Genomic DNA, 143,465 nt, shown 5'->3' on the forward strand with positions numbered 1-143,465 from the left:
ACATAATATATTTCAACCCACCATTCAGTCTAAATATAAGTTCAAAAATAGGCAAACAATTCTTAAACCTGATTACTACATCATTTGACGAAAACCACCCATTCCATAAAATATTCAACCGAAACACAATCAAAATATCTTACAGTTGCACAAATAATTTCAGAAGTAAAATAATAGCTCACAACAACAAAATATTAAACAAAAGCAATATAGACGATAAAAGCACAATAAAAGATAAACTTTGTAATTGCCGTAAAGAACCTTGCCCTTTAAATAACGAATGCCTAGTGTCAAATGTAATTTATAAAGCAACAGTAACATCAAATAAAACAACAAAGCAGTATATAGGGTCGACAGGAAATACCTTTAAACAAAGATACAGAAACCACAAATCATCATTCAACAATATTAACAAAAGACACACAACAGAACTAGCGAATTACATATGGAACTTAAAAGATAACAATACAGACTACAAAATTAAATGGGAAATATTAAACAGGACAAAATTAAAACTCAACACTAAATTCGGCTGCAAACTTTGTAACTTAGAAAAAATAGAAATCGAAAAATCAGATAAGAACGTAACACTAAACAAGAAAAGCGAAAGACAAAACATATGCATCCATTATCAAAAATACTTTTTTAACAAAATTAAAACCAACTAAATATTAAAACAAAATAAAATCGAAGCGGCAAACACGAGTATTTTATAGCATTTTATAACATTTTTCCCAACAGACTAAAAAATTTTTCTAATAGCTTAAAACATTTTTCCAAAATAACCTTTTTAAACTTTCCTAAAAAGCATAGAATAACATTCACAGCGTATTTCAAATTCAACTAATCGTACAATAAACTGTACCATTACTACGTCATAATTATTATAAAAAATTCTAAAATCGAAATTTCTGTTCACTATTATAATAAACTGTAACTTACTGACGGTCACATGAAATTTTACATTTCAATGTGTGAAACAGCTGTTTGAATTATACTTTTTATATAATTAAATAAATATAAAAACTAATTATTTACTTTCATATCTATACATAAATTTCCAAGCATCAATTTTTTTACAAGAACAACATTTTATCCTAACTATATTTCTAATTTTCAAAAACTTTGCATAAATCTTTTAAGTTTAAAAGAAATAAAAATACCAAAATTAATTATTTTCAACACTTTACAAATAAAATGTTTTTATTTCATATCAATTAAAAAATATTACATTTTACAAATTTGTTATATCTAAGCTATCACATTTATAGACATTACTATTTAAAAATAAAAGTTAATGCTGAGTTAAAATTTAAAAACTTGAATTTCCATGCAATAAAGATTCTCTAAAGTTGTAAGATATAGCTGTTTCAATATTTGACTTATTTTTACTCAAAAAGTGTAATTTAGAACTTAAATTAAGGTAATAGGTCATTACTTTACGTTATTTAGATTAGGTAAAAACTATACTAATATTTTTAGCACAACATATTTTTAAAATAAGGAGCAATATATCTTTATTATTTCAATTTAATTTTTTGGTTTAAAAATATTTTAACAAACAGAAGTACAACCAAATTTAAAACTCTAGTATTTTTTTAAACGTTATTAGTAGGTTAGTTAAAATTTTGATTTTAATTTTTTATACTAGTATTTATTTTATAAATAAATTATCTATCAGTTTTTATGCTTGAAATACTTAAAAAGCTAAAACAATTTGTAGTTACAATTTAAAACAATTTTTAGTTTTTTTTGATATACCAGTTTATATAACTATGTACACTTAAAATAAATCAGTGCAGTTTAAAGTAAAATGGTTAATTTATAATCATTCAAAAATTGTTTAGACTACTAAACTGTTTTCTTTTGTTTTTTAATACTTAAACTTTAACAAGAAATAAAGTAAAAATTTGTTGTATATTAGAAATTTATTTTCGTGTAGTTTTAAACACTTGAGTTAATTTTAAACTGTCAAAGTACTTGAATTTTTTTTTGAATTTAAATCTGTTTATTAATGTAAACAATAAAATAAACCTAGTGTTCAATAGACATGAAACAAAGAAAAATTATTTACGTAACTTAATTTCTTAAATTTATTAATGTTTCACTTGTTTTGTTATGTAAAATTAAATTTTATCAAAACAGCAGGCACTTTAATAAATTAAAAAAACTAAGTTACGTAAATAATTTTTCTTTGTTTTGTGTCTATTTAACATTAGGTTTATTTTATTGTTTACATTATTAAACAAAATTAAATTCAAAAAAAAATCAAACACTTTGACAGTTTTAAATTAACTCAAGTGTTTAAAACTACTATGTTTTACTTGTTTTGTTATGTAAAATTGTATTTTATCAAAACAGCAGGCACTTAGTTTAGTGACAGATGATTTTTTTTGTATTAAAATCAGCTTAAACTAGACTCACTAGAGCAAATGAATTCTTTGTAACAAAACAAAATTTTATTAAGAAAAGTATTTCTTTCAACTAAAATAGCAGATTAACAAAGTACAGAGTTAGGTAAGTAAAAATTGTGTAATATGTTAACGATCAATAGTAATTTGTATTTAAATAGTTACTTTATCAGTCTTTTATGTAATAGAGCTGGTTAGCTGAGAAAATATATAAGTTGAAAACTTTTAGTTAAAATTATTGATAAGTAGCTCAACTAAAATACTGTATTTAAAAAAGTACAAAATCATTTATTATAAGTTTAAATTAGGTTGATTTTCATATTTTAACTTTATAATGTGTATTTTTCGGTTGTAGGTGTTTAAAAATTACCTAAACATGTAAACTCACCGCTGTTTTTCTTTCATCGTTATAAAATATATAAACTGTTCTAGTTTATTGTTTTGCTAATTTACTTTGTATACTAAAACATTAATTTTCGTAAGGGATTTTTAAACCTTATTAGGAAAGTTTTACAACTAAAAGTTTAAATACGACTTTTATTTTTGTGTTTTTTTAAGTAAATTTAATTTTGTATTGTACTCAAAGAAATTAAAAAAATTAGATGTTTTTTTTATTTGTGGTCCCATTTAGATAGTAGCATAACTATTTTGTTCTTATTACATTAAGACAATTATTAAACTCTAATTTAGTAAATTAATACTTCTTTTGTGTAGGTATACTTACTGAGTCTTTGATATATATGCTTCAGAAAAGTTTTATAGATAAATTACTAATTAAGATTACTGTTAAAATATAAGTTTTGAAACAATCTTAGCTATTTTTTAAGCAATTTATTATAGTAAACAGTTACGTACAATTTTATTTTGTGTTTGTTTATGTTTTTTATCTCGTTAAAGTTGAGTATATACGTATTTATACATATTTGCAGTTGTAAAATTTTGGTAGTTTAAGATTCATAAGTAATCATTTTTTCCCAGAAGAACATAAATTCTCGTTTTTTAAGTAAATTATTTTAACGGTAGGTGTCAAATATGCACGAAGGGACACTTTTACAAGAAGATAGTTTTGCACGGATTGATTTTTTTTTAATATTTGATTTATTTTATTTTTACAATCACTGTTACCCCTAACACTTACCCTCGGTCGGTAACTTTTTTTTTAACTTTTTGTTTTTACTATGATTTTTTTTTTACTATCACTGTTACCCCTAACCCTTACCATCGGTCGGTAACTTTTTTATTTATTTATTTTTTGTTTTTTAACAATGTTCTTTAAATTTTTTAAATCTCATGCAAAAATGATCTTTCGTGCAATGGTGACACTTCGTGCAAAAATGTCCCTTCGTGCAAAATTGTCTCAGTGCAAAAATGTCTTCGTGCATATTTGACCCGTTCCTTTATTGTAAATACAATATCGATTTTTGATAATGCTGATACAAATACTACATTTTAAACACTAATGATAATCACTTACACTCGTTTTAAAATGATTTATCTAGAAAATTTGAGAGTTCAGATAAACTGTGATACATTTTAATTTTAGAAAATAGCTGATGTACTTTACACTAATTTAATTTGCTAGTCAAGTTAATGTATAAAAGAAAATAAATAAAGTTAAAATTTAACAAAACACATAATAGATATGCCCTGTCAGTATAACCATCAGAATTGTATTAACATAATACAGCCTGTATTATACAGGTTATATTTATGGGCTTAAGTATATTTAGGTTTTAAATACGTGGTCTGAAAAGCACTTAAGCTAAAATAGGTGTCTTACTTACTAGCTTACAATGCAAAAGTTACAAATATTGGTCTTACTTAAAATAACTTAGTCCTAAGTACTTTGTTATTAATAAATTCTCTAAAAGAAATGCTTTAAGTCACTGCACAAGTAAAAACTATAAAAAGTAATAACAATTGTAAAGTTCTAGAAAATACTTAGACCAGGGTTTCGCAAACTAGTCAAAAGGCCCCCTTTAGAGAGATTGAAAAAATTATGGCCTCTCAAACAACATAAAAAAAAAAACTACTATTAAAACTGCCTCTGATCTTTTTATTTGCTTTTCATCATCAACTCCAAATTATCTATTGTAAGTTTTAATTTATGACCTCTTGGCCCAGTTTGGAAAACCCTGGTTTTGACGAATTAATACCCGCTTTTTGATATCATTGATACTCGATTCAAGATGCTTGAAACTAGATGCTTGATATTAGATGATCAATATTTTTGAGTCGTTTGTTATTAACTTGGTTAGCTACTTCTTTTAAAAGTCATATAATGATTGTAAACGCGAAACACAGCAGAACAAGATGTAACTAATGCATATTTAAAAGACAAACGCCGATATATACGCATTGGAAAAAAATTAAATTCTTCGAATAAACAATGTTGTTTTGGAAATTGGGAAAATTGTTTTGAGAAAGCTCAGAGAATATTTTTTTTATAGCTGTTTTTAGTTCTAAAATAAGTTTACGATTAACAATATAAAATAATATATTCCTTCGGCACTTCAGTAACGATTTAATTTTTCAGATGGAATTTTACGTAGACTATTTTTAGGATTTAAATAGGTGAACATTGCAGAGAACTAAATTAAAATTAATGTCTTAGATGAAAAGTAATTTTTAAGGGAATTTTTTCTCATGCTAATGACAATGTTTATCATGTATTTAAATAAAATAAAGCTATTTATCAAAAGTAAGACTGTGAGTTTAATTAAACTTAATGTAAGGGTTATTCTTTATTGAAAACACGTTTTTTAAATAAAAAGATAAAGTTTGATCCATTCTCAAAGTAAAATTAGTATAAAAAACAATTTTTCTTTTTAAAAGAAGCTAGAATTTATGTGTTAGAAATACTTATAACATAAATAAACTAAAAATTATCTATACGATTATAAGTAAGCTAAGTTTAAAGTAGTGTCAAATTGACATTATATACGTTATACCGTGAAATAAGTTGAATACTTTTATAATTCAAACCAAATGCCACATCAAACTTTTCAATCGATAAAATTTTAAATTACCATGGTTATCAATGTTTTAAAATTTTTTGCTAGAAGAGTGTAAATTTAATGAGAAATTGATAGTGGCATCTCATTTTACAAAAAATATGTTTTTTTCTGTGAAAACTTTTTGGTAGCAATAAATACAGCTTTTACAAATATATACGTTCTTTTAGTTTTAAGTTAGAAAAGTAATTCTTACTTTATTTAGAATTTTTTTTTGTAAATTTAGAATATTGTTTAAAGTGTGAAGTTCTAAAAGTTTCATATAAATGTTTTTTTATAAAGTTTTATCTAAAAGTGCCAAACTGATTACATTAAGACTCTTTTTAAAGCTTAAACTCATTGTTCAAAAAATACAAAAAAGAGAGACTCAACAGAAAACCTTTTTTCTTTGCTTCCTGATCTATATAAGTAAACATTTTCTACAAATGACCTCAGTCTCGCACTAGTATATGGTATAAAAGAAACTTAATTGACAATTTAACATGGTCAGAGTGGCATTAAGTTTAAGCTTTCTACTTTCAATTATCGTCATCTTCATGCTATCTTTAGCTATAAACTCATCATTTTGGGTTAAAGTAAGTTAAGTAGTCATGTGCTTTATAAACAATTCTGTGTTACAGTTAATAACAATAATGGTATAAAATTTATAAATAATTTTTAAAAGACAATTTTAGATTGAGAGTTTTTATTCTACACAGTATTTCATGCGTAATGCAATGATCACGAACTAAAAACTCTATACAATTATTATAATTGATTTTGCAAACTTTTAAAACAAAAACAGTTGAAGCTTCCTTCAATAGTCACTATTGGATTAATTCGGCATTTTACTGAAGCAAATGATTTAGCATTAAATAACATTGCAAATAAAGAAATGATAGTAACAACTGGTGTTGTAAAACAGGAAATATCTGTAGACACACAATATGCTCATCAGCTTAATTCAAAAAGTTACTATTTTAATATTTTTGTAGTTTTTGTTTCTTTTACTTTTTTTAAATTTTATATATTCAGAAAGTTTCTATAAAGACTTAGTATTTACCAGTTTTATCATTTTTCTTTTATACATTTTATTTATTTATTTATTGTTTGTGTATTATTCTACGTTTTGTATTACAAAAACTAAATAGTAAAAAATTATACTTTTACATCGTAAAAGAAATCTGTAGAAATCAATATAAAACTTTTCAGTTTCTATTGAAGGAGTCTTTCTAATTACTGGGGTAATAGTATACTTTTTTTCATCTGTTGTTATGTTGATGTCTAACATTTATTGTATCCAAAAACTACCAAAAGAGAAAGATCACAACTGTAAAACCTGCCTTAGCATTTCTCAAGCTATAAACATTGTTTTTGTTCTATGTTGTAAGTTTTTGTTTGCATATACATCTTACTTTATAAATTTTCGTGCTTAAATATATGAACAACTCTAATTATTACAAATTTATTTTCAAGCTTAGTCGTATAATTAGTATTCATAAAACTTCGTTGTAAATTCTTAAAACAAATACAAGCAGCAGTATAAGACAAAATTAACTTAAAATAAACAGAAGCTTTAAAAAAAAAAAGTATTTTTGTGTTGATAAAAAATAAATGAAATAAATTGTAAAGTTTGCAGCTGAAAAAAGCAGTTTGCGTAGAAATTGCTTAACTGTGTACTAAAAAGACTGAAAAGCAAAAGCTAATTATTTTTGATCAATTTTCAACTAGTTCACGCTTTAATTATTTGGCTTGTAAATAAATTATAGCTTGTCTTATACTGAAAGGGATAGTAAAAAAAACAAAAATGTTTTTGCTATTGCAATTCAGTTTTAATTAAACTGTTAAAGTTCTCAACTTGTGCACAAAGGAAACGAATTCGATTTTATTTTGCAGATTATTAATAACAATGCAATATTTCATTAATTTAGTAAACCAAAAGAGATCTTTAGTATTTAGTTTATACTCAAAATACTAACTTAAAACAAAGTTTAACATTTATTTTAATCAATAAGATTTTCAGCCTTTTTAATTTTTTTTTATTTACTCTTTGTTTATACTTTATAATAGTTTTTAACATTTATCTTATTTAACAACATTTAATTTATTTATTTAAATTTACTATATTTTTTGTTTATATATCTAAACACATTCTTCAGATTTAATTAACAACTGAAGATCTCTTATAAATTTCTATAGGAGTGAAACATTATACTGTTTTTAAAATTTTAGTAATTAAAATGTAATATTTTTTTGTTATAATAAAAATGTGTGCACAAAATCTTAGTTTTTTAAAGCTTATGAACCACTGTTATAGAATTTAATAAAAAGCTTTACATTTTATAAATCTACTTAAAAAGATTTAAACAAACATATTTCCTTTTTTGTTCATTTTATGACTGTTATCAAATTAAACCATGTAATCTCTTAGCTTATAAAAAGTACATATGAGTAAAGAAAAATTTACATACATTTTTCTTAAAACCAAGTTTTAAAATACTAATTATCATGAAAGTATCAAAAATATTTATTTACTAATAATCTGGCCTTTTATAAACTGAAAGGTTTAATACAAAAAATGTTACCTTTAAGTTATTAAACCGAAAACTTAAGTGTTTTTATATAAAAAATGTTCAATTTTACTAAAATCGATTGAAGTGACCTTTTATTGAAGGTTTGAGTTCGCAAACAATATTAGTATGCATAACCAGGATATAATCTGTATTGCTTATTTATTTTTAGTATAAAGGTACTGAAAATACATATAACTAAGGATATTAGTTAGATTTTATACGTTCTTCTAAAGAATCGTCTAATTCATTTAATTAACAACTTATACTTTATTTTTTATTGACTTAATTTTGCAGCTTCGCTATTTGTAGTCAGTATGTCACTATTCACTGCTCGTTTTTGGAACGACCATTGCGCGCAAAAGCAATTTATGGACTACGTTGAACTCATTAGAGCAGTCAGAGTCAGCCAATCACACTTAAGCACGAGCTCACGTGACAATAACACAGAAGACTTAGTCACAAGTTTTGGGTGGTGTTTTTACATTGGATGGATTTCAACGTTGCTAAGCATAATTAATGCTTTTATGTCAATTAAACTTTACGGTAAACTGAAGTTTCGTTCCGAGACCAATGTCTATTTGCATCCAACTTCTTCTGTGTAAAACTGTGTGTTTTTAATTTTTGTGCAACTTTATCAGTATGCGTTAAAATTTTAGAAAGTATCTTTGAAGACAAAAAAACTGACAAACTTTGTCCGGGTTTTGATAAAAAACAGTTACACGACTGAGTGCTTATTGACAGTTGATTAACAAGTTTATAAAAAAATATTAGTACAAGTAAAACGTTGTAATTTGTTTGATCAACTAATTTTACGTTAAAAGAACTTATCTTATTTTTTTACTTAAAGGAAACTAAATCTATAAATTTCTTTGATTTACTTTTTATCTCTTTAATTTTATAACAATTAGTTAAATGTTTTGCGCATAAAATTATATTTACAATGTTTGAATCGAACAGTTTGAGCTTTCTTACAGAATAAAACTATTTTACTTTCCGTTCAAGTAAACTTGTAAAATTGTGAAATAACATTTATAAAGCCGTAGTTTCATTTAGTTTAGAATGCATAGTTTACCAAAATTTGTATATAATTGAAAAGAGTTATAACAATCTAAACTCTACTTCATATAGTTTTTTAATATATGTAATAATCTAAACAAGTGTTTTTAGCTGTTCAATTATTTCATATTAAAAATATGGCTGAAAAGTTATATGAATACATGAAAATAACAAAAATATTATTTATAAATATATGCTTAGAAAAGCTTTAGATACATTTCACTACATGTAATCCCAATAAATCATTAATGTTAAGTATCAAATAAGAAATTTTATTTAAAATTTGTTCTTAAAATATTTTCCGAACTGTGTTGAATTTATAATATAAGTATACTAGATATAAGAAAGTACTAATGATTGATTGTATACTAAATGTTTTTAAATTAAACTGTTAAGCTAATTTATCTTTTTTAATTTTTTTTTTTATTTTTCTTACATACGCAGCAAAATTTTCTGTAAGAACACCTGTCTGAAGGAATTTTTAATGAAATAAATGAATTTTTAAAAGTTTATCTTGATCAAAGGATTAAAAATACTTTAAAAGCACTTTTTTTTTAATTTTCAACATAAGTTTAAACTATTGTTTTCTGTTTAACATGGTAGTAAAAGCAACTGAGTAACAAATTATTACTTTAGTTTTAATTATTTATAAAGTACAGTTAACATCTAAAAACTGATCTAAAAGATAAAGTAGCTTAAATATATGTTTATTGTATAAAAATATGTACAAAACATTTAGTACATTTAAAACTAAAAAAAAATAATTTTTTACGTTGAGAATCTAATATGAAAATGTACAACAATTTCTTATCGGTAAATCAATAAAACGATGAATATTTTATAATTTAGCAGTAGATCTCAAAATGTCATGTCTCCTTTCTCATATGCACTTTTTTAAAATGGATGAAACCGTTATCCACATTTGCTTTAAGTTTAAAATAAGTGGCATAATTTTTTTTTATAAATGTGTTAAAAACTAAAGACGAAATATAAACTTTTAAAAGTTTAAAATTACATAAGATAATATGTGTAAATGCATATTTACGGTGAATAATTTAAACTTTCAAAACAATAAATTTGAGCTAGATATAGCTAAAAAATTTTTAAGTAAAAATAATCATTGAGTTTTTAAATTCTTACGAGCATTAAAAAAAGGTTTTTATATATTTTAACCCTTTTAGTTTATATCAATTTTTTTTTTAAACGCAAACCCAATTCTCTTTGATATTTTGTATAGTTTTAGCAGCTTTTAAGTTTTAATTTTTATCTGTACATGAATATTTCTTTTAAGTAAAATGTTGTGAAAAATTTAAAACCTGGGTTTTTATTTATGACAGTTTTAAATAAAAATCGAGAATGAAATAGTAACACTATATTTTAAAGTGTAAGCATAAACTATATACGGCTAAGCTAACCGTACAAAAAAATAAGGTTATTTGCTATAAATTTATCTTAACAACCTTTAATGAGCTAGTTACTTAGTAGTAATGTTTTTGACCATCTTCGGCAAAACTTATATCTTCTCTTGCTTTCACAATTACGACAAACTGAAGTGCACAGAACGATAATCCACGTAAATTCTTCGACCTAATTTTGTCCTCATTAGGTCGCAGAATGTCACATGGATTGTTGTTGTTATTAATGTGGATCAGTTTATTGCAATTTTTTTATTGAAAAAAAAAACTGAATCTAAAATTTATTATTATTATTATTATTATTATTATTATTGTATGTTATATCTAATAAAGCTTTTTGAATCTGCAAGCATCGTTTGCTAGGCAAAGTTTTATAAAAACAAACAAAGTTAGAATTATAACATTATGATTACTACAGCTTAAGCAAAAAAAATATATACGATAACAAACTTACACTCATTAACTTTTAAACTAAAGCTACTCCAATAATAGTTTTACGTAGAATAAAAGTGACGTTTATAGTTTTGATACATACATAATACTTAATCTGCTGTTAAAATAACATTTATTTTGTTTCTGAGTATAATTTTACCAATTTTTTTTTAAATTAGCTTAAAAAATACTAAAAATGGTAAGTATGAACGAATAACAAGTACAGTAGACTACCGCTTAAGTACGCAAATTGAACCCGACCAAAAAGTGCGTACTTAGCACGGGTAGTGCGTACTTTTTGACGACATAGTACAATATGAAACTTAGTTGTTTGTTTTCTTTATTAGAACTAGCCACTAAATAACTAAGCCAAATAAACAAGTATTTTTATTTTAAATAACATTTAATACATAATTCTAATCTGCAAAATTTTTGAATAGATTTTCAAAAGATTTATTTTTTCTATAAAAAGTTTCTACATAATTAATACATACATTTAATATAGAAAGTCAATGTCAGTCAATGATATAAAAAAGAATATTAAACCATATATTCCATATTTTGTTTTTTTAGAGGGAAAGTATCAAACTACATTGTGTTTACCAAACATTTTCAAAACATCAATGTGTGTACATTTAAATTAAATTATGACATAACTATGTTGTATTTGTAGGTTTTTGTAACTTTGTCATCTAGATTTATTCATTTAGAGCATTACAGCTCAAGTATCATTATTCTTTTCACTTTTCTGCAACCACTACATAAGTATTTAGTTTATTAACATTTAATAACAGGACTATAACAATCTAAGGCCACTTAGAATACTTAGGATTACTCACCCTAGTTTAAAAGTTGTGAAAGTCTCAGGCTAACTCAGCAGGTTGGTCATTCTACATGGAAACATAAAATATTCTGGATAACATAGTATATAAAAAAATTAGAATTTTTTTGTCTTTCTGGATAAATGCGTACTTAAGGCGGGGTGCGTACCAAAAAAAGTGCGTACTTAAGCGGTAGTCTACTGCTTAATAATTTGTTGAGTTTGTTTAAAATGTATGCTTTAACAAAGAGTTTTATGTAACCTTAAGTTATAGAAAACAATGTGAGTAAAGAGATAAACACAAAACATTATTAAAAAAATCAAGACTACATAATACTAATGTTTTTTGTGATACTAAGTGTAACTTTTTTTTTTAAATGAGGTTAAACTATTTAGTTATTAATTAAAATATATGGTATAGCACATTATAATAGTAATTATTAAAAGTTTTCGAATCTTATCAAAAAATGAAACGAAGTAGCTTGCAACTTTTTATTAAGAATTTTATTTAAGAAGACTTTATCAAACTAGTACACACTTTTTGGTATTTATTGAAGAGTTTGTTTTAAAAATGTCTAATTTTATTAAGATCATATAATAATCTTTAGACATATTTATTCTAAAGTCTTTGTTTATTAATTATTACTTTTTAGTTTTTTAAGTACCCAAATATTTGGTACACTCTTTGATGCATTTGTTTACAGTTCTAAATATAGTAAGCTGATTTAAATAAATTATTATATTTATAAATAGTTAATAACTTCATTCCAAAAAAACGATGAAGAGTTTTGTCGAGAAAGTTCATAATAATGTTTTATTTGTAAGTAAATATTAAACTCTAAAACTCATAACAATAAAAATATTTTACTAACTATTGTAGTTGTTTTTATTGTAAGTTTATAACACAACTTTTCAGTTAGTTCATTGTTAAAGACATGTTACCTGCAAAAAAAAAGTTCTACAGTTTTGTTATACCTGTTATTACTTAAGAGTTTTGTAAAAACAATCTGGAGTAATTTAAATCTATGTTTATAAGTTTTTTTTCAAAGAAAAACTGTTAAATAAAATAAAATAAGTTATGCAAACAAACTAAAATTTTAAATAAAAGAAAAACTTTGAATCAATTTAAAAATAGCAACTAACATTTAATGAAATATATTTAGTCTTTTAGAAATGAAAAAAAAATAGTTTATATATAAATATACGAATTCATTTCTCTACGAGAAAATAAAATGCTAATAAAATAAATAGTATTTTTTTTTGTATTTCAAATGTACAAACTACGTACAAAATGTTATGACTAATGTTTTTGAGATAGACTTATTTTTGTTTCAAAAATAAAACAGTTGAGTATAAAACATTATAAACTAATTTAAAATGGTTAATGTAACAATTTTAGACCGTGATTTAGTTATTGAAATAATATAAGTTTATTTATCGCTAAATATTTTTATTTTGAACTTTTTTTACAACTAAAAATAGTAAATATTTTTTTCTCAATAAAATATATTATTTTAACTAGTGATTAACTAAAGCGTTTTTTTACTGCTTTTATTTAAACAATGAAAAATAAAGATTTTTTTCAACTTTTTAATGTATTCAAGTTTAGTAGAAAAGTTTAAACTGAAATGATAACTATAACAACTAGTTAAAAACAATTTAAAAGAAAAAAATTAGTATACATAGAAGAAGTAAAAAATAGTATACTAATATATTCATTGCTGTAATATAACATTTTTCTTTTTTAGTTTAATATGTTTTATACTCTACTTTAAAATAAATTATATTAGCTAAAAATTATTAAATGCTTTTTTTTTATAGTAAGTTGTTTACAAAATATAAACTTTCATTTAAATAAAGCCTCTATATAAAAAAAACATAAACTAGTTAAAAAACGAAAAAAAAATTGTTAGTTAACATGTGTGTTTAATTCTTTGTTTTTATAAAAACTTGAACTTAAAAAATTGTTACAGCTTAAAAGTTAAATAAGAATAGACATATTTTTTTGTGTTAGGTTAGTATATTTAAATAACATTTTGCAAAAGTTAGAAAAAGTAATAAAAAACTTTTTTTTTGTATTTAAAAAGTAAATAAACTAAAAAAAAAGCTTAGAAGTAAAACTGTTGTATAAATTTGTTTTTAAATTTCAACTAAATTATATTTTTAGTATTAACTTAAATGGTTTTATAAAAAAATAGCTGTTGAAAGTGTGTTAATTGATGAAAATTGCTCAAAGATTTTAAACAAATTTAAAATTTATTTTGAACATAAATTAATGGTAAAACAAGAAAATTTATCTTAAAACAACAACATTTATGTTAAAAGAAAATATTAATCGATTTTTGTGCTCGTTTATACCACGTTAATTTAATTTAAATTCTTTTGTTGAGTTAAATTTATATTTACTGTACTTTTTTACAATTGTTTTAACTGTATATTACTAAAACATTAAGGTTTTGTATTCTAGTGTTGACTGGTGTAGTTAGCTCTGCAACTCGATTTAAATGAAAAAAAAATCAACTCTTCACTTTCTTTTGTAAGGTTTTTAGCTAAACATTTAAAACGTTCATTTTAGCAAAAACAATTAATTACCATCACATTTATATTAAACTACTCAACAGTTTTAGTTTCAGATTAAAATGTAATCAGCTTGAAAAATGTATATGTTTTTTTTATATCAATAATTATTTTGATTTAGTAGGTTTACGTAATTCGTTTTGCGTAAAAAAACAAAAATACTATGAAAAACCGTTAAACAAAATTTAAAACTTTTATCTTAATTAAATTAAATCTTTTTGCAAATCTAAATAAAGTTCTAAACGGTATATCCGTAAATTTTTTTACTAAAATTCTAAAGCTTTTGTTAAATACGAGGTAAAACTAAATATTGATTTTGTTTAAAAACAAATTTTTTGATTGAAACTAAAAACTCTGAAAAAAATCAATATCAAAAAGAGAAATAAACATATTTAAATAGTTCTTGTTTACTCTAAATATTGCAATCAAATTTAGTACAAAACAAATTATTTTAATTTCTAGTTAATTTTGCTTTTTTTTTCAGTTATTTAGAATTTTTCTAAAATTTGTATGTTGATATCATCTGTTGTAAAATATTTTTAAAATTAATGCAATTAATTTTCTTTAATAATTTGCATTCAAAGTACAATAATACTACTTTAATGTAATTCCTTGAATAAGAAAGATGACTTTTTTTTACTTATAAACGATGATAATTTATACTTAAAAATTCATGATATAAGCACATTTAAGTTATGCTTTTCATGGACGCTACTTTTTGACTACAGTGTTTCTAAAACACTTAGTCCTGAAAAAAAACTAAGTTTACTTTGGCTAAAACTGATCAGTTTGTACAAGTTACTTTAAAATCTAGATATTATTATTTCTTGATATATATATATATATATAACTTGCGTAATAGTTATAAATAGCTGAAAAACTAAAAAAGATAATATTAAAACCTGATTAATTAAAAAGTATTAAAGTTTTAAATATATCTTGATCCGAAATTTATACATTTTATTTTAAGTGATATCTCTAAACTTTTTACTGTCCTTTTAAATGTTTTAAAACTTTTTTAAGCTTTGTTTCTAGCTTAAGTTTTCCTAATTAAGTAGCTATCAATAATAACAGTAAATAACACTTTATTTGGATAATTGAGGTCTTTATGTTTCAATTAGTTTTATGTATTCATTTTTTAAAACCATTTAATGTTATGAGATAAACAAAATTGAAACAAAGTATAACTAAGTAAATTTGTATCTAATATTTAAAATAATAGGTATAGCTGTAATATTAAAAGCTACTATCAAATTAGAACATATGAAAAAATTAAGTTTGAATACAATTTTATTAGGTTCTTAAACAAAAATTCTTACTATATAAAATTCAAATACACTAATTCTTAATCAGTAACAAGCAGTACTAAGTAGCGAAAAACAAGACTGTTCATATATACAAGCTTTAAAGTGCAAACATGTTGACTAGATGTTGTTTTTGTTAGATTATTTTATACTTGAAAGAACTTTGATTAACTACAGTTAAAAAAAATTGTAAGTTAATTTTAACTGCTTATAGTTATTTAATGGAACATGATTTTGCTAAATACCAGTTAAAATCGTTACATTGTATGGTTTTTTAATAAAGTTGAAAATTTTAACAACAAAATACTTAAAAAAGCTAAAGTTAGTTACTGACTCCTTTTCTAAATTCAAGTACTGTTTGTAAATTATTTAAAATATGTTTACGACTACCAATAGTTTAAATTATATAAAGAGTCGGTTGTAAGTAATAAATTTATTGCATTTTTAGGGTTTTTCACAATTATTATATTGATTATTGTTGCAACATCAAAGCTTTAGTTTGACTATTAGTTCTCAAAACTACATTGATTACTTAAGACTGCTTTTTTTTATAAAGACATATTTTTTTGGCTAAAAAATACTTTGTAGATGTTTTAGCTTTAATCAAGAAAACATGCTAGTTTTAAATAAAGTGCGTTCTTTACAAACGTAAGTATTTTTTAGCTACAAATAACTATCAATCTGTTATTGAAATAAGCTACCTCTTTAGTCAATAAAATTATTATAAACACGTTTAACTTTTAACTTGATACACTTAATCGATTTTTATGTTGCTAATAAACATTTTAGTACTCACATAACCTACGAATTTTAGTTTAAACCTAATGATTTATTTACTAATGATTACTTATAAACAAAACAACTTAATAAAAATACTTTTATAAATATAATATTACAACGTATAATATTTTATAAATAGGCATAGGCTGTGTAAAAACAAACTAAGATACGAATTACAATAATTATATTGATAACCAAAAGTCTTTGTCAAGTATAAATTTTAATTTAATTCTTAAAGTTATTAAAGAAACAAAACAAAAGACTTTAATAATATTTAAAATTTCGTTAGTCTGTTACAAAACGTCTGTCAGACTGTATTAAAGTCTGACACAAAAGGTTTTTCAAAAACTTTAACAGTTGAATACTTTTCGAGTATAATTTTCTATTTGTCTATTACTTATAACAAGAGTGAACAGCTTTTCTAGTCAACATAATTTAATTATCACAAAAGCCTTTCGCAGGCCGGTCATTTGTAAAAGTAAATCCTCACTGGCCGAATAGTTTTTGAAAACTGTACTATAATTACTTTTTTTATTATTTAAAAGCAAAGTTGTTTTAAAATAATGTTTAAATAAGCACTGCAAAAAGTCAAAAATAGTAGTTTGTTAAACACTCGAATATAGTTATTTTGTACAAGTTGCTCTAAAAAGAAATGTCGCGCGCAAAAGGCTTTTGCTTGGCGGACTAAAACCGGTCCGGGGTAATACGATACCCTTCACTTCCTTTTAACTAATAATTCAGTAAGTTAAATGAAACTACATACTTATTTATTTTTAATTCCAATCAATTTCACAATTTTACAGGGATGTTGCGTGTAGGACCCGGTTGGCAACAAAATTTTCAATGAGATAAATTTTAATGAGATAAATTTGAACTAAACAAAGATATTAGAAAAAAAATAGTAAAAAGTTATTAAGAAAGTTTACAAGAATTTAAAAGAAAAAAATGATAGTAATTTGTTGATCAAATTTCATTGTTTTCTTAATATAAATCGGTGTTTAGAAAATTAAAATCTTTTTTAATTTAGTTTTACAAATGTAAAGTTTCCCAAAGCCTTTTCAAACAAATCTGGCCTGTTATGCTGGACGACCATCGACTAAAAAGTTGACCAACCATATTGTAGAACATTGAAAAAGTACAAAAAAATTAAATAGTTTAGAACTTTAAAAAACCATCAAAACTTATACATGAAAAATAAACATAAACATGTCATTAAAATTAGGAGGCAAAAATGCTTTAAATTAATCAGCATGCTTTTATTGACCTAATTAAAGAAAATATATGCCAACAATATACTAGTTTTAAAATAACCTTTGAGTTTGTTTACAAAGTGTTTGAGTGTTTATACAAACGGAAATACATTTATAAATAAAACATTACAACTTACAAAAGTAACTATTTCTAAAACTATGTAAAACTGTAAATTTGTTTGTGTCTAATGGTTTACGTGCGTCTTTTGATAGACTTTTTGTCATTAATCTAATTTATAACGTTGAATTCTTAGCTATGTAAAAAAATTGATTTTTGAAGTAAACATCCGGATCTAATTAAAAAAGGCCTGTGGTATGTGGTAAGAAATAACTTTTACCTCTAATTATTTTATTTTTTTTGTAAAACTAATAGTTTTTTTTTTGTCAAAATAATCTAGTTTATCAAAATGAATTATACTATTTTAAACTTAGAACTTCAATAAAAAAATTCTAAAACAATAACTTTGAAAAATCTATTAAAATTTTAAAATTATATATATATTAAATACGTTATGTAAATAATACATATTTTTAAAGAAAAATTATGAGTTTAGTTATTGTGTAAATTAAGTTACTTATACTAAAAGTGTATTACAAGGGCGTTTTTATACTTTTTTTTTAGTGGGAAGCACATATTTTACATGTTCAACATTAGAGCATTTTATATGTTAGCTTTTAACAAGACATTTTAGAAGCTGAAGTAGTTTCTACCGATGTTTGTAGCATTCGTATACTATAGTAGAAATAAAATTATGTGTTTATTAAACTAATATTAAGTAACTTTAAATGTTTATTAATCTACACTTTTTTAACTTAGCTTTTAGCAAACTTTTTCAAGTTAAATGTAATTAAATCTTCTTAGTTTAGCTTTATCAAAGAAGATTATAAGATTTTTCTAATTTACTTTTTATAAGGTTTGTTCGTAATTTAGCTGAACAGTCCCATTGTAATCTTTAGTACCTGTGCAAGAAACAGAAACTAATTAACTGAGCAAACTAGAAATAAAATAATTCACTATCAGAGAAAATTTGTTATTTGATAAACAATAATATTTTCAATTTCTATTTTAAAAACATTTATTTAACTTAGTGTTTTAGTTACGTTTTAGAAATTTTAGCGTAAATTATGACAGTTTACACACATAAGTTATAATAACATTAGTTTATTACGTAAAAAAGTCGTTATATCTCTGGTTAAATTAAAAATTTTATTTAAAGACAAGCTGAAAAGTTTTTTATAAATTTTATATCTCATTTAGTTGTACAACTGATTTAAATAATCAATTAAGAAAAAAGTATTAGTAACATTTAATGATACTTTCGTCTTCAGCCAATATAACATAAAGTTCTACATTATTTTAATAAACTTTATTGTTTATAAAGATTTAAATTTTAACGTTCTTTAAAACTAAAATATCTTTCGGTAACAAAAATGTTTTGTTTTAATCAAGTTTATCTTTAAAAGTTGTACTGTCATCATTAAACTTTATTCATGATTTCGTAATAAGCTTTAGTAAAAATTAAAGTATCTTTAAAACATAAAGCAACATAATAAATTTATAGTTTTTTATTATTTTAAAGAAAATGTTTAAATGTCATTTTGAAAATATAGTGGTTGAATAGTAAAAAAGACATGGTCGGTATTCATTAAACTAAAGAATTAAATCTCTAAAAAAATAAAAATAAAATTCTAAAATAACAGTATGAAAATATCATATTAAAAGACTTGTGGAATCTAATTTATTATAATTAAATTTCTAGTTCTTATTTGATAGAAACAAATAAAAATATTCATCACATAAATTATTATTTACAAGTAACCAATGTACCAAACATTGATAATTAACATTGTAGTAAAATAATACTTTCTAGCTCAAAAACAGTGCATATACTTGATTTATTTACTTATGCAATGCATTTTTAACTGAAAACTTAACGCATACTAGTAAAAGTTTCAATTAAGCTCTAAAAGTTTATAAATTTATTAAAAGATCACAACAAATTCTTAATTTTAAGATAAGAATGCAAAGTGCAGCAACAAAATGAAACTTAATTTTGAATCTAATGAATTTAACATTAGTTGTTAAAAAGTTTACAGAAAAAAAAAACAAGGAAATTTATTAACATATGCAAAGCAACAAAGATATTTAGTTTAAAGTTTTGATCAAGCAATTTTTTAGTGTGTTTTCTAAGACTTTTTTTTCAGAAGTCACATAAAGTCCAGAAAACCAGTCCAAACACTCTCCTGATGTATTAACGTCTTGTTTAAAAATAGCAATATTTTATTGTTATTGATAATTTTTTCAAAACTATAACAGAAATAAATTAAATTCACTTAAAATTAATCTAATGTTAGCAATAACACTTTACTTTTAAACAATCACATACAAGTTTGTATTTTTTGTTTTAAGAAACAATCTGTTTGTATTTTTATCCAAATAGATATCTTTCTTATGTTTCTTTCCCACTTTAAGTCTAGAACAATTTTTAGTAAACTCCAATACTTTTCGTAACAAAACTACAATAACAGATTGTTAAAAATTATTATTATATTAAAAGTTATCAAAATTTCGTTGTCTTAATTAAAAAAAAAATTGAAGTATAATCTACTATCAAAATTTTTAACTGCTTAAAATTATAAAACAAAAGGCTTTCATACTAAAATAGCGAGAATTTATTAAATTAATTAACAGAAACTTTAAAAAAATGTTTTTAATCTATTAAGTATAAACGATAAATGCATACTGATTAAGTTTATACTTAAACAATTTCAAAAACTTTAATCTTTTACTGAAGTACAGTATTTTTTATGTTATACATAAGTCTTTGAAAAATAGTCGAGTTTTAGTGAGAAGTGTTTTTCAACTGTTACCAATATAAAATTAAGTTGTTAGATTTAGTTTGAGTGTAACATTTAAACGAACCTTCACAATAACATCTACACGACATAGGATACTTTTTACAAAATGTAACTTATCCATGCTATTTTTACTAAGAATGTTTACTTTACCGAAGTTTGGCGAGTTTTACTTTCAGAATATTTCGTTGAGTTTCGCTCCGAAAAGTTCGGCAGCCGTTCAACTACCTTTGAACAAAACGGAAAAAGTCTTTCCTTCCAATTGTCAAAAGTTCCAACAACACAAACAGCTGTTATGATAAGGTCCAGTCCTGCAAAGCTGGGCCAATACAAGAATATTTTGTTTCTTTCTACCAACAATATGAACACGTTTATTTGCAAAGAACTAACACAGCAACCTAATGTGCAGATTAGAAGCCTCTTCAACATTTTCTTCAAACCTGCTTCAATGTTTTTCTTCTTCCTTAACATACAGTAAACTATTGGATACGCTATAAACATGAAGAGTGTCACCTGGAAGACAACTGTTAGCACACAGTAGCAAACTGTCATCGCAAGAATGTTTATTTTCCCCGCAAATGTCTGAACACACGTGTTATTAACTTGCACCCAATCAGTTTCGTACAAAAATGCCACGGTGATTGCAACAACCAATAAGAGGTAGCAAACCAGAAGCAAGTAATTTATGAAATCAAATCCTTTAAAAGTGTACATCTTCATCACAGGGCTAGAGTAAAGTTTTCGTTGACGATACCAAAGCATCCAAAAAGCCGAGGACAAACCAAGAAAATATGGTCCCCCACCAGCAAAGTTGACCATGAGGGAACAAAAATTGCTTGGTTTGTTTTTCATATAAAGAATCGGTAGATCTTTCACAACGATGATAAAAGGACTAATGGTATTAAAGAAACATACAACATTTAGCACAATGCTTTCTTTTGTTTTTCTTTTTTTGCTTTCGAACTTGAATTGGTATACTAACAGGGCAATCAAAATATACGAAGAAAAAGCCAGGTTAATTGCTTGAAAAACCAAGTCTTTAGTTGAAAAAGTAATAGAGTGAAGTTTATCACTGGCTGTTGTTATTTCAACCGAGCTATTAAACATTGTGATACTTTAAATTTAAAATCTAATCTGTAAAAAAAAATTAAATAGTTAAAGAAGTTTGAAGTTTAAGTAGTAAATAACGTTTATTTAAAAAAAGTCAAAACAAAATATGCTAATCCGGTACTTATTGATGAAAATATAACAATTATTTAAAGGATTTGATTAATTTATTTATAAGTAATAATATACAAACAGTGTTAGTATAAAGATCCAAATAAACCATATTACACTACTATAAAGACATGTATTAAATTAAACAAAAGTTTTTGAGCTTTACTTTTAAAAACAAAACATAATTGGTGTTTGAAATGTTTAGAAATAATATAAAGCTGTATTTTTTTGTAAAAATAGTTTTAAGTATAATTTTATAGACTATCTTAAATATAAAGCGTAAAATAAGTTTAGAAAACAATTTTTTTTAACTTTCTTAACTCACGCAACTTTTATATGGAGGCTTTAACAGATTATATTTTACATAATATATGTTTTCTTTTATATCTTATTCTTCTACCTTAAATTCAAATTAAATAACTGTTTTTTGAAATAAATATTTTTTAATAGTTAACAAAACTTTGAAATGATTAGTTTATCTTTTGTAAACTTAATTAATAAAGAAACTAAAATTAGAAAAAAATTGTTGACTTTGCTTTTTTAGAATTTAATTTAGTTCAAGAAATATTTAAATTATTGGATATTTAGAGTAATTTTTCATTATAAACATTCTTATTAAAAAAAAACAAATAAAAGCGATATGATTTTTATTTTCAGTATCTATTTTAGATATTTATGTGCTCTAAAATTCACCTACGCAATTTATCTATATAAGCTATTTTTATAAGTTTAATATTTTGATTAAAAAAATTAAAACTGAAGAGGGACTATACTTACTTAAAAAATAACTAGGATGATAATCTTAAATAAATAAAATGGTCAAATTTATTCCAAATCTCATAGCTTATATGTGACTTTTTTTTAAATCTTCTAAGTATAGTAGTTAATTTTTTAATGAGGTCAAACTTAAACAAATATTTTCATTTTACTTATAAGTTAGTTTACAAATATTGGCTGTTTTTATTGGTTCATACTAGGTGTTTAATTTTTTCTAATAACCACCTACCACTTCAGTAATGAAAATTTCGAAAGAGTCTGAAACTGTTGTACTATAACATTATATCGAACAAAAGCTTTTTATAACAAAAATTATTTTTAAAGATTTTCAGTGTTAAGTAAACTTTTATAACTTACCTCTGCAAGGAACAAGCATTTAAAGAAATATCTCACAGTATGTTTAGAGTTTTCAATGGCAGCTTTATTTAAATTGAATTGTTTATTTTTTAAATTTCTATAAAATAGTTCTATAAAAGACATTAAGTTTTTTTTGATTTTGAATTTTTATTATAATAAAGTAAAATTTCAGTTTAATTAGAAGGTTATTAAAAGTGTCTAAAGTTAAAATACTTTATAACTGCTTTAAAACTAGCAAAGTAAAATAGATAAACTTAAAGTCAAGTAATTGAAACCTAAAACTTCAGCGATCTTCAACTGTTAAAACTTATAATTAAAAATAAACTTTAACAAAATCATAATTCTGTTTTATTTCAAATTTTTTTATACAGAAAGTCAAACAAGCACAAACAAACTATCACCATTGAATTAGAAAACTAACTATTAGTCATAACAAAAATTATCTTTTTAATGATGATTAATACTTAGTTACTACCTTTTATAACCTTGAAGTATGTCATCATAAATTAAAAATAATTAAATTATGACATAACGATAAACTACAACTTTAAAAACCGTAAAAAATAGTTGTACTTTTTGCTTACACTTTGATTTAATAATTTAGAAATAAATTCTATAAATAATCAATACATGTTACACTTTTCATTACTTAATATACTTGAACATTACCACTAGATCTTTGTGTACAACAACTTCTAAGCTAAATATGTTTTAGTTATTCAAGTAGTAAAGCAAAGTTGAAATTATTTAAGTATAAACTATTTTATAATACTACAGTTTTAATAAAGTTTTAGATTTATTTTAAGAATTAGTTTTTGCATCCCTTAGTGCCAACTATAACGCCAACGAGAATTTCTCTTTTTTCGGCCGCACAAGTGGGAAGTTCCCGACTTAGTTGGGGTCAGGTTTGTTGCTAAGTCCCCGCTTGTTGTTACGCATCTTGTCCATGGCGATGAACGTCGCGCTGCACATGTTGTCCCTCGACAGAGCCCTGATACAATTTTCGGCGGTCTTGGTTACGCGGACGACGTAGTGGTCGATGCCCCCAGATTGCATTTTTTTTAGAGTAAATACTGCTTATACCTTAAGCAGTGGTTTTCACGGTGTGCACAAAAATTGTTTGCTGTGCACAGAAAACTTATGAAGATAAGTTTTTTTTTAATAACATTTGTTTTATAATTTACTATTATAAAAAGCAAAAGTGACGATAGGTGCAAAATTGATGATGCGTGTAAATGCGATCCTCTGTATATTTCTATCACCTAACTACTTATTTGTAATCAAAGTATTTTGTATTTTCAATATAATAGTTTTTACTAATACAAACATACAACTTTTTTTTCACGTTTAACAGTTGAAAATTTCTTCAAAACACCGTTTTTTTTTGAAGTACCGCTTAGTTGCCTTAAGTTTTAATATATGCTGAGGTTTTTATGTGTTTTTTTTAAAACATTCGGTTTAATTTATAGATGCATTTATTTTCAAATTAAAATTGTAGATGCTATGTGTACTAAGCAAAGAGAACTGTAATTGGTTCTAGTGTTTTGTTTAGCGTGTTGAAAGTAAACTTAAATCACCGTTTATGTAAATGTGAGGAATAAAATGTTTTAGAGACTTTGACAAATCTTTTTCGACTATCTCTAAATAATATTTAATTCAATATTTTCTACTTTAATAAAAGAAATTAAAACATCGTTTATAACCACCTATTTTTACGGTAAAGTCCAAACTATTTATGCAAAGTAACCTTAGGTTTATTATCTCTTACCTTTTTCTGATGATAACATAAAGATAGCTATGTGTATACTTATATAAACTTAATAAAGATTATTAAAATCTAAATATACTTAATAGTAAAAAAACACTCTTATATTCATTGCATTAATATGCAATGGTAAAGGTTTAAGTCGTAGAACTTTAATATCCACCTTACTATAATAGATAACTTTATGCATTGTAATAAAATTTAATTCATAATTAACATTAGAAATAATTTTTATAATTTCTTGAATAAAATTTTTTTTTGTTTATTCATTATTTTGAGCTAGTTTGAAATGTTTTAATAGCATAAATATCTATAACTTGCACAATGAAAGTAGATTATCCCTCAATAGCTAATATATTTTGTGATAAAAGTAAAAAGCAACTATTTTGTATTTTAGATTTTTAGACAATTTTAAGTTGGACTAAACAAATTCATTTTTATTTGTAATTATAGAGTTTAAAAGTATTTACACACATGACTCATACTTATTTTTGTGGTTTAAAACTTTAACGGTTCTTTAAAATAAAGTTTTATAGTAGATATTCCTCAAAATAAAGTCAAACAACAATTTTTTTTAAGTGTTAACTAAAAAATGAGTCATTTAAATACTTTGCCTATGTTTTAATTAACTTCGAAAACTTTTAATTGTCTGACGTGTTTTTACAACAAGACGTGACTTGACATTCTGAATTGAGTGATCAATATAACTTGCATTACTAAAAATATAAGTTTAAAAATTAAATATTAAAAACAGGAAAATAAATCTCTATATGTTAGGTGTAATTTTTCTAGAGGAAATGTCTTATAGTTTAAATATTCCTAAACAAACTCAAAATTTTTGTTGAGAAACTTCTCCTACAGTAGATTTTGTTTTCGTTTATAACTAATTTAACAATTTTTTTAACTTGAAATTAGTTAATAATTTGTTTAAATGAAGGTACGTTATTTTAAAAGGATGCACTAAAATAGACTACAACATTTATTAGATTTGTGTAACGAGACTTAGTAAAAAATATTGAAATAAGTTTTTTTAACATTTTACTTTGATCTGAAAGTTTATTTAGTTTTTTATGTATATTATCAAACCTTGTCATACTGTTTTAAAATTTTTAGAGATGTTTTTCCCAAAATGGGCAATATACCACCCGACGAGATTTTGAATATTTTGGGGCAATAACTAGTAATTGTTGCCAAAATAGTTTGTATGAGAATGTTTACAAAAAAAAAACTTTAGGTATATATTTTACGTTTTCTTTTTTTAAAAGTATCATGGTGAATGATTGGTACCTTTAAAAAGTAAATCTAATTATTTATGTTTTTTATAACCTATTTTTACTTTCTTACTTCTTGTGGAGCTTCGTTTTTCTACTAAAAGTTAAAAGTTGTAACTATTTTTTTTTTTTCTTAGTTTAAAAAATAAGTTATGACTTTTCTAAAATGTACTGTTTTTATGACTCTTAAACGCGCTATTAGTAAGTTGGTTTCTAAGATCTAATATTTAACACTTATTTGTCATCGAAATCTGAAAGTTAACAATTAGAGAACTGTCAACAAATCTAAAAGTTAACAATTAGAGAATTGTCAACAAATCTGAAATTTAACAATTAGAGAATTGTCAACAAATCTGAAAGTTAACAATTAGAGAATTTTTTTGTTTCAAAAACATATAAAACTTTCTATAGTTTTGTAAGTTTTATGATTAAGCAGAGCTAACATTTTAAAGCATTTTTTATTTTTTCTTGTTATAGGATTTCGTACATTTAAAGTTAAAACAAAACATAAAAGAATAAATTTATCTTTAGAAGTTTATACATAAAAAACCTTAAAAAACAAGTTCCAAAGTTTTTAAAATAGTTTTGAGTTTAAAAACTTACAAACTAGTTTTAATTAAAACTAAACGAAAATAACTGATGACAAATAAATCAGTACAGTTTATTTAAATTTTAAATAAAATCCAATCGTTTTCCAACTTATTGAAAACTAATGTCTCTATGTCGCTCAATAAAGATATATATTTTCTGTAAATAAGTCTACAAACTTATTATTGTTTATAATTGTGTTGCGAAATTTATTTGAGCCTTTAATTTAAAACAAACCTCATAAAAGTACGTAATAAACATTTGAACGCTATTTGCAACATTTATTTTTTTAAGTTTAGACTAACAAAACAAAATAAAATTAATTGTATGTAGTTCTCAAATGTTTGTGAGAGCAATCTTTTGAAAAGCTCAAACTTTTTTTTGCATAATAATGAATTACAAACTGATATTAAGGTTAGGTAATTTTAGTTTCATTTAATTTCTAACTGAAAAGCAACGAACCAAATTAATTTATTAGAAACAAATACAAACTAAAAAATGTAAAACTACTTAATACCTGCTTTTAGATGTGCATTACTTTAATAAAAGTTTATTTTATTTATACTGTCTGTTATAGAACTTTTATTAAAAATAGGCTTTTGCAAATCAGTATTCAATCTTTAAATGCTAAAGATGTGTGAAACTTAGTGTGTTATGTTTGAAAAAGTTAAACTTTATTTTCAACGTTACCTACATTCTACAATAGTTTACAACACTGGTATGAATATTTAAACAGGCATGATTTAAAATAGTTTATCCTTTGCATTGTAGCAACGTCAGCTAGAGTAGACTATTATGTGTTTTTGAAATCTTTTATGCCAGGTATGACTATTTTTTGAAAAGCAAATTAATAAAAATCACTCAACATTTTTATTTAGTATATGATCATATGTAAATTTTAGTGTTTTAGCGCCTAAACTTTAATAAAACTGTGCTTTTAGAAAGATAGAAATTGCAGTAAGAACTTAGAACATAATAATATTGTCAGTATAAAAGATAACAAATCATATATAGATAAACTAATTACTTTGTTTGATCTACTTACTTAATTGATTTGTTCAAACTATTGTCAACAATATAATTTTAGATAAATTATTAAAGAGTGAATATATTAAAAAATTAACAGCTAAACAAAGCTACATTTTATGCACTGTTTAATAAAATGATTACAAACTGTTTTTGCAATTCAAAAGCAACGAACTTAAACATTTTATTAGGTTTATTGGTTTCGTTTTTTATTTGAATGATTTAAACTATACCCTACATTTTAAGCATCCGTGACATTTTATTATTTTTAGCTTATGTTAAACTTTTAAGCTTGAGGTCAAATAAATCATACAATTATATTATAGATACCATTTTTTAAAAGTTATTAAATCACGTACTTTAAATTTTTAAAAACTAAAATTTGTTCTTTTGTTTAAATTAAATGTCTTAATTGTAAACTTCAAACCAACTGTTTTATCTACAGATTTTGAATTATTATTAAAATATCTTTTTTAAATAATTCAAAAACATTTAGAAAGATTTTAGATTTTATTTCTATAATACAACGAGATTAAGCTTTTTTTTTTTATCGTATTATAGTTATCGGTAACAAACTTAAGTACACTTATTAAGATAATAAGTTTATGTAAAGTTTTAAGATATTTTATGACAAAAGTTTATTTGTAGACTTTTTTAGTTGTTTCAATAATATTCTACAGTCATTATCGGGAGTTAATTATTTCTAATTCTTGATCATTTTATTTTTATTTTTTTCTTACTTTTATGTTTCTTTCTCAATCCGTTTATATTATGATTTACTATTTTATTTAAAACTAAGATCAAACTTGTATTATAAAGCTTGTTAAAAAAACTTAAATTTAAAATTAAAAACTTAAAACTCAAAACTAAACATTTCAGCTAATTTAAAAATAAACTAAGTATAAATTAAAATTAAAGGTTATTAAACTAGAAACGAGTTAACTTATAAAAGTAAAAATAGAAACGAATCAAGTTTAAAAGTATATAAAAAAACAATTGTATAAAGTAGAAAAGAAAAAGTTAGAATTTAGACAATATCAAGTTGAAAACATTAAAGTTTAAAGATGGAAAACTTAGAAACAAATACACTGGTTGCGAACTAGAAATAAACAGTTAGAAAAGACATAAAGCAATCAAAACATATAAACTTAGTTTTTATTTATTATGATTTTTTGACTGTAGTCTTATTCACAAATTGTTAGTTAAAATTTATAAGTATGAAATTGATATATATCTTACTTAAAAATTATAAGAATTTAAGTTAAAATAATATCAGCAAATAAACTTAGTTCTTTTTTGGGATTTTTTTTCTTTAAACATACAAGCAAATGAAATGATGAAAAAGTACTTTTATTATCATACTGTCATACAAAACTTAGATTTTTAAAACATAGGTTTTAAGCACATAACAGCAAAGTTGAAACAGGTTTTCATCGAATATTAAATCATCATTCATCAGTCAAATAAACGTTCAACTTACACTACTTAGAAATGCGCAGTAAAATGTTTTATTTAACAAAAGGATTTTACGTGTAAATTAAAAAAAAAAATTACTCAAAATTTTTTGTAAAAAGTATTAAAGGTAAAAATGACTGCAAAATTTTCGGTTCTAAAATTTATCTGTATTTATTACTAGTTTGTATTTTGAGTACAAACAAGCTAGTTGTGATTAAATAATCATGAGATTCACTATAAGTGGAAATTTTATCAATTTTTTTTTTGAGAATGTTTATAGTAATATGAGTTTACTAAACTGTTAAAAAATATACTCTTTAAGTAAATAGATTATATTTAAATTTATAAGCCTTAGAAAAAATAAAAGAGCTTTTTAAAGCGCAAAGTTATCGAAAACATTTTATGAAAGATGTTTATTTTGATGGAGATTAAATTATACAGTGAGGTCAAGTAAACTATGTATCAAATGTAAAAATGTAAATTAACTATTAACTGTTTATGAATTTTTTGTAGAGATTAAATTTTTAAACAATTGAATTAATATCATGAACAACAGCTCAATTGAAATAACATCAGCCAGTGATAATTTTCACTCTACTACTTTTTCAACAAAAGATTTTGTTTTTCAAGCAATTAACCTGGCTTTATCTTCGTATATTTTCGTTGCATTGCTAGTATACCAGTTGAAACATACAGAGAAAAAACGGAAACCAAGAGAAGTTATAATGTTAAACTCTGTATGTTTCTTTAATACTCTTTGTCCTTTTGTCATGGTTGTCAAAGATATACCGATTCTTTATTTGAAATATAGATCAAATGGTTTTTGTTCGCTCATGGTCAACTTTGCTGGTGGTGGAACATATTTTCTTGGTTTGTCCTCGGCCTTTTGGATGCTTTGGTACCGTCAACGAAAACTTTACTCTAGCCCTATGATGAAGATGTACACTTTTAAAGGATTTGACTTCATAAACTACTTGCTTCTGGTTTGCTACCTCTTATTGGTTGTTGCAATCACCGTGGCATTTTTGTACGAAACTGATTGGGTGCAAGTTAATAACACGTGTGTTCAGACATTTGCGGGGAAAATAAACATTCTTGTGATGACAGTTTGCTACTGTGTGCTCACAGTTGTCTTCTAGGTGACACTTTTCATGTTTATAGCGTATCCAATAGTTTACTGTATGTTAAGGAAGAAGAAAAACATTGAAGCAGGTTTAAAGAAAATGTTGAAGAGGCTTCTAATCTGCACATTAGGTTGCTGTGTAAGTTCTTTGCAAATAAACGTGTTCATATTGTTGGTAGTAAGGAACAAAATGTTCTTGTATTGGCCCAGCTTTGCAGGACTGGACCTTATCATAACAGCTGTTTGTGTTGTTGGAACTTTTGACAATTGGAGGGAAAGACTTTTTCCGTTTTGTTCCAAGGTAGTTGTACAACAATCGAGCTCAACTTAGAGAGTAATGTTAAGCCGATGTATTTAATATTTTTGTTTATTGCAAAAAATTCTACGGGTATAAAACAATTTAAGCATATTAGTAGTGAAAAAATAACATGAAATCGTACTTAAAACGTTAATTTAAAGACTTATTAGTCTAAGTATGAGCATTGAGCAATAAAAAGTGATAAAAGTATTTCAAACTATAATGGACAGACTTATTTTTCCACAAGTAAAAAATTTTGAGTATGTGGTCAGATTTTTAGTAAATTTTCCCTAGTTTGCCTTTATCGTCACAAGTCGAAGAAAATATTTAGTAGAAATAAGAGCGTTATTAATAAGTGTTTAGTTTTAAAGTGTAAAAGAAACAGTCAAAATAAAATAATTACGTGATAATCAAAAAAAAAAAAATTCAAATTAACTAATGTTGCAAATAAATAAAACTACAGTAGTTTAAAATAAGTCACTTAAAATTGCTATAATTAAAATGGCAAAATTAGTAATGACAAACTTTTAAAATCAAAGCTAAATTGTTAACCTACGATCTTAGTTTATACAAAAGTAAATTTTAGATTTATTTTACACAGAGGCTTTCGTTATATACTACTATTATAAATAACTATTAATCTTATTCTGTGTATATATTAACAATTACTACAATTGATTGTTGTACTTAAAACTAGTTGTAAAAGTTTTGATATTTTTCTCAGAGACATATAAACACATGTTGATGAAGAAGTGTAAAATATATACTTCAAAAATAAGCTATAAAAGTTTTGTGAATATCAGAAACGTAATTTATTAGTTGTATGAAGCTTAAGGGAATTCGCGATGTAAATTATCATATAAAAGCCAGTTAAATTAAGTTTTATTGCCTTTTATAAAAATATAAATAACTTGTGCCTAAATTAGGTTTAATACTAAACTAAAATACATTAAATTTGTTTAAGCTTAAAACACTAAAATTATATAAGTGCTGTATAAATCAATAAGTAAAATGGTTTCTATATATAAAATCCTATGACCATTTTATGGAGCGTCTTTTTTTATAGCTTGTTAGATGCACAATCAAAACTATATTCATTTTATCTGATAAAATCAAATAAACATGTTACAGCTTAAATCATTAGTTTTCCGATATTTTACTTAAAAATAGTCTAAATTAGCAAACGTACTTTTAAATATAACTAAATAACGAAAGTTTTCTTAAGTTGATCCATGTACTTACTAGTTTTGCAAAACAATAAACAAAAATGTTCATTAGTCAAACTTGAAAATATAACAACATGTAAAGTTCCAGGACAAAACTTCAAAAGAGTTTAATCTAGAACTGATAAAAACATAACAAGTAAATTCTAAGCAAACTAAAAATACTTATTAAAGTGTTAATTTGAAGGACTCACAAACTTTGTCTAATTTAACTTATATAAAATAATAATACTTTAAATTAGTTAAATAAAAACTAAAAAGTTTTTCAATTTCAAGAAGTTATAAGCTTAAACTTGAAACATTAATATTTAATTCGGTACTAAACAATAGATTTTTACCCTAAAGATTATTATGAAATTTTTTTAGCAACTTTTCAAGCAAGACGACTATAATCAAAATATTATATTATATAGTCCTTGTTAAGACGTTAAAAGCTATCCGTGGTGTGAGACTTATTTTAAATGTGATTCGACCCATAAATGGTATAACCCGCGGCCCGCGAGTATACAAGTCTGGCCAGCGAAAGTGGTCTTAGGTTAAATTTACGGAAAAACTTTAAACTTAATTTAGATATTTCGGGCAAGTTATGAAGAGTAAAAACTAAAACTACGACCGCTGCCCACGAATACTTTTATTTTCGCTATTTGGCCTGAGAACACCAAATACCTTCCGACTCTGAAATTTGATTTACTGGTTTTATTATCTTTAGAAAATAAGCAGTTTAAAAAAAAATTGTTTTAAACTCAAAAAAAAGTATAACATTTTATACTTTGACCGAGATTGTAGTTTAAATAAGTAAAGAAAAATATTTTCGGATGATCTATTTTTTAAGAGCTTTGTTAAAATGATTTTTTTATTTCCTTCCTGAATCAAATCATACAATATAAAAAAAAATGAATTTTAAAGTTTAGAATCATTTAAGTATTGGATCTCAGTTTTTAAAATTTGTTAAGATCCGGCCCGATATTAGTTAGAAAAAAATATTTTGATTCTGTTTTGAAAAAATATCAGAGTCCGACCGAATTTTATTTTAAAGAAAAAGATCCGGACAATCACTAGCTAAACTACAACTTGTTCTAAAAATTGCTGTACAAATCCTAAGTATTGTTATATTTGAAAACAATTTTTCGTGTTTTACTTAAAGATTTAAAAACATTTTACAATTTGTACCAGTCAAAATTAAACTATCGTAGTAAACTTAAGTTTTAAAACTTTCCAGAAACCTTTTTAGGCGTGAACTTACTGTATAGAATAATTTTCATGATAAATTTTTGATGTACAAAAACAAGTAACTTCAATATCTTTAATGAGTTTATTGACATGATGCATAAATTATTATGCTTTAAACTCCATAAATTGTAAATAGGCGGAGTATCTTGAAAAAAAAACATAAAATTAGAGATGTTTTTATTTTTTAAATAAATTTATCTATTTAACTAATAGTACAAAGTTTTATATTAGCTAAACCGCTATGCACCCTAAATTCAGTAGACATGTGTTACTTATTCTAACGGTGTTTCAATGTTTATAGGTTTTATGGAGTTGATCAATTTTTGGTAAGTTTAATCAACTAGTATTATAAATTTATTGTAATTTTAGTTTTTAGTTCAATTAGGAAATACAGAATTGTTATCATTTTTTAAATTATATTTGTTCAGTACCAATTGTTTTATTTGAAAATAGTGCAAGCCGGATTTTACCTGAAAGCCGGATTTTGTCCACCTTATTCTATAAAAAGTTGTTTAAACTGTTAATTTTTAAGACAGATTATTTTTATTTACCTTAACACAAACAAAGGTTGACAACTGGCAACGTACGGCCCTGACAAGTAAAAACCGTAATACGTAGTCTTCATCTTGAGAACAAACTTGTGAGAAGCAATTTAGCTTTCTATAAATAAATATGCTATTATATTTATCTTTTGTACGTAAAAATAACTATTTCAATACAACTTTTCGCTTAATATTATATTGATATGTCCGGCAAAAGGCTTTCCTCATAAATATGACCCATCGACTAAAAAAGTTTCCTATAATCTTTTGAAAACTTAAAATGATTAAAATAAAGTTAGGAAGTCCAGTTCGCCTTTAAAGTTTAAAAAATTATAGTTTTTTTTGATCCGATCAAGTCTTCAATTTGAAAGACAGATCTTAGTTTGATAAAAAACTCGGATCTGGTGGCACTATTTAGAATCTTTAAACCATAGTCAATTTATAGAAGTAAAACCTCAATAAAAAATTAGCCAGACCGACTTCTAGCCTTTAAGTAGCAATTAGACAAAATACTTTCAAACATTTAGTATCTATTCAAACCTCATTATAAAATTTGTACTACATCTAAGTAAACTATCGAATAACATTTTCAATAAATATTTTTAAGAACTGAACAAAGTATTAGGTTTGCTTTTGAATTTTTTAATAGTTGATAAAGATAAACATTATTTAATAATAAAAAATATTACAAACATTTTGATGTAAGTATACGATCATTCTTGCATGATGAAAAGCTGTCCGAAAATTTTAGTTGTTTTTTAAGGGAGCAGATTCTTTTACCACATTTTTAAGAAAATAATATTTATATCTTTTATTAGCACTAAATAACTGACCAAAACTTAAAGAAAAATTTACTTGGTATGCGAATAAATATTTATTGTAAAAAATATTAACTTATATTTTTTAGAAATATTAAAAATTAAATTATGCACTTTTTTAGACAAAAATCATGTCTTAAACTTCAAAGTTTTCAAGCATTGTTTTTCAATAAAACCTAATATATTTTTTTTTCTTAAAGATTTTTTAACATTTAATGTTGTTAACCCTCTAAAACTATATGTACTTCTGAGCTGCTAGGTCTCCCGGACAATACAAGGAAGTTTTGAATACATACACATATTGTTCGATCATATTTGCTAACTACATTCTTTTTATACTATAACTTTACAAATAAAACTACGAATTTCAAAAACTAATTTATAATAAAAAATGGAACAAATTTAATAAATATTAACCTGCAAAGAAAAAAGTTTCTGTTTAAGATTAGAAAACATTTGAACTATTAAAAAAAAATGCAGAAAGTTAGTTTTAAAATTAGTTATTCTGCATTACATATTCAAATTTTATAACAGGTTATTTTGTAGTACATCATCTGCGTATAAAGTATCAACAAATATTTTCAGCCTTATTTACTAGTTTATATTTTAAATTAACTTAAATCATAAATTTTATATTCTTTGTTTCAAGTATATAAGGGTGTAAATATAACTTTTTTTAAAAAGATTCTAAATAAATAATACAATAGGTATTTTTTTGTTTTTACAACTTAAGTAATAATTTAGATATGGTTATGCACGTTTTTTTTCTTGAAAATAGTAGAAACAAATTTGGATTTTTTAAATAATTTAAAAAGTAAATGAATTAATAATAATTTAAAAAATCTAAACTTTCATCTGCTTCGAAATTTTTATTTAACTTAATAATGAAAAACAGTTTCTAAAATTTTTTTTTTAATTATTCTTCTTGCGAAAATAAATAAGTTCCATAACGCATAAGTACTATCTAAGTGTTTGTAAAACTTATAACAAAGTTTCATATAAAAAATATTTTACCTATGAGTATTAGATATTGTATAAAATGAGAATAGTTTACTTGAATGATACTGAAAAAGTATGTAAATTTGAGAATAAAAAAAAGTATTTGTGTAACAATCATAATTAAAGAATAGGTAATTGATTAAGTTTTTGTAAATTACTTTATATCAAGTAAATATACTTCCTAGGGCAACTTTTAACTTAACTTAGTTGAATTAGTTTTAATTATAAAAAAATACAATGGTACAAAAATACAAAAACTACGTAGGTATAAAATTGCAATAAACAAAGAAAAATTCCACAACCTAAAAAGTGCACCAGAGGTGAGAAAAACGGCTTCAAAATAAATACTTATCTATTTTTAATGACATCAATTTATGACGTCACGTTTACCCCTTAATGACGGCAATGGGTCGAAGTTTGAGCGCTTTTTTGCTGATACCCGCGGCGTGACATGTGTTAACGACTTCTGTCACATCTTTGTATGATTCAGGTGCCTGGATAATTGTTATTTTATATCATATGTAAACAAAAAGCGATCAACTACCCGATTAGGCATTTTATACTAAACTGTTTTACTATATAAATGATAGTTTTTGTTTTTAACGATATGAAATGTATTAAACTAGTTAGTATACTTTTAAATTTTAAAGATTTAGAGTTTATTATATTCAAATATTGTATAGTAGGCTTTCCACTCATTCAAAGTATTCAAAGTCTATGTCAATACTGTTTTCTAATATTTATTTTTTGTTAATATTTTGCATTTTGCTTACTTGAGTTTCTATTTAGTTTGCTTAAACTTTTACTAGTGGTTCTTGGCGAAAGTAACTAAACGAAATATTTTTTAAGTGTGTTACACGAAATATTAAAAAAAAATTCAAAATTACGGGAAAAAGATATTTAATATATTCAAAAATTAACTTTGCTATAAAGTATAGATCTGTGCCTACACCTGATTTTTAAATGCAACATAATATTGTTAATAAATAACTATTTAAAATTAATTATATTCAAAATACAATTCTACAAAAATTCTATACTACATTTAATTTAACTATTAGCTTTCTTGCTTAAGACAATCACCTTAAAATACATAAGAGCAATTCAAAATAATATAAAAAGGTTTTTATGTTAGAATACATTTTAAAGATGTTACTAATCATTTTAAAATCTAACTTCTTCAGTAACGAGTTTTGGGGATGCCATTCTAAGGGAAATTCCCAATTCTGAAAGTTTGTCCAGTACTCCTTTGTAGTCCAATTTTCGGCGAGCTTTTGAACGAGACAAGGCCCTTCCCTGTAAAAAAATGTATATAACTTTATAATTTATGTTAAAACTATACGTTTGAAAAAAAAAATCAATTTAGACGATTTTCGTATAAAAAATTTTTATGATTCTTTCGTGTTTTAAATAATTTATATTGTTATAAAACAGTATAAAAAACAATTAAAGCTTATATATAGGGACTTAATGTTTTAGTATGAAAAATATTTATAAGATACACGAAATTAAAATCATTTAAGGTATCTAGTAGAGAGTAACAGAAAACAAAATGTTTAAGTAATTTAATTAAAAGAATAAATACTAGTTTGTATAGCTTTTTTTACTTAAAAATTTTCTACTTAAAAAACAAAGTTGTACAAAAAAAATAGTCATATATGCTAGAAAACTAGTTTTTTTTAATTTAAATTTATACATGACAACAAAAAGTTTAAAAACAAATATTGACTGGCAATTTTTTTTTTTTTGAAAAAGGTAAAAAATAAAAAATTATGCTTTCCACGGGCTTAAGTCTTAAAAAAGTAAACTAAAAAATTTAAAAACAATGCTAACAGCTCCATGACAAGTAGTACCAAAAGTAGTTTGCATTCCCTTTTCAGTTCCAGTTAGTACATATGAGCAAGTACCCATAGATCCACCAATTAATACTGGCTGTCCTGTTAACTAAAATGTATCAAATGTTTAATAAACAATTAAATAACTTTCATTGTTTGAAGAAACAAGACTCAATATTAATACAACTTTCTTTGAAAAACTTTTTTAGGTTGAATGGAAATGTTAACAAAACTTTTCATAGTAAATATATTTCCAACAAACTTTTATCTTAATTTACTTTTTTTCAAATTATAAATTAATAAATGTAAATTTCAACGTAAAAGCATCTAGTTTATTTTAACTATATTAATTGAAAACTGCCGAAATGTATCTTTTTTAAATTATCTCCAAAATTATTAAGACTAATTTAAATGTTTTAATATTTAAAAAGTGTCCAAAAATGTTTCCTATTTATTATCATAATTCCGTTTTAAAGCCTTATATCGACTGTAAAAATTAAAAAGCACAAATTTATACAGATTTAAGCAGTTAGTCTACGTTATTTTAAATCTTTAAACTGTCAAGTTACACTAAAAAATACTTATAACAAGAAAATGTTTTCCCAATTTCATGCTGTGGATCTATATTTGACAAATGTACCAACACGCAAGAGTAAAAATTAAATAAATATAAGCAGGCAATCACTAACTAATAATAATATTAGATTCGTAATATTATACAACCAATTAAAGCTGGGAACTTTCAATTATTTTTTTATTTTAAATCTTAAAAAACTCAAATACCCAATGTGATAAACCAAAAAAAAACTGATAGAAAATGAATAAAAATATTAATAGACAATCAACCTGATAATCGACGGGTATGAGGGGGTGATGTGGTGGGAAAGCTCTCGTGGCCCCCTTGCGGTGAACCAGCAAATTTCTCTCCTTACCGTCGATCATGTGCGTCTCCATCTTGGCAATGTTGTGAGAAACGTCGTATATCAGTTGCATGTCCAAATCATCCGCTGATTCGTTGAAAGTTTTTGCAAACGCCTGCTCATTGGTTTAAACTTTTGAAAACGGTACTAGCAAAATATTGCTTGTACATTGTAAACAAAATTTTCTAAATGTTGTATTAGTGGGTAATTTGATTTAAGAAAAGAAAACCAATGCTATAAATTCCTTATATATCTTTCTTCTTATGGTAAAAAGAAAGGTTAAATATAGAGAATTGCCTTCAAAAACCTATATAGTATATAAAGAAACGAGCGTGAAATTGGCTTGAATGGCTTTTTTTGAAATTTTTTTTAAAACCTAACTTTAAAACCAATTATTTTCAATTTATTTAATGCTAACTTAGAACTTTTTTTTTATTCTAAAGAACGTTCTTTTGCTTTGCTTTTCACAATAATTTCCATCGAATTGGGGTTTGACTTTTGTAGTGGGGCCCCTTTAAAAATTTTGAGTTTTTTTCTATTTTTTTAATTTTACAAGTTTTTCTCCGAAAATAATATTTTTATTCAAACTTTTTTTAAACATACTTATTAACTAAGTTAAAATTTGTGATTAACTTTTTTTACATTTTTTTTTTACCATTAGCCTAAATAAATTTTTCAGAAAAATTCCAATTTTGCACGATTTTTGATTTTTAGGTTTACAGACTTTTATACAAAAATATGTTTTTTATAATTTTATTTTAACAGACTTGTAAAATGAATTTTTATGATGTAAGTATTTTTTTTTCGCAATTAATTATTGTTTTTAAATATATGACCCATACAAGTTTTACCTAAATTATTAGCAAAGCTATTTTAGGGATTTCTTGCTTAGGTGTTTAGGTAAAACTTGTATGGGTTATATATTCTATAAAAATAATTAATTGGGAAAAAATATAATTACATCATGAAAATTAACAATACAAGTCTGTGAAAAATGAAAATTATTAAATTTTTTTTTTTTGCATATAAGTCTGTAAGCCTAAAAATCAAAAATCGTGCAGAACTGGAATTTTTCTGAGAAATTTATTTAGGCTTATTGTATATAAAAAAATTGAAAAAAAGTGATAAGTTTAAACTTAGTTTTATAAGTGTTTTTAAAAAAATTTGAAAAAAAAAAAATTTTTGGAGAAAAACTTGTAAAATTAAAAAAATACAAAAAAACTCAAAATTTTTAAAGGGGCCCAAAACAAAAGTCAAACCCCAATTCGATGGAAATTATTGTGAAAAGCAAAGCAAAAGAACGTTCTTTAGAATAAAAAAAAAGTTCTTAGTTAGCATTAAAGAACTTGAAAATAATTGATTTTAAAGTTAGGTTAGAAAATTACAAAAAAAGCCATTCAAGCCAAGTTCGTGCTTGTTTTAAAGAAACATGTTACTTAAAACTTTAATAAAGTATATAGCAAAAAATATGTAAAAAGTGTTTATTTTACATTTATAAAATATCAATTTTCCAAAATATTGAATAATTTACTGCTTAAAACTAAAAAATCTTAGCCTATTATTAATTGCTTTAGGTTTTACAATTTGATTTATTTTAAGCTCTACTTTGAGTGTAAACACTGTGAGAAAATTAAAAAAGTTTGTTACTAAAATTAAAAAAGATAATCTAACTTAAATTAATTACCTATACTTTCATTATTTCGTCTAATACCTAAAAAATATCTCTATTGATTTAAAAGTTGAGTTTTTCAAAAACCTATTAAAAATGCGTTGTTTAAAAAGTTTAAGTTAAAAATGTTTATATTGAGTTTTTTTTAATGCAAGTACACTTAAAACTGCATTATAAATTTATTTAGGTAACTTTAAATGATTTTACTAATCTTATTAACTAATTTATATCAAAAACGAGTGCAAACATAACATTATCAATAAGTTAACATTTACTTTTGTAAATAATGTAAGTCAATTTTTTGTTTTCCAAAATTGTTCAGTAAATTATATAACAATTCGAACAAACTTGTCTGGTGAGGAAAGTCATGGAGCTTCTGTTGACCCACGCGTAGTTACCTGCAGCGCACATGGCCTTCAAGTAGTTCTGACCTTCTTCTGAATTGATCCTTGCGCTTACAAGTTGCCTGTCGTTCACCTGGATACCGTCGCGCTGCATCGACTTCTCCATCGTGTTTATTGCGTCTGAATGACGTCATAAAAGTGTTTATTATGTTTTTTTGCAATTAAGCTATACTTTCCAATGTTTATTTTTTAAACTCATTGTTTGTATGATTAATTTAAACATCATATTTCAAGTTAACAAAGTTTAATAATTTAAAATATAATTTATTTCTTTTCAACAAAGTTACCACTTTCACTATCAAAAAGTTTAGACTATGGTTTAAGTATAATCTAGTATTTAAGTCTAACAAAACAAATCAAGTAATATTCAAAAACAAACCAGTAGCAACTTGGTGACCGAGGCCACGGCTTCCACTGTGAATCATGACCACAACCTGACCTCTTCTGTCAATTCCCATCTTTCTACCCGCGTTTTTGTCGAATATTTCATCGACTACTTGAACTTCCGCGTAGTGATTACCTGCTCCTAATGTTCCTAACTGTTAAGAGTGAATATTGTAGGTAGATTATTGTATCTTAACTTCAAATTAACAAAGCTTAATTAATTTTAAAAGTACATATATATTTTGTCAACGGTTTTAAAAAACTCAAAGATGTACTTCAGAATTAAAGGACCTACATTATTTTTATTAGTTTGAAAATATTATTAATTTTATTTCAAAAGTTTATTAACTTAAAAAACGTTAAGCTCTTTATTTAAGTTTAAAAATATTTATTTCTTAGCCATTTTTAGTCTATTAGCATTATAGAAGTTTTACAATAAAATATTTTAAAAATTACAAGTTAAAAAAAGTATTACTTTAAAAGTGACAAACTTGTGGGAGGCCTCTTTTTTTAGCTCTGGCAGAAACTTTACTTTGATCTGCTTGCAGCATTCTTCCGTACTCTTCACAATGTTCCTTATCTTCAGCCCATGCGTATCCCTCACGAAGCGACCAATCGACTCCCATTTCCAATGCTTCTTCAAGATCCCTTTTTACATGTTACTTAAATAAAAAATCCAACTTTGCTTTGTATTTATTAAGTTGCAGTTTTTCTTTTTTTTTAACTTTGAACATTTAATTTAATAAATAAAACATTGCAAGTATTCACTATTAAATCACAATTATAAATGATCTATTTATCACAATATATATCTAACAATAAAAAAAAGTTAAATATACTTAGATATTTGTGCTTACTTTAAATTGCGTTGACTAAAAGAATAGACAACAAAAATATTTTTCTGTGCCTTAAAATTTATACTCATTGAATACTGTTAGTTTTTCAAAGTACTAATAATTCAGCAAAAACGGATAATTTTTTATAAATTATGTGTAAGGTATGTGTCATAAATATTTTAGTATAATTTTTAAAATTTATTGAACATCGCGTTTTAAAAATTTATGCAGAAGCTTATAGAAAAATGATTTAGTTTAGTTTTTATAATTTTCAACTACTTTGAATTTTTTTAAGGTGTTAAAATGCTTTGTAACTAAATTTTTTTTAATTACTATACTTCTGCTCAAAATTTGTTTGTAGCTTACTACTAGACTCGTCATATATGATAAAACACAAAAGTTATTTTAACTAAATCATTTTAAAGTTAAACAATTATCATAAAGCTTGAAATTCAAACTCAAATCCTTACTTAACACTTTATTTAAATAGTGAATCAACTAAGCTAACAAACAAAAAATTTGCGAAATACTTGCTTTATTGCACATAACGTACGTTTACGTCTCAAACTAGTATAACAGAGAAACATTTTTTTACAAAAAGCATTCTAGTACAGAAATGGAATACTAAAAAGCTTCTTGAAAACTCCGTAAAAGTCACTCACTAGAAAAATTCTATACAAACTACTTAACAAAAACACTTTATAATTTTTCTTTAAGATGTAAAATCTAAAATAAGGATTAAGTTTTGGCAAGTAATAAAAAAGATATCAACTTTGCGTTCATTGGAATAACTCCACGTGAGCCAACACCGACGGGAATATGATCGAAGATGGTCTGGCACAACTGCTCCTTCACTGGGTTCACGTCTGATTCGTCCAGGTTTGTCCGCAAGAGGCGCACTCCGCAGTTTATATCAAAACCTGAAAGTTACACAAAATAACTGCTTTTCAAATTAGTTTAATTAAAAAGCTCAAATTATTTAACTTAACAGAATGTTTTGTACTTGATAAAATTAACAAAGAACTTCTTGTAAAGTTTTAAATGAACTAAAATTATACTATGTATAATAAAAAAAAATGTGTTTATCAGCTTTTAAACTTAACGATAAAATTAGACTTTTTAAGAAACTATACGGTATTTTGTATATTGTTGAAGACAAAAGTATCACAAAAAAATAGATAAAAGAATACTTAAAACCCATACAAACATTGTTTTTTTAATTTGTAATTTCTATTTACATATTTACAGTTAAAAAGTTTATATGTTATTACAGAGTATGTCTCATATAATGATGAAAATAGAAACAAATAACTTATCTTAGGGCGATCAATGTAAGAAAACCTATTTTAAAATTCTTAATCTACAAAGTAATTTTTGCTTCATTTTCATTTGATTAGGGTACAAAGTTAATGTTGAAAAGCTTTGTGAAAAATAAAAGCGTTTAAGTAAGGTTAGTTTTTGTATAACATTTTAAGTTACAAATGGTATGTAAGCGTAACAAAAAAGTATCCTAAAATGAAATACAAACTTAATTAAAAGGCATACAAAATTAAATTTTGTATATGATATTTTCTTCAATTGAATTTTTAACTATTGCTAGTATATCGCAACTAATTAGTACAAAACTAAAAAAAATTACAAAATAATCAGAAGCAAGCATGTCGTACAACCAGATAGTATAACAACGAAACAAACATACCAACACCTCCAGGTGAAACAACAGCTTTCGGGTCGTCAGCATCGAAGGCAGCCATGTTTCCGATTGCAAACCCGTAACCAGCATGACAATCCGGCATTCCTATGGAGGCCTGTTGTCAAGTTTTCACAATTAATAGGACATATAACAATTTTTATTTTCAGTGTCTAAATTTTGAAGTAGAGTTCTTAATCTTACTGGGTAACAAAAAATTATAAACTATTTTGCAATTGTTATGATTTAAAAGTAGTTTTTAAATTATATATTTCTTAACTTAGGTTAGTTGTTTTTTAAATCTATGAAAATTTTATATTGGTATTTAATTACATTTAAATCATAGTACAATATTTGATTTAAAATTAATTTTAGTTGTTCTAAAATACTACATTAATAATATAATTTTTTTAAACATAAATTGCAGATAAAACAAATTATCATAAATCATTAAGTTATAAGTTTTATTATGAAAATCTGCTTTAAATATAGAACTGACAAAACTAGTTATATAAGCAAAATAAAATTATCAGTTAAAGTAAAAAACGTAATGAGTAAAAAATTGATTACTTTAATTTATCTACTATATAGCTTAAAAGCGCGGTCAGTAAGTAATTAAATTGCTATTTTCTTTTTCATTAACAGGTTTGCCAAATGTTAAAGGCAAATTTCCTCCAGGTTTTTAAAAGTACACATTTTCTATTTTTAATTTAAAGTTAAGTTTAAGATAAGAAACTGTGTTTATTAGTATAAAAACATTGAAAAGATACTCTAAAGCTATTTCAAATTTGTTTTTTAATAAAAAAATTTTTTTGATCATGACTAAAACTTTTTATCTATATGATAGATTTTTTGAGTCAACCGAAATTACTACTTAACATGTTAAAATTGATAAAAAGTTCCAGGTTTTTATTCAAAATTTCTCTAATTCCAATATTTTTTGCCTAATTTGTCAAGTCCAGGTTTCAAGGTTTTTTGCTAACCCTGCATTAAGCTTTCTTATAAACGGTTCTCTGATAATAAAAAAAAAACGAGGACAATCTTAATAGACCTTGACAATGCCAGGGAGCGCAGCCACATTGGCGATCTGCTTGACGCCGGGTAGGAAAGTGGTGGTCCCCCCTCTACAGTTGTTCCTTAACTCCTCAAACATCAACTTCTCCAGGTGGCTGTTCACGTAAAACATTCCTTCCACCTAATAATAGCAAGGTCGAGTTACTAAAATTTATAAAGAAAATATTAACCCTAAACGTAATACATCATTATTTTTTAAACAGTAATAAAAGTTATATGCAAATTAGCTTGTTGTGTAGTCATTGAGAAATTTACAAGGAAACAAAAAAAATACTTTGCTTAGTAAACAAATTAAGCGCTATTAAAAATAACAATATAAATTACATTATAACAATATAATTTATAATTAATTTTAAACACAAAAATCTCGAAAACTTTCTAAAAATTTAGATTAAACTTAAATACTCTATAATAAATGCATTAATATAAGTTTGTTTGATGTTTAAGTGTGCTTTTGAAATTTAGTGATTTTTAAAAAATATAAAACAATAGTTTGTTTCTAATTAAAACTACTGGTTAAAAACAAGAAAAAGACATTAATAATACTGAAAAAGGTTTTTATATTCTTAATAATTTCAATTTTTTAGAAATTGATTAGATATTTATTGAAAACAAATTTTGGGGCATAAAATTTTATAAGTTTAATTTAAAAGTAAATTTAGTTTATTTTTTTACTAGTGTTCAATAAATTTTACAAACTTGCATGTTTGGTACAAATCCTTTTTTAATTTTCCAGCATTCTGGGCTAATTTTCTCTAAGAATTTGACTTCTTCATCAAAAGTACGGGACATTTCTTATCAAATACTTGTACTACTGTAAAACACACATAGAAAACATTTTGATTTGATTTACTAGTTAATAAAACTTTTATGCAATCTCTGAACACTAAAACTGGAATGTGCATTATTTATGTAATCTTTAGATGGCTAACACTAAATGTATAATTTTTACTTTTACTAATTTTAAAAACCAGTTATTTATCAAATCATAAAACTAACTATTTTTGAAAACAACATCTAACAAAAAAAGTCAAGTAAAATCATGATAATCTAAAAACCTTTAAACACATGAAATGTTGTAAAAAAATAATACAAAGTTTAGAGCAATTCTTTTATTTTTATTTTTTTAACTAAGAGCTATTTAACTAATTTATTTTTTATTTTTTGCTTGAGAACGTGAAATTTATGGTAAAACCCATTATTAACATTGCTTTACATTACTGAATCATTTGAAAGTGTTTAGTGTATTGTATAACAAATTTCTCATATACCGAAAAAACACCTTTAAAACAAGCTCATTATCATTTTGAACTAATTTTGGCAAAATATTTTACTTTAAAACTACAAATAAAAGTTAGAACAAGATAATAAACGAAACAAGGTTCAAAAAAATCGAACAGCAACAAAAGTGTTTTCATTAAATTATTTGAGAAGAAGAGTGTTTGTTTATTTATTAAATAATGTGGCAAAAAAAAAACATTCTCTTGTATAGTGTTTTATACCAGGTTAAAATAGAAATTTAAAAACGGTGCATTATACTTATTAATTAAAAAAAAAATATTAACATCAATTTAATTATTTTATTAAATATTCTTGTAATAAACTTTATTAAAAAGCTTTTGTTACTATGTACATATATACTTTTAAAATCATTAATATAATCTTAGTTACAAATAATTAAAAAACTATAGTTTTATAACAAACTACAAATATTATAATTATAAAAAGTTGTTATAAAAAAATTAAATCTTTTAACAAATAACTATTACAAACTACATGCAAGAATTCAGAGAACACAAGAAATTGTTTAAAAAAATTAAACTAATCATGGTTTTCACTGTCTATTTTCATATTATGCACTCTTTCACGCATTGTTACAAGTTTGCCTTCCTCGTCAACAACCATTGGTTGGATAGCTGAGTTGCTGTCAAGCTTGCAAATCTGATTGGCCAGTTGAACAGCCAAATACTCTTTTTGTTCATCTGACATATTTTCCATTGGGTTTGCTCTTGGCATGGGTATGTGACCAGTGACTGGATCTATTTTGTGCTCTACAGTTTTATACTCCTCTGTGTCAGAATCTTCACTGTCACTGGAATAGCAAGTATCGGTATTCTGAACGTTCATACCAAGAAGGCCGCGGGACTGCAACAAACCAGCAGCATTTCCATAGCCTGTGTGCTTTACAAACTTCTCAGAATTTTCTTTGCAAAGAACAAACAACAGTTCAGCAACAGATACTTTAATTTTAGTGTTGACACTAGTCAGCATTTTGATCAGTTTATGCTGAGTTTTGTCTCCTTCTTCCGGCCTCAGCTTGAAGTTTTTTCTTGGAGGCAAAATCAAAGTTTTCAAATGTTTTCTGACTGTACTGTTAAGCCTGCTTAGAAGGGAGAAAAAGGCTACAATTGGTATTATCATGGTTTGATCACTTAACTCTTCCATCTTAAGATACATTTCTAATATTTCAAACAATTTTTTGACAGGAGTAGTATCTCTTAATTTTTCAGGATTTTTGTCACTTTCATTGTTTTTATCTAATGGTAAAAATAGGTCAACATCAAAATGCAATCGTGGGATGCAGTACGCAGCAGAGCTTGCATTTAAGTAAATGTCTTGTTGAACTTTGTCATTTTCAAAGCTGACATTGTAAACTTTGTGACATATCTTCAGTAGCTCTTTCATTTCATTTTCAGTTTGTTGATTGATTATTTTTGCATGTTGAACATCCATAAAGGCATTAAAAAGTAGTTTCAATACTTCATTGAGCAATTCTGATGATTTCAAACTTATGGTGTTTTGAGTATTACTACTACTTTCAATATCTAGACAAGTCTTTGAAAAAGTTAGCAGTAATTGTCTTAAATTTAGTTCTTCAACTAAATGCTTCCTGCCTTCACTACTAAATGCAGTGCATAAATATAAAGTTCGAATAAGCATTACTTTTTCATCATGTGTACATTTTTCTTGCTTAAATAATTGAGTAACAACAGTATTTAAAAACTTTTTGTTGCTACATAAGTTATATGAATCTCTAGTCTGATAAATAATGTTTGAAAGACATTTTAATGACAATGAATTAATTTTTTGCTCCTTAAAATCTTTTTGAGCAATGAGTAGTAAGAGGTCAAGTAATTTTGTATCAAACGCAGCAGTATTTGTTAAAACTTTATCTCTACTTAAGGCAAGTAAAAGTTCAAGTGATTTAGTTACAACTATTTCCTTCCTCATTACTAAATAACGCGTTCTTAAAATTTCACACACTGATTCTCGAATTGATGTCTTTATACCTTTGGCAAAATTTAAGTTTTGAAGACTGCTGGTATAAGATTCTAGAGCATTTTCTATTTCTGACAGACTAATACCTGTTTTCAATATTTTAGCAAAATCTTCTTCTGCCATTTTAAATAAAGGTTTATAATATACAATAATCTACAGAATGTAAATTAATTAAAAACAAAATGTTTATATCATTATAAATAAAGAAGCATATCATATAATTGAGTTGAAGGCAACTAAATGTTTTATCTATGGTGAACTAAGAATAATATTATTAATTCACATACTTGTGCAAACATCTTTATTGGGGCCAAGCTAAAAATTTTTAATTTAATAATATCTGAATTTTAAGTATTTAAATGACTTTAAAGTTATATTCACATTTGAAACAAATATTTTCAAAATATAGAAATAGTCAAGTACTTATAGTATTTTTTGTTTTTCTAGATATAATGGTAATAGTATAACAAATAAAATTTCTTATTCATTCTAAGCAAGTGCAAGATAAAAAGTGAACTATGATTTTTTTTCTTTAAAATATGTAAAATATAATCTAGTAAAAAAATACCAAGTTGCATAGCATATAAAATAAAATATTTATGATCTTTTTGCTAGCTGCAATTTAATGTTTAGTATTATCAGTTACTTTACTTTCATATTTTTATCAAAATTACATTACTATAAATATTAAACACTTTACTGGATCCAAGGATCTTGTTTAAAAAGTATACTTTTGTACAGGGTTGCCACAATTATTTAAGAGATAAATGAGTTTTGAGACATTTCTTTAAATACTTTTTTTTTCTAAGTTGTTTTTAAAAACATATTTAATTTATTGCACTCTCAAATAAGAACAAGCCATTTTTTATTTTTATAAGATATGTATTTATTTAACAATTTAAATAACAATATTTAGCTTTCTACTGTACATAGATTTTTTAATTTTACATCTCTTCGTCTTTTTTGTTATTATTAAAAGTGGTTTGTTTGTTGATATTAATGTATATTTATTATCAGACTTTAACTTTATTTCTCTAGAAAAATTCTTAAGAACTTCTTATATTTTTTATGTTATTCAAATAACAATGTAAAAGATATTTACTATGTACAATGTTACACTTTCAGGGTTCAAAAAAACTATCCTGAGTGACCAAAAACTATCCTGAATCATCCTCAGTTTCTTAAAAGTTTTTTACATCTGGATCAACTAAATTATTCAAGATCTAGAAAAAAAATTGTCCTGAGATTTTAAAAAACTTAAAAAAAGAGAAAAAAACTATCCTTAATCAACCTTTTTTTTTTTATCTCAAATTATCCTCAAGTATATTACTGAGTGTGTGGCAACCCTGCACTAAGTGCAGGAACAGCACGTTTGTAGTTCAATATAATGTATTTTAAAATTATAAATCTTCTGAAAGCTTTTAAAAGACTTATGTTGTTTTGATCAATCAAAAATTTTAACCAGCTGTTAAAAGTACTGCAATATTTTGTACTGAGCATAGAAAATGAAGGTAAATTAAAAAAAAAAAAAACGTTTTGAATGAAATTTATTCAGCACTTACGCTGCTAAACTTAGAGCGCTTTTAACCAATTTTAGATAAAACAGTGTATTATCTGAAAAATACTTCCAGTGACAAATAGATATACTTAAGTAAAATAAACAAGTTAATATTATCAACAATTGTGTTAATGTATAAATAAAAATATTCCAGTACTAAATAAAAAAACTTATTTAAGTGTTTTTATGACTTTTTTAAAGGTCTGCTGCAGAAATAACACTTTAATTTTTTTCCATTCATAATATTATGCAAATAAAGAGTAATAACACAGCAGTATATATAATAACATCTAAACCCCTACCCCTAAGACTTTTTAACTAATATTTTTAATCTATATCCTTATTCCTAAACCACTTACCCCAAAATATAAAAATAATCAAAATAAAAGGTTTTATTATTTAAAACTTAAGTTAAAAGTAGGTAAATTTTAGCCAATCAAAAGTTCCTAGAATTTGCAGCTGTCAGGTTTTCAAATTTTATTCAGTGTTTTTTGTAAAACATTGATTTTTCTGTAGTTTTCAAGTGTTAAGGAAAAACTGTATAAAAGTTAGACTATAAAATTTTGAAAGCAACAAAAAAAAATCATTAATGACTGTGACAATATATAAGCTATTAATGAATAAATCTTTTTTTTAGCTTGATTAGTTTGCATCATAGATAAGGAGCCCCTAGAATTATCTATTTTCGATGCTTTACATCTCTAAAACCTTTGAGTTATAAAAATAGGTAATTTAATTGAAAATTCTCAAAGTAAAACTAACTTATAATAATTTTCAATATTGTTCAATGGCCTAGAAGTATGATATTGTTGCTAAAGAACAAAATATAAAAATAATTTTAACAAAAGAAGTAAACAACAGTAGCTCTTTGTTATCTATGCATCAATATATCTTTTAAAATCGTAATAATAACTGTTAAAACATAAAAAAACATTAAGGTCATAGGAGGAGGGGGGGTAAAACACTTTTTTTCACAATTAGATTATATTTTAATTAGTTTTTACTGAGCTACAAATTGCTTTATATAGATTTTAGAAGTTCAAAATAATTTTTGAGATATAGGTGGTCAAAGTTGGAGGCAACTATAGGTTCCTTATAGGTGGCGCACACTAAAAGGACGAATAACTCGAAATCACTAAAAATCAATCTCCTACGTTTTTTGAGATAACTACCTCAAATTTTAAGGAAATGTTCCTTGCAATTTTTATAAATTTCTGTTTGAACAAAATTTTAATAACTAAAATTTAATAACAGTTTATTTTTGTTTTTTTTTTTATATATAATTTTTTCAGTATTTTAGAAATTATTTGCGACATAACTTTCTAAATACTGCACGGAACATTTTCTGAAAATTTTGGGTAATTATCTCAAAAAAAGTAGGAGAAGATAGATTTTTAGTGAAATAGTCTAATTTTCCTGTTTTAGTTTGCGCATCCCATAAGGAACCTACTGTTGCCTCCCACTTTGACCGGCTTTATCTCAAAAATTTATTTGAATTTTTTAAATCTGTAAAAAGCATCTTGTAACTAAGTAAAACTATAAAAAATATAATAAAATTGTGAAAAAAGTGTAAAAGATCACATGTTATTTAACTTGAATGTCCACTCCTTTAAAAAAAATTTGTCATTACAAAGGTAAAAAATACACCTGATATATTATGCTTTTGAAAATCTCAAGCACTACAATGCAAAGGCTTCTAATAAATCAGTGTTTCTAAAAACTTCATCTATATGTAAAATTTTATTTATTAAGTACATAGTTTATACAATAATTTAAAATATTTTTTAGAAAACTATATGATTTATATTATCTAACTTAAATAAAACATTTATGATGGCTTTTAATACCTTCTTATAAGTTGTTTACATCATTATCCCTTTTATAATACAATGATTGAGGGCATAGGATAGTCAATCACTTTTTTCACAATTTGATCTTATTTTGTTAAGTTTTTACCAAGTTATAAGAGGATTTTTACAAATTTTTTATGTTCAAAATAGTTTCTGAGATATATCAGGTCAAAATCAGGGGCAACAATAGGTACCTTATGGTTGCGCAAACTAAAAACAACAAAAAAAGACAATTTCACTAAAATTCTATCTTCTCCTACATTTTTTGAGATAACTGCCTCAAACTTGCAGGAAATGTTTCTCAATATTTTGAAAGTTGTGTTGGTACAAAATTAAAAAAAAATTATAAAAAAAATAAACAAAAAAACAGTTATTTATAACAAACCAGTTTCAGGGTACATGCATATGGAGTAGTACAAATACAGTAAGAAAGAAAGAAAAATATAAACACTCAAAACTAAGGTCAATGGATTGATGTGTAAACATCCTTTTTGTCATCGACCATCACACCATATATTTTATAAACAACTTTTTGTCAGTTTCAATAAAGCAGCAATAATAATGTAACTTAAAGATAAATAAAATAATTATTCCGTGTTATTTTTACTTAAATTAAATAACAAAATAAAATCTAAAAGTAAAAAAAGTAAGCACTATTTCAAATATATTTCTGCCAAAATTAAGCATGAAACTAAAAGAGAGAAGTGGTAAAGTTATTGTAAATAAATATAATTTTTCTTATCTTTTAAATGTACAAAAACAAACTTTTTTTAGTAGAAAAACATCTGACTTACTATTCCTTCTACAACAATAAACTTAAAGAAACAAAATAAAATAATTACATAAAAAGAAATCACACTTTTAATTGTAAAACTAAATATTTAGAAAAAAAGAAAAAATTTAGCAACTACAACTGTAAATGATAAACAATTTCATTAATATAATTCACATACAAGTTTTAAAAATAAAAGTATAAAGTTTTTATTTTTTTAAAAGTAAACTTTAAAATTATATAAGGAATAAAAAGAATCATTAAAAACTATAAAACTGACATTAAAAAAAAACTAACAAATCAATAAAACTGTACATGTTCAAAAACTATAACCAAAACTTGACCTTTTCTGATAACAAAACTACAATTGATTATCCTTATACTGTGAAAAAGAATAGACAGTACACCTATATTTTCAAAGAACACCTATACTATGAATATAACAAAAAACATATCAACAGTATTTTTTTATTTGAATTAGAAACTGCAATTAATAAAAAAACATGTGGCTTGATGGTTTAGGATTCCTGTCATTGAAAGTAATAATAGTTGGATATTGTAAGATCAAAACAAATTAATAATCAGTGATGCACAAAACATTATTTTTAATGATCAATTTAGCAAAACATTTTGCTAAGTTATTAATTAGCCATTACATACATTGGCTTTATAAAGTTTGGTACTGAAGTAATTTTTTATTAATGGTTTGAAACCAATTATTGCATGGAAATTACCTAAGCTGAAAACAAAAATATATGCTAAATGAAAAAGCAAGTAAACTAATGCATTTAAGCTAATTCAACAAAAACGAAACTATAAAAAACGAAAATGCTCAATTGAAAAAAATTGGCTAAGGACCTGGGTGTAAAAAAAAAGATCTCTTGAGTCTTGGTCATCGACTCGTACATCACATGCTTGATTTTAATTTAATTCGGCAAAAAAGAAAACTAACAGTCTAAACTAAAACTCTAAAAAAAGAAAATTGAAAATGTATATTTGTAAAAAATGTTTACAAAAAAATCTAAACTAAATTCGACTACTTATTTACTAATTAGTTTACATGAGTAAAATTGTAATAACTAAAAGCTAGTTCAAAAAAAGTAACTAAGTTTTGTTTACTTTTAGTAAACTCAAAAAAATATATAGATTGCAACAACTAAAAAACTATGTGCTCAGAAGTCAGAAGAACATAATTGAAAAAAAGATTAATATATTTTTCAGCAGTTTTTTTCCAAACTATCAACTAATTTCTACAAACTGAAATTTACTTATTGCGGAAAAAACGAGTTAAGACAGACATGAGGAATGTTTTAAAAATTTAACAAGTACAGAATAAGATGTTTTCAATTTTTCTATTTATTAGCAACTACAGCTATTCAACTAATTAATAACTTTACATGACTAAAAAAAATATATGTAGGTAGTGAACAAAACATGTCTAAAAATAGAATCTTAACCATGTTAACATGTTTTATTTTTTAAGAAATAGATAAAACTTTATTAATTTTGCTTATGATTTAAAAAAAGAAATTTTGTATAGGCTGTCACACGTTAGTTTTCTAATTTACTTTCTAAACAAAAAAGTATATAGACACAATACTAAAAATTTCATCAATATCTAATAGTTTAACTATGAAAAAAAATAAAAAAAAAATAAAGTTATCTTACATTTAAAATATATATAATATTCATTGAAGTCTACAGAAAAGTTATAATCATAATCTTAAATATTTTTTAATCAAATTTTATCAGTAATTTTAGAAAATATTTTAAATACTTACTTACTCTATACTAAAATGTAAATAATTATTTTTAGTTGTAAACAAAATATATTTTTGAATTTAAACTATACGAATTAGATTAACCAGTATTTATGTTAACCATCATCAACAAAGTTGAGATGTTTTACACCATCAATAACAAACAATTAACTTTACCGTTCCGCACAACCAACAACAACAGTACCTGAGGGCTGAGACTACCTACGGCCGATTTTGTTCTCTTTAGGACTCATCAGGCAGGCATAGTCGCGAGAAACCGCTGCTGAGGTCTAACCAAGCAGGCTAAAGTATATACTAAATATTTTCGAATTTTTTTCATTAAATCTTGGTAAAAAAAAAAGACAACTATTATAGAACAGCGACTCTTAACCAGGGGTAAACTCCCTTGTTTTAGGGGGTAATTTTTCTTCATTACAAGTTATGAAAATAAATGGTTATTTATTGTAATTTCGGTTTATAAGTTAATTTTTAACTGTAATTTATTTCAAGCTAAATAACCTCTTTTGATTTTACGATTTTTTATATTAATAAGGTTAAAGTTCAAAAAAAAGTTCTATTCCTAAAAATTAAACACTTTTTTGTATATGGGGGGTTAATTGGTAATACTAACCTTCCAAAAAGGAGTAAAATATTAAAAAAAGATTAAGAATCTCTGTTATAGGACAAGGAGAAGTTTGAGTCTTTTTTTTTGAATTAAAAACTTCAAAACACAGTAATTTATTTGTTTTTTGGTTTTAAAGTATATTTTTACAAAATTTTAATGTTAAATGAAATACCAAAAATTTCTTTATCTTTAAATTTAGTTTTATTGGGTCGGTGCTAGAGCACATAGGAAAAGTAAAACATTTCGGTTTTTTTAGTCCTCGGAACGTATCTCAAAACATACTTTATTTTAACAATTTTTTTAAAATATTATTCAGTTGAATTATACGTGAATTAAAAAACCACAAAAGGGTCTATAAATGTATTTTAGTTCTCGCAACCTATTTTTATAAAAAAATAAAGAAAGCACTTTATTTTATTTCAAAATGTTTAACAAAAATATCTTTGTTTGTCAGTGAATTAAGATTTTTTTGAAAAGTATTTTTTTTTCGACTAAGAAGGAAGACCATAATTAATGACCAATACTAAGAAAACTGAATATTGCCCTTTATCGCAAAAAATATTAGTTTATAAAAATACAAAGACACTGACCAATAAAATTAATTCACTGAAGAATATTTAAAACAAATTCTATTCTATTTAGTTATATAAGATACTTTTTGTACTTTTTTTACTTTTAATTTTTTTAAATTATTTTCAATTGAATAGACCAATACTAGTGACATACGGATTCTGGAAAATAAAAGTTAAGGTCCGGGACATTTTTGAATATTAGGATCTGTTTTTTCTTAAAAAGCTGCTTAGTAAAAATACTAGTTTTTTTTATAAAAAAACTTAAAACAATATTTGATTGTTGTTTGTTTTATTTGCAAAACTATATTAACTTACACATTTTTAGTAGAATAGTTTGTAAAATTTAGTGATTCAATGGAAATCTTAATTAAATCAAGATTTGGCCAAACCCCTGGATATGTCGGAATATATTTCACCGGCACCAGATATATCACTAATATTGGTAATTTTATTTTAAACAATAGCTATCAGTGTTCAAAGAATTGCTGTTAAAAGTCATTATGCATAGAATGCTTATATAAATTATTATCACATTCTTTTTTAAATTATGAGTATGGTTATAATAGTAAAATTTTATTTCTACAACATAAAACAATTGTAATTATTTACTTGATATATAAAAGGTGTATTTGTAGATAAACCTGTATGAAGATGATTTAGTAATGGTGAACCTGTCTAATTAAAAACACAAAACATTTATTAGAAAATATTTATTTCGAATAAATACTTTTTTTTCTATTACGCTTAGAGTAAATTTCGATTTTTTTACAATAACTGAAAAAAAAGATTAGATAAACTTTTATTAATCTAGTCTAGTGAATCAAGTTTTGAAACGAATAATCAAAGAAAGCACTAAAAATTTCTAAACACTTTATTTAATAATAATAATAATAATAATAATAATAATAATAATAATAATAATAATAACAATAATAATAATAACAATAACAATAATAACAATAACAATAATAATAATAATAATAATAATAATAATAATAATAATAATAATAATAATAATAATAATATTTAGTTGTTGAAAGAAACATTTTTTAAAAACATTAAATAATGCGACACATATGTAAAATTATGGTGGTTACATGGCAATTCATATTTGAAAAACTCAAACTCCGATAAATCAAATTCTTTAAAAGATAGTTAAAAGACTATATCTCAATAAGTATTATAAATTTGATAAAAATAAAAAATACATATGTACTTCTTATTAATATCTACATGCCAATTTTTTTCTGTTTTTCAATTTCTTAAATATTTTAAAAGACATTTTTAAATTACTAAAATTAACTATGTTTTTTACTTTATTTAAGCCACACCTGAAAAATATTTAATGTTTTGCAAAAAGAAAAAAAGGGCTTTTATATATTAATTTGACCTACATTTGTATTTTTTATATTTGACAAATATATATATTTTTTAGTTATGGCCCTTTCAATTTTTTTTAAATAATTTGAATTGTTGGAATTTGAATTGTCCGAATTTGACTTGTCGTGCACCCAGCTATGGTAACCTATAAGAACAAACATGGAAAAAAAACGACGACAATCCATTCTTTTTTGAGCTTAAATTTACAAATATATTGTCCTATCGGGTTTTAACTATCCTAAAACTTTATATAAAAGTCAAAAAGTTAAATTTTATAATATACAGAGAGTCACTATAAACAGAAAAAAGAATAATCAAAGACAAAATTTGTAATAATTTTTTTTAGATTTAAAATAACGACTGAAGTAGTTGAAACTATGTATAGTTTTTGAAACGTAACCTTATGCACTTCAAACAGCGATTTTAACACATACCACAAACAATTAGAATACATAACAATAATTCGAGCCTCACAGCTATAATTAAGAAAACTTACATTGATAATTAAACAAATTAGTTGATTATCAATCAATGAAAAGTACTATAAAGATTCGAAATCAAGACATAATGAAACAAATAGTTTTTTTTTCATTTAACAATTTTATTACACAGATGATAAACTTACGCAATATAAAAATATATTAGAAAGAACAAGAAAAGTAGTTTATTAGCCGACTTACTTCCCTATCATCAGTAAAAATAAAGTGTAGAAAAAGTCTTCTTGCATTTATCGACACTCTTTTAAAACAAAATAGTAAACATTTTAAACTATTATACAGCATACTATTATCGACTAAATATGAAACTTTGCAATTTAGAAGCAAAGAAAATTGACCCTAATTACTTAATTCTTCTTAAAAAAAAATATTTATAAAGTATCGGTCATCTTAGCAAACTAACCTAAAGTTTATTCAGGCTTAACAGGCGGAAATTTTGTAAACAATTGGTGAAATCACAACAGTAATTTAAAAAACAACACAATTAAAGTGTCTATGAAAAACAAAACTAAAAAAAACTTGAAACTATAAAAAGTAGCAAAAATATTTTTTAATTAACTAGAGTATAATACATATAGTGGAAAAATTTAAATTTATTTAGTATTACATCTAAAAGGTTAAAAAAAATTGATACCCTAAGACTAATGGAAATAAAACAAGTTTGGAATTGTTTCATATATGTCTAACTAAAGCATGTAAAAAGACTATAATTTAAAACTTAAAAGTTTACCAATAGTTATCTTACTTAGTTTGTTTCATATTTAAACTATTTATTTGAATCTTTTTTTTTCACAACAGCTTCTAGTCCTGGAAAAGACGTTAAAAGGTATCTGTTGTGTGCGACTCGATAAACGAAAGGTTTTTGGTGTACCAGGTCCTAGAACCAAATATTTTCAGCGTCTTTTTTTGTTGTTCAACAAACTATGATACTAGTTTAAAATACCATGATTCAACTTGTTTGTACACTAAACTTTTATCATGTTTATGCTGCTTAATAGCTACTAATGCTAAGAGAATTAAGTTAAACTGATTTTAAATCAAGTTCGTTAACTTTAATAAATAATAGCTAATATTAACTAGCAAATTTGAAGAATTTAAAAAATAAAATTTTAATGTCAATTAGAAAATTTTAACTTTTAAGATTAATTAATTTCATTGGTATTGTAAGCTTATGTAGCTTACATAGACAAAGTAGAACATCAACTTGAGTTTTATTTGTGCTTTATTGTTATTCATTTACAAGCTTTGACGTAATTTTGAACTTAGTTGAGCTAATTGAGCAAAATATTGTTTATGATAGAAAGTTAAAAAAAAATCTAGTTATACCTTGAAATTTTTCAAGAACTAGCTTTATATGTTAATTTTACTGAAAATTACGAAAACTGAATGAACATGAAAAAGAAAGTTTATATAAGATTAACACATTAGAACTTTTTTATTATATTAACACATGTTTCTGTGTGTTAACGGATAAACACACTTTAACGGAGCTCTGTAAAAAATTAAATACTGTAAGGAAAGAATAGAAGCTAAAGTAGGTGTATACATTTGTCCATTAAAATAAAAATTGTTGCTATATCCACCATGCCAACAATAACATCAGTAGCGCGAGCAAGATCTGCCAAATATGCAACCTTGAACTTGGAAATTGTAGCAGAAGATAGTTAACAATTACTAAATAAAAGACGTGATATTTCAAACAACTGTGTACAAAACCGACAGTTCTTTTTAAAATAGCATCTTGGCGCTTCCTCATCTTTCATTTTTCATTTATCTTTTACATAAACGCACTCACTTAATATATATTAATATAATAATGTATCCTGAGTTAATATATAGTTTTTATTCATTTGTATATGTTTCACACATGTCACTTTCTGTTCTCCGACTTTTTATATACTCAATTTATTCTCCTAATAAGTATTTTTCATATTTTTTATGTGTTTAGTTCCAAGTTTAATTGGGAACCTGTATTCAAATCACAGATAAACCATGCTTTTTTACCTACTACGACCAATAGAACGGCTAGAGATTTTTTTTACTGCAGGTTTGTACTTAGCATACAATTACCTTGTTAATTTATGATTTATATTTTAGCTTTCATATATAACACAAACCCGTAATTTATTACATAGTTTAATTATTAAGTATTTAAAACATCTATATAAGATGTTTAATTAAGATATTTAAAAGATCTTTTCTAAAACAATAATTAATTTATTTTTTATATAAAATATGTGTAGTTTAAGTTATAGTGGTTTTATGTATGGCGCTGTAACTTAATTATTGGTCAGGGCTTTAAAAGCTTAATAACAAGTTAGATTTTTGTGCTTTGTTTTTAAAATTTAAATTCAATTTGGTTTCTAATTGTATTTAACTCTAGTTTTGTTATATTTTAGATTTAACCACTATAAATATAAACTATATATTATACCATGTTTCTGTAGCTTTTATTACCTTTACTATTGTTTAATTTATTAATTCAATAATTAGTGTCTATTGTAATTAGTATTACTTTTTGTTCATAATAGATTATATATTCCCTTTTTAAATTAAAGCACTCTACTACTTTTTCTAAACATAAAGAATAAATTATCTATCTTTGTAGTATTATAAGTTAACTAGCTTGTCCTAATGTTTATATATAACAGCTTAATATCGTGACGTAATTATTAGAATTTTTTTCGAATGATTAGTAACCAGTAAATATTTAGAATAAGTACTTCCTTGATTTCATGTAAGTAGTTTTTATTATTGTTAGTTATTTTATTTCGTATTTTTACTTTAATTTTGACTTAATAATTACGAGTATTATATATTAAGCTTTATAGTCGGATTTAACATAATGTATTTTGTCTATTATTAACCAGTAACTTATAAAAGTATATAGCAGTTACTTCTATTTTTAATGAACACATGTACTTTAGCATCTATTCTTTCATTACAGTATTTATTTTTTTACATATCTCCGTTAAAGTGTGTTAATCCGTTGACACACAGAAACATGTGTTAGTGTAATAAAGAAAATACTGTATAATTTGTTTTTATTATATATTCCAGTGAACTTGTTTTGTTAGGATCTTTTGATAACAAACGCTTAAATTTATATTTTGGAGTAGTTACATTAGAAGTTCCAGATTTAATGTTTGCAAATCTTCAAACCGATGCTTTAATAAATTTTTAAGTGTTTTGATAAACATTTACATTGTTCTATTTATGCAAAAGTCAGTTGTAATTAATAAATTATTTAACAAACACACTAAAGTTAAATATTAATTAAACTATAAATTACTTTTGCATTGTCTTTACACAAATAAAGCTCTTAAGTTTTTTAATTACTGAAAAAATTTGCTTTCGATCTAATATAGAAATAAATATATGATTTCAAACAAAACTTTATATATAAACTTTGCAGGGTTCATGCGCGACTTTAAGAAAAATTTAGCCTGATACTTAAGTAAGAAAAATTCCCTTTCGAAGTCGTTTTGGGTATCGAGGGTCTTAATTAGTAAACTAACAAAATAAAAATATTCACAAACACTACTTTTCAAGAAAATAAAATCTTTAAAAAGTTATTTTTCAACATCTATCAATCGCTTACCCAGCAACTAGAATAGTTTTAAGTGGTCATTGTAATCTGCTTCAATGAATTGTTATTTTTATCAAACTATGGGGCTTGGTTCCATCTACTACACATCACGCATATACAGGGTTCGTGTCAAATAATATTTAATTTTGTCAATTATATATTACATTAATGATCAAAAAGTTTTTATTAAAACAGAACTCTGAATAAGTCTGTAAATTAGAAACAAAATCTAATTTGTTTTTCATTTGTGTTTACAAATACTGACTGATTTTGCTTTTAATAACTAAATTTATACTTAGAAATAAATTCACACCTTAATAAGATTTACTCTAAAAAAAATATTATCAATTTTTTTTTTTCAGAAGTTTCGAAGCATTTGAAATGATCTTAACTGAAATACTAAAATTTTCCAGCAAAAAAACTGAAACAACTAATATTTGCATTTTTTTTTCAAAATACTGATTTAGCCTGATACGCACTAACCCTGAGTTTAACTTAACACTTAATTATTTTAGGCTACGATAAATTCAAAAAAAAAAACACCCTGTGCAGTGTAATAAAGTTAAATTGATATTTTCATCAAACTTGTACAAAAAACTAAAAATATATCTTTTACGTTGAACTCAAAGATGTTTAATAACTAATTATTGTAACGGCTTGAATAACTTAAACAAAATTGTATACAACGAAACTTGCTCAATACTTATCCTTTTAAACCTAAAAAATAGCAGTTAAATCAAAATCATCGATACAATAAGTTCATAAGAACTTGTACTGTATTATAAATTAACCGTAAACTGAACAAAAAACGGCAGTATTTAAAAAAATTGAAATAAATATTTAGAAGAATTAAAATAAAAAGAAAAATTCCTAATACTTATTTTCTTCAATTAATTTAAATAGAAATGAATGTTAAAAACTAAAAAGAGTTATAGTAACTATTAATAAACTTTTTTTTTTTTTTCATTAACAATTTTACTTTGCAAAAATTTAATAATAATTATAAGGTTTAAATAAGTAAAAAGTTCAATTTGTGTTAACAAAAAAATCAGAAATAAATGTATAGTTATTTAAAATAAATTTCTTGAATTCAGCTCTTGTACAATATCATCTACGTTGAATATTGACATCAAAAGATCAATTTCCTCCTTACAAGTCCTCAATCTCACTCCACACCTCTTCATCCTCTGCAAAACTTCCTCCACTTCGCCTCCGCTTCCCTCCAAAATTCTCATGACGTCAATAAGTAGCTGCTTGCTCCAAGGACACCCGACTTGCACCTCATTGGTCACCAGATGCGGTCTCGGATGAGTGAGCAACGCAACTCGCCACAAGACGGCGCTAAATCGTTAAAGAGATTTTAAATGCTTACTTTAGTTTTGTTAATCGTTAATACTACATATTTTTTTTAACTTTTATTTAAAAAAACTTATTGGTATCTAAAGAGATCTTTTTGAAAACTTGATAAAGAATTCAAAACTTAAAATGATTGGTATGTGCAGATAGTCTGCCCTGTTTATATAAAAATTTAACAGCTTGTTTGGTAAAATTTGGTTTTAAGAAAAAAAAACCTTTCTCAATTCTAAAAAAGCAAATAAAAAAAAGCAAGACATCTTTCATTTGTTAAAAAAATGTTTTAATAAACAAAAAATCCCTTGTTTGTGTTTTATAAGAATCGCGACAGATTTTTTAGCTTTTTCTTTTAGCCAATTTTTATTTTTTAGAATTTAAAACTATGTCAAGTTGGCTTTAATTATAAAATAAAAATAATAAGATTATAAAAAGCTTTTAAAGTATTTTATTTTTGATTCTATGAAAACCAGTGAGCTTGCACTCAAAAAACAACATCTTGAAAATATATAGTTAAAAACATTTTTTGATTTTAGCATTTTTAATTTATAAAGTTTTTAGTTTGGCTAAACAAAACTCACTAAAATTTAATAAGAAGTCACTTACTTATTTCGCAACTCGGGATTTTCATCCATCACCGATTTAATGAGGTTGTATTGTGAGTATGACGTAAAATTGGAAGATGTAACGCTGGACAGGCGAATCAATGTATGACGTAGCAATTGTTGTGATGTCATTTTTGCATAACTTATCTTTGGTGCGCTTCGAACAAAGTCGAAAGTACTGTATGGAATGTGCTGTTTCTGAAAAAAAACATACACCTTGAAATTCGAAAACAATACTTGCATCAACACGCAAACTAAACAGTTTATTTTAATAAGAAATGAGCTTAATCTATCTATTGAAGTTTAGTACAACATTTAAATACATTTTATTACAGTTTTGATCTCAGTGTTTTAAGTAGTTTATTAAATAAAGAAATAATCTTATATTAGTAATTTCAAGCTTGTCCAGTTTTGAAACATAAGCGAACTATTGACAACTTCGTATTTAAATAATAAATGAAAGTTATCAAGTGAGGAACTTTGAGCTTACAGACGTTTTAAAATATTTACAGTGTAAATTGAAAATTAACATTTCAGCATTAAAACTGAAGTTCTAAAAATATGACTGGAAAAGAATTAAATTTTACTGCATTATTTTTTTTTATCGGTTTATTATAAAAAATTAACAGTTTGAAATTGATATATTTAAACTTGTTTACAATTTTATTAAGTTTTATCATACATAAATTTATCTTTACATACTTTTTTGTAACATATTTCAATTGCGGTTTTGATAGCTTTTAATTAAAAACAAGTTACTTAAAGCTAATAATTTACCTAATTTAAAAAAGCAAAACAAAAGTACAATAAGTTCTTAACGCATGATTTCAATTGACTAGACAAAAAAGTACATTTCTTGTTGTTTAAGTTGTAGTGAAAAATTAAAAATAAGTTTTTGTTGAAGGAGTCTTTAGGCCAGTGTTTCCCAAACTTTTTTTCAAAAGGCTCCCTTTAAAGAAATTAAAAAAGCTATGGCCCCCTCCAACATGAATACTCAAAAAACTGCCATTTAAAACAATTAAGACTTTTTTTTTTGCTCTTCATCATCAACTTATGACCTCATGGCACTCTAAATTTCTGTCATGGCCTCTAACCACTTTGCCAACTTTGGGAAACCCCACTATAGGCATTGTTTTTTACAAGTAATGTACGCTGTATTTTATCTTAAAGCATAAATAAATGTTTAGCATTTATTAATTACAATTAATAAACTAAATTTCTGTAGTATTCTAGAAAAAGAAGGATCATACTTTTTATGAGTACAGCAAAGTTTTCTAAACTAAAACATTTTTAAATGTTTTGCCAAACTATGTTTTCCTTACTTTTGTTTTTGCTTATTAAGTTTATTTGAAATTCGTTTCAAATTTTACCATAAAATCAAATTGAATTTGATATTTGAAACTATAAACTTTAATTAAATAGCAGTAGTACTGTATTGAAATAGCAGTGTTATAAAAAAGTGTTTACTTTGAAGCTATTTAGGTTTTAACTAACTTCTTTAAAATTATTGTTTACTTTAACATTAAAAATAAATTTAAAAGTTGTAATGATATAAACTTAACAAATTTAAAAAATAATAAATAAACTAGTATTACATAAGTAATCAAGACACACTAAGTAACTATCATTTATTTTACCACAAAATAAAAAACTATGGTATTTAAATTTTTTTAATAAATGGACTGATAAATGATTAAAACTAAACTTAACTATAAAATTATTTTTTTACGCAAAAAAATTAATAAGCAGTGTAAATGTATAAATAAAACGAGCTAGTTTGTGGAAAGTCTGTTAAAGTTTGTAAAAAACTGAAAGCAGTTTTTTTAATAACTTGTCATTACATAAATATCAATAATTGTAATAACAGTTTAAAACTAGTTATCTATGATTTAAGATTATGTTGCAACTATTTTATCTTATATACAGTTTCAATGACAAACCTTTTTTGTAGCAAAGAAAATTGAGTAAGGTAGGTATTCACTTGCATTTATTATTAGCTCGTTCATTCTTACTTTATAAATTTTATTTAAATGTAATTTCCTTTCTAATAATTGTATTTGAATTTTCATAACTTTTAACATGTCGATAGAAGTTTGCTTTTTGCTAATGTCCGGATCTAAAAAAAGTAAAAGAGTACATAATATTTTTTTTTACAAGATAAGCTTTAACAGAACTAAACTTCTATCAAAGTAATCATAACATTATAAAATTTGACGAAAATAATTTTACCAAACCTACCCTCATTTAAATGAGTCTGTTTTATTTTCTCAAAGTGAATTTTTGCTTGTTTTTCAGTTTCTGTATTACTGTATTCAGTAAGATGCATGAAAATATGGAGAATACAAATCCAATTTGCAAATGGTGAAATTTCCTCGCCTGAATGCGGCTGAATTTTTATTAATGAACAGTTTTATCTTAAAGGTTAAGGAATGTAAAATATATAAAAACTAACAGCTTTATATTTAATATGTACTTAACTTTAAATGTTTTCTGGCTTACAACAAAAAAAATCTGTTGAAAATATCCATACCAAAAGTCAAATATCGTTAATTAAATAATTTTCAGTTGTAAAAACTGTTTTAAGCATAGTAACTTTTTTTAATTATAAAGTTTAAAAACAAATTTTCTACAGTTTAAAAGAAACTTTTTAAGCATTTAGCATATCAGTATAAAAGTATTTCATTTTTAATTTTATCATTATATAAATCTTTAATTTTTAACTAAAAAAGCTTAACTGATTATAAAAGTTTAAAAACTTTATCACAACTACAAGAGTTATCCTGAAGAACTGTTTAAACTTTACATGAAATTTAAAATAAAGTTTAGAAAAAATTGTATAACATTTTTAAAGATGCATGTCTGTTTTTTTATTATCTAAACCTTAATAAGACTTAAAAACATACTTGCAAATACAAACAGCTCAGCTCCTCACATTTGTTGAGCAAAAACTTTACAGTTTTTAATGTGTGAGACGCTGTTATTTCTTTATCGAATTTCAAGCAATCTGACTGATTATTACAGGCAGTATACACTATTACACGTTTTACTAATTCTCCGTCTAATTGCCATGATAATAATGTAAAAACACAAGCCACTTCTTCTGACTTGGAAGGTTGCGTCTGCATTTATATTTTTTTTAAGAATTTTAGTCTCAACATAAACAACTTAAACTTTTTTATTTCGAAAAATAAAACACTTTAATTAGTTAAAGAAACTTAACATAAATCAATATTAAAACATTTTAAGAGAAGAAAAAAAAAGTATTTAAGTTAAATAAAGCTTAACTTCTACTAACAAATTCTAAAACTTTAAACATAGTAGTTAGACAGTGAAGTTCTAGTGTTCTATAAAGGTTTATTAAGATCAAATGTAAGCAAACTAAAACACTAACTCATTTAAAATAAAAAAATCATTTTACAAGAAAACAGTTTATAAGTTTGTGTCAAACCTTAATGGCATTCAACACAATCTTTCTGCAGTCATCAGTCTTACCGCTCTCAAGTTCAATTTGAGCGAATTTCAGCCACAAACAAATGTTGTTCGGCTGCTTTTGAAGCAAAACTTTTGCTGCTATCTTTGCCTTCTTGCTGCACTTGCGTTTTGACTCATTGCCAGTGCAACAATTCAGACGTTGACGGTGATAATCCAGCTCAAATCCGGCAAATGCAGAAAACAGCTTTGAGGAACACTTCACTTTAGTTTTAAGAAGGTCGAAAATTCTCAACACTAGCTGGTGTCTGAGAAGATCTAGCTTGGGCTGCAGATAGTTTTGTTGCAAAAACGGAAATGGAAGTTGTTTGTAGTTTTCAGCATAGTTGCAGCATTTGTGTAAAAATAAGAGAGGGTTCCAAAATTTAAAGCCGAAACTGTCTCTTTCCTATTAGACGTTTTAAAATTAAACAAATTAAGTAATTAGAATTATTAAAAAATAACAAAATTCAAAGAAAACAACAATTCAAAATTTTATTATCAAATTTATTAAGAAATAGAATAACCTTAATTTCGCATAACATTAAAAAAACTAAGTATTTAATTTAAAATTAAGAAAAAAAACTACACTATTGCTTAAAATTTAAAGGGATTATTTACCTTAAACTGAACTCCAGAAATATATAAAAGCATTTCGATAAGTGAAATCTTGTTTTTATCCTCTTTGATAAAAAACACTAAATTTTTTACTTCTTGTAGCTTTACCTGCGTAATATATACAATATAAAATGTTTTTAACATACTTTTAAACTTTATTTTATTAGTGACGAGGAACTCAGACTTTATATGTAGGATACACAAATTACTTTTAAACAATTTAACATGTTTAGGATTAGTAACATTTTTTTGAAAACTAGGTAACTTTATAAATTTAAAAAAGTATAGATGACAGTTTTTTTTTTCAAATTAAGAAATGTATTTATTTTTTTATCACGTTAATGATAATATGTTTTTTACATAATAACAAGAGTAAATTATCTTAATATTCCAAACGAACTTTTCTTTTTTGATCTTCACTATAATCTTGCTTATTTCGTTTTGGTAGGAAATCTCTGTGTGAAAAATGACTATCAAAATTTGATAATACTATTATAAAAAATATGAAGTGAATACTTTAGTTCACTTATGAGAATTAAAAAGAATTTAAACATACTAATAAATATATTTTTACATTATAATGCTTTACTAATATTAAATGAATAACATTTTTATTACGGAAATTTATTAATAAGTTAATAAAATTTGAGCTAAAAAACTAAGTTTTTATTTATCATAAGATAGTTATTAAAATTATACGTTCAAAGCTCAATTGGAAGCTAAAAATTATTTATTAGTGTTCATTTTTCTTATATCTTATTTAGTTAGTTTAGTTAAAAATTTAGTAACACATCTCTTTTTAGCATTATTTAAAATAAATTTAAACTTATTACCAATGTTTATCAGACTTTGCCACAATCACAAATATTTTTTTGTAAATTTGAACACGCTTTCTTTGAATACAAAATTAATATTGACAATTTGTTCAGTAGATAAAATTACACTTTGTTATCAAACTTCGTTTAAAGTTTTACTCAGAGTATCCTTAAGCTTTTTTACTACATTGTTTACCAGTTTTCATTATTTTTTTATTAAGATATTTTTATAATGTATTTTAAGGGCATAGGGGATTTGACTATTTTTTTTACTAAAAATAATATTGTTTCATATATGAAAGCTTGAAGTACAAACTACTAGCCACTTTTTATAGAATTAAAAAATGTTATCTAACTTTTGAGATATTGTAATCTTTATAAAAGGTTTCCGATACAAACGTGTGGAACGCAAATTTTTCGAAGTCAATTTTCTCGGAAATTTAAAAAATTACTAAAAACCTATCTTCTCCTTCATTTTGTGAGCTAAAGACCTCAAACTTTCAGGAAATGTTACTTTTATAATTTAAAAGACTTTGAACGATTGAATTTTGAAAACATAAAAAAAAAAATTTAGACAAAAAAAAAAAAAAAATAGGTGGTTTTTTTTAATAAAAATTTTATTTTTCAAAATAAAAAACTTCCTGCATTCAATCTTTTTAAAATTTAATATTACACTTTCTGTGATAATTTGAAGAAGATTGCTTAAAAAATGAAGGAGGAGATAGATTTTTAGTGAAATGGTCTTTTTTCGCGTTTTTAGTTTGCGCCTCCCATTAGGAACCTATTGAGGTCACCGACTTTGACCGCTCATATCTCAAAAAATCTTATAATTTTTTCAAGCGGTTAAAAATGTTTGATAGCTCAGTTAAAACTCTATAAAATAAGATCAACTTGTAAAAATCAAGGTGGACCCGCCCCTATGCCCTTAATATAGTTTGTTAACTTAAGCTAAGCCTTGATGTCTCATAAATATTTATTTTAATATTCAGATATTTATTTTAAGTGAAGATCTCATTTTTAATAATTGAGAGAAACGTTATTTTATAAATGTGTAAACTATAAGTTCGAAAAAAAAGTATTATTTTTTATGTTCAAATATAATATTTATATTCTAAAAAAACAAACCACTTTTAATTAAAAATGTTTTGTAAAACTACTAAAAATATCAGTAAATTAAATAAAACAAACAGAAATATCAGGAAAACGATTAGCAAATGCACAAAATAAACTAGATTTATTTTTAGAATATTTAAGTAGATAACTTAGGCAAAAGTAATTTTGAAAATATTATTTTAATTTTTAACAAAGACATAAACAACATGTAAAATCAAAAACTTAATGATTCTTTATTTTATAAACTCAAACATTAAAATATCTAGTTTGCCAACTACTTAATTTTTGTTATATCTTTCAATTTTAATCACCAGGTTAAATATGAGTTCTTAAAACAATTATACAACTACAAGTAAAATTTCATCTACCTAAAACAATTTTATTTCTTATTAGAAAAAACTTTACGTTTATTTAAAAGATAAAAATTGCTTTTGTAATACTCTAAAAAGTTAGTTTGTAAATAAAACGACATTTTTGAGCTTTTACTTTCCTTAGTTCTTAAAGTTATCAAAATAAAACACTTGATATTTTTCACTTGAAAAATAAATATATAAAACCTTTGTGTTCTGGCTTCTTCGACGGCAAGCCAGTTTTGGAAAAATGTTGACTCTTCATCTACAAGATCGTCGTCGTCTATTTCTGAATCTGCTGACTCATCAATTTCAACGTTGGAAGTCCACCCACCTTTTTCGTCATAAGCGTGCCATGTTTCGAATCCTTAACAAAGTATTTAGTATTTATAGTTATTCTACATCATTAATTATTTTATATTAAAAATTAGTGAATGACCTGTATGTCTATCAACTGTTTTAGTTTCACAAACAATAAGCAAACGAGAAAAATTAAATAACTGCATTTATATTTGCTAATCACTCAAAATTTAAGACGTGATAGAAGAATACATTACTCATAGACTAAGCAATATTAAACTTGCAAGTAGCTAGTTTTAATACTATTAAGTTACAGTCAACAGCTCTTTACAAATAAACCTTGCTACTAAATAAATTGTTTCTATTGTAATTTTGACGGGTAGGTATAAAAAATGCATGAAGGGACAGTTTTGCACGAAGGGTCACTTTTTGACACGTTGAAGCTTATTTTATTTTCATATAATTAATTACTTATTTTTTACAATCACTGTTACCCCTAACCCTTTGCCTTGGTCAGTTTTTTTTTAATTCAAAAATTAAAGGTAATTGTTAGTTAGAAAAAAATCCTGGCGAAGCGAGTTCGTTTGAATATATAATAAAAACAAATTTTCACAGTACTTATTCTTTATTACACTAACACATGTTTATTTGTGCTTAAAAGTTAACACACTTCGACGGAGCTCTGTGAAAAATAAAGAGTGCAAAAAAAGAATAGAAGCTTAAGTAGTTGAATATTTGTGTTTACAAAAGATAAGCATAATTACTATAGAAAAATAGTTAATAATGCTAGAGAAATGTTGTATAATCCGACTGTTATAACTTTAGATAAAAGGTGTAAATCAAAAAATATTAGTATTTACATTTTTTGAGTTAATAAATAAATTTAAATACTACAAAATGCTATATATTTATCATTTTATCACGTTTTAAGGTGTTTAAAATTATGTAAATTAGGATTAATACAAAACCATATAATGTTAATAATGCTTAAATCTAAAATATATAAAAAACAAGTAAAATACAAGATAAAACAACACAAAAACAACAAAAAATATACTAAACACAAAACTAAACCTGTAGTCAAGTATTGAAATTTTTGATAACAATTAAGTCCTTTTACCATATTTGGTTACATCAGGGTTGCCACTCGTTTTTTCAAAAAATTTTCCAGGTTTTTCAAATTTCTTCCAGGTTTTTAAAAGGACACATTTTTGGATCTATTTTTAGTTTAAAGTTAAATTTAAGGTAAGAAACTGTGTTATATAGTATAAAAAGATTAAAAAGGTACTGTAAAGCTACCTAAAACGTGATTTTTAATAAAAGAATTTTTGGTGATGACAAAAATTTTTTATCTATATGATAAATTTTTTGAATCAAACTGAAATTTTACTACTGAACTTGTTAAATTTCTTAAAAATTCCAGGTTTTTCCAGGTCTTTTGTTCAAAATTCCAGGTTTTTCAAGGTTATTTTCAAAAATTCTTAAATTCCAGGTTTTTCCAGGATTCCAGGTAAAGTGGCAACCCTGATACATATGCAAATTATAAATAAGGTTTAGCAAATCAGTCGGACATTAGTAAGTAAATAGAGCTAGTAGAATTATTCTAAATAAATAATAGTACATTAACGTTTAGGTTTAATATAGATGTAATGTAACATGATAAGCATGTGCTAAGTATAAACCTGCAGTAAAAAAAACTTCCCGAATTATTTGATGTGTAGAAGGTAAAAAAAGCACGGCGTATCTGTGATTTGAATACAGATATACTTTATATAGGCTTCCAATTGAATTTGGAAGTTATACATGAAAAATATAAAAAAATAATAAAGTGGAATAAGATTTCAGAATGTAAAACAAAAGTAAATATAAATATTATATATTAACTTATAGTGTTTATATTACATTAATATTTTAGATCCTTATATTCTGTACAACTTAAACCTTTATTATTTTTAAACTTTAGCCCAAAATCATTATCTATGTAATTTAAACTTATATAAACTAAACAAGACGTTTAATACTACGCTTCACCGCAACTAGACCAACCTTTGGCATTGACTTCGCCAATAAAAGGTCGGTTTGTTTCGCAGAAGCGCTGGATGTGTTCGAAGTCGACACGAGCTTTACTGTTCATTCTCACGTTGACGTCAGCCATGAGTGAGACGAGGTAGAAGCACTTCTCGCTCATCCCGCACTCCATCATGAAATCAACGACTCCTTCGAGCAGCTTCATCAAGCTTCCCTCGTGCTTGTTGTGTTGCGAGCTGTCTGCAGACCGCAGCTTGCTTATCGCTTTGCCGTAAGCTGCCACCACCTTGATCACATTGAAGCTGCTTTCAGTCTGGACAAAATAGTTTGATAGTGAATTCTTGTTTTGATTATCTCATCAAGTCTTACATTTTTTATTTCTGATCATAATGATAAACTTAAAGCTATTACGATATATAACTTTACTTTCTTTAAAAAAATTAACAGGGCCATCATTAAGTTCTAACTTCACTAATTAATTATTTATTATTATATCAAAAGCTGACTTTTTTAGGAAATTTCTTTTTTTGTATTATATACTTTGACAACTTTATTGAACTATATCTAAACATAAGTCAAAACAATCTTTCATTTCCGGGTCATTAGATAACTTACCAAAAATAAAAAACTTTTAGCAAACTTAAACTTTTAATTCAAGTTACCCTAAAACAATCATATGAAATCTTATAAAACAATATGGTTAACAAAAAAACTCATAGTAAATTTTTATACGAAATATAAAATAAGTTTACAAAACTTATAAATACTTTTGTACAACGAGTATTAAAAACATCAATAGTATAAGTAAATACGCTACGAAAAAGATGTAATAAATTAAGATCAATTGTTCTCAATTAAACTTTATTAATTAAACTAGTAAAGTCATTAACTGTAGTTTAAAGCAGCAAAACGAAAGTTAAAATAAACAAATGAGTACTACTAGACTAACTTTAAATTTATTGATGTAATTCATCCAAGCGTTTAAATTTTCGTAATGCTGAAACAAAAAATCATCCCAGTCTCTAGTTGTGTCTTGTACAACAGACTCTACACAAAATTATTCAGTTAATATAAAGCTACTTAAGCTGTTAAGCTTGCAACCTCTAAAAACTTTTTTGAACTTTTAATTGTTAATAATTTGAGCTTTGATTAGTTCATCAATAGTAATTTAAAACTTTAAAAATTACAAAAACCTTAAAAAAATTTAGTAATATTTTATAATAGAATCCTTTGAAATCTACAACCAAAAGCATATAAAAAAAATCACATGATGTGGAATAGCTTTGCAATAAAAAATAAAGAATTTTATTGGGTGTCCCTTACTATGTCTTTAAACTTTTTGCTTTTCTCTAGTACAAATTTAAATAGAAAATTTTTATTGAAATTTCAGAAAGGAAGAAGTAAAAATGCTTACTTTCAGATTTTTTTTTTTCTGCTTAGCTATTGTATCGATTATATAAATGTTTTACAAAGTATAAATTATTGCAGTTACTATATTTTTATTTTAAGTTTAAAAAAGATGATGAAAGGTAATAATCAGTCAATTAACAATTAAATCTTCTTGCATATTTATGTAGAAAATTTTTTACAGGTTTTATTCAACTGACGTTCTTGTTTGATTTGGTTCAAACGAGTGAAGCATTGTTTTGTTAATAAAATTTTGAATTGAATTAACAATTAAAGCAAGTTAAATAAATATAATAAGTATTAATTTTATAGAAACTGAAGAAAATAATTTATTATCAAAATATACTCGGTTTTCAAATTAAAAAACTCGTTATGTATTTAAGGTAAGACTTACGTTTTACTTGTAGCCGCATGAGCTTCAACTGAAAACTTGAAAAATTTTCTTTTATTGCAGCGTCTAATATTGATATCTTCTTTTCAGCTACTAACACCTTGTTTTTGCATATAGTTTCTGATAATTGAAAAATTTCAAAAATTGATAAGTTTCTATAGATGTTTTTATACAGGGTTGCCAAAATTTTTGGTAAATTTTCTCCAGATTTCTTCAAACTTTTTAAAGGTACACACTTTTGGGTCTATTTTTAGTTTGATATTAAGTTTAAGGTAAAAAACTGTGTTGAGTTAAAAAGATACTCTAAAACTACTTTAAATGTGTATTTTAATAAAAAAAATTTGATGATGACAAAAACATGTTATCTATATAACAGATTTTATGAAACAAATCGAAATTTTACTACTTAACATGTTAAAACTGATAAAAATTCCAGCTTTTTCTAGTTTTTTGGTGATTTTTGTTCAAAATTTCAGGTTCAAGGTTTTGTCAACCCTGTTTTATAGTAAAAATTAGTTTCATAATATTTGAAAAATACTATCTAGTAAAGAATTAAAAGCTAAAACTTGTTTTATGTTTACTAACAAAACCATTTTTGTTTATTTTTTTGAAGGTTGTTTTAATACTAATATAAAATCTTTTTTAAAACAATCATCTTCAAAATTGAATAAAAATATAACCACAATTAAAGTAACTAAAAAAACTTAGCCAACTTTCTAAAAGCTTTTTTTACTATCATGTTATTATACTTTTATAACTTTTATAAAACGTATATATTCAATAAATCTTTGTTTTTTGATTAAATACTAATTGAACTAAACCAGTGTTGAAACAACTGTAACTTCAGTAACTACTTTCTAAGTAAACTTAAAATAGACATGCTATAAAAATATAAATCTAGATATTTTTATCTCAGTAATTTTATTTTTGACTAATACGACACTTACCATCTTGTAAGTTTACCAGGTTGATCCAGTTCTTTATATTTTGTGGTTCTTTTCTAGTTGTTTCGTTTAGTTTTTCAATTTTATTTCTTAGTGTTTCATCCTAAAAATTTCTGATACTGACAAACAGTTGTTTTCAAATTAATTTACACGAATACAACACTTTCTACACAACTACTCTTGTTTTATACAAAAACGATGTATTGAAAACATTTACATCTAATTTATATAACTTATCTAGAGTCAATAAAAAATTATGACTTTTTTTTTTCTACTTATCAACTTGATTAGTTTTTACATTTTTAAGCAATAAGTAGACATAAGATCAAGAATGCCACAGATCAAGCTGAAAAAATTTTCCTCACTTTTAACTAAAACTTTCCTGACTTTTCTAAACGTAAACTCTGAAGTTAAACTTATTCTAAAATACATAATCAAATACTAGAAACTATATAAATCTTCCAATCTTATTTTTATACAGGTTAAAACAACAGTTTTTTTGATGAATTCAATCATCTAACTTCCATTACATTACTTGAACCATCTAGTACGATTGATGTATTTGCAAAAAACAGCTCTATCAGCAAAATACTTGTATTTTCTAACTTAATACAGTTCTAGTTTGTATGCATACATATAATCTTTAACTCTTCTTCTGGATGTAATATTTTCTCATTTCATACTGTTTTCAAGCAGAGCCTTGTTAATACTTAATCTAGTTCGACCTCAGCCTGGTCATTGTGCAACACAAATTGCAACAACTTTCCGATAGAAGCTTCGGTAAGAAATTTTAATGTTTCAAAATAGAACTGGTCCAAACAATCTTCCTTTTGCTTGAAGCTCTTGAACTTTAATGCATTCATTGGACAATTAACCAAAGTTCTAAATTGTTCAACGCTAGTATCACCTTCAGAGTTAGAGCACATTTTTTACTATTTTAAGGAGTGCACAATGTTAGCAAAACGCTTAACAACAATTGTTACTCCCAGTTTTTTAAGGCTATGCGGATTTAGGCATTACATATTTTTTACAAATGTACTTCCAATAGCCATTCTGCTCTGAAGATTTTAAACCGCTTTTATAACAAATAATCTATATTTTTTGTTGAAATTTAATACCTTTTGTTCTTCAAGTTGGTCTTTTTTTCTCAAATTTGCAAGCAAATTGGTTGCAGCACAACCGAGATCAAGAGCAGGTTTTAAGGAAGCTTGATCATTTAATTCAACCTCGAATAACTGCTTAAGCTGAGGTTCGTAACTATCACATCTTTCATAATGATGCACAGCAATTTAATTACCAAGAACGAAATGTTCTCATACATAAAGGCAACAACAGGCTGGGTACTCTGGTACAATGTCAAAAAAGGCTGCATAAGAGATATCACATAACTAAAGAAATGCAAAAAAATTTGTGTATATATCACAGTTTCACTATAGAAGTGTTCTTGTCATAGATCATCAATACTAATGAGCATAAAAAAACTGCTTGTTCAAGTAGGGTAGTTGTTCAATATGTTAATAAAGAACTTTTGTAGTTTTAAAAAGGATATGTTGTTAACTTATACCAGATGAAGGCATTGAAAACTAAATAATTTTGTAGATTTCTAGAAAAATTTTGCAATTTTTGTCTGACTTTAATGGATTTTTAATTAATTTTTTATTATTCGAAGGCTTTGGAAAATAAGGAATTTTGTAAATTAATCTGACAAAATCTGACCATTTTTTGACTATTCCTGACTTTTTTTCAAAAAACCTCATTTTTTCCTGATATTTCCTGACTTTTCATGATTTCCCGACTTTTCCTGACCGTGTGGCAACCCTGTATGTACTAAAATTTATTTTCCCCGCTACTTTATTAGCACTTCAACCTCTTCATCTAATGAAAATATGGTTTCCTTCATCTGGTCTGCACCCTGCTTCATTTTCTTGGCAATTAAAAAAATAAATCTCATTTTGTTTAAATTGTTCTCATCTGCTGCCCTTAAACTTGTCAAAAAGAATCTTTTCTCTAAATCTAGCCAAAATTTGTATGCATCATTTCTTTTCTTTCTGCACTTATTTATTTTTACCTCAAATTTTGCTTTCTCAATTATTTACTTAAACAAAAAACACTTTGATTCTAAAATTATGCCAGATAAACTTTTGTATATATACAGAGCTTATTCACTTATCCGGACACGCTGGGCAAGACTTTTCTGTAAACATGTCCGGATAACTAAAAATTTGGGTAACTACAAAATAATTTTTTTCATATAATAATATAAATGCTGCATATAATGCAGTGCATGATAAAAGTATTTAGGTAAAAACATATACATAGTAATGGTGAGTAATATATAATAAAATGATAAATAATAAAAGTTAAACTTAAGGTTAATTAATTTATTTCTTCTATGTTAGAAAAACATCAGACTTACTAATCCTCAGCAACTATATACATTTTTTATGGGTCAAGCAAGTAAAACTCATTATTTGTAATTCCACCTGCCCTAACTATTAATTTAAAAAAATATTAATTTTTGATTAAGTGAAAATATAAATTAAATTTATCTTTAAAAACAAAAAATAATGTAAACCTATCTCTTTAAATTAAATAAAAAAATGTTTTAATTAAAAAAACAGACAGAAAGAAAACGGGAAACTTTGACTAAGTTTAAAGTCAATTTAATGGAAACTAATCCTTCCTAGAAAACTAGTTTTTATTGAAAGTTTTACTAAAATTAGAAATAATAGACGTTTGTTTTAAAGTTTTTCCACGGTTTTCAGCAAAAACTCATGGAATTTAAAAAGTTGCGAAACTTTTTGAATGAATTTTTGTGTTTACTTTAGAAAATTTTTTGAATTTGCTTCTGACCAAAACTGTCCGGATAAGTGAGCGTCCGGATAATTGAAGTCCGGATAAGTGAATAAGCACTGTATCACAGTTTGAGTTTCACTATGTAAGTGTCCTTGCTACAGATCATCAATTCTAAAAAGCTTACAAAAACTGCTTGTTCAAGTAGGGTAGTTGTTCAAAATGTTAGTAGAAAAACTTTGCAGTTAACCAGATAAAGGCATTGGAAATTAAATAATTTTGTAAATTTCTAGAAAACTTTACAATTTTAATCTGACTTTAAAGGATTTTTAAGTAATTTTTTACCATTTAAAGGCTTTGGAAAATAAAGAATTTTGTTAATTTAAACCAGGGTTTCCCAAAGTGGGCGATATCGCCCCCCTGGGGGCGATTTTAGTAAGTCGGGGGGCGATAATTAGTAAGGGGGCGAAAGGGTGGGCGATAACTAGTAAGGGGGCAAAAAGGGGGCGATTTTATAGTTTTGGGCTGTCATAAAATTTTTACTTTTTATCTTGCTATGTTACTAATTTTAGCTTGCTATTAAATATTTGACCCTGAGGTAAAACTTAAACAAAAAAAGTTTGTTTTGTTTATGTAAAATATAGAGAAAAAAATCAAGTACTTATGACTCCTACTTTCAAGTAAATTACATATTTTCATTCATATATTTTCTTATTTTACAATTACATAGATCATAGACGATCGGAATCCCTCTTACCATTTTATAACCTGACATAAACGTTATTTGGGATCAAAAATGGTTTGTAAAATTCTATGTTATTTATTATCAACTATCACCTCATGATATTTTCAATTGTTTTTTGATAAGTCACTAAGTTAGACTAATAAATAAAACTACACAGGGTTGCCAACTTACTTAGAAACCTGGAAAAACCTGGAATTTGACAATTTAGGCAAATAAAAAACCTAAAAAATCTAGAATTTTTAACAATTTCAACATACTAAGAAGGAAAATTTTGATTTGACACAAAAAAGCTATCATATAGATAAAAATATGGATCCCTTCGAGGCAGATCTTTTTGAAGTAAACGACTTACAGGAAGCCTTCTCAGACTTAAAAACTGACCTTGAACTTAAAGTAAAGTTTTCTAAAGAACGATATGAAAGCTTTTTGACTCAACAAAAAATAAGGCAAAAGTATCCAATCATTGGGGGATTTAGGTTATTGTTTATAGTTTTTCCTTGTAGCTATATTGTTGAGAAAGCTTTTAGTTCATTATCAACATCTTGAGCAAAAGATCTAACCTAAATATTTGTAAAGGAGGCTTTATTTTACTGATTAAGAATCAGATTAGAAAAACTTGCAAGCAGTTACGAACCTCATCCTTCACATTATATTAGACTTCAGTAGCAGAAATTACTTTATGAAAGTTTTTTTATTTTATTTGATTTTTTTAAATACTTCTTATTTAACCTGGTTTGTATTGTGTTTAAGTAGTATTTTTATAATAAAAAAATATTAAGTTATTTATTCTACAACAGGTTTGCATAATGCCTAATAAATATTAATTACGGTAGACTTCCTCTTGAGTTCGCATTTTTTACCCAACAAAAAGTGCACATTTATACTTTCTTAAATTTAACTAAAATAAAGTCTACTAAGTATTAATAAAACAAAAAATACATAATATTTAATATCTTATATAGACACTTTTTTTAATGAATGTTTGTTTTATGTTTTAGTTTATTTCATGTTTATTCATAAGTTATTGCATAAAACATATTTAAATATATTATTTTGTAAAAAAAAATGGTAATAATTTTTGAGTTTGCACATTTTGATTTTGTTCAAAGTGCGATTTCAAGCGGAAGTCTACTGTATTAACTAAATGGTTTATGTTTTAAATCTGTTAATAGTTATATTTTGACCTGGTTAATTTTGTTTTTTATATTTGTCGTTTTACATTACACTAAAAGTTTTTATAGCGTAGTGATTAAAGTATTTGTTTGAATAAAATTTATTTGACATCTTTTTGTTATTACTTGTTTATTCTGTATAAATAAAAAATAATTTGATAACCATTAAAGTTTTTATTTCAATTTTTTTTTTTTTTGGTTTTAAAAGAGTATAGATTCGAAGTCTCTATTTGAAATGACTTCAAATTTTTTATTTAAAAGATTGTTAAATTCAATTTTATTTTCTAACTTGATTTATTATTGTTAAAAAATCTATATATTAAGGAATTTTAAACTATTAATACAACTGTTTTTTGTTTTATCTTAATTTTTATTATATTAACAATTAGAATGAGTTGTTTATTTAATAGTTCAACACTAGCTTTTAGTTTTACACTATTTTCTTCTGGTAAATTGTTATAGTCTAATAACTAACGGCTTAAATAAGTTACTTAGTATTAACTTCTAAATGTCCGAAATTCGTTATATGAGAGATTATTATAATGTCAGATTTCAGTTAAGATTTCAGATGGGTAACGTACGGTTAAGATCCAGTCAAATTTCTACGCGCTAAATAACTTAAAAACTACTTGTCCAAAATAAACAAAATTTAGTTTTTTTTGATACTTAATATTTTGAAATACACTTTCAATTTGGTTTTCAGTTCACAATAGTATTTACTAGATCACAATAATACTAAATCATTTTATTACAATTTTGCTCGACTTTTTTTTAATTTTATTATATGTTGTTTTATTAAATTATGCAGCCCGCAATTATATTTTTTTAACGAGTTGAAACTAGAAAAATATTTTTTAGTAAATATGAATTGCTGACTACAAACGTTGTCCACCACTACCCTAAATGTTTCATTAGTTTCAAAACAATTCATATTTAAACAGGATCGATTACAGATTACACAAGGCTTTTTAATAATTAACTATTTTTATACACTTTAATGGGCTTATAAGAAAACAATTGTAACTTATTTCCTCGAGCCCTGTAAACTACTTTGAACACAGCCCAAAAGTGCGTGCATAAGAAATACCAGACTAAATTACATTTGAAACACAACTTTTTTAGCTCAAAAGTTTGTACTCAAGAGAAAAACTACCTTTTAAAATCGTGGGGGGCAAAATTTTTCAAATTTCTGAAAAGGGGGCGATTTAGTAAATGAGTTTGGGAAACCCTGATTTAAACTGACAAAATCTGACTTTTTTTAAAATTTTGTCGAATTTCCTGACTTTTCCTGACTTTTTTTCAAAAACCCCCCTTTTTTCCTAACTTTTGTCATCTTTTTTAGTTTTTCTGACTTTTCCTGATCTCTTGACCTTGTGGCAACTCTGTAAGATGGTCGCATGAAAATTAAGTACACTTCTAATATACAAATTGTTTACAGTATACTGGACTCCTTGTTGTTTGATACACTGAAGCCTATGTTGTGCAAACAACAATTTTTTACTTTTTTGTTTGGTTTGAATGTTCAGTTTTAATATATATACTTCAAAATATAATTTTTTGCCTAATTGCTTGTATTTTTTTTGTTTAAAAGTGAATAAAAATAATTTTTACTGTAATTTACTCTAATTAGAAATCTTTAAAATTTATCCGCAAAAGAAAGTATTAATAACTTACAACCATTGATTTAAAATATTTGTAACTAAAACTTAAACTGAGTTTTTTGATATATACTTCAGATTTATAGACAATGCAAATACATAATAACATTAAAAACAAGTAATAAATAAGTTAAAATTCAGACCTGGGTGTTTTCACCATCTGATATATCCCAATTTTCCCAAAACCTCTCAAGTGTTTGATTTTTTCTTTTCATTTTTTTCCGCCTTTTCTTGTCTTCTCTAAACTCTACAAATAAATGCTTAGGAAGCCCAAGACATTTTGAGGCTCTTCTGAATCTAAAAGTAATACATAATTAAACCTTTAAAAAAATCCTACAAATAGTTGGAAAATAATAGTTTCAGTTTTAAGTTTTTGAATCATTATCTGAATACTTTTATTTTAAGGTCCACATTTTATTTTTTTACAAAAATTAACTTTGGCTATCATTGTAAGCTTATAAAGTAAGCTATATGGTGCATTTTATAGAACAAAAAAAAATTAACCAACTTTTGAGATACAGCCAATTTTGTAAAAAAAAACCCTATTTAACTATATGGAATAATCAATTGATAAAAAAGTGAAGGGAAAATATTTTTTGTGAAACAGTCTAGTGTTGCCTTTTTAGTTTGCGCCTCACATAAAGAATCTGTTGAACCCTCTATATTTGATCTATTATATCTCATAAGTTACTTTGAACTATTTAAACAGCAAAAAACAGTTGGTACCAATTATTGAGGATAGGTGTAGGGCGTATGGCATTACAAATGTTAGAAAATTTTTTAAACTTATTCAGAGAATCTGGCCGAAAACATATATATACTGGATTTTGTTGAAGAACACGACGAGGAGAGAGCTTACTACAATCTTTATAAGTTTTTAGAAAGTAAAGGCAGTAAATTGGCAATAATCTTAGGAGCCCATCAATCATGGGAGGGGCCAGTAAAAATTCAGGATTTAAACTTATCAGCAAAAAAGTGGGGAAAGCAAAAGTGAGGAAGGTAGAATTAAGTATTTTATGTATGTGTATGCCCCTGATAAATTAAAAAGAAAAATTAAGGAAAAGTTTAGGCTAAGTTATGAGGAATTTAAGGAACGCAGAGTCAATATGTGAGGTAGATGAACAGAGAGTTATTAGGAAAGCCAAAAAAAAATCATATGAACCTCACAAACCACACTGTAGTAGGTACAGAAGTAAAAGACACAATAATTTAGGTTGTCAGGAAAATAAAATTAAGTTTCATAATAACCATAGTAGTAACCAGCCCAATCAAGTGTACTATAAGCTGGAAGACAACTAATGTATAAATAATGGCAAAGACCATTATAACTATAACACCGAAGACAAAATGCATCATGTAGTTGATTGCTATCAAAACCAAAACATTTTCCCACATGAAGACAATAAAAAAGCAGTAAAACACTGTTTGGTTGTAATTGCAAAAACTGCTTCAGTAAGTTTAGAAAGAACATTACAAACATTTAAACCTAAAGCTCACTGATAAGTTATAGCATGTGGAGTAACTGGCCGAGTGGTGTGATTTAATGTTCACCTGTGATATGGTTTTATTCATCGTGATGATAAGGATAGTGACATATTTGTTCATCACACTGACATTACTAAAAACAAACCTAATAAGTTCTTAAGGTTTATTGCACAATGTGATTTGTTCAGTTTGATTTTGTAATGAGTATAAATATATGCCACAGGCTGCAAATGTAACAAGTCCTAACAACAAACCAGTTAAAGGTTCAAAATATGCCCAATACAGGCGGCCAAGCTATAACCAGAGGTTTAACAGGCAGCAGAGACCTCAACAAAAATGTTATTTAGTCAACAATTATTGAAAGTTAAGAGACAAACAGCAGAGAGAAAAGCAAAACAATTATAAGACAAGACACAACCACCAATTAACCTATCAGGTTAAAACAACTAATGTTAGAAAATTTGCAAAAGAAAACAGTCATACTGATTCTTCAAACAAGACAACAAAAATTAATCGACAAGTTATAAACTTTTTAACAATAAAATTGAACTGGTGAAATCTCAAAGCAAAATTTTTAAACTACATTTAAAACAAGATGAGTTGATAAATGAGGGTCTAAAAATTGAAAAAAATGCTGAAAGTATAAGACTAAAGATTAAGGAATTAACAAATAAGTTTTGATATGGTCATTATAGAATATTAGTATTATAGGGCTATGTCAGGCATGACAGTTGAGTAATGTTTCTTTGTGACTAACCATATTTCTTTTTATTTTTTATGCAAATATTATTATGTCAACTCCAATTTTTTTATCATTTTGTCTAATCTTTTTTCTGAGTCAAATACTGTGATAGAAATTTATGTTTTTCTATAAAAAGTAAAAGTAAAAAATTACTTGAAAATGTAAAAATCAGATACTTTATTGATGTTTCATTTTATTTTTTTATGCAAATACTATAATGTTAACACCAATTTTTTACCATTTTTTCAATTTTTTTTTATGTTGACTATGCTGATATAAATTTTAATAAAATGTAACAGTAAAAATAAATTATTGAAAGACGCTTTTTATTTCATTGGTAACCTATATATGCTTTATAACGTTTTTTTTTGCTGTCTACCAATTAGATTTAGGTTAAAAAATACATTAAAACTCTGCCAGCTAGAGGGAAGCAGAGGGTAGAATGAAGATCCTCTTCCAAAAAGGAGAAGAAGAGGAAGTGTAAGGAAGTGCTGCAATTACTTGCATTATTCATTGTTTGAACCCTGAATATAAGAGCCAGACAAAAAAGGCCATATTCGAACACATTGACAAAATGTTTCATAAGAAACAAAACAATTTTCACGTGTGCAGTTAGTGCATTTTTATGTAGCTGAGAGAAGGAACTCCTGAAATTTGAACAACTGAATTAGCCTATTTGAACATTTTAGTTTATAATTGTAAGTTTTGTTTAGATAGAAGATTAATTTAAACTGGTGTTTAATTGCTTAAATATTTGAGCTAGATTTACATATCTAATAGTTTATTAAGCCTTTTATAGTTTATTGCTCACTAAAATTTTTATTTAATTTTTGGTTAATTGTTTTAAGTTTATTGACATATATTTAAATAGTTACCAGTTATTTAAATGTTTTATAATTTACTGCACTAAAACTTGGTTTATTATTATGTTGCACTTTTGCCAAGTGATTTACAAAAGTTTTACTAGTAATTTGTATTTTTGAAATATAGTGTTTGTATTGTTTTGTGGTTCTTTATATAATAGATACATTGCTGAAACTGTCTTGTCTAATTTATATAAAGTAGTCTAGTCTAGAATAGCTGTAAAAATTGATAGATAATACTCACTGATAAATTATAAGTTAGCACAAAAGCATTTTATATTTATCATGTCCAACTTATGTAATATTAATACTAAGCTGCCTGCAGAGGGTCCATGCATAAACGTGTTAGAAAGTCACCCCGTCTGCAGGAAAATGGGCAAAAAGGTCAGGTTGACAATCTACCCACACACAATCAACCAAACCCAAGTGAGACTTTGGATGTTGGCCCACCAACATCCATAGCTCACACTACGTACATATCAGAAACTAATTAAAATAATTGTCTAAAATTGGTAATAAAAAGCTACTGATTAATATAAAAATGTTATACATATATACTTTTGTATAAAAATTGTAGATGTATGTAGATCATTTCATTTTATTATGTTATTTCAATATACCTAATACATTTTTCAATATTAATAGAACAAATAAATAATATTAAACATTAGTCTGCATGTGTACTTTATAAAAACAAACAAGGTATTTTACTAAACACAAATATACTTCGGCAATTTTCATTAGTGTGTTACTTTTGTTACAAAAAAAAAATTAACTTATACAGCCTTATAATTGCATCAGAAATTAATTAATCAAGCAAACACAAAACAAAAAAGTAATTTAAATTCTAAATAAACAATTAAACATAACATAAGAGCTCAAATTAACTAAACAAGGATAACGAATAATCAAATTCTCTCTGTTTACATAATTTTGGTTTATATAAATGGATGTATATGGCTTCAATTTTTATGAAGTCATAAATATTATTACAACTTCTTAATACTATAAAAACTCATTTCATTGAAATTTTTTCTACAATTAAAATTTATAATTAAATGTTCTGATATTGAGGATATTTTCATTGCATTTGAAGTTGATGTACTAATTGCTGAAAAGATCCTCAAGTATTTCAAAAAAAAAACTTACCTAAGTTGACCTGCAACTTTAAATAATGAAACAAACCCTGCTTAAATTCTTTTTTTATATGAAACTTTATTTTGTGAATAAAATATTTTATCATTTAATGGTTTATAAAAAGTCTAAAATGTAATTTGCAACAATTATTTCTACTACCTGCTAAACGTTTTTGCTCTTTTGAAAATTTCAATTCTATTTGAATGCATATGTATGACAAATTTTAGCCTTAACCAATCTTTCATGATAAGAAAAAAAAAACACTCAATGTTTTTGTGAAAGAGATCTTTTTAAAAGATTAATAATAACAAATTAGAGGATCTCTCAACCAGCTTTATAGTAAGCTGTTTTTCTTAAGCATGCAAATTATTTATCAGTTTTTAGAAGCAGTTTAATAATTTTCTACAATTACAAACATTTTTTTTGCTATTTAACCTATAACTTCAAACTAATGGAGATTATAAGACTCTAAACAACTTTATTGTACTTCTTAAATATTTAATTATTACCAACGAAAATATAGATATATTTTATATTTACAAAAAAAAAGAAAACTCTATTTATGAAAACTTAAGCATACCTCAATATAAAACTATAATCTAAAATATGAAACCTAAAGTATAGTTGCAACTAAAATTAAACAAGTATGACTTGAAAAACTTAGATAACTTTACTAGTATAAATAAGCCAACATCATAAAAACATTAGAGAAAAAAATAAGTTCAAACTTAGGTATAATAGCACCAATAGGTCTGTTGAAACATTTGTAGTCATGATTATACTTTCGGTCAAGTATGTAAAAATTGTCTTTGAACTCATCATAAGTATATGGTTTATTCTTTTGTTCAATTTCAATCTTCTTCTTCAGAAGAGAGGTACTTTCAAATGAGTATGAACTAGATCCACTGTCTTTTTTTTTGCACAAAGTCAAAACACAAGCATAATCAAATATTTAATACACTCAATATAGAACCTTAAGTCCATGTTTAAGCATTTTTATTTTTATATAAATGTAAACTATCGTAGCTATCTAGCCTTATTTTTACTTATAAGATTTTAACTCATGTAATAAAGTTAAACTTTACATAACTGATTATTTGTTCTTTTACTTAAACTATATCCTTTGAAAACATCCTTATTTTAAATAAAAAAAATATCTTACTTTTGGTTTAATTTAAATGATTTTTTTTATCTTCTTAATTAATCTATTGCATTTAACAAAGTTTATCAAAAAGTTTTTTTTTTTAATTCTAAGACTTAAGTTTAAATTACTAGTCTTTTTCAATTCAACACAAAAATTCAAAATTCAACACACACTTTTAAAGAAAATATAAAGAAAATTTTAATAAACACAGCTTTGTAAAGATAAACACAAAAAAATAATTAAGTATAATCAATCTAAGTTACCTGTGTCTGAACTTGATGAGTCTTCTTGTTTTCGTTTTCTATCTATTTTACAAAAACTAATTTATTTTTTGAAAACACCTTAATAGCAAAAACAGTTAAAAACTAATAGTATTTTGTAATTTTTTTGGTTAGTATTACATATTACAAAATATACATTTATTGCTCTTTAAATAACAATAAAAAATTATCTACAATTTTTGATTTATTATACAGTTATTCAAAATCTATCAAAATATAAATCAATTTAAATCTTGATTTAAAAAAAACTCTATTAGAAAAGTAAAATATATACATACTGATGGTTTTAAATATAATTTCTATTTATTATAAGGTTAACATTAAAACTTATTACTTTAAAGAAAAAATAACAAAACTGTATTATTTTAGTACTTATATATTTAAAACAGTATCAAATACTACAAAGTACAAAACAAAACTTTAAAATCAAAATTGATTTATTGCACTAAAAAAAATACCTCTACTTTTCTTAGTTTCTGAAAATTGTTGTTTGCTAGGTGGTTGAACATTTTCTATTTTCTTAAAACTTTTATTCTTTAGCCAATCAGTAGAAGAAGAAACACTGCTGTCTTTAAAAAATAGTAAGTTTTTATTTCATTTAAAAAGTAATATTAAATAATATTTACACAACACCTTTATGAGATATAATACAAAACATTTTTAGCTTTTTTCTTTACTCTTGAACTTTTTTTTGTACTTTTGAAAAAGAGTTTAACTTTTAAATAACAGCTTTATTTATTTATTATTACAACTTGTGAATTTATTTCCAAAGGATAAAAAAAATTATCAACATTCACAACTTTATTACAAAAAAACTTTTAATCTTTGTAGTTTAACTTACAGAACTGTAAAAAACCATATGAATTATTTTTTGAACTTGTGTAAGTGTAAAAAAGTACTTTTTAAAATAAATATCACTAACCTTTTTTAGAAGAAGTAATTTGGTCAGCTGCTGGAAACAAACTCATCGATCTTTTTTTATTTGTGTACTTATTACACAAAAATCTATAATGTTGTACCAATATATTGTTTCTAATGAAAATATATAAAATATTTATTTTATTTAATGACTGAGATTCTTTTACATTTTCTTTTTGTTCTTTAATGAAATTAATTTAAATAAAAATAACTTATTATATGCACCTTAAATTTTAAAAATTAATTCCAATTATATTCAGAATAAAAATATTTCTTGGTTATATTTAGCTCTTTTTTAATTAAAATGCACATTTAAAAAATATTATCTTTAAAATCTAACTAATAGCAAGGTTTTTGAAATTCTTAAACAAATGGCAGAGCTACAAAAGTTTGAAATAAAATTAATCAAGTAAGAAAGTCTTTGCTGCTAAGATCAGTAATTTTAATTTTCTTTAAAAATAATTGTAGTTAAATAAACAACAACTAAAAATAATAGATGGTATATATATTTAAATTTAAGTAAAAAAAGTTTATAGTCCACAGTTACATGTTTTTTTTAACTGGTGTAACTAAAGCCAGTATATAACTCAACTTTCTATTACTCATAAAAAGGTTTTTGAAATATTTATAATATGCAATAAGGTCCTAATATAACTGTTTTGTTGAAGCTTGATTAAAAATATTGACACGTTTTTGTCTATCAAAAAAAGTGGCTTCAATAAAACAGATATTTGCACTTTAGTTTTACATAAAACTTAAAAACTATAATATAGAATAACATTTTATTGTACTCTGGTATTTAATTTATCAAATTATGTTTTACTGCCTATGACTTATAGTTATGAACAAGCATTTAGCATATATTTATCAATAAACTTAAAACACTTATTTTTGCAAACTTACTTAAATAATAGAACTTTAAGTGGATAAACATAATAAATCTTAAAATAACTTTATATAATTTAGTTAAAGGAACAAGATAAATATTTATTGATGAAATTTGGAAGTTGAGAATAAGAGACAGTTTTTTTTAATCAGATATTCCATTATCACTAGTTAAAGCATTTCTTTGTAACTTACTATTTCTAATTTAGGAAAATTCCCACAGTAGCGACTATATTTTTAATGCAGTTTAAGATGTCACTAATTAGAGTGAAGAACATATATCGTTGTTGTATACAATTTTTTTACTTGATTCAATATTTTCAGATTTTTTTTAAGTTTGTTGTAGTTTAATATTAAAATTCAATAGTTTGAGGTTTTTAATTTTCTTTAATATCAGTATATATATTCATATAGCTATACTTTAAATTCCTAGAACATATTTTTTATAGTTAAAACTAGCTTCTAATTTATTATAGACAACTACAGGAATCAACAGTCGACGACCCGACATAATGTAAAACCGACATAAAGTAAAAACAAGTTTTCGACATGACTCGCAACTAAATTTTTATCTAAAAACGTTTTGTTAAATAAGCAAAATACATAATCTGTTTATTTTCTTAATTTACTTATTAGGATCTTTTGTGTGTTTTTCACATTGTTCTAATACATGTTAATTTGCAAAAACCTAAGTTTATTAAAAGAAAAGTACTAAAATCATCAGCCTTAAAAAATTATAAAGTTTTTACAACTAGTTACACATAAAATTTTTAATATTTGCTTTGAGGTTTAAACTTTTTTTTTAAGATATGAACTATTTAGCAACTGTGTTGTAAGTAATATTAATTTTACTTTTTTAAAACTACGAAGAAATTATAACTTCGTTATATGAAAACATATTTACACTTTACTTAGTAATTAGTAATACTAAACTAACAGGTTTTACAAATTGTTTTATAGAAGCAAGAAATCGCTTAAGTAGTAATTATATATAAAAAATTGTTTATCTTACGTATATATTGATTAATTATTGATTTTTTACTTTTTACATGACTTAATTGTCATAAACTTTAAAAGATTGTCAAGTAAAACCAATAAAAAACATTAAACATATATGAAGTTTAAAAAAAAATAATTTATAACGTGTCTACTTAATTGTTTATCACAACTATATTAAATAAAGTAGACTTAATTAAGGTTCTATTATCGATTATTAAACACAGTTCGCGTTAAAATACATATTCAAATATCTTTTGAGTTTAAGATGTGTTTAGCTAAAAGCTTTAACAATAAGATTTATTGATATAATTTTTTTATGCAGTATCTATTTCGGCCATCATCTACAAAGTTGAGATGTTTAATGCCATCGATATTAAACAATGAACTTCACCGCTCGACCAAACAACAACAGCATCCGAGACAACCTACGACCGGTTTTGTCCTTTTAGGACTCATCAGGCAGGCTTCAACAAAGTTGAAGTGTTTTATGCCATCAATAATATTTAATGACCTTGTTTATTATCAATTGCATATAAAATCTTAACTTTGTTGATGTTGGCCGAAATAAATACTGGCTAAAACTGATAAAACGAGCGTAGAGATTAAATCTCACATTAAGCTGACAATGTCTTAGACGTTGGGCGGTGAACGATTTGCCTGCGTAAATTTTTTGGACTATACCAGTGGCGTAGCCTGGTATTTTAGTCAGGGGGTGCGCAAATTTTTTTCTCAAAAAAATCCTCTAAATTAAAACTTTTGTAATTAGCTATAAAAAAACTTTTTATAAGTAATATAATTGAAGTAAATTTATTAAGTAAAATAAGTTGGTTAACTGTTTTAAAGAAATATTTATATATTACAAAATTAAACAATTAAATAAAAGTATAAATTTCATAAGAATAACTTATACTTGCAAAAATGTAAACTTACTAAATAAAAATTGTTTTTATTGCTTACAGTAAACTTTATATCTTTAAAAATTAATATATTCAATAAAACGAAAGTATCTGTTTTATTTACGAAAAAAGTATCAATCTCTTTAATATACAATACAACAGTGATAACAACACCTCATTGCACATAAATTTAATAAAGTTACACAGAAGTTAAAATAGACCAACTTTATAACTGTTGTTACAGTTTATTACAACTTTGTAAAATAGTTAAAAGTATACTATTTAAAATTAATTCATTTAATTGTATTTGTTTAAAATAAAAATTACAAACATAGTTTATTTCTCATAGACCGACACGCTTTTTCTTGTATGTTTACAAAAATAAAGTTAAGAAAACTAGCAGTAGTCTTAACAATGTAGCATAAAAAAAATTGTAAAATTGTTTAATTTTACTTTAAGCGTGACGTATTTTTGTAAACTTTTGTAGAAAAAAAGTCTGCCATAAGGTTAGACTACAGCGGTGCGCTGTATTAATTGCGTGCTTTTTGAGTCTAAATTCTTATGAAGTTAATGAACTTATAAAATTTTTCATTATAGAGTTTTTCAATTGCAATTACGCACCGAATCAGTATATTGAGTAATAACATATACTTTCCTAACTTGTCACTAATTGGTATTCAAAATTTCGTTTAACTTTTTGAATACTATATAAAAATAGTTGTAAAAAAGCAAATTAAGCATAAAAAAATAAACTATAAAGGATAATAATTTTACATTCTTTTTTTTACATTTTTCTTATTTTGGGTGGCACGCATGCGCCAGTGTCCCTCCCCACGCTACGCCCCTGGACTATACCCACAAACGGTCGCTTCAATGCATTTGCACTTAAGCCCGCTTGGTCACAACAGCGGTTTCTCGCGAATAATTTAAATTTGAAATAACTAATATTTATTTGTATATATTTTTTTAAAGGTCTGTATAGTCTCAAAAAAAGTAAATTTATAAAGTCACAGATCTAAAACACTTCTAAATATTCTAAAATTAATTTTTACTAACTATTTTAACTGTTTTGTTTGAAATTTTTTTGGAAGATTATGGTTTTTAAAATGTAATTAGGTTTTTTTTAGAAACGATCCAATTTTTTGGTTTTTTATTTTTAGACAGTTAAGAATATTTGTAAATAAAGTTTTTTATAAGTAAAAAAGATACATGATACAGAATACTAAAATCATCGTAAAGCGCCATATATCACAATACACGTTATTTTTTTATTCCGTTTTTTATAAATTTTCTAATATGCTTTTTTCAGCATTAATTCTTTATAAAGTTTTACAAAATAGGGAATTTACAAAATCAAAACGTAATCACAACAAAGATTACAATTTAAGCACTATTTTCATGTGCAATGTTTACTATACAACAGATAGATACATTGGTTTGTTTACTGAACTAAACACTTATGATTTAACCACTAGAAAGGATATGAAAAATAACATAGTTTTGTTTTTTAGTTAAATTTAAAAAAATAAATCCTTAGATGTTGATGTTAGCTATATGATGATCTTGTTTTAAAAGTTAAACCATGGTAATTTCTATTTACTGTTCTTTTTTATATTATACCATCATCAGACTGTGTAGACAGACTTAGGTTTTCATTAAAAAGTAAAAATACTTTTCATTGCTATTTTTTAGCTGTAGACTTATAACTAAGAGTTTCTAAAAGTTTGTATATTCCTAAAATGCAATTAAATGATGGTTTTTAAAACTTTACTTATATGATGTTTTATAAAAAAAGTGTTTATTTACAAATAATTCTTGATTTTACACCAATAAAATCATGAAAAGTTGTTAAAAACAGCAAATTAAAATGTATTAGAAAATATATTCAAGGTAACTCAATGTAGTACAGGTTGAGGTTGAAGTGGTGTTGCTATTTATACTCATAAATAATAATTGTATTTTAAAACATAAACTAATTAACATACTTCTAAACAATTTGTGTGTTAATTTGTTTGTAAACTATTATATTTTTATATATGATAACATAAATCTTGGTATTTCTTTTACATATTTACTTACTTCATTTTGAATAACTACTATGTACCTTATTTTAATTTGATTAGTTCTTATAATCATGATATTCCAACTAAAAACTGTTTTTAGCTTAGAACCTTACTTAGGCAAAGTTACTGCACAGGGAGTTGTGAAAACTTGTATATGTAGTGTACTATTGAAAATCTCTTTGAATTAAATTCTTAATTTTAACTAGACCCTGAAAGTAATAAGTTTTTAAGTCATAAAAAAATATTTTTTTGTTTTAGTTTTGGTTTAATAGATTTTTTGAATCATAATTTTTGAAAAACTTAACTTTAAATTACAAAGTAATTGAAAAAGGTTTTCAATAGTATGTATACAAACTTTCACAATTATAAAACTTTCTAATGTTTAAAAATAAAGTGTTTGTTCATTGATGTAATGTATTTGTCCTCCAAAAATAAGTTTACATTTTGAATATATTTTTCAGTACTTAATATGATTTTTCATGATGATAAACTTTATGCAAAAGTCAAATAATAAAATTAGATCAGATGCACAAAGTGAGCATAAATCGCATTTAACTGGAAATAATAATGAAATTTCTTATAAAACAAATATTTGAAAATCCTTGAAATTATTTAATCTTAATGAAGTCTAAAGTTGTATCTTTACAAAATTCCAAAGTAAACAAAAAAAGATAATGCAACAAAAGTCATCAGACTTTAAATATTAGCTCTTATAAAATATTTTTGCTCTATGTTTTTCTATTATAAAAGTGTTTGTTTTAAAATTAAAAATGAGGAAAATAATACTTATATTTAAAAAAAAAACTGTTTTATAACAAATTGTAGATAAACTGAATTAAATCGGTATATGAACTGAAAAAATAAAACTTTGCACTATACAAAAATGGCATAGCTTGCCAATGTTTTATTAGGTTTTTATAATCTACTAAATCTAAAGATTTTCAAAATATATAAACTTATAAAAGGAAAGTGTTGTACAGTACCTTAACCTTATTAAGTTTTCTAGAGAGTAGTGCAAAAAGTACACATAATTTTATTCTTAAAAAAAAAACAAAAGCTAATTTTGATATAATTACTAATTAAATTTTATTAAACAAAGCTTTAATAATACATTTCTAAAGTATGAAAAAATCAATAAAGTACTTTTTTGTTAAAGTAGATTTTAAAAAGTTTTTTATTTGACCATAGGTTTCTGATTTTTAATAGTATATATTCAACTAAGCAAAAACCAATCAAATTGCATCACACTAATTTGCATAACTTTTGCTATAGAAGAAATTTGTTAGTTTGGTTTTAAGCTCAAAATTAGATTGCATCCTTGCTTTTAGCAACAAATTTTCAATGAGAAATTCCATTTTTTACTATTTCCAGTTACAGGCCGGCCCCCTGTGATGCATTTACTGCCTTTTGGTTAAACGTATTTATCCAAAGTTAAGTATAGCATAAAACATTATCTTTTGATTAAAAAACCCTCAGTAACTTCACAGTGGGCCAGCAATTGAAAACAGCAAAAAAAAAAAAAGAATTTTCTTTGAAAGCTTTTGAGTAGAAAGCCAAGTTTCTAGCGCACTTAGTGCTTTAAGCTAAGCAAAAAGTTCCACCACTTACAAAAGTTTTGCCAGTTGGCACGAGGCAATTCAAAGGTTTTTTGATTAGTTCAAATTTTGATGTCTTTAAAAACAAAAATAGCCGTTTAATAAAAATTATTAAAAAAAATAATTTAGCATCAAGCATTTTTTTTATAGTTTAAAAGAGGTTTTTAATTATTTAATTTTTTTATTCATTCAGTGTTTTAACAAAACTTTGTTCGTTTTATTTTTGTAAAAAAATGAAGTATGTATTTTTTGCATGTTTTTTTATTGACATTGTAGTAAACTTTCTAAAGTTAAGGTACTTTGTGCATGCCTGGACTATATTTGTATATGTTTTTTATATCCTCAGAATTAGTTGATAAAAAAGAACTAATAAATAATTATTAACATATGTTCTTTATATTTAATAATAGTTTTTGTTCAGTTTTATTAAATTATTCTTCAAAAACGCCTTACAAAACCTTTTTTTGTTTAAAACTTGGTATTTAATGTCTACTTAAATCAATTTAAAATTTGGTGTCAAATTTTTGTCTCAAGTAGTAGTAATCATGTAAGAAAAAAAGGTAAATCTGTTTTTAGAAAATCCACAAACTGATAGTTATAAAACATACAAACTTTTATCAACAAACCTTATAATAAAAAGTAAATCATCTCAACACATTTAATTAAACTTGTAGTATAAACTGTAGTACATTGAAGACGTCTTCACTTAAAACTTTAATTAATTCTCATCCAAAAAAAAACCTTAAGAAAATAATCTTGCAAAAATTATTACTCTTAACAGTATATAATTAAACACTCCTACACAATATATACAATAAAAAAAAGTCTCTATTTTAAACATATGAATAAAATGAATGCATAAAATTTAAGCAAATCATCTCATACATTTATCACGATTGATTTTGGTGGTTTAAAATTACTTTGACATTATACAAACATAATCAAAAAATTTTAAACAAAATTATTTGATTACACTAAATTTTATAAGCGTTTTGACTAAGTTATAAAAATATTTAGTTTAAAGTTAATTGAAAGGTCATAATCCAAAGACTTTCTATATTTTCAATATATTCATGTGAATTTTATGTTGTACAAGTTTTTTGAGTATATACTTTATTTTGAAGTATAGTTATATTCAGCAAAAAAAATAGCCTACCATAAAAACAGAAAAAGTAGCAAATGATCATAATGTTTTTTCAAAATTGTATGGTGACAAAAATATGAAGTATTATTTTTCTTACTCTTTAATTTTTGTTTGTTTTAGAATATATATATATATATTCATAAATAAATATGATTATTTACAGTTTAGCATAAAAAAGTATGGGTTTATGCAAGTGTCCTAAGCGTAAAGTAACAAATTTGTTTTGCTTTGAGCATCGTGTAAATGTATGTGAGCATTGCCTCATTGAAAATCACCCAAGAGTTAGTTGAAAAAATCTATATTTTCTACATTAGAATATATTTTACACATTTTAAGTAGTGAAAATTATATAGCTGAAATAATTTTTTTTTTACACTTTTATTTTTTAGATAACAATTTAGACTTATCCTCTGTTACCTTGTTTTTTGGTTGCGTACTATAATTTATTCAGTAAATTATGACAGCTTCATTATTTTTTTAGTGTGTTGTCCAGTCCTATCTAAATTGGCTGAAGGACAGTGACTATAATCCAAATTGTGGCCTTTGTGGAGTATCCTTAACAGAAGGTGAAGTTGTTAGGCTAATGAGCTATGGTAAGTTGTAAAGTTTCAATTAGTTACACTTTAATTGGTTGTTTGTTAAACTTCCTAGATCACTTAATTTGTTTAAATTTACTCAAAAATTGTTTTTTTAAAGAATTATATAAACAATTGAAACTAGTAATATAAAATTTTTAGTTTATCAAAAAAATGACTCCTATTAAAAGATAAGTTTGTGCTGTACACTAATTTTTTTCTAAGAGATAAGCTTTAATTGTGTTAAAAGTATTTGACAGATTTTGTTTAGCTTTATAAAATTTATTAGTAAAACCTACAAAAAACTTTATTATCTAGTCTAGTGGCTCTCAAAGTGTGCATATGACATATTTTGATGTGCCTAGAAATGTTGATAGTTATAGTGATAGCAGCTGTATACTGTACTTTTTCTAAAAATAAAAGCTAGTCTTGATAGTTTTTACTAAGTTTCATTACAAAATACACTGATAAGATTATTAAGTATTTTATTCTTAACAGTCTAGTCTGCCAAAAATTTTTTACTGATCAACTGTGTACAGCTTTTAGAGATTTTCAGAACTGTTTATTTGTTACTTGCTTTGTAATTTAATCATGATCTTATGTTTCATTTCCTCAGGTATCAGGTAGAGTATAAATAGATATTCATCAAAAGTTTTAAAACTTTTATGATGTTTTTGGAATAGTGTAGTCTAAAAAATAACACAATATGTTTTATTTGGAAGATGCAAACTTGAATAATTTTTTATTTTTATTTAGTCATCTTATAAAACAACTATTCTTCATGAAAGTGTCAGTACTTAGTTAAAATTATGATTAAACTCATTAAAGATTTCTTTAGGCCAATTTAAAAAACAGTATCATTATAGTCATAACCTTTTTTGAGTTTTAAATTCTTAAAACTCACAAAAGTGTACAAAATATGAAAGAAAACCATATTAAAAAAATATATATATTTAGTGAGATTAGAAATTTAAAAGAAAATGATATAAGATTTTTCATTATAAAAAAGTTATGTAAACACTTCAGATATATAAAAATAATTTAAAAAACAAGAAAAATTATATATTTTTCTTGAAATAAGCTGTTATATACATTTTTGTAACTAGTTATGAAATGTAATAAATTTATAGCAAACAAATAAATTTTTAGTATCGAATATGAAATTATAGCTTGAATTTATCTAACATACAAAGTTTCAAACAGACGTATACCATGTTGCATGCTTGAAAGAATACTACAGCAATCTGCCACCTAACACTGCACCTGCAGGTTACATCGCACCCAACAATGCTGGTCCTCTGTTTCCCAAAGAAAATCAGGCAGGACCTGTTGTTGACAAATTGAGGCAGGTGCTTTCTAAGTGCAAGTGGGCTTGTGTTGGCCTTGGTTTGCCTTTGGTATGAGTTTCATTACTATATTAATAACTTATTTTATTTCAAAGTTAGATAAAACTTTTATATTATTTTGTTAAGAAAAAAAAATAATGTGCTGGTTTTTTAAAACTTATAAAAAACACTTAAAAATCTAAATGTTTAAAACTTTTAAGAGTTTCTTTTAAATTTTTATATTTTTTAAGTTTAATTGCTTCACATTTTTAATTGAAACTCAAAATTAGATAAACTTTTATCTTGAGTTAATTTAGCAGTTCTATAAATTCTATTATAATGCTGTTAGTAGTGTGTCTTTGCAAGACTTTTAAATATTACTTTTTACAGATTGACGATTTACCTCTTTCTGTAAAAGAAGAAAATGAAGTAAAGCCATTAGAAATTGTAAACAAAAATAATAGCAGCCCAAAGGCTTATGTTAAGCCACAGATCATCAAAAAACCCAAGACTTCAGTGGTAAAGCCCATGATGAAAAAGGAAGAAAAGGTACCTATTGTTGCAAATTCGTATAACAACAATGTAAAAGATTGGAGCAGTGTAAGTTCAGTTTATGATTTTATATTAATCTCATATAAGTTACCACATGTTTAGAATTTAAACTTCATCTAACTGATACGAATAGTTTAAAGTAGTAAAACCCAAGTTTTATTTTGTTGATATTAAAGAGGTTAAAAGCTCAATTGAAACTAAAACTTAATATCTTTTGAATACTGATTTATATACATAAAGTGTATCTTTTTTTTGTAAAATTTAAATTCTTTAACAATACCTAAAATTATTTTTTAACCAAACATAACATCAATTTACTTATGCACAAAGGCTTACTTACAAAGTATGTTTTAAAGGTTTTTGAAATCACTACAAGTCTATATACATTTATAGATATTAAGTATGCTCTTTTTCTTTATTAGTGCTATTATTTTGTTTTATTCAATCTTTTTTTTTATTAGCATACTCTCTAAAATTCAATTACTTATAATTATTTTTAGCAAACATATGTTTATAATATTACTTTAAATAAAAAAAATAAAAAGATAAAGCAAGAATTTAACGTTTCAAGCAACAAAAATCGGGATTAAATTATAAAACTTGTCTACTAAGTAAAGTTAGTATGTTAACTTAATTATTTTAATTTTTGAAGGAAATAATTATTAATTCAAAAAGTTTATCAGAAATAATTTAAGATTAAAAGTAAGCTTATAGTTTTTTATAAAACTAGTTTTTTTGTAAAACATGTATAACTATCCTTTTTCGATTTTTATGGTTTATAGACGTATTATTTTAAAACCAGTTCTTGTGAGTAATTTATGTTATGTTTTAATTAGATAAATATCAGAAACACTAAATTTCAAAAATATATGAAAATATACTTATCAAGCTAAAACACACAACAGCCACCAATACTTCAGTACGATAGAAGTCCACTGCACACCACATCAAGAAAGTTTCCGCAATCATCAAATTCTCATTTTTCTGCGTATCACATTGGTAATGTTGACCATGATGCTGACAAATACAAGAAAAAGTCTCCCTTTTCCTTCGTTACCAGATGGCTTAAGTATGACTGTTTGCTAATGATTTTTATGGTTATAAAATTTTTTTGTTGAATTTTGTGCAACGTCGGACTCAGGCATCAAGACTTGAGTGACTTGAACAAAAATCACACAAAGAGTAAAATATAACAAATGTTTGGTATCAAATAGACACCCAATTATATAACTTTAAATATACTTAAAACAATAGCTAAGAAAATAAAAAACTCAAAAAACTTACGAAAAATAGAATGGTCATATCTAGAATTGATTATCTGTAACAACATTATATATTATGTGCAATTTTTTTAAACCCAAGTATTTTTATAGATAAATTTAGATATACTTAAAAAAAAAACAATTGCTTAGTATTAGACCTTAAATAAAAACAATGTTTTTATTGTTTGAAATTTTTCTTTAAAAAACTATTTTTTTCATTAATATATTACTTTTTTTCACTTTTAATGTATAATAGTCGAATTGTAATATTAAATCAATAGTCACACGTTTAAATACACTCATAGTTTGTTATTGTTATAATTTGATTAATAAAAGCTGTAGCGTAATTGTTTTACCTAAAACTTACTTTATTTTAAGTTAGTTAGTAAAATACGTAAAAAAAGCCGTCTAAATTTATGAGAATAAAATTTAATTAGCAAATATTAAGATCTTTTGTTACATATTTAGAGAGTTTTAATATTTTTATATCCTAATATGTCACCCAATAATGTACAGATCGAGACAATTGAGATGTCGCACATTTTCGCGTCAGAGCATGATTGCAGTTGTAGTGGCATGCTTGCTGTTCGTAATGCTTGTCACTATTACTTTGGGAGCGGGGAGAAATCCCAACTATGATGACGAAACAATAAACAACCCCAACATTCACGTGAAAAATGTTGAAAATTTACATGCTGTTTGAAATCTGATATTGATATTTAGTCAAAACTGTTTTAGAAATTTCCAGATTTTAACTTGCTATTTTTATTTTTAACTTAACTTATAAAAGTTTTTAGGTTAACTTAGAACAGTTGTTTGAATGACACTTCCATTTTTTTTTAATAAATGGTTTAAAGTTGCTTACTTAAAGGATAAATAAATAAAATATACGATGATCGATTTTTAACAACTCTTCAAAAGATTAAATTAGTATTGAAATTATAAAGTTTTTATTTTATTTATTCTACTTAAAATCTTCTTTATTAGGCCGGATCAGAACAATATATCTTGATTAAACGGTTCTTGTTTTTGTATTTTTAAATTTTAAAGACAAACTTCCTAATTAGCTCTCATAAATTTAGTTTACAATTATTTTTAAACTAGTTAAAGCATTCATAGGTTTTTTATTTATTTTTAGAATGCATCAATTTGTTGGTTGTTGATATATAGTACAAGTAAAACTTTGAAGTTGTATGTATAATAGAATTGTTTTTTGTTTTATTTCTGTCTTTTGATAAAAAAGGTTATTGTAATATAACTTGAACCATTTTAAGTTAACAAACAGTCTGTCAAACTTGCTTTATGCAAAAACTATTTTTGTTTATTTTTGCTTGCCTCAATGATAAAGTTCTTTAAATAGTTATTTAATAGTTTTTGCTTTTTTGTAAATATTAGTTTAAAATTGAGTCGAATTTTGCAATATTTGATTCTAAAACTGAGTGTTTTTTGATTTGAAGCAATAAACGTTAGATTCTTCAATTAGACAACTTTGTTTATTAGTATTTGAAGAATTAAACTATGTTGCTTTTGAAATGAAACAACAATGTTTTTTCAACTAGTTTTATACATTGAAACTTTACCTTTATAAAATTCTAAGTATTATTTTTTTATATTATTACTTTTCTTAATTTTAGCCGGTTTTTATATTTCTATTATTTTTCAGTAGATACAATTTTTTCAACCTCTATTTTGAGTTAAATGTATTAATAAACAAGTTTAAAACACACTATGTATTGTGAGCTTTTTAATAAAGTGATAAGTTAAGAAAAATTTAAAAGATAAAAGTGATTATGTATGAAGTTTTAAAGTACATTTCAAGTAGGTATTTTTTGATAGCAAAAATATGTTTTAAAAAGCTGAACACATACAAATACAACATGAGCCAAAGTAGAGACAAACTGAAAATAGGGAATGTAATTTGTCGAAATCGACTTTTCTTATAACTTGACAAAAATAAAAAACAATGAACTTCACCGCACGATCAACAACAACAGCATCCGAAACCTACGACCGGTTTCGTCCTTCATAAGCACTAGAACAAACGTTTGTTAGTAAATTCTGATAAATTAACGCAACCAAATTGTTCACGACCCAACGTCAAGACATTGTCAACTTAATGTGAGATATCAGTCTCTACTCTCGTTTCAATCAGTCTTAGCCAGTATTTATTTCGGCCACCATCAGCAAAGTTGAGATGTTTTTTGCCATCAATAATATAAAATGAACTTCACCGCACGATCAACAACAAAAACTTTCAAGACAACCTGCGACTGGTTTCATCCTTATTAGAACTCATCAGGCAGGCATAGTCGCGAAAAACATCTCAATTTGTTGATGATGGCCGAAATAAATACTGGCTAAAACTGATTAAAACAAGCGTAGAGACTGAAAGCTAACAATGTCTTGACGTTGGGCTGTGAACAATTTGGCTGCGTCAATTTATCAGACTTTTTCCACAAATGGTCACCTCAGTGCTTATGCACTTTAACCGGCTTGGATTGGTCTAAAGAGCGGTTTCTCGCGACTATGCCTGCCTGATGAGTCCTAATAAGGACGAAACCGGTCGTAGGTTGATTTGGATGCGGTTGTTGTTTGTCGTGTAGCGAGAAATGTTGAAGTTCATTGTTTATTATCGATGGCGAGAAACATCTCAACTTTGTTGATGATGGCCGAACTTTACAAAAACAGAGTTTTGTATAGCCTAAGATTTAATTGATTGTTTTAGAAAAATAATTATCCGACTTGAAATAGTAATAGCTTTCTTATCAATTTTTAACAATATATTTTTCTGTTAGAAAAGTATACTTTTAACTTATTAGATGTTTAGAAATGTAAAGTTTTCTTGTCTTAAAATAACACTTTATAATTAGGTATTTGAATTAAAATTTACTTAAGGTGTTTTTAACGATAATTGTAGTAAAAAAAGGCATCCATGGACGACACGTACACTTGTCTATAGAATTCATATAACTATATATATATGGTTTTATTGATCTATGGATACCGCTTGTGCTGTTTCTTTACAGTCAAGGACAAAAATATATAAATTTAGCTTTCTTCTGTTTTGCAAAAAAAAAAAAGAAACTGAAACAATTTAGACTTTTTTAGTAATCTGATTTAAAATAAAAAAAAATCTTGAAAAAAGAAAGAAAACATTTTGATTGAGAAAATATCTTATGGCTTTTTCTTTTACAGTTTATTTTTTTAAATTAAACATATCTAAACTTTATTTTTATTTAACAACATGTTGTCAACTGGCATAGTTTCAGTTATAGATGGATTTTTAAAAATTGTTTAAAGCTCTGAGCTTATTAAAGTCTTTGCTTTTTAACAGATAATTTTGAAGAAAATTCATATATGAATTATTTTTATCTATTTCCAGTTGCGGGTCTATGTGAGTTACGCATATGTTTTATAAAAAAATAATCTAAAAGCTCTAATAGTGTTTTTTGTATCTTAAAAACAGAAAAAAAATTAAAGGTTTGACAGTAAGTTTAACTTTTAAAATAGAAGGAAAATCAAAACGAAACAAGCCATAGCTGTTAAAATTTAAAATTGTATTCTAAACGAATAAATAATAATAATATTTTAGGGTAAAAACAACTTGAAAAATTATGTATTTAAAAAAAAAATTTCACTTTAGAAAACGCATTACAGTAATAACAAACATGACTAAAAGTAAATCATGTAAGTTGTATAATAAAAAACTTTCAATAGATTTGTATTATGTTAAACTCGAACTTTCTTACTAATTTAGAAAAATTTTAAAACTATCAAAAATTCTTACTTGTTGATTTTTTCAGTTTATTAAACTTTACTAATTTTTTTTTGTCTTTTTTACAGTAAACTTATAAATTTTAAACCAAGCTAATACACTTAAATTTGTTATCATAATATAGTCAAGTGTTAGATACAGTTGAAAAAAACTGATTTTTTAGAAAGTAAACTTAAAGCTGATTTGCATGTTTGCTGAGTCAGCAAAAATTTAAAGCATTTTTTTAAAGCCTTATCCCTATCCACCTTACCCAAACATATCAAAAATTAATCAAAAAATAAAGTTGTAATAGTTAAAATAAAAAATAGCAACAAAATAATATTTTATTTTGCTGACTTAATAAATATGACAGACTATTATGGTCACGACTGAGCTTTAAGTTTAATAGCAGTTTTTTTTATGCGTCAAGAACTTAAGATTTTATGTATGTTCAAAAGCAACAGGTTTGGCTTTTTTTAACTTGAAAAATAACTTAAAGTTCTGCATAATTTTCGCAAATTATTGACTTGCAAAAACAACAACAAAATTAAAATACTTATTTATCTTGTTTTTTCTAAATTATGAAATATAATATACTGTTTATAGAAAATAAGAGAAGTTGTTATAAAATTTAAAGTTGATTTTTTAATGCTATTTTAAAGAAAAACAAACGTAAATAGGCTTCAAAATGCTGTCTAGAAAAACCTGAATTAAGAAATGCCCTGAGTACTAGTAATAGAAAATATATGTTAGTTTCTATATTTTTGTGCCCTAGACTTTAATAAATCAAGGTAAGGTTTTTTAGTAGAATTTTTAGGTGTGACACTAAGTGTGTTCTTAAATTTTCCTGAAACACAATAAACTCTAAACAGCAGAATAAAAAATACTTTAAACTATAAATCGATTTTTTCAATTTAAAATATATCATTAGAGATAAAAACATTCAAAAGAATAGTCATATAAGTATTTCAGATACTTTTTGCAAGCCTTAATTTTAAAATAAACAAATGAGCATTATAAATAATTTTCTAATTAAAAGATAACAAAAATTGGCTGCATTTTATATTAAATAAATACTTGAAGCAAAAAAAAAACAAAGTTTAAAAAGAAGAAACTACACAAACAAAACAATCAGTAAAACTTTTTAGTTGCTAAAAAGTTCCAATTATGCCTGCCAGCCTGTTGTGTTTAGACTGTTTAAACCAGGGTTTTCCAAAGTGGGTAATATCGCCTCTTCAGGGGCATTTGGAATATTAGAAAGCGTTACTTAATAAGAGGCATTGAACTAAATGGGTTATTAATTATTACAAGAGCGGTATTTGATAAACGTTGGCGAACATTTTTTTCCAAGGGGGCTTTCATGAAAATGAGTTTGGGTAATCCTGGTAAAAACTAACTGGTTTATATCAAAAAAGATTTTGATAAGTTTAGACATACATAATTACATGACAGTTTATTGAACAAGACAAAATAATCAAAGCTTAAAAAATAAGGTCAAAGGACTTAATATACAGAAAGAGACCTCAGTCATCGAGCTGCACACTACTTAATATTTACTAAAACAAATTATTATAAAAAAAATGAATTTACTATTAATTGTTAACTAATTAAAACGTACATAAGCTATAAGTGTATAACTGATAAAGTATAGTTCTAAACAAAGTAGTTATTATAATTAAACTTTTATTGGAAGCGTTAGAATTTTTTTTATCAATTTTTCAAAATAGCTAATACTTTTGATGAGATTATAAGAAAAGGTTAGTCAGAACTAGTAGCGCTGAAGCTGCAAAAGCAAAAACACTTCCGCTAGGTAGCAATGCAGCGTTTTCGCAGTCGGCAAGGTAATCCTTAAACAGTTCTTTTACTTCACCGGTTACATTGAAAATTGCGTGTTGTGAATTTACTTCATCAAGTCCTAGCACATAGTTATTTAACTGCAATGGGGGAATTGTTTGACCTGAACAAATTATTTTTCAGAAACTTTTAGAATATCAATAACAAACATAATACTTAACAAAGTTAGCTTTGTTTTGTTTAAAAACTTAGTCAAATATGTTTGTAGTGTTGAATGAACATTGAACTTTAAAAAAATATTTAGCCAACTACAAAGCAATAGCTTGATTATGTTTAAAATGATTATTGTTGTTTTCAAAAACTTTATTGTGTAGTCTTTATTGCTTACTTAAGTACTAATAAAAAATTGAACATTTACAGTGTAGACATATTGGGTCGGCAATGTAAAAATACATAAAATTTAAACTTTGGCCCAAATACTTTTACATCGAAATTTGGGCTCAACCAACAAATGCTATCCGTCCCCTTAGTTAAACTTTATACATATTGTTTATTGAACGACAAATAAAAGCGCTCAAAATGTTTGGTCCTAAGACCTGGTGCACAAAAAAACTTTTCGGTTATCGAGTCGCTCACCATTGGATACATTTTAACGTCTTGTCTAGGACAGTTATAGTAAAATAAGAATTTTATTACAGTGTTTATGATTAGTAAAACTGTTTTGTATAAATGTTTCACGTTTTAGATTTTTCTATGAGGTCTTGTCACGCTTATCAAATGTTCAAAAAGCTAAAGTTTAAAAGTTTTAACCGCAAATTATTTCAGGATTTTTTATTTGATTAACAGTCAATGTATACAAGTTGCTTTTAAAATTAGTTATTCCAAAGATTTAAAGAAATAACAGTAGAAACAAAGGTACAACGTTGAAATATCAAAAGTGTTTAAAAGGTCATTAAAAAAAGGGTAGGTGTCAGAAAAGCACAACGTCACTTTAGCACGGGTCGACACTTTAGCACGGAGTAACACTTTAGCAGGGAGTGACATTTTAGCACAGAATGACACTTTAGCACGGGGTGACACTTTAGCACGGAATGATATTTTAGCACAGAATGACACTTTAGCACAGACTGAGACTTTAGCACGGAGTCACTTTAGCTCGGCGTGACATTTTAGCATGGCGTCATTTTAGCACGGAGTGACATACTTTAGCACGGAGTGACACGGCGTCACTTTAGCACAGGGTGAAACTTTAGCACGAAGTGACACTTTTGCACGGGGTGAAACCTTAGCACAGCGTCACTTTAACACGTTCGATACTTTTAAGTAATTAAATTAAATACGAATTTAAAATATAATTAATAAAGTGTTTAAAATTTAACTTTATTTAGTCACTATCCTGTTTATTATGCATTTTAGGCTCTTTAAATTGTGAATTCAAAGGGAAGTGTACCTACCAAAGTTATTTCTTATTTAAAATAATAGTTATATAAGGAGTAAATTGTAAAACAAAGGTTGACAGCCTTTTAAAGTAAATTACGATTTATACTTAGAGAAATAACTCGTAGGTAGAAATAAGTTAGAAAACATCTTTAGTAGGCTATATTTTTTGAGAAGAAGTATACTTAATACCAAAAATAAGTACTAGAAAACAAGAACTTGGTAAATTAACTGGTAGTTGAACTGTTAAATACTTAATTAAATGTTATAAAATTTTGTACTATTTTAATTCCCATAATAAAATACTAATATTTTACTTAAAATTTATTTAAACATTTTTCTTGGCTGAAAAGGTTGGATTTAATACTTTATTTATGTAAAACACTAGTTTAAACTTTATTAAAAGAACAAACAAAAACAAAATTTACTAAACTATATCAATCTATACTAAAATTGAACTGTATTCCGCGTAGGAATTAAGTAAACTTTTAATAATCTTTTAATCGGTGCTTTGAAAAAACGATTTATTTGTCAGTGTTTATTAATATTTATATTTTATTGACTGAAATTAATTTATGCTTATTAAAAACATTTAAAAAAAAATGGAGCTAGTTTATGTTGCTAAGTTTATACAAACAGTTTTATGTTGAAATTTTAAAACTAAAAGTTTTAAAATACCTTCCTTAAAATGTTTTGGTAGAATGAGTCAATATAATTTTTAAAATTATTTTTATATTACTATTAAAAAGTTAAGGTTTGCTTCAAAATAACTAGTATTGTTTCATATTAAATATGAATTTTTACTTAGAGCATTAGCTTGTAACATATCTAAAGCTTGTTAACTAAAGTCTACATATTGCATACTTTTTTTTATATTTTTAAACATAATAGTAAAAACTTTATGTAAGCATAAAAAAAGAGTGTCACTCCATGCTAAAGTGACGGCGTGCTAAAGTGTCACTCCGTGCTAAAGTTACGCCGTGATTAAGTGTCACTTCGTGCTAAAGTGTCACTCCGTGCTAAAGTGTCACTCTGTTCTTAAGTGTCGTTCCGTGCTAAAGTGACGCCCGTGCTTTTCTGACGCGTTCCCTTAAAAAAGAGTATATTTGATATTTTTATCATATGAAAGTGTATATAACTAACTAGTATTTAAAGATATAAGTTAAAATAATCATTGCAAATCAATCAAGCAGATCAACCAACCCGGGAGAGGAAAATATGCAAATTCTCTGGCAAGGAACATGATGAATTCGTGCCCTTCACTGACGTGCCGGTCCTCGCATAAACCTTCCAAAGCGCCCACGTTGGTCACATTGATCTGTGACGGTAAGGACTCCAATGTGGTCGGCAGCTTCATTGAACACTTGTTTTCTGCTTGCACCAAGTAGTAACCCTGTTTTTTTTCTACCGTAGCTTAAATTTTTAAATTTTATTTTAGTATTTTGCAATCGAAAAAACTTTTTTTTATGCTTTATTTATAAAACTTTATTTGCTAAAATAAAATATTCAGAAAAAAATACTAAAAATTTTACAGACGTTGTTCTAAATCAAATGATAAAATAAACTTCTTAAAGCAGATATGTGTACTAAAAGTTGAAACAAACTTGTGATCCGTAGTCGCTCTTCTTAGTAACCTTGACCCACACAATTATCTCTGCCAGCTCAGCTCTGTCACTTTCACTCATGGGTACCCAACTGGGAATGTCTGGTCGGCAGTTTCCAGTCAAACACGATTGAACGTATGATGTTAGTGTCTTAAATAAATTATTGAAGGAATGATAAGTTGGTTTTGGTAACGAAAAAAGTATTGGTTGTAAAAAATATAAACTTTGATAAGCTGCAAACTATATGGTTGGATGAAGGTTTTGTAGAGTAAGACATGCGTTTTTATATTTTAAAAAGCAATCATTTTCATTGCAAATATTTAATCAAATAGTTCTGATTTTAGTTAATTCAAAAAAATTGTTATAATAATAAATTATGGTACAGAAGAATTTTATCTTGTATTCAAGAAACTTTACTATTTTAAACTTAAAAGCTTTATATTAATAGAACTAAGTTACAGAACTTCAGGTAAACCCAGAAATTAGCTCTTTATCATGAGTTTAAGTTTTCTACGATACTTAAATACATATAAATACATAATAAGTGATCTACCTGCATGTTATCCCAAGAACCTGGTATGACTCCGGATTGGCCATTTATTTCATTCACAGCAAATATGACGGGTGAAGTTCTGACAAAATGTTAAAAGTAGTGTTACGTTATTAAAAAGCTAAGCAGTATAACTCGAGTAAAAAAAAATCGTTTTAATAATATTAGGGACGGGTTCTAGCTCTCGATATAATTTACAGTTTTCTATTAATTACTTTTAATAAATAAAAACAATATGATAGCGAATAAATAATATAGGATGTAGATTTTTTTTTTAATTTGAAGATATTCTAAGAAAGTTTTTAAGTATTTTTGATTTAATTATAGGAAAAATTTTTATCAATTTTTTGTTTATACTTGGTAGTCTAAGAGCAAGAGATCTACTAAATCTAGGTGGCATTTAATTTAATCAAATTATCTAGTTAAACTTTTTAAAATAGCAAAAATACTTATTAATAGTCTGAAAATTGTATCAGTAGTTAAAAACTGTCCGAAATATTATGCTCTACTTTTTTAAAGGTGAGCAGTTTAAAGAAAAATTATATGGACGTTACTAATCCTAAACATTCCAGACTAAAATACTTCCATAAGCGTTCATAACACACCAGTAAAAATAGTCTAGTTTTGATGTTTTAAAGTTTAAACTGTTGTACCGTAAACTTAATACAACTTGCTAAGTTTCTTTTTTACAGAATATGGTAGTTTATAGGTTCAAACTTTGTGAGAAACATTACGTAGTCCTCATTCAGATTCACAGTTCTTGTGGGGCAGCCTTCAGGTCTATCTCCGAGGTCATTTATTGTGAAGAACTCGGGTAAGATGGTGCCCCTGTCAGTTTTAAGTGAGCAGATGAGTTCCGCATAAGCTGAGTATGTTGTCCCGTAAGACTCGGTGTCGTAGTTCACAATGTTTATGATCTGACATAATATAGATTTTATAAACTGCTTTGAAAATTTTCTTAATATATTTTTGTTATTTTTAAATCAAGCTTTAAAGTTTTCACCCTTTTTTTAACAAAGATTATGATTTGATTAACTAAGATATTTTTTGCAATAATAATTTAGTAGAATTATATGAGTAATACTACTGAGAATTAGAAGAACAAAAAGCAATTATAATAATATGTAATTAGAAAATTACTTGCTTTGTTATGTTTTTTACTATTTAAAGAACTACTTTATAAATGTTATCAAATTATTTTCATTACCTTAACATACGCCATAATAGAAGCCGTGTCTGCTCTTGTAATAAGATCTTGTGAGGTTGCAGGTGGAGTACACTGTGATGTCACAAAGACCGGCAATAGTATTGTGATTGAAGCTAGCAGAAACTTATACATATTCTTATTCGCTCTACTTAAATTTATTCTCGAGTTTTAAAAACTATGTAAAAATTTTTCGTTTTTTACATTAACCTTAGATTTAAAGGACTAGTTTTGACTAAAGCATTATCTAAAAACTTTGCTTTAAAAATTATCTACAAGAAAGTAAAATACTGTAAACTGGTAAGGAATTGTAATCAAACCTTTGTACATTATTGAGTCAAACTAAATCTGTCAAAAATTACTAATTTAACTAAAAGTCTATGATAGCTTTATCTAAGTAGCTTCTTTTTTTTCTATTCCACATAAAGTTTTGCTATTTTTTTCTGTGAATATAAAACTTGTTGCATCAGGTGCACGACTACTCAAAACCGGACAATTCAAGTTCTTAAAAAATATTAAAAAAGCCACAACTTAAAAAGTAATATACGTTCGACAAAAATTATGCATTTGTAGATCTAATCAGTACCTACAAATAATTTTTTTTTTAAATAATCTTTGCAATAAGGATAAATAAGTTTTAAAACGTAGTAATTTTTTTTTGTTGATTATAATATTTTTTTTTAAATCATAACCTTATTAATAAGACCAACACATGCATTATTACATTTTTCAAACACATATTTATTTTTAAGTTGTGGCCCTTTAAATACTTATTATTAACTTGAATTTTTGGAAATTGAATTTTCCAAATTTTTATGTAATCGTCGCATCAACATCATTCGCTGAAAAGATAAACTTAAATATAAAAACGATATTTCATTTAAGCTTTTTAGTAAATAAGTAAATTTTTAACTTTTTTGGGTCTGTACTTGTTTGGCTTGAATTATAAAAGCTACGCAATGTTTTTATGTGAAAAGCTGTAAAACAATCTTTACTTTGTTGTTTTGTAGTTTAAATGACGGTTTAACGAGTATCAAGTGCACTATTTAAGCTATTGTATTAATAAATCAACAATAAGTTTTAACTGCATCACAATAGTATGTTAAATCCGCAAACGTTGCAAAAGTTTATTATAAAGCAATAAAACGTTTTAGCGACATTCGTAACAACATTTTCATGTTTAAAAGCTATTAAACTCAGTTATGAATTTGAAAAGAAAAGGTTTATTTTATATTTATAACGAAATGTCAAAAATTTCAATTTGTTTGCAACTTTTTACTGACACAAAAAATTTGAAATTGCTTTTTTATTTTTTTTAAATATTTGCTTGTAAAACATTTTTTCACTTGTAAAGTTTGTAAATAAAATCTTATGAGTACTAATTTTTTTTCTGTTATTTTTAAACCATAACCAGTACATTAAGTTCACGATTTATACAGTATTACAGAATTAAAACAGCTCAACTGTTAAAGTTACAAACATTTGTTTCAAAAATTTACAAAAAAATTAAATTCTTGTAAATTTATAATGCTGGTATATATTTTTTAGTAAGCAGCCCAGACTTACTACTAAAATAATTTAGTAGGCCAGACTTGTTAGAAAAAGTCCTAACGGGTGGAATGATTAAAACTGTTATGAAATAAGCACTATTTTGAGCTGAAAAATATACTAAGCTTCAAACTGTTTTTATGAAAATTACTAAATTTAGTTGTTTTAATAAGTTATTTTTTAGCTAAGAAAAACGTTGCGGGCCAGGGACTTTGCGTGCCGTACGTTTCCCACCCCTAGCTTAAAAACAACATCTACTGATATTGAGTCTATTTTACAATTATGTACTTGGATAAGATTAAGTAGCTTCCTAAGATGTTTACTCATTAGATCTTATAATAAGGAAGATTATTGATTTGTATTTTGATTACACTTATATAACATTTTAATTTAAAACAAATCATTGATAAAAGTTAAAAAAACATAAATTAATACTTTAAACAGCACTTAACTACATATTTTTATCTTCCTTATATAAGATCTAATGAGTAAATATTAAACTCGGTAAACAAACCTACAGCTCAAAATAGAAATATAGGAAAGCAAAGCTTTAGAATTTTAAATCATCAAGCTAAATACCACTTTTAACTTTAACTATTATATTTTTTAACTAAAAAACAAAGATAAAACATATAATTTATTCTCAAAACTCGTATTTTTAAAATAACAAAGGTATAAAAAAAACACATTGGTGAAAAAAAAGAATATTAAGTTAATCCAAAACAACTATACATAAAAAAAAAATTTATGCTTAAAATATTAAGTACGTACCTAACACATTGTTCTAAGTTGTAAAAAAATGTTAAAATCTCTAAAGTTAAGATTTATTTGCTTCCAGAAAATGAATATTTTTCGTCTGTTTTAAACTACTAACTTTTTTACGACTGCAAATATATATTTATACTTTTAGATTCAACTATAAAAAGATAAACCACATAAAGAACTGAAAGGAAAACTTAGCGTAGGCCGTTTAGTATACATAAGTCTTCATAAGAAGAAAATAAAACAAAACTTCCTAAGATTATTTTAATGTTTACAGTTAGTTAAGTTAATAATTTAGTGAGCTGGGTTAATTTTTTCAAGCATTAATATTAATCACTTTGTAAACATACCTATAGAAAAAAAATTATTAACGTTTCAAATTAATATTTACTAACAGTCTTAATGTAATAAATTCATAATTTAATTTCTAAAATTTTAACTAGATCAAGTTCGTTAAAACTAAGTCAACAAACTCAGTAAGTACTATTCATAAGTTTAAATTTATTATCAGTATATGATGAACAATTAAACTATAATATATAAAAGTTGTTTTTCCATTGCAGTCTATTCACACTTTATTTTTTATCAATTTTACTTGTACTAAAAACTCATCACATGAACATGGTACCTTTCAAAACAGCCTTCGTCTTTTAAGTCATTTGGCAGTTATGCGCATTGTTTACTACCCTGATAAGCTACAGATTTATGCCTATGTATATAACTTAATAAAATCAAAACCAATATACTTAATAAAAATTATATAGTATTGCTTAGTCTGTTGCTATTTACAACCAAACAAGATTTTTAAGTTTAACATTCTAAAAATGTGTTTCTAATAGTCTGAATAAAATCTAATTTACTTGCAGAATACTTATACGAAATCGTTTTAAATAAGTTTGTACTATCTTACAAGTTTATTTGAACTGTATTTTTTTATAATTCTTTCAAATTTTTTACATCAAATTAGACACAATTAAGCTATGATAAAGTTACATATATTTTCAACCAGTAGTTTTTGTTAACATACATTTTTTATTTATTCTCAGTCTTTAGTGTGCAAATAATTTAACCTTAAATTATTTCTTACGCACAGTTTTTATAAATTACACTGTCTACAACTTAAGGGATTGCTGCTTCAGTTTGTGTTGTAAAAAGCCTTATGAAGCATAACTTAACTCAGATTTCGTCATAATTTTATAAGTAACGTGCAGGATTAATAGAAGCAGTTATTTGTAGGCCGTTGAATTTTGTAATTTATTATTTTTAAATTCTTAATCTCAAGCTTGTATTAAATTGACCACCAAAACACCAACAGTATTTATTTAATTAAATAAAAAAAATTATTTTTAACTTAAAATAGTTCAATTTTACATTTTTTCGTTAATCAGGTAAACTGCAAGTCGAGTGATTTCTGCCCGAAGTTTGCTGAATCCTGTATCGACATTTTAATTTCTACCAAAAACATATAAAAATTAGTCTTATTAAAATATAAAAAAAATATTCAACAAAATTTTTCTAAGCGTTTTAAGTTTGTCATAATAATGACGCAAAAATAACAAAAAAATCAAATAAGATTTTGGTAGTTTTAACGTAATACACTACATATTTTTAAGCAAAAAAGTTACTTTAATTATTTATATTTGTTTAGATGGTAAAAGTAGTATTAAAAAAAAAACAGCCTTTTATTCACGTCTTTATTATAACAAGTATAATAAATGTACGCTCAAAGTTTTTGTTTCTTTTAGAATTAATCAAAAAAAGCAATATACAATCTGAATGAGTATTTTATAACTGAAGAAGTTTGAGTTGTGAATAAAAAGTAAAAAGAATGCAGTCTGAAAGTTCTGAAAGCCTAATCAACAAACCAGAAGTTAACAACTCAAAACAAAGAAATGGCAAAAGAAAGAAGAAAAGTACGGAAGAATTCAAAGAAGTTATGAAAGGAACTTCGAATTTAACCAACAGCAAGTCTCTCATAGACCTTTCATCCACTCAGCTGGTCAAAGGCAAATACAGCCACATGTTCATTCCTCATTCGAGAGATGGCGGTTCTTATAAGAGCAACTCGCAACTCACTATTGAAGACATAGAGCACTTGGCGTACTTGGAAAGGTACAGAAACTACATTTACGGGAGAACGGGGCTGACTAAAGACTTTCACAAGTTTCCGGTGGTCAAGTTTTCTTTGGGACACTTTCGTCCTATCTACAAAGAGACCGCTGCACCTTTTCTTGAAAAATATATTGAACACATGAAAAAAAATGCGCGTAAAAAACACGATCGTAAGCAGTGTCTTTCAGATACTGATCTGGTGAGACTTTTCAAAAACCCCTACAGTCACTATCAAGTCAACAACCAAGAAAATTACCGAAGCGAAACAAATCTTCACAAAAACACAACAAAGCTGTATTCAAACAGATCGTTTTTCAATAGAATTTACTCGCCGAGAAAGATATTTCGGTCGTCGAAAGAGGAAAAATTTCGGTCGAAAGAAAACTGGAGCCATGAAAGCCGTTCGAGAACGAGCAACAAGCAAGCTGCTGCCTCAAACGATTTCGGTTTGAACGTGCAAGGATCGAACTTCACAATAAACTCCGTCATTCATGAACACGAAAATGAGGAAGAGATTGAGAGGGTGGACAGATCGGGAGTGACCAGCTACCGAAGGCCAACGACGTCAGCAAGCGTGCAAAGGTCTAGCAGAAACGAGACGAGGGCCGAAGGTAACATCCTTAACATAGGCGGTCCGGACTTTGGAGTGATTGGTTCGACCACTGTCTTACACGAACACGTGTCGCTGCACGGCAAGCCGTCTTCTGTGCAGGCCGGCAGGAACAGTAGGGACACTGGCAGGCTGCAAAGTTCAGACTCTACGAGCTCACTGCGATCAGTGTCGTCTACGAGAAGCATTAGGAGGCGGCCCAAAGGCAATCGTGGCGATGCTTTGAAAAAAGTAGACTCGAAGTTAAAGACCATTTTGGATATTTCAGAATCAGTTCTTGAAGAAAATTCTCCAGAACCGATAAACCTGCAGGATTCAAAAAGCATGACGTGGAAGGAGTACAGGAAGTTTAACAAGGCCATCAGGAAAGCCAAGCGCGAAAACAAAGACATCGAAAAGTTGGTTGACGAGAACCCAGATTTGAAAGAAAAGTGGAAAAAGCTCGAACGTTTGCAGAAAAAATGCGGCAACATAATACTCGACGGGCAGAAAATGAAAGAGTTTTTCAGCAAGAAGGGACAGTTGATGGAAAAAAAAAATTCGGAGCTATCGGTGTTCTCAGAGGATAAGATAGGAGTGATCGACTATGCTGCCAGGCTTTCAGAAGAAAGTAGTCGTGAAGATGTGATAAGCGACACGGACTCGTTCATGGCAACCAGGAAGATCGCTTCGAAGGTCTTGAAAAAGTCAGGCAGCAAACAGTCTCTGCGCAACATTGAAGCATCACCCTACTTCAATGTGTTCCAGGATGAAGAAAAGGACATGAAAAGGGGAAAGAAGATGCTGGAAGACAGAAAGTCTTCTTTGAATGAAAAAGTTAAGTACAAGGAACATATGAAGGGGGGAAAGCACAAAAAGGGTGAAGTTAAGAACATCGATTTTTCCGATTCACAGTACAGCGGTATGTCAGGGATGATGTTCAACGATGAGCAGGATTTCACCGATGACAACTCCGAGTCCGGATCGAGCGTATCTTCCAGAAACCAAGCAGTGAAAATTCCGAAAAAACGAAACGCTTGGAAGCAAGGTCTCATGCGCAGGGCGTCCAAAGAAGAGTACCAGGACTACACGGACAGACCGTGGGCATTTTTGGACGACAGAAAAGGTTTGGTGTGGAAGAAAAAACAAAATGACGACTGGGACATGGAAGAGTTTATTTCTGTGAAATATGGCAAAAAGAAAGGAGGAAACAAAAACGGCGAAGAAGAAAAACCAGAAACTCCTCAAAAGTCAGTTAAAGATTCAAAAAGCAAGCTAAAGGTCAAAGATTCAAAGATCAAACTAAATAAAGAAGCTACTCAGGAAGATGACTTCATGCGTAGAGACAGTTTGGACGGAGTGAAGCAAAACATACACTACTACAGAACGGAAGTGTGGACATCGAGGCTGAAGCCCGGTCTGAAGCCGGTTATAAAAGAAAAAGAAGTTCTGTTGGCTGATTCAAACCCGGGTTGGATTTATATACCATCACCAATGGCATACAACCAAAAAACAAACCTCGATGAATGCGAGAGGGTAGGCGTCATAAACGAAGTTTACAACGCAATCGACTCCAGCTCGGAATTGTCGTTCGGCGACCTCAAGTACGTCTCCCAGAGTAACTCGGATCCTGCAAACGAATGCTCCTTCCTCGATCAAGTACTTGAGAAGCCTTCCGGCATCGATGAATACTTTCCCTACGTGCCGCTGTTAAAGAAAAAAATAAAAGGTAAGATAAAAAAAGGGAAGAAGGCAAAAGTTATTCCTCCTCCAATTCAACCGCCCGAAAACTTGTGCACTTACGAAGCATCGACGGAAAGCTCTCAGAACAACATAAACGTCATGCTGGTTCGAGCAAGAGGCGACAGAGACTTGATAGAGGTGAAGGAGAGGGTGAAGAGGTGGGAAGCAAAGCAGAAGCACAAGCTTGATAAGGAGCCGTGGCTGAAGGGAAGGATGTCGTTCAACAAACAGGTTTGCAGGTTCGGGCTGCCATGCGACATGCTCTCCCTGAAAAACATGACGCCGAGCGAGTACCTGGTGAAGTTTTGCTTTCTGTCGGAACGCAGGGTTCGCCACTATATGGACTCGTACAACAGGATCATTGCTTCGCGACGCAAGGCGAACAAAAACAACAAACTGAAGAAGCAGTCGGAACAAGAAGATTCAGCCAGCAGATCGGCATCCACCAGCAGCGACTTTAACAGGCAGACGATAGAACAGAGCATGGATGCGGGCTTGACGGGCGAAAAAGTGGCGCAGCTCGCGCACAAGGCCAAGTTCAAGCTGACGGAGGAAGAAATGAAGAAGACGGTGAGCATCAGGGAGACGATACTGGGAGTTATTGAGGTGCATCAGGGCTACGTGAGCGAGAACCAGCTAGATGATCTGTTCACGATGCTGCAAATACGCGAGTGCGAAACCCCCCGGGTCAGCTCCGAGCTGTTTATGAGCGTGTGCGCTCTCACCGAGCGGCTCTACTTCTCGAAGTACGCCGACAAGCTGGATCCGAGGATCGTGTCGGGAAAGGAAGCGGCGGAGAGGCTGAAGATCGAAGTGGCCGACTTTGACGATCTCAAGATGAAGTTGCAAGGCGTAGAGTTGCAGCCCAGCCTCATGAAACTGCTCACTGTTCTGAAAACACCGGACAGCAAATGAAAACAAAATTTAGTTCGATTTCCCGTCAATAAACAATACCATCCTTTATTAAGTACTTTTGTGCGTTTGCGTTAAAAAATCCATATGAGTTTTGATGCATTTTTTTGATACAAGGTAACGGTTTCAGGCGGCAACTTGAAATTACAACCAATTAACAACTTTTAAAGATTTCTTATTTACAAAAATAAGACTAACCTAAAGTTTTTTCTTTGTGAGAAAAAGTTATTATTTAAGGGTGGAAAATTGATAATTCTTTAAGCTACAATAATGTAAAAATTTTCTCGTTTAAAAAAAATCGTTTGTGTGCTTAGGTAACAAGTCGTAATGCACAGTTTGTCATTTTAACGTGTATTGTTTAGCACAAAAAAAAAATTTAAATAGTTTTTATTAAAAGTCTGAAATTAATAGTCGGCTGTATATAGTAATCATATCAATCAATAATTACTAAGTATTTTAATTGAATTCGTTAGTGTGTAAAATAGTTAGTATAGAAATTTAAAGCCATTTTGTATATGAAACCTTAAACTAATGTCTAAAATTTTTAATGTATATGGATTTTAGCATTGTTTTTTTTTCCAAGCTGTAATCTTTTGCGACAAAAACAGGAGTTTTAAATAACTAATTGATGAGTTTTTTTTACAATATACACGTGGTTTTGGTAACTTTTCAGTCGGCGGCCAAGAAGTACTGTAAAAAAATCAAGAGCCGGAGTTGACAAAATAATATTTGCTAGCCACATAATTTTGAAAAACTATAGTATAAAAAGAAACCTATCAGAGCAAAACTGTAATAAAATGGCCATTCAATAAATACTAAATTGTACTGAAAACCATAACTATTTGTCGCAATAAAAACCTTTTTTATTTCTTTTTCCCAGGTAGTTTTCAAGATAAAAAAGTACGCGGGCTAAAACTTCTGCTTGGCTGCTCGGATCCTGAGTGGCCCGCGCGTTGCTTGCCTCTAATATTAAATGCGAACTAACTGAATATGTTTTATATTTAAAAGAATACATTTTCTTCTCATTACATATACTGAAAAACATTCGCAATATTTTCATTATAAAATAAAAGATGTTAGGTTTTAACACGCCTATTATAATAAAAAATGTTTTATAAATTACAATTTAGATTTGTACACGTTTATAATATATTTAGTATATATATGATACTCAGTTTAAAATTTATCATCTAGTTCCATTAAATAATGTGCTAAAAATACTATGTCTTCTAAATAAATTTGCTTCGCACTTTCTAGATTTAACTAGGTTAGCTTATTTATAAGGTAAATAAAAATTTTTAAAATACAAATTGTTATGTATTCAAATGTTTTAGATGCATTTAAAACAAGTTTTTAATTTTGTAAAAATAATAAAGTATTGCCATGCATTCAATTCTGACTGGCTTCAAAATCTAGTTCTGGACTTGTCAATTTTAATCTAAAACCTTTAGTTTTGCCTAGAAGATAGTATATTAACTAACATTTTACTTCTATTTACTTTTTAATTAACCGACTTAAGATCATATGAGCTTTAGTGTATTCATGTGGGTGGTGCTTGTTAACTACCTCTACAAATGGCAATCTAGAATAGTTAAGTAGAAAATTTATAAACTTTATTACTTTGTTTAGTCACTGTGTTTACAACTGTTCGTTTACCATTTATCTTCTTGTCTTAATTATTTTCAAGCACAAAACGCATAAAGCATGTATATTTATGAACACGTATTTCTAAGTATTCGACTCTTAACTTATGGTAGTAACGGTTTCCGAAATTAAGGACTAAATCGCTCATTTTTAAGAAAACAAGAACCACCGAATTTGAATAAATGCGCTACTAGCTGCGTTGATTAAATACATATAACATGGTTTTAGTCTTTTATTATAAACGTTAGTAATATATTAGGGCTATGTAGAACTGTTTTGCTTGAATAACTTTATAACCTTATAAGGATGATAAAAATGGATTTCGAACAAATTTGAAGCAGTAGACAAATTGATTTTTATTTTTTAATTATTATTTTCAACCATTTAAAATTTATCTGATATATCTAATGTAAACAGAAAACTTCTTAGTTTCCTGAAAAACTAGGGACATTTTTGGTTTTTTTAAGAACAAGATTAATTTTATTGATTAAACAAAATCGTGTCGGATTTTTTTTCGTAAAATTTTTAAAGTCCACATTTTTTAAATAAGTGTAATCTATGTATGTAAATCTACTTTAAAAAGCTTTGATAATCTATTCTACATGAAACAAAAAAAAACGCATGTTATGGGAAATTCTATATAAGTTTTTATAATGTAGAAATAACAAGAAATTTTAGCGTGCAGTCAAGCATTCAGTTTTAATCACAAAAAAGGTACACAATAAATTTAGTAGCAAACAAAAACTGAACAAGAATAACAAAACTGAGGGTTAACAAAGACACATAGAACAACGTAAACATACAACTTAACTAAAATTGCCTATATACTGCAAAGAACAAATATAAAAAAACAATAACGGACTACTGCTTAAAAACCTTAATTTTAGAAAACACTCAAGTTCAAAAAAATACTATTAAAATTTTAGTCTTAGTCTAAAAAAATTATAAACCATATCGAATAAAAACTTCCAATGTGATAGTTAGGCGGGGACCATGGGCAGATTTGTTTGTGGGCAATTAGCGGCATTTCTGTTTCCTCATCAATGGTTTGTGATCCCTCAAATCACCAACTGAGTGCCTGTAGACCCAACACATACGGCAGTAATATTTGAAACAATCCTGTCAAAATTTCAATGTTACCATTACATTACTTTAATTCAATTTCGGGTGGGCAAACTTTTAAGGCTGTGGGATTGATTCACCGGACTTAGTCTTTAGCGAGCCGCATTATTTTTAAAATAACGCAAAAAACATTAATTTACTTAATTTGGAAGTTTTTTTATAGCCCAAGTTTATTTCTTTTGCACAAGTTTATTTCTTTTGCACAAGTTTTTTATGGATTAAAAAACACGCAATAAATTTTTGCTTAATGGGCCAGATCTGGCCTATAAACCGTACATTGCCCACTGTTAATATATTTATTTTTAAGTTTATTGATGAAATATGTGAAAGATAGAACTAACTATTTTGTTTTGTTTTTTTAACTCAGATGGAAATTAAAAACTAATTTTTTCAACATATCTTAGTTTAAACCAAAAAATTAAAATATTTAATTAATTTTTAACTTAAGATTTCAATAGGTAAAATAAGTATAAATATTGTGACAATCAATGTTTGAAAGTTATACTTAAAGTCCTGTTTAGGTTCACCTTTACTTTTTCATTAAACATTAGTTTTATAATTTTTGTATGAATTTAATGCATCAAAAACTTAACAATAAGTTTAAGAAAAAACTTGGCTGATGAAAGCTCATAGACATTTATATTATTTTGCCACAATGGCTAAGTACATTTTTTTTCTTTGTTATTTAATTTTTCTGTGCAAAACTAATACTACTAAAAAAAAATTAGTTGGTGGTTATTTTCTACTTTTAAATAATAGCTTCCACAAGTCTTGACTAATGTAGAACTAAATACTACCACTATTTTCATATATAATGTAAACCAATATTTTATGCATAAATATCAAGTAAAAATAAGTTTCTACATAATTTTAACTTCACTTATACCGTTGTGCATAATCAAAATGACAAGTTAATTCTAAAAATCATATTTAATTTAACAACAACTTGATATACGTAAATATACATAATTTTTTGGGTCATAAATTCTATCAAGTTCAAACCGTATATTTGCAGAAGAATTGACCTTTTTTTGCTTTACACAGATCACAAGCAGTGTCTTCAAAATACGGATCAATTTGCAATTTTTTGCAGAACTTTGGGGTTTTTACTTCAATAAACGCAGCTTCTAATGCCATTTGGTAACTTTCATTTGTTTTAAACGCAACTCGACCAGAACCTGTAAATGTAAAAGTTTGGTATTATTATCATTACTTAACTGTCTTTTACATTTTTTCTTTGCTTTGTTCTTTCAAGTATGATAGAGGGTACTAAATCTTTTGAAAAAAAAGTGTTTAAGTTTACTAACAAACAAAACATAGTATTCAACGCTAGTGTGTTTTTAACCTTAATTCTAAATACTAATAATACTTTACAAAATGAAAATAATATATTTTAAAATACTTAAGCCAACTTGAGTCGTAGTTTCAGAGATTTAATAATTTTGAAGAATTAAGATAATTTAGTATCTATTAAAATACCATGACTTTTCTGATTAATTACTTTTTTTTTTTCAATAGTTTTATATATAAAAAATACAATTGAAATATATAGATGAAAAACATACTGGCTTTTTTAAAGTGTACTGTTTTATATATCGAAACAACTTCAAAAACTTAGAAAATTTAAAAAACAATTTGTCAGTACTTGAAGTATAGTTTTTAATTGTTAATTGGAAATTATTTGGTGTCATTTAAGTTCTATCGTCCTAAAAACTCCAAAATTTATGTTTTTTATATTATGGGTGTCTATTATGGATTCGTTCAATGTCTAAACCGCTAATGTATATAAAGGAAGTAAGTAGAAGTAGTTGTGACGCTAGTCCATAGTATATGAACAAAAATTACTACAGACCACTTGAACTTTAGTAATTTTATTTTATATGCTATTAATGTAAATACGACATGGCTTTTAGATGGAAACACAATTTTTATTGTTCATAAAACAGCACATTAGATAGGGTAAAATGATTCAGCAAAAATAGTGCTCTTTACTTAGCTAAATTATGCAAGGAGTTCAAATATAAAAATGTGCTAATGGATTTTATTTTTAAGGAATACATCATTCAAAAAATTGACACCATTTAGTTGATAAAAAATCAGTAAAATACTTACATTCAAAAGTTCACTACCTCCTACTTATCAGTTCATACTTATGGGTACTTCTGTATGTCAAATTGAAAAAATCTTGAATAAAACACAAAAATTAAACTTTCAGTAATTTTAAACACGTTAACATTTGTAACATAAACAAATAATTCAAAAATTCTTATTTTTCATAAATTAACTTAAGCTAACTTCAGGAAAATAATAGTCAATTAGTTGGTTTCTCAACAACATAAAGTAAAAAAAAAGAAAAAAAAAAAAAAAAAAGACCATTAATGATTTGAATAAACCAAGTAAAAAATTAGTAAGAGACAAGAACTTAAAAAATTTACTGTTATTTAAGATTAACAACCACAATTATAAAAAAAGCCGATGTATCTAGATGAAAATTCTTAAACAAAATTGAGTTTTTGATCAGAAATTTATAAAAACTAGCTTGAGGTTTGGGGAAAATCTTAACTAGCCAAGTGGCCTTAGTAGATGGCAACACTGTTCTATCATACGAATTGAAATTTTTTATTTTAATTATATAGTTTCTATCGGTTGCAACTTACTTCCTAAATTTCTACGGATGCATTGAAGATTATATACACATATGCGTGATAAAATTGTATAAACTTAGATCTATCTAAAAACAACAGAACAAATCAAATTAAAAATTGAGTGTCATCCATAAGTTTCAAAAAGTCAAAAATATTTAAAACCATCACTCATTTATTAAAACGCACTTTAAAAGAAAATAGATGTAAAGTTTACGGTAAAAAGTTTTATACAAGCCAGAAACTAATCTCCAGTGAAGGCTTAAAGGATACAGTTAAATACTAGAATAAGGGTGGACAAACTGTAACATGCAAACATATTTTTACTTTTAACGCGAACGGTAAAATACGGTCCTAGAAAGAACATTTTGAAACTTATAACTAGATTTCTGGAGTTCAAAATAAAGAATGATAAAGAATGTCTTAGGTACAACTTACGAGAAATTTAAACTTTACTAGATAGTGTGGTCTGTTATGAAAAATAAATACTAAAACTACAATTACGGCGCACTGTTTTTTTTTAATTTGGCTTGCAAGCACAAAATGCCTGCCGACCCCTGTACACGTACCTGAAACTTGAGCATTCCCCAAAATTTCAATTTAAATAATTATAATAATAAATAATATTAAGTAACATATTGTGCTTAGTAATTTCTTGAAATCTTACAAAAAATTGATCTAAATAATTTTCAGAATGCTATACTAGTTATTACAAGCAAAAAAATAAATAACTAACTAACCAATTGGATAATGACGTTTATCAGTGTCAATGCCACAGTAAACGACTTCACCAAACAAAGACGACATTATTTGAGCAAGATTCCTGGCAGTAGTGGTTCCATGCAGGTTTCCAACAAACACAGTTCTTTCCACTTCTGACCCAATCTGAGCATTCACCGTCACATCATTGTTCGACAGAATCCATGGAATGATCTGAGTGTATTTAAATTTTTACTTGATGAAAACTTTCTTTAATCACAGAGACTTAAAGTAGCAGAACAAGTTGGTAACCACCAATTTGAAATACTAGAATTAGATTACAAATTTAGTTTGGAGTTTTGGGGAAAAAAAACCGTAGCAAACCATATAAAGATTAGCTTCCTAGATTTTACTAAACTTGAGCAAATGAAATTTAAAATTTTTGTTTTTATCAGTATTTTATAAGTTTTAAGGGGGGTTATTCATTATTTTACAGTTAGTTTCATTTTGTAGAACTTTGTCATATTTTTATAAACAATTAAACAAAATCATTCAAGAAGTTCCTTTAACTATCAAATAAAAATGGACTGCTCCTAAAAACCTTCTAGTGCATAGGGCAACAAAGTTATCGCAACATTGGATAGCACTTTGAAGGACAAACACTTGTCGGTTTCTGTATCAGGAAAAGAAGAGAAACTTTTTAGGAGTTTTACAGTAAGAAAAAAATTATAAGTATTTAAGGTACAAGTGTTTGTAAGGAAGTGATGGATCTTCTTAAAAAATTCAACTGTGCAAACAGAATTATCGGTACAATTTTTGACACTACAAGATGCAATACAGGACTACGGAAATTTCAAATGTGTTTTGGTGAGCCAATATTTTGACTAGCTTGTAGGCAACATGTACTAGAGCTGCTTTTTGATAAAACTTTTTGTTTTTTAACCATAAAAAAATCAAAAAACTTATAGATAAAAGTCTCAAGTTTCATGAAATATTGAAATAAATTTGACAACAATGTAAAGGAGAATTTGTCACTACAGATATTACTTCTGAAATTTGTCACGCCTGTGTAATGATCACAAAGAGCTGGTCGAGTTATCCTTAATTTACACTGGCGTTAAACCCTCGCTTGTTATCACAATTCAACGTCTAGGAGCTGTAAAGCTGGATGGATTAGCGAAGTCATTTACGATCTTAAAAAAGTTTTGCTTTTAAAACAAAACTCATTAAAAAATAATCGACACCATTTGTTTGAAAAACTTGAAAAACGATTTGTTGATTAATACATAAATTATTTAGATCATTTGCACTGGTAGCTTCAAGAGCTCCTGAGAATTTAATAAATAGACTACAAAATTACCAAAGTTTAGAAAAGTTTAGGGTAACCTCTATCTTAAGTGTCATAAATCACTATCTCTAGTATATTTTTAGAAAACTAGTTCGTTTTATAATAACACCAGTCTGTCAGTCAAAGCCAAGGCTTCTGATGCTTTAAATCATCAAATAAGACAAAATCAGGCAACTATCTTAAGAAATATATAAGAATTACCTAAACTGATTGCCTAATGCTACTGGGAAAAGAGATCCAGCAGACTTAGTTAGAAGTTAGTCAATATTTTTTGTAGGCTGCAGTCGTTCTTTTCGTACCAAACCTCCAGAACTATGGATTAACAATAAAGTTTACCTAATCGTATAAGCAATATTAAATGATATGAGTATTGTTAACGACGTACTTATAATGTTAAACTGTGCAGTAATTTTCTAACTTTTTTAAGAAATGAAGACATGTTTCAAGACAATCTATAGAGAAGTTATAGAGAAGGATAATAAGGAAAAGCCTAACCTCTGAAAAAACATAATTTTAGAACCAAACTAGTATGAAAAAGATTACACCATCTGTTTTACTTTTGTTTTTAATAAATCATCAACAATTATTGGTGGTTTTTTTTTAAGTGACAAAAATATAAACCACTTTTTAAAACATTATTTTAGAAATGTACAAAAAAATTTAAAGTTCTGGTAAGCACAAAATTAAACAAAAAGTGTAAAATTTATAAATTAAAATATTGACCTCTGAACTTTTAAAAATATAAAATAGACTTAGTATTCAAATACCATCAGTTCATAACTGGTAGTAGCTAAGAGGAAGCTATTTTTTTAGTGTTGTTTTATTATATGATCAGCCACTCTGGAAAAGTTTCAAATCTCACTACTTTAAAATTAGTTTTAAAGTAATGAATAATTATTTTATTTAAAAAAAGTGTAATCATTGTGAGTTTACATACCAAAGCAGTCAACTTATTTTTGCTTATAATGAAAAACTGATTGTTACTAAAAATTATAGAATTTGGTTTAAATTAACATTGTGTGCATCAGTAAGTAAACTTGTGAATAAAAATGATGATGGTTTAAACTAAGTGTTAAAACTATTGATATTCGATAAAAAAAAAATTAAGCATTTACTTTGAATAAAAATTAGCTACAAGAAACTGAATGTTTTAATATTTAGTTTGTGCATTACAATCATTTTTTAATAAATCAACTTTGAAAACTTTAAGTTTAATTCAATATAGACACAATACCATTTTTAACTTATTGAGTTATTTTTTTAGCTGGAGCTGCAAGTTCTAAAACTACATTTAACTTTTTATGGTGTCTATTTTTGCTTCAAATTTATTAAAAAAATTTAAAAGGGTCACACTTTTGTAGCTACTTTTTAAACCAACCTGTATTCTTTTATTTTGAATTTTGGAACTCGAAAGAGTAAAATACCACTTCTTAGTGAATGTGTCCTGATTACAATTGAGCAGAAGATTTCTCACTGCTTTCTCATTGTTGAAAAGTAAATACAAAAATCCAGCTGTGAAATATATAAAAGTAAATACTATTTTTTGCTTGCTTATATTATAGAAACTATTACATTTTTTAGTTTGATAATTTTTAGACCAGTAAGATTTTATATATTGTTTTACTAACAAAAATATTATTTAATTAGCCTTAAGAACTCATAACTTCATAGTAGAATTCTGTGCATAGAATTCTAAATTTTATAATTATTTCTTGACTATGAATAAATATATTTCCTTAGTTTTGGCAATCGTTTTAAATCTTTTGATACTTTTTTTTTGATAGTACAGTAACCCGCTAACTAGGTACGCACTTCCTAGGTACGAAATACCGGTATGGTACGCACTTTTTAGCCGAAAAATGATGTGTTCAAAATTATTTCTTTACTTTAAAATCAAAAAAAAAAAAAATTAAAAAAAAACTTATTATTACAAAAGTATTATGTTTCAAAATAAATTACACTCTACTACATTTCAATCAATTGAAATTAAAGGGTCCATAAAAGTATTTATGCACTCACAAATAGTATATCAAATCCAATATTTAAAAGAATTATATAACTGTTTACTTATTAAACGAAAATAACAAACAGTGCAATTTAAATTTGCATACCCCATGATTAAAACATAGGAACAAAAAATAATTCAAAGTCATACAAAATTTAGATTATCTAAAAAAATGAACAGTGCAATTTAAATGTGCAAACCCAAAGATTGAAAAATTAATTGAAATTTTACAACCCTAAATTAGCTTTTTTAATAACCACAATTTAGTAAAAGCATGATTAAAGTGTTGATTAATCTTTATCATTTAAATTGTTTATATCATAATTTTAGCGTACAAGGAAATACAAGATAGATCAAAAAACTTTGTGGGTTTATTATAATTGTAATAGTATGTAAATACATATATTAAATAAGTACTTAAGACTCTTTATTATACTTTCAACAAATATGTTATGGTTTTGAAGCAAATCTTTTTTTTAAGGGATTTTGCTTTAGTAGTTATTTTTTAACTTTAGTGGCTTTTAACATGTTTGTATTAGGCTTAACGTAGGTAATTTAAGACCAAAATTTTCTAGGTACGGACTTTTACGCTGTGTTCAAAGTGCGTACCTAGTTGGCAGGTTATTGTACTAGTCTATAAGTACACCTTGAATACAATTTAATTCTAAAACAAGCTTGTTGATTGTTTGAAGAAGTATCATTAAGTTAAATGAAAAAAAAAGACTCAATTTAAAATAATTGGTTAACTAGATTTTAAAAAATGCTATTAAATATTAAAGCCATATGGGAGCCACCTTGATTTTTTTAAGTTGATCTTATTTTGTTAAGTTTTATCTTAGTTATCATACGTTCTCAGATGTTTATTTTTCTATTCTTCTAAATTCAAACATTTAAAAAACCCACTAAAATATATAAAATAAAAATACTGCTATATTATTATATTTATTGAGATGCTCAATTTTCAAGTAGATAAAATGCTTCAACATGTTTTAACTTAAAAAAGTTATTTAGTTTTATACTTTTATAAGGTTATTTAGCTTTACAAACTAATAAAATAACTGTAAAAAAATAGTTTCAAAACAACTTTGTAAACGAATTAACTAATTCATTTATTGATCAAACGTTTGAGAAATACTTTGTTAAAAAAATCTTAACACCCAACTTACTTTTTAAAGGAGTATCACTAGTTCTTGGTTCCTTTACAGAAGTAGGAAGCTCAATATTTTCTAATCCATAAGGCCCAAATACAGCGTATAAAGTTTCTGTAATGAAAAATTAAGCAAATTAACTTTATTTTAGCACAGTTTGCAGAAAATTTATGTTTTTTCAATAACTGTTCAAAATATAGATTTAAGTGTTTGTAGTTTTATTGTTTTTATGAGCTAATATTGGAATAACTAATTTTTTCTTAAAACTAGTTAAAAAGCAGATTATAGTTAAAAGAATCAAAAGACAAAAAATCCTAGTGAACTTTGTTTTTTCAATAACTAGTTGAAGTTTTAACTTTTTAATGTCTCTTGATCATATTCTATAAGTAGATGGATGTTTTTCATTAAAAAAAAAAGATAATTTTAATTGATAAACAGAGTATTTCTTAAAACTTTATAAGTATACGAATCTTTTTGTTTACTTTATGTATCAACTAGTTTGAATTGGTCTTTGAAAAGGTTTTGCTATAGTAAGCTCTTTTGTTTAAATTAAATTTAATACAATGTGAAGCTCTTTTATTTGCAATAAAAAGTTAAAAGTTTAAAAAAAACAACTATTGATATTTTGCTATAAAACTGCCATTTAATTTTATTCTGACTTTTCATGCTAACTAAGCTCCCTATATTAAAACTACTTAGCACAAAAATTAATTTGCTTTGCATCAAATACAATTATTGTGAAAAAGTATGTTTTTTGCTTTTAATTTATTTAAACTTAATTTTCTAATTTCTCCTAATATACTTTAAGGACAAAACCAGGTTGCAGAACATCACATGGACTGTTGGTGATGGTCATGCAGTGTAGTTTAGGGCTTAAAAAATCTGAAGTTGCAAAATTGTTTTACAATGTATATTAGATTTATGTATTTCGTTTATAATTTTACTATTAACATTTAAAATGACAAAGCTGTACAAATTATAGTTGCTTTTGTAATATTTAACTTTTAATACGATAAATAAATATAAATTAATATGATAAAGGGTGAAATTTACTCAATAAGTTATCAAGACATTGATTTAAACACACTAAAACTATTTTTTGTAAGAAATTGTTAAAACAAAATTCAGTTTGTTAGGTATTTAAATTAAAAAACTAGTGATGCATGTTTTTTTCATCAAACTAAAAAATAACAAACGTTTTATATCTATGCAACTAGCGTGAAAAAATATTTTTGTAAAATATTTATTTTTCAATTGAGTTATAAACCTATTACAACTTGTTTATAAGTAACTGCTTATAATCTTAATTTTGTTGTTTTTCATCTTTAGATAATAGCTGGAGGGGAGGGGGGTAAAAGTTTTAAAAACATCATAACTTAGAAGCTTAAAAAAAAAATTTTGAAGGAGAATTTATAAACAACAAAATTTAACACGTAAACTCACGAGCAGTCATGTCATAAGGAAGACCCCCAACAAAAACTTTGGTTGAGTGAACGGGATTTTCAGGCTCATATTTTGACAAAACACCATTCCATTTAAGAGCTGGCTCACATTTACCTATTACAATACAATCAAGTTATTAAAATTAGAAAATTAATTTAAGTAATATACTTATTTTTTGTTAACTTAAATAAATAAAAATATATATTGACTAAAATCAATGTTTTTCTCTAAGTAAACTTATTTCTTGATTTTTTACAGCTTGACATTAAGTTTCAGTGTAACTATATATTAATATTATAATTTACAGTATAATTTAGTAATAGTCAACAAATTTAGCCCTCGCAGATTATAATAAAACTCTTATCTACTTGTTTGAAATGCTATGACCTACAAAACTGAATTTTTATGTTAATTCAATAATTTATTATGGTAACAAAATAAAGACTGTTGCTAGAAATACATTTTATTTTTTATAAAAATTAGAATGTTTGAAACTTAAAATTGGTATATTTTAAAAAGTCATAATCTTACATCACGAACAGAACCGCTAAATATGCTAGTAATTAGCAAATAATTTTATTCTTTAACTATCTTACATTTTTGCAACAGCCCCTTTTAACTTTTTTTTTTAAGAATTTTAATGCTCAAAGTAAATATAAACATTAAGGGTATAGGGGGGGGGGGGGCAAACACCCTCTTTTGGTTTTTGATCTTATTTTATATAGTTTTTACTAAGCTACAAGATGCTTTTTACAGATTTAAAAAGTTCAAAATAATTTTTGAGATATAGACGGTCAAAGTCAGAGCCAACAATAGGTTCCTTATGGGAGGCGCAAACTAAAACAGCAAAAATAGACTATTTTACTAAAAATCTATTTTCTACTACATTTTTTGAGTTAACTACCTCAAACTTCCAGGAAATATTCCTTGATATAATTAGAAAATTCTGTCGGGAAGGAATTTTGAAAAAAAATTATATAAAAAATATACAAAAAAAACAGTTTTTTTTTTTGTTTTTTTGTTACAAAAATTTTTTTTTTAATTTTTTTAAGTTCTGTTCCGACAGAATTTTCTAAATACTGCAAGGAACATTTCCTGAAAATTTGAGGTAATTATCTCAAAAAACGTAGGAGAAAATAGATTTTTAGTAAAATAGTCTATTTTTGCCGTTTTAGTTTGCGCCTCCCATAAGGATCCTATTGTTGCCTCCGACTTTGACCGGCTATATCTCAAAAAATATTTTGATTTTTTTTTAATCTGTAAAAAGCATCTTGTAGCTTAGTAAAAACTATATAAAATAAGATCAATAACCAAAAAGGGTGTTTACCCCCCCTATGCCCTTAAAACATAAATTTATTTTTTCAAACATTTATATCAAACTTTGCTTTTTTACAACAAATATTAGTCCAGTAACAAAAATAGTATACATATAAATATTTACCTGCTGCAGTCCTGTGTTTAAGTGCATGTTGCTCTAATATTTGAAATACAGGACATTCAAAATCTTCATCATTTTTATAGCTAACTGGTTCAAGCTTGTTGTTGAGATTTTTGTTAGTGCTAAAGCCACTTGTAACTAATGCTTTAGAACCAAATTTGCAGCTCAAGCTTTTAAATGGTCTTGGTAAGATTGGATTGCTTTGGTTACTTTGTAACAAGTATGAAGAATCAATGGAACTCTATTTTAAATTTATATAGTTTTTTCAAATGCGATTTATAATTTACTTTCATAGCTTGGGATGGTTAAGTTATAGGTTGAGGTTAAAATAAAAATAGTGAAGTTATCTATTTATTTAGAACATTTTAATGTCTACAACATTAACATTTCTTTGTAGAAATTTTAAAACTTAGTAAAAATGTAGTACAAGTTAAAAAACTCTTATAAGAAAAAATAATAACATAATATTTTTACTGACTTTACTTAATTGCTCAATAATTTAAATTTTATAGAAGGATAGTTAAGGGCATAGGGGGTCCACCTTAATTTTTACAAGTTGATCTTATTTTAAAGAGTTTTATCTGAGCTATCAGAAATTTTCAATCACTTATAAATATTCAAAGTAGTTTTGAGATATAAGCAATCAAAGTTGGTGATCTAATGGAAGGCGCAAACCAAAAAAAAAACTATTTCAATAAAATCTATATTCTCCTTCAATTTTTAACCAATCTTCTTCAAACTTTCACTGAAAGTCCATTATTAAATTAAAAAAAGATTGAATACGAAACTTTTTAATCTAAAAAATAAAATTTTTATAAAAAAAAAACCAATTTTTATTTTTTTTTGTATAATAAATTATATTTTAATATTTCTTAAATCGGAACATTGAAAGTCATTTAAACTATTAAAGGAACGTTTCCTGAAAGTTTGAGGTCTCTAGCTCAAAAAATGAAGGAAAGATAGATTTTTAGTGATTTTTTAGTTAACAAAGAAAATTGACCACAAAAAATTTGCAGTCCTTGTTTGAAAATATTTTTAACAACTGAGACAAACTTTTCTAGCATTATCACAAGTCTGCATTTGATAAATGTACTTTGGATTAAAGATTGTTGGGTACTCAAATGTGGAGCTTGCTGAAGAAATTCCACTGTCAGGGGTAGTAGCAATATCAGCAGATGATCTAAAAGTGGAATACTTATCTGAAATGTAGAAAGAAAAAAAAAGAACTTTTTATTAAATCAAGTAGTTTCACTTCCAATTTTTGTTAATAGATGAATAATTATACTACATAATTTTAATTTATATTTATGTCAGAGGTTTGCGAGGATTTAAAATACTGTTAAGTTTGTCTTTTTTAGTAAATTCATATATTTTTAAATTCTTGTATAAGCAAAACTAAATTAAGACCACAAAAAACTTTTTAGTTATTTTAACTATGTCTATGTAAATCTTTGTATGCTGTTCTAATAATATATATATTTTTTTGAATTAAACATTTTGGAGTTTACTCATTAAACAGTAGAAATACAGTTGCTTTTTGAATTGTTTTATATACTCTTATGCCAAACATTACAGTTCTGTTATTAATGCTACACTTGAAAATATATTCAAGTTAACTATGAGTTTATACATTTTGTTAATCAATATTCTATTTTTTTCTTTAAAACACATAAATCAAGGACATACTTTTTAAATCACAGAGTAAAAGAACAATTCATAAAGAAATAAGAAGGCCACAGGATTTAAACTATAACTTACAAAATAGCATCAAGTAATTTTATATTTTTAAGAATAACAGCATCATAATATGTACCTACAAATATAGTTGTAAACAAACCTGAGAATTTACTAAAATGATTTGACATTTTGTTTTTACACTTATCCGACTTTGAAAAACCTGTAGAATTTTCAGAAGTTTTATTTAAGTCTTAAATAATAAAATATTTATGATATTAAAAACCATAGTATTTTTTAAATTATTGTTCAAAACTAAATAAATCAACAAAAAATTTGATATCATTACTCTAGTGATTAATATTTACTTTTATTAGGTATTTTAGTTACTTTTATGAAACCAACGTTGCTTTAGCATGTTAAAATACGCAGATTATCTTGGTAAAAAGTACATTTAATAATCTACCAATTTTTAATAATAGTTATTTAGGCTTTTTTATTTTTCATTGTAGGTTTTTTGTTCACACCATTGAGAAACATCAGTCTTGCTCTTCCCTTTACATTACTACAATCATATTTTTTAAAAGGTTAAGCAAGTAAGTTATATAATCCTTCATACCCTTTTGACATTTAATGTTAAACTATCCTCAAGTAGAATGTATTTTATATCAAAATAATGACCATGGTGACACATTGTTTATCAAACACTGTTATAAATTGTCCATTTTTAGGTTTAAAATTAAGTATTACGTTGAAATAGTACATTTAAGGTAGAAATAAAAATAAAAACGTAATCTTTATCAGATTAACTTGCTAAAAAAAATTCAGGTAGTATTAACCTGGTGGGGGATCAATTTCAGCTTTCTTACTTTTGATTTTCTCATCAATTTTGTGGCTAGAGTAGGATTTAATTAACTGAGAGATATCAGCATCACTGTAATCCCATTCAACTGGTGATTTGCTATGTTCTTTAAGAACATTCGTCGTTCCAACCTGAAATTAAAACTAACTAAACAAAGCTAAAACAATTAATAATTTCAGACAAATATAAACTAAAATAATGATTAAGGTTTACAATTGAATTAAATAATGTTAACAAACTTGTTTTTTCACAGCTGACTCAATTTCCATTTCAAATAAGATAGTTCTATTTTAAGAACTGCAATAGATCAATTAGCTTAGCTGGCAAGACTGAGTTAGATCAAAAAGGTAATTGGCAGTGATGGTAATGAATTCAAAAGCAACTGATGATATTTCAAAGATCTTGACTAGTCAAGCAGAAAAAGTACAAAGTTGGTTGTTTTGATAATTGTCTAAAAACATAAAAATCTTAATAAGAAAACCTGTAAAATGTTGAAGAACTCTGAAGAAAGTTTAAAAAATGCTATATTTAAATAAAACACGGTAACTATCATTTTTACAATAAAAAAAAAAGTTGATACAAACAATTTAAATATTTTATAAATATGATAAGATTAAAATCAGTTAAATATCTTTATTCTGAAGAAATGTATATGGGTGAATGGATATATATGTGTTTTTTATTATCTGCTATCAAAACAGTTCAAAGTATATTGACACTTTTTTTTATTTTTTTTTGCTAATTTTAATCCCTTAAAAAATCAAAATAAAACATAAATACATACTAAGATATAATACTATGTTATAGTTTATGTAGCTATTCAAATGTGAAATATTTTTATTTTCAACTTAAGTTATCAAAGGAAAAAAGGAAAAACCTTTTTAGCACAAAATACTTAATTAAAATGATATATTTATTCTATACTTTTTATCTAGTTTAAGCAATTTTTTTATGGATAAAGCTTTATTTTACTTTGTTTGAATATTGCAGTTTTACGTTATTTTTATTTTTTTTTTCTTCAATGTTATAGTTATATTTTACTGTTACTTACTTTTTGATAGGTTAAAATAAGTTGGTAGTAGAGTCGAAATTCTTAAACACACATAAAAAAAAGGAAATAACTTAATATATATTTTTTTTTTTTCTTTCTAAATTATATAACAGGGTAATTTATTTGCAAAGTTCTGGATTAATTTTAAAATTGAAATTTCAGATAAAAACTTAACCTTTTAACGTAAAGTTAGATATATATTTATGTGTATATAGTGTTAGATATATGAGTGTGTAAAAATTCTTTAATTTTTTGGAAAATTCTTTTTTTTTTTTTCTATTTATTTTTCTTAAGAAAAATATTTAATGTTGTAAAGTTTAATAGAGTCTCTTTTTATAGAGCTTTTCGTTTTAGAGTTTAAATTTTTCATTTTTTTCATTTTTAGCTCATTATAATATTGATTAAGTTTGGGTATGCAACTCGATGACCGAGAGGTCTTTTTGCTATCCAGGTCATTGATCCAAAACATTTTTGAGCAAAAATTTTTGTTTTTTTTTTTTTCGCTTTTTGTTCAATAAACTACTACTATGTTTTGACAAAAAAAAAACAATTAAATAGCTTAAAATAAAAAAAAGTACAAACTTAATATGTCCTGTTTAACTTTTTTTACAGCAAAGCCAGGTGTTATTATTTATTGACCGACGACAGAAAAACGCCTAAAATATTTGGTCCTAGGACCTGGTGCACGAAAAAGCTTTACGGTTATCGAGTCAAATACCTTTTAACGTCTTGTCCAGGACTCTTAAAAGTATAAATTTATACACAAGTAAAAGCTGTTTAAATTTCTTAATTCAAAAAATAAAAATTAAAACTTTTCCTTTTTGAAACAGTTTTCAAAACATTTATATTAAGTAACAAAATTATTTCATTTGTATTCTTTTGACTTAAAGTAAGAATAGTTAAAGATATTCTCAAAATTATTAAACATAAATACTAAAAAATAAATAAGAAACTTTGAACAACTAATAAATACTACTAGTTATACCATTTTGTAAATTATAATATTTAAAGTTGCTATATCGGTTTTTCTAAAACAGAGACTTATAACTAGAAAAATAAAATTAAATCTATGCTTTAGCCCAGTTAAAAAAACAAAAAAAAAAACCTTTATTTTAGGAGGGACCCCATGAAATAATTCCAACCCCAAACTAAATATTTTTTTTCTAAATTAAAGACAAAGGTGCGTTCTCTAAAATAAAAAAAAAATTTTAGAAAGCTTTTAAGATAAGGAAAATAATCGACATTAAAGTTTTTTGTTTTTTGAAAAATTAATAAATTTGCCTATAAAATTAACTTTATGCTCGTGTGGTCGGCACGCTACTTCGAATCCGTGAACCCTAAAACACAAAATTAAATTCTGTGCGCCCCAATTTGCACTCTTTAGCGCCGCTAGTGTTTAAGAATATGTAAACACTTCTAATTGTTTTTTTTACTAATAATTTGGTATCACCCAGTTAATTTTTACACGCTAACTTTAAATTTACCAGTTTACCCAATCCATTTCAATAAACTTTTAATATCGATGATCTAATTTTTACAACAATGTTTTACTTGTATCACCTAGGTCTAAAATACTAACTAGATTAGTTTGATACATTGCCACTACCCCAGTCCCCAATTAACAATCAGTAGTCTTGGTACTTTTTCTTAAATAGTAAATTTAAGTATTTAGTTAAGCTAACTTAGTGATTTTTTATTAAGCGATTACTATCTGTGTTTAACAAAGGTATTGCCACGAACAAATTCATGTACCCCAAAATGAGTTTCATGTACCACAAAGGTCTCGTGCACCCTAAAAGAAATTTCATGTACACCATGCCGACCACTGCTTTAGCCTATAACTATATAAAGTTTTACGTATAGCACAAATAATGTAGTAACTAAATTAACATTTCAAAGCATGGATAAACTATATAATTTTTGGGAAAATAAAATCATAAAGAATTACAATTTCTATTAATGTAAAAAATATAGGGTTAGTTTTACTTAAAATAGATTAAAACTAGTTTATTTGAATTTTTGTTAAGATGCGGTTTCGGTGTCAGGTTAAGTATGAGTTAGAAAAAAAACTTGAGTCATGTTTTGTAGAAATCAAAATAAATAACTTAATATATAATCAAATTATATTTATCAAAAAAAAGTCCTTGAAAAGACTTAAACTCTAAGGCAAGCTGTAAACTTTTAACTGTCCTGGACAAGACGTTAAAAGGCATCTAAGTGGTGTGCGACTCGATAACCGAAAGATATTTTCATTCACCAGGTCCTGAGACCAAATATTTTGAGCGTTTTTTTGATGTTGTTCAAAAAGCAATAGTTGATACTTAGTTTGACCGTTACCGTTCGTCCTAAAAATTCATAAACTTAATCATATTTATAACCTAATTTATGTACCATTACTGCCATTGCTTATACTAAGAAATAATTTTTAGTAAATAATTATAGCAGAACTATTTAAAGACAAAGTTGTTTGTCTCTGTTGTTTTAGTTTAATAAACTTTTAAAAATTTATTCAGTTTTGAAATATATTTTTAAAAGTTTAAAAATTTTGTAAGTGTAGTTTTTGTTATTAACTAGTAAAGCTGAAGTTTTTGTTTTACTTTTTCTGCAAAAAAAAAATCATAACTCTATACTTATCAATCTTTAATCTCTTGGTCTTGACCTAGACAAGACTTTGAACTGTATCCAAGTAGTTTTTGACAAAATAACTAAAAAGTTTTTCGTTTACCAGGTCCTGAAACTAATTATTTTGAGCTCTGTTTAGTTTGATAAAAAAAATCTTTTTACACTTACTTTTAAAGAATGCTTTAATTGTGTTTATTCAATGATTTTTCTAGCTTTAATAACTACTTACTTTTTTTGTGTCCTTAAAATACTTCATTAAACAATAAGTAGTTTATTTAGTACTAGAAAATTGATAAGTGTTTTAACTTTTAAAGTATTTTCTATCATAATTAGAGTGTTTTAATATTTACTTAATTTCAAACCATTCACATGTCTACTTTTATCTTTAACCAGAAAAATTAAACACAAACAAGTTTTTATTTCATGGTGTACTTTTAGTCTGTTTTTTTAAATACTGTGTAGTTAAAAAAGCAAAGTGTGGTGTTAAAACTTATTCCGAGAACAAACAATTTAATCTTAAATTTAAAAAAAACTGAAACTAAGTTTCCGATAAAAATTTTTATCGACCAAAACTAACTAGTTCATTTACTTTTAAAATGGTAAATGATACTTTTGAGCAGAAGGATAAAATAAATGCATAAAACAATTTAAAAGAAAATAAAGACTCAAAAAAGTATATTTTGTGCCCAGATCACAAACTTTATAAAGTTTTGATACATTTTTATAAAAACAGGGCTAATTTTATAAGAATAAACTTTCAAAATGTTTTATAATAATACTGTAGTTTATAAAAAGACCTCTTTTATTTTTATATTTTTATTTTTTAGCATGTAAATGTAAAAAAAATAGTTATAGATGTTTATACTTTAGCAGAAAATAAAGTTTGTAAATAGTAAGCTGAGATTACTAATTCAAGCAAACTTATGCTGAAAAATCTCTTTTTTTTTTTGAGGAAATCAAAAAAAAAACTCTTCTTATTTATGTTTGCAAATGTTGTTGGCTTTCTATTTTTACAGTTTAATACTTGGACAAGTATTAAAAAGAGAAAAAAAAATTAAATAAAAGGAAATTTGTTGTTAATATCATTATTATTAAAACTATTTTTTTTTTTTTTTGTATGTTTTTATTTTCTTATCAAAAGCATAAACTTTATAGTACTTATCTTCATATTTTCATTTATAAAAGTTAAGTTCAATTATTGTGAAAATCACTTCTTTAAAATTATTACAAAATTTTACAACAGATTATTTAACTAAACTAAAGTAATATTATTTTTACTGTTCAAGTTAAATTATTAAATAAAATAAAAATTACCTTTTTAGCACAAAACATTTATGAAAATTTTTCCTAAAAATATTTCAGCATATTACATTTTACTTTCTATAAAGAGGTTGTAACCTATAATTCAAGTATTTACTCGTTTGCTAGTAGTGTTGTTTATCTCCTTTTAAAAGTGTTTTAAAGTTATATATATTTTTCGGTTCTTATGTTACTAAACAAGATTCATAGTTCATTATTAAACACAAAATTCAGTTAATTTTCGTTTAGTTCTATTTTCTTTCATTTTTCATTTTGTTTAACTGATTGTTTTATTACCAAAAATTTAAATATTTAGATGATAAAAAACTTTGTATAATAGCTCGTAAGAAACTTTACAAGCATGTGGTGTACGACTGGATAACCGAAAGGTTCCTTTGTACACTAGTTCCTTAGAACAAACTTTTTTAGCTCTTTTTTTATCGTTCAATAAACAATAATTTAGTCATTAAGCTACACACCTTTTTAAAAATAAGATAAAGTTTTTCTTTATCTATAACAGGGATCAGTAGGTATTTATAAGTTGCAAGCCATTTTTTAAAGAAAAGTTTGCTCACGGGCCGCAATATATAGAAAAAAGTCATCCGCATGCGGCAGTTTTTTAAAATAGCTGAGTTAGCAATATAAAAATAACATTTTGAAACAAAAAACTAACAATATAGTAAATAATTCTGAGTAATAAATCCGAATTGTAAGTTTATATTGAGAAAAACTTACTATTTTACTTTGAAATACATTTTTTTTCCTGAGAAATAGCTCTCAGGCTGCATATTTTTTTAGACTATGATAAAGTATTCAAACTAATTTTATCAACTTAAATTTTTGTTTTCATATTATAAATAAATTTAAAAGTTTTATTTTTTTGTTCTTGAACACATTATAAAATCCTTGTCTTTAAGTAAGAAAAAAAAGGTTAAAGCTTTGAAAATCTTTTTTTAAATATCGTTGATATGTTTATCATTTTTGCTAACTATCTTTAAATTAAACCGCTACAGATTTTTTACTAAATTTGTGTAGCAATTATATAGATTATAAATTGTCAAAAAGATTAGAGTAAAAAATTAAGAGTTATAAAATTTACTAAAAAAACATTATTCTGGTTATAGTATCATACAGTTTGTTGAAGGAATAGATAAGTACTTTTAGATTTGCTTTGAACGATATATTTTATATGAAGCCTTTTTAAATAAAAATTAAAGCCTGTTTTAGTGTACAGTGAAAAATAAGAAAGCCTTTAATTAAATTTTTATATCTTAAAAAAGCTGTTATAGTCGAAGTTAAGTTAGAATCGAAAACTTTTGTTAGTATTTTCAAAATAATGTTACAATTTTATAAAAGTATCATAATATTAGTATTAAGAGTACTTTAATTCTGAAAGCATAACGTTTTTACAAACCGTAACTAGAATTAAAATTACATGATTTTGTGATGCTTTTGCTAGTTTAAACCAGGATTTTCCAAGGTTGTTTACATGGCCCCATTGAAAACCATTTTAGAAATTTAGACGGCCATAACTTGCTAAGGGGCCAGAGGGAGGCCATGAATAATAAAGGGGTCATAGGAGGCCAATATAGATTGAATCTTAGACTAGATAAACTGAAGTTGAAAATGAAAAGCAAAAAAAAAAGGTCTTAGGCCTAATTAAAGTAGTTTTTTGAGAAATTTTGTCGGAGGGGGCCATAGCTTTTTTGTTTCTTTAAAGGGGGGCCTTATGAAAAAGTATTGGTAAACTCTGGCTTAAACTAAAAATTAAAAAAACTTTTGTCAGTAAGTGGTTGTTAAACTATAACTTAAACATTTAAAATATTGAGGAAAGAGAAAATAATGTTATAGTAATTGGTAAATTTTCGATTATTAATAAAAACACTAAAACTCTTTGTATATATATGAGTTTTCTTAACAACAGCATATATAATAAATCTTAGTTTTTAAAATATGCTACCTAAAAACAAAGTTTATCTGTAATTAAAAAAATATGTTCGTTACTATATACTAGAACAACCAACAAAAACATCGGCGGAAATCTGCAGAGTAGAAGCCTGGGCTTTCGTATGCCATGAGACAAGCTCAAGTTTAACAAAAGGGTTGATCATACCAATTCGATCATCAGACCACAAGCCTTCGGTAGACTGAAACCGGTTTCGTCCTGATTAGGATCGAATTTGTATGATCAACCTTTTTGTTAAACTATATACTAGAGAGAAACTTTATAAGCAATACTTAGAGCTAAAAATAAACAAAGCCAATTTAAAGAAGGAACTTGGTTTATTACAATTATATAATAATTTCACTACTAATTTTTTTGTTTTTGCCATAAACTTAAGCTAATTTGGGTAATCTGGCTTATTTTTTTTAAGTTCAGTTTTGAATTATTTATAAGAATAAGAACTCCGAAATAAAAAAGTTATATTACTGTTGGTACAAAAAATTATACTTGTGAAACTAAGATTTATAACTAAAACATATATTTATAATAACTTAATATCACTTTTATCAATAATAATATATGTTTGTATAATATACAAGTTTAATTGTGAACAGTGAACACTTACTACATTTTACAAAGTGTTTTATATAAAATATTTAATCCTCTTTTACTTAACCAATAAAAAACTTACAGCCGCCACTGCAACATGGTAGAATTTAAAAAAGTTACCAATAAAATTTTTATATTGTTCTTATTTTTTGTTCCAAATTGAAGTTAGTATAGTTCGCTTCAAACAGATCATGTCGTTTTAACTATTAACAGTTTATATACATTACTATAGTGATAACTAACCTTTTCATTAAATTTGGAACTTTATTTTAGTTTAGATATATTTAGTAAATAAAACAATTTAGTTCTAACTTAAAGTGTTAATTAAATAAATAAAAGTTGAAATATCACTATAACAACACATAGTTATTATGGGAACGGGTCAATATTGCACGAAGTTACTAAATTACAGGAGGGGACTAAATTGCACAAGAACGAAATTGCACTAAGACAATTTTGCACCAAGGGTCAATTTTGCACGAGTTAAGTTTTTGCACAACAGTAAAAGAAAACAGAAAAAAAAATCCTAAAGAAAAATTCATTAAAAAATAAGAAAAAGAAAAGAAAAAGTTACTGACCGAGAGTAAGGGTTAGGGGTAACGGAGATAGTAAAAATTAGATAATAACTAATGAAAATTATTATTAAAAAAAAAGCTACCGACCGAGGGTAAGGGTTAGGGGTAACAGTGGTTGAAAAAAAAAAAAAAATTCATTCCATGCAAAAGTGTCTTCGTGCAAAAGTATCTTCGTGCAATTTTGTGCACTCGTGCAATTTTGTACGCTTGTGCAAATTTGATCTCTACCCAATTATTATATCATCATTATCAATAAAGAACTTTTAAAGGATAATGCAACATTGATTTTTATTTAGGTATGAAGTTAAGGGAAACGTTAAAACTAAACCCTAATAATGTCAAGGTCAAATAATTTAAAAGACAGTATTTAGTGAAGTAGAAGAATTAAAGCTTAGAGATTAAAACAAAATCAAACATTTAAAATAACGGGATATTGCTTTTATAAAACCAAATTTTACATACTATACACATAAAAAAAGAAATAATTGCTACACATAAATTCATTTTCTTTAATAGAAAAATTCAGTTCAACATGGTTAATTCAAGTATTAAATAGCATCAATTACTTTTGAAGTAAAGTTATAGTATCTAGTTTATAAATAGTGCATCATATTAACTAAATTACCTGTATATACTAGCATTTTAAAGTGAAAAATTTGTGCAATGTTGTGAAGTTTTTTTTTTGAAGTAGGCTCTTATAAAAATTAAGTTTATGATGAGTCGTAATAATTTCATGACTTTAAACTATTTTCTGCTGTATTAAGGTGTGTTTTTCATTCTAATGATTCTAATAATTCAACATTTATAAAGTTAGTAAGAAAGCAGAAGCAAATCTATTGATATATGTAAAAAGGAGTTAAACATTTTTTTAGAAGGTCGGTTAAATTTACCAGAAAAAAGTCTTCCACAGGCCGGAAATCTTAAAAAAAAATTTAACAAACGCGTAACGTTGAGAAATTGTAAAAAAAAAATAAACAAATACAAATAAAATATAATTTATTAGGCACTTCTTTGTATTAAAATTAAAATTTGAAATTAATTTTAAAATGCTTGTAATAAATAAAAAAAATATTTAAATTGCACGACTTGTTCTCAAGCTGAATAGTACGTCGCGTGATAGAGATTTATTTTGGCGGGCGGATCGTTACGTTCCTCAAACGTAAACTGTCAGAGTCTAAAAAGACTTCAGTAAATAGTTTGGTATTTAATTTTTTTTTCAGAGGTAGCACAGACTTCAGGAAGCCAGTCAAAAACCTCTGATTTTTATATAATAAATAGTAACGACTTAAGTGATAGTCCATTACCTTTTACTAAATCATTTCCCAAATCAAATTACACAAGTGGAAAGAAGAGAACACAAAACTATTCTAAACAAAGGAAAGCATCGTGACAGGAATATATCGGTGATGAGAAAAAAATTAAAGTTTATTAATTATCAGTTGACAACAACCTAATTCTGAACGGTATGTTTCAAGTTGATCGTGAAGAAGTGAAATGTGCTGTAGCTCAACACGACTTAGTTTTTCCTGCATATCTAATTGAAATCGAGAGAAAACAAACCTTTTGTAATTTTGCTTAATATATACTATACAACAAGTTCGAAGCTCCTATGTTCATAAAAGAACATTCTAGTTTAAATTCAGGACTATCAAAAAAGTTTTGTTCCAAAACTTTTTTGCTTAGTAAGAAAAAGAGCTGGATGCAATTCAGCAAGGACAAATTGATTTTTTAAGATCTAAGTTTGGTTTTAAGGTAAAATCATTAGTGCAACAATTATAATTTAAAATAGTTATTTTTTTAAACTAGGAATAATGACTGCACTATACATAAAACAGAGTAATATTCATTTACAGACAAAAACTACCAGTTTATTTTGCGCTCAAAAGATGATAAGGATTCCAATGACAACTTAAAAGTTCTTCACTTGTTGAATTAATCTTGTTAATAAAAATGAAGCTGACATCATCTATAATAATTTTCTCTACCTGCAAGCAGTAAAAGCAAGCCATTTTTTAAACGATAATTGTTGCTCTAATGATTTTACCTTAAAATAAAATTTTATCTTTATAAGTTTAATCTTAGGTTGGCAAAGAACAACGTAGAATTTTTTTTTTATATACACATAAAAATGTTCATTAATAAGGTTTCACATACATGTACAACTTAAACTAAAACTGTTTTTGTAAGTAAAAAGATTAGGAAAGTCAACAAACTGTGTTTGATCAAATGTTTTATGAGAAGACAGCCAATATAGTAGCTATTTTTCCTACCTCTCGTTTAGTTACGTTATCTCGTTTAGTTACACACTTTAGCTGTGGACACAATGTGCGTAGATTTGCGAGAGTTGATTGTATTAAAGAAACTAATATCCATTAAAATAGAAGACTCAAAGACTTTTTCGTCTAAACCATTTAACACTTTACTATAAGGCGCCTGAAAACTCAAAAAATTCATTTGTTTTTCTCTGTAGGACACTTATGTAAAATTTTATTTTGATTTAAAGAAATTAATGTTTTTCACTTGATATTATGTTTTTCATTTAAAAAACAACAAATAAATATAGTAAAACTAATTCCCAAAAAAACAATTTTTCACAAACAAAATAAGTGTTAATTTATAATAAATGTGTTTCTGATTTCGTGATTGAACTGGAAATAACTTGTTGGCTAAGGGAAAATGAGAGAATCAAATGAGAGAGCGCGTGATCTACAGTCCAAAGTCCATCGGAAATTCTAGAATAAGAATCGAAAAACTATAAATACGCCCAATCAGAGCGTGAAGCAGGTCATTTACCTCGAAACAAGCACGAAGCGACACTCTGCTGCTCGCAAATTTGAGCGTTAGCCGCCATCTTGGAAAAGCTAGCTAATCTTTGGAAAAACCTTCTCTTGGCGCTCTGAACATAAGTCGCCATCTTAGAAAAGCTAGATAACACCCGAGAAAACCTTCTTATTCAACAACGTCGACGGGGCGAACAACTCGATTTGAGTTGTTAACGTGCCATACTCATAAGCCTACGCATACTGTAGCAGACAACTTGTTTGGATCAATTTGAACACTGAATTCCACGATTGAGTCCACAGCGTTCAAGGAAACAAACTTGAACATTCATCTTATCGAGCAAGCCCACACAGACTGTGGCGTTAACCTTAGCTACACTTCTACGAACAAGTTGTTTTCGTACTTTTAAATAATTCTGTCGTAATATTTATACATATTTATATTATCGTATCTACTTACTATTGTACTTGTATTGTAATATTTATACATATTTATATCATCGTGCCTATTTATATTGTATTTTATTGCCACGCTCCGATTACGGAAAGGAAACGAAAGAAGATCAAGCCACATTCATCAAGATTCTGTAAACGAGACGAGTGCCAGAAACTGAGCGACCGGAGACCAGTGACACGTCAAGGAGGGAATCCAGAGCACGTTTTCCTTCTAATTGTTAACTTTAAGTGTTTAGACTTATTGTGAGCTGTCATTGCGTTTATTTGTACATAATAAAACAACATTACTTAGTTTTAAAATATTTAGTTATATAAATTATATAGTTATGTCCTTAAAACCCCTAAAAAAGGCATTAGTCTTGAAAGTGCCACGCACACATTCGTGCACCGAAATGAGTTGTTCCGAGACTACTGCTAACTTAGAATCTGATGAGATTGTCGAGCCTGAGACCGAGGCAATTTCGAAGGAAATCAGTGAGGCTCCTAGTCTGGGTAACAATATCTCAAGTTTAATTTAAAAATGTGTACATTCGTATACAGTTATTGATGCTTTGTATGTAGTATGCTTTATTTTTTTTTTACAAAGTAACTAAAAATTATTTCAAAAAACTCTTGGTTAT

General features: G+C 25.7%; 6 protein-coding genes across 6 annotated transcripts; 1 reads left to right on the forward strand and 5 right to left on the reverse strand.

The window, feature by feature from the left end:
* Positions 1–20,611: 20,611 nt before the first annotated feature.
* On the reverse strand, positions 20,612–21,588 carry LOC145836569 (uncharacterized). The gene has a single exon (XM_082944363.1). The coding sequence runs from the start codon at positions 21,572–21,574 to the stop codon at positions 20,612–20,614; it is 963 nt and encodes a 320-aa protein (XP_082800489.1). The 5' UTR covers positions 21,575–21,588.
* A 13,484-nt stretch (positions 21,589–35,072) lies between these two features.
* On the reverse strand, positions 35,073–44,785 carry LOC145835417 (RNA-splicing ligase RTCB-like). Its single transcript, XM_082942996.1, has 11 exons — positions 44,669–44,785; positions 43,947–44,090; positions 42,905–43,013; positions 41,978–42,125; positions 40,861–41,017; positions 40,365–40,524; positions 39,930–40,105; positions 37,839–38,027; positions 36,991–37,101; positions 36,334–36,453; positions 35,073–35,651 (listed from the first exon to the last, which is right to left on the reverse strand). The coding sequence occupies exons 1-11, from the start codon at positions 44,759–44,761 to the stop codon at positions 35,544–35,546; spliced, it is 1,515 nt and encodes a 504-aa protein (XP_082799122.1). The 5' UTR covers positions 44,762–44,785; the 3' UTR covers positions 35,073–35,543.
* Positions 44,786–45,081: 296 nt separating this feature from the next.
* On the reverse strand, positions 45,082–47,396 carry LOC145835433 (chaperone Ric-8B-like). The gene has a single exon (XM_082943017.1). The coding sequence runs from the start codon at positions 47,369–47,371 to the stop codon at positions 45,791–45,793; it is 1,581 nt and encodes a 526-aa protein (XP_082799143.1). The 5' UTR covers positions 47,372–47,396; the 3' UTR covers positions 45,082–45,790.
* A 13,329-nt stretch (positions 47,397–60,725) lies between these two features.
* Positions 60,726–86,261, reverse strand: LOC145836003 (nuclear exosome regulator NRDE2-like). The gene is made up of 18 exons (XM_082943780.1): positions 86,183–86,261; positions 85,719–85,829; positions 85,243–85,284; positions 84,564–84,744; positions 79,752–79,905; positions 73,244–73,343; positions 72,300–72,416; positions 71,448–71,545; positions 70,517–70,811; positions 68,378–68,537; positions 66,293–66,347; positions 65,896–66,000; positions 65,255–65,683; positions 64,710–64,925; positions 64,045–64,192; positions 63,747–63,922; positions 61,808–62,004; positions 60,726–61,192 (listed from the first exon to the last, which is right to left on the reverse strand). Exons 1-18 carry the CDS (start codon positions 86,226–86,228, stop codon positions 60,922–60,924), a joined length of 2,901 nt encoding a protein of 966 aa, XP_082799906.1. The 5' UTR covers positions 86,229–86,261; the 3' UTR covers positions 60,726–60,921.
* A 7,661-nt stretch (positions 86,262–93,922) lies between these two features.
* On the forward strand, positions 93,923–98,511 carry LOC145835838 (zinc finger protein-like 1 homolog). The gene is made up of 6 exons (XM_082943571.1): positions 93,923–94,041; positions 94,242–94,353; positions 95,539–95,732; positions 96,051–96,260; positions 97,118–97,281; positions 97,991–98,511. The coding sequence occupies exons 1-6, from the start codon at positions 93,940–93,942 to the stop codon at positions 98,175–98,177; spliced, it is 969 nt and encodes a 322-aa protein (XP_082799697.1). The 5' UTR covers positions 93,923–93,939; the 3' UTR covers positions 98,178–98,511.
* A 19,633-nt stretch (positions 98,512–118,144) lies between these two features.
* Positions 118,145–126,947, reverse strand: LOC145836570 (cytoplasmic polyadenylation element-binding protein 1-A-like). The gene is made up of 6 exons (XM_082944364.1): positions 126,908–126,947; positions 126,110–126,205; positions 124,317–124,450; positions 121,632–121,824; positions 119,252–119,427; positions 118,145–118,246 (listed from the first exon to the last, which is right to left on the reverse strand). Exons 1-6 carry the CDS (start codon positions 126,945–126,947, stop codon positions 118,145–118,147), a joined length of 741 nt encoding a protein of 246 aa, XP_082800490.1.
* Positions 126,948–143,465: the final 16,518 nt, after the last annotated feature.

This window comes from Thalia democratica, chromosome 5 (genome assembly GCF_965202585.1).
Source record: "Thalia democratica chromosome 5, ktThaDemo2.hap1.1, whole genome shotgun sequence".
Classification (NCBI taxonomy): Eukaryota; Metazoa; Chordata; class Thaliacea; order Salpida; family Salpidae; genus Thalia; species Thalia democratica.

Bases quoted from the DNA above. Each gene is read 5' to 3' on its own strand.
- LOC145835417 (XM_082942996.1), bottom strand. From the start codon at position 44,761: ATGTCCCGTACTTTTGATGAAGAAGTCAAATTCTTAGAGAAAATTAGC. The intron at 37,102-37,838 runs GTTGATTGTCTA...GATACATTTTAG, and splicing joins TCATACCCGTCGATTATCAG to TTAACAGGACAGCCAGTATT. The intron at 36,454-36,990 runs GTTAGCATTGTT...ATTTTTTTACAG, and splicing joins GTACTACTTGTCATGGAGCT to GGAAGGGCCTTGTCTCGTTC.
- LOC145835433 (XM_082943017.1), bottom strand. From the start codon at position 47,371: ATGGCAGAAGAAGATTTTGCTAAAATATTGAAAACAGGTATTAGTCTG.
- LOC145836570 (XM_082944364.1), bottom strand. From the start codon at position 126,947: ATGACCATCACCAACAGTCCATGTGATGTTCTGCAACCTG. The intron at 124,451-126,109 runs GTAAGTTGGGTG...TATATTTCACAG, and splicing joins TAGTGATACTCCTTTAAAAA to CTGGATTTTTGTATTTACTT. The intron at 121,825-124,316 runs GTTGGTTTAAAA...AAATACACTCAG, and splicing joins TTCAAAATAAAAGAATACAG to ATCATTCCATGGATTCTGTC.
- LOC145835838 (XM_082943571.1), top strand. From the start codon at position 93,940: ATGGGTTTATGCAAGTGTCCTAAGCGTAAAGTAACAAATTTGTTTTGC. The intron at 94,354-95,538 runs GTAAGTTGTAAA...AGTTTCAAACAG, and splicing joins TGTTAGGCTAATGAGCTATG to ACGTATACCATGTTGCATGC. The intron at 95,733-96,050 runs GTATGAGTTTCA...TACTTTTTACAG, and splicing joins TTGGCCTTGGTTTGCCTTTG to ATTGACGATTTACCTCTTTC.
- LOC145836003 (XM_082943780.1), bottom strand. From the start codon at position 86,228: ATGAGTTTGTTTCCAGCAGCTGACCAAATTACTTCTTCTAAAAAAG. The intron at 68,538-70,516 runs GTTGGTCTAGTT...TACTTTGTTAAG, and splicing joins TGGCGAAGTCAATGCCAAAG to GATTCGAAACATGGCACGCT. The intron at 64,193-64,709 runs GTATGTTTTTAA...ATAAAAATTCAG, and splicing joins TGAGCTGTTTGTATTTGCAA to CCGCATTCAGGCGAGGAAAT.
- LOC145836569 (XM_082944363.1), bottom strand. From the start codon at position 21,574: ATGTTTAATAGCTCGGTTGAAATAACAACAGCCAGTGATAAACTTCAC.